The sequence below is a fragment of the Rousettus aegyptiacus genome, unplaced genomic scaffold, assembly GCF_014176215.1.
Source record: "Rousettus aegyptiacus isolate mRouAeg1 unplaced genomic scaffold, mRouAeg1.p scaffold_m13_p_8, whole genome shotgun sequence".
Taxonomy (NCBI): domain Eukaryota; kingdom Metazoa; phylum Chordata; class Mammalia; order Chiroptera; family Pteropodidae; genus Rousettus; species Rousettus aegyptiacus.
Window position 1 is genome coordinate 80,730,707 of NW_023416311.1, and position 121,896 is coordinate 80,852,602.

Sequence of the window (121,896 nt, forward strand, 5' to 3'; positions counted from 1 at the left end):
AATAAAATTGTCTATTCATCCATTAGACAAACTCTTATTTGCAGGTATACTATGTGTCAGTCACTATGGTAGGCTTGGGACAGAATAAAATCTTCATGAAAGCTGTTTTTGATTAGTGTATTTGTCGCTAAAAGCCAAACCCCTGACTCTAGGCAATAGTCCAATTATTTCAAAGCCAAGTTTGGGCCTTGACCTTGAAAACATTATTCAAGTATTTCTTTCTCTCTCTCTCTCTCTCTCTCTCTCTCTCTCTCTCTCTCTCTCTCTCTCTCTCACACACACACACACACACACACACACACACACACACACACACATAACACATACCATAAGGGTACATGATGAAGAACCAGGTGCATTTCCTGGCACGTTATAAATCTGCAATAAATTTTTCCCAAATCTGACTTCTTCAGTTTTATACTTTATATTCTGAATTCTCTCTTGTACCATACCGTCTAATAAATATTTTTACTAGCAGAAATCATGACTTTTTCTTACTTCTATATTTCTAATATTAATATACATTACCAATTATACACACTGGTCTTCAGAAGATTCATCTAGAAGGCACCATAATTCAAAATACAAAGCGATCATATAATGTACCTATGTTACTGAAATGCATTTCTGTGGTTACAGTTGAATGTGGAAGTGCCTCTTCTGAAACTGTTGTAAGAAACCGCTTTGACTAAGTCAGACCATGAAGCCATAAAGATCTGCACCGGAAGCTAATGGAAGGCTGGCTGGCTTCCCCATTGCTGTGGTTTGGGTTGAAAGGGAGAAATCAGATGGACACCCTGTTTATAAAGTGTGAAACTGAGATGCTTGTGCTAACCAGGAGGCAACCTCCTTCCCAGACACAAGCAAATGGAATTGCCTTTTTCTTAGCTTGCCTCACTAATAATTCTCTGGCAGCTAACAAAGTATTTTAATATAAAAGGGCCTTTCTAGAGCCAGTAAATGAAGTTGTTATAGAACAATCACATGATGATAGGAAATGACATTAACTGAGGGGCATCCTGCATTCAGAGACAGGGAGTCCACGATCACTTTTCCTCCACCCTCACCTCCCTGGGCCAAGTCCACCTCTTCCTCTTTTGAAGTGGCTGGGCTAGGGTAGACCAACTTTTGTAACCTTAAACTTGACCCACTCACCCTACTTTACAGTCTGGGGCAGACGGGCACATAAGCCAGTAGTATAAGTCTCCATTTAAAGCCTGAAGGTGGAATTTCAGTGCATGCATCGATCAGAGTTCATTTCTAAAGGCCAGCTTTTGTATAAACAATTTAGATACATTAAATGGCATGTTCGCTTAGAAGAAATTGTCTTACTCTTTTCTTTTTAACCATTGTGAAGTTATATGCATAAAAAGAAATGCCTTTTTTTCATTCATCTGGTTGATGTATTATTTTTGTCTTATCCATTACTCTCAACTTCCTGTTGGGCCTATGCTGCTAAGAGAGCCTCTTACAAATTTGGGGTTTATGGAGGGAGCAGGACACAGGGAAAGGAGGATGTAGGGAAGTTCTTGATAGATTTTAACAGGAAATATCTTTAACAAATGAAGTCTCTCTTCCCTTGCCTAATTCTGAAATGCCTCTGGCTTGAAAATTCCCCATATGCTCGTTATTTATGTATACCACGCAAATTCTAAACAAAGAGCTCCATTCTTGGTCCCCTACACGCACACCCTCAAGCGGCAAGGAAGTTTTCCACCATAGAGATATTAAAGGACCCAGAGCAGAACCAGACCAAGGGTCATTTAACAAAACATTATTGGCAAAAGCCAAATCTAAGGTTAAATGAACAATGTGGGGCCGATTAACCCTGCAGCAATGACTTTGACTTTGTTTATTCCAGGAAGTCCAAACCTTCAAGTCAGTGCCTGTATCAGTCTTCTAGGGCTGCCATAACAAAGTACTATAGCCTGAGTGGCTTTGACCATCGAAATTATTGTCTCAGTTCTGGAGGCTACAAGTCTGAGATCAAGGTGTCAGCAGAGCTGATTCCTTTGAAAGGCTGTGAGGGAAAATCTGTTCCATACCTCTCACCTAGTTTCTGGTGGTTGGCTCGGATTCTTTGGTATTTGTTGGCCTACAGAAGTATCATCTTGATCTCCGCCTTCATGTTCATAGGGCATTCTCCCTCCCTGTGTGCATATGTCTATTTCCAAATTTCCCTTTGTTTAAGGACATCAGTTATATTAAATTAGGGTCCCCCTTGATGACTTGATGACCTAACCTCAACTAATTACATCCGCAAAGACCTTATTTGCAAATAAAATCACATTCACAGGTATTTGCAGTTAGGACTTCAACATATAAATTTTAGGGGGCACAATTCAACCCTTAATAGTTGCATCCTGGCAACAAAGCTGGTAACTCTGCCCAACGAACAGCAAGCAAGAAGATTGCTTGTTAGCATTTTAAAAAAGGAAGGAAAGGAAAGGAAAGGAAAGGAAAGGAAAGGAAAGGAAAGGAAAGGAAAGGAAAGGAAAGGAAAGGAAAGGAAAGGAAAGGAAAGGAAAGGAAAGGAAAGGAAACTATGGCCATCCTGGGCTGTAGAGAGCAGGTTTCTGAGCTGCAAGTTTCCTCTGGGAAGAACTAACTTGTGAAAGGTCCTCTTTAAGAGTGAGGAAGTGGACGATTCAAGATGGAGCAGTTATGGCTGAGCCCTCTGGTTCTCAGAGTCCTGGTCTTTTCTCTCCACATGAAACGGGCAAAAAATCTGAGAAACCAATGGGTCTTCCCAGTGCTAGGCTTCCCCTCCCCAGAACTGGCCTTTTGTCTGGCTTCTCTTTCAATATTTGAGGCAGGAGAAAAGTTAAGATGGAGACTAATCACCAGCTTTTGATTCCCAGTCTTAATTCTACCCTGCTTCCCTCCAGATAACTCCTTCCTCCTTCCTCCTCCCTCTCTCTCTTCCACCCTGAATACCAAGAATGCTGGCTGTAGGTAAATTCAAAGGAAAACGGCAAAGCAAGAAAGCGAAACTTTTGCAGACAGCAATGAGTTCGATGTTTCCAAGTCCTCTCCCTCTTGCACTCCAAAGCCCGCAAAGCCTGTCGGGGCTGCCTGCACACAAGGACCTGGACCTGTGGATATTTTAATTCTGTATTTTGATTGAACTTTCTCAGGACTTAAGAAAGTTGGCAAGCTATTTGTGTAGAATTGTTTTCCAAGTCATTTTTTTTGTTTATTTCTTTCAAAGCATCTGTTTCATCCCTCTGTTACACAAAGGAAGAAGGGAGCTCTGGAGGTGAGGGAGGAAGGAGACAGAGATGCCAGCCTCTTCCTTCCCATGCCAAGCCCAGGCCCAGGCCCAGCTGAGCCTTGGCCCAAGTGGTCCCTGACCCACCTTCACATCTAAGGAGACAACACTGAAATGGAGACCAGAAGCTCTGATGCACCAACACAGTTTGTCAGCTGGTGAGCTTTGCTGTAGGATAATCAGGCAGAAACTTTCTGTTTCATTGAGGGACCCCCAACTGCCAGTTTCCCCAGAAAGGATGCCTCCCCTCCCCTCCTCCTGGGGGATGTAAGTTTGAAATGAAGGATTCCTGGGACCCAGTGGAGGAAGAGAGTAAAACCCTCACTGTCCAGCGGGGTGTGATCGGAGAACTGAACATTAAAACACACAGAGGTAGCATATGGCCCTTCTCAAAATTCCCCTTTCTCCACAGTTGCTCTTGTCTCTCCCATCACAGCTGACCACGAGGACAGCCTTGCCCTGCAGCTTATGTGAGCTCCTAATGTTGCCCCTCCTGTGGGTCTTAACCAAACCCTTGACCCAGACCCTGTCAACTCCTGCCTAAATTGCTATAAACACCACCATGTCAACAAAACTTCAGGGTTTGCCCTCTGACACCAAGCTCCCTCCTCCAGTAAAACTATTTCACCCACCTGGCAATTAGTCTAACATCACACCCAGCCCATGATGGAAAGGCAGACTATTAGTCTAGTGCTGACCTGATGAAAACCATCTGACAGTTTTTTCCAGGATATCTGGTACCCTCGGCATGGGCAGGCCTGAGAGGGTGGAACTCTTTGCAGTTGACCAACATCAGCCCTGGAAAGTTGGGGGCTATTGGGTAAATGCATATTAACTTTTAAGATACCTACCCCCTATAAAGATTTAGCTCCAGACTCCAAAGTCTGTTAAGTTACCATCTAATGAATGAATTTAGAGCTTCCAGTTTAAGTTGTCAAATGTCATTTTATTTACTTAGCAAATACAGTATTTACCATTTGTCTGGACTGAACCCAATCTGTGCGCTTTACAGATATTAAGTCACTTAAATCAGCAAACCTACATGAGGTAAGTTTAAGCATTTTCATTTTTATTTCCCAGACATGAAAAGCGACTGGCAAAAAGGGTTTAGGAACTTGCCCAAGGGCATAGCCAGTGTGGTCTAATTTAGAGTCTGGACTCCTAACCACTGCCTTGAGGACCAACTATAACTTCAACACGTCAAATGGAGCAAAAAAAGAGGAGGAAATAATTGAAAAGGTGTAGCTGATATGACTCCCTCTGCCCCTGCCCCGGCATGAACTCATTTGTGTTTCTCTGTGAGGCATTTACTGTACTTGAACACAACAACCTTTCTCCAGCATTCCAGGCTGGCCAGACATTAGACAAAATGCAGCCCATTTTGGCACCAAAGCATAGTTAGGATTATCAAAAAGAGATGTGTCTGCTCTGAAGTATGATAGTCCTGAACTGCTGAGAGATGCGAGGCTATGCTGTATTTCCTCTCACTATCTGGAGCTTTTTTCATGTTCTTCTCCAAATGGGAACTCTAATGTGATAAACACAAAAAGTCTCATACATAATTTTTATTACATGGTATTTTCTCCACCACTGGGGAGAAAAATAAAATCCAAATCTTCTGTATTTCATTTTCAACTCAGCCACTGACTCGCTGATTTCCAGCTGTCACAGAAACCTCCTGAGGCCGTTTCCCTTCCCACCCTCAGAGAAATAGAAAGCCAATACTCTTGCTTCTTTCACTTTTAAGTTGGCTCTTTCCCGTCAGGAATGAAGTTTGTCGTCAGTAAGTTCATCATTTACTTGGAAAACAGTGTCCCTCAGCGTTCGGCGAATCCAGATTATGGCATCTGCCAGATGTCCCCACACATTTGTTGCTTCTCAACAAATGGGTGATTATAGCTGCTGACTAAATTAAACTTAACAACCTAGTTTATTCTAGCAGGTTCCTGGTAAACAGCACTGCAGCTGAAAAGGCTTATCCTGTTTACCTTAGCATGAAATATTCTGGGTTAGGGCTCCCACAGCAGGGCAGATGCTGTGCTCCCTGAATGTCAGCTGTTTGAAGGGCTTTGTGTTTAGACAAATGGTGTTTAGGTAAGAAAGCTGCTGTTGATATGATCTTTTGTATCAACTTTGAGCATCTGACGTATGTAGATGGACGTTGTTCTATTTCAGTACATGTCAGACCTGCTCAGAGAGAAGAATCATCAGTATGTATAACGACTGGAAGTTCTGCATTGACTAGATCTACATACCCTGTGTGACCTCTCGAGTTTTGCCTCTATGTCAGGGTTTCTCAACCTCAGCACTATTCACATTTGGACTAGATCATTCTTTGTCATGGGGGGACATCCTGTGCGTGGCAGGATGTTTAGCAGCCTCCGTGACCTCTACCCTCTAGATGTCAGTAGCACCATCTCCCAAATTGTGACAATCAAAACTACCTATAGACAATGCCAAATGTCCCCTGGGGAAGGGCAGAATCATGCCCCACGTGACCTGAGATGACCACTCAAAGTTTAAAAGAAAATTTTTCTTATAAAGGCCAGCAAGGGAAGAGACCACCTGCAGAACATTCAGGAACTCTCAGATCATCATCTGGTCTCCTCCTTCACACACAATAAATGTCCGCAGGGAATTCTGACTGGTCCTGCTTACTGAAACTTGAAAACACAAATACTTAACAGACATTTTAAAAGATTACTAGAAAAATAAAAATCATCTGTTGAGTATTGGGTAAGTGCCCTCTGTGTGCCCAGTTAACGTGGCCTGCTCTCTAGTTTCTTAAGAAATGTGTCCCATCAGCCTTAAAAAAAAAGAAGGAAATTTTGACATGTTATAACATGAATGGCCCTTGAGAATATTATGCTAAGTGAAATAAACCATATACAAAAGTACAAATACTGTATGATTCCACACATATGAAATAGCTAGAGGAGTAAAATTCACAGAGACAGAAAATAGAATTGTGGCGATCTGGGGTTCAGAGATTCAGTTTTACAAGATGAAAAGAATTCTGGAGAGTGGTTGCACGATAATGTAAATGTACTTAACCCTCCTGAACTGTACACATAAAAATGGTCAATATAGTAAATTTTATGTTATTATATACTTTTTACCATGATGATGATGATGATGAAAAATAGCAATAAGCAGGGGAAAAATCATCACTAGCAAGCCTTGCCTTTTAAAAGGGCCAGCACATATGTACCAGAACTCTGCAGATTCTCAGGCATAGCATCCTCACACATGCCTAAGCTCCAGGCTGAATCTCGAAAATTGCCTAAAGTCAGCTGATATCCTAACATTAGATCTGCAAACTATTTTCATCATTTTACCTTGCTTCTCCAATAATTTTTTTTGGATACTTTAAAATACATACATTTAAAACCATCTTCTTTCCCTATTTGGGCCAAATTTCTTTAAGAAGTTCTAATGAAACTTAGAACACCTAAAAGCTTGGTGTAGAGGGTGTGAAACCGATAGTTTTCCAAATTGCCAATCAGGCGCCAAAGAATCCAAGATTTAAGAAGCACGGAGATACACCGAGAAATCTCCTCCTCCCTCCACCCCACATACACACCACCAAGACGTATTTTAGCACAGTTAACAGCAGCAAGAGCACCTTGGGTTGAGGGGGATAGGACCAAGGAGAGGAGAGAGGACGGTGACAGAACTTGGGGCTATGTGAATCTGGTCATTCCCAAAAGTTTCCCTAATGGCCAAGAAAGGGCTCCCAAACCTCAAAATTCATGTGACCAATGACCATCTGCAGCTTCCCGTTCTTAGCTAAGCAGGAACAAACGTGGAAAACAACATAAGATTCAGATGCTCTGTTGTGTTTTTAAAAACAATTGCCTATATTTTATACTAATTTTTTATGGGGACATTCCATGGAAGCAGAGTATACTGTGCATGCATCCTGCTGATGGAGCCTTGATCTGCTGTCAGGGAACATTTTAAACCTCCTTTGACCTGCTCTCCTCATCAGTTTGGGTTCCTTTGGCCATACTACTTTTATGAGGGTTATTTTGCTGACATTCTGTAACTTACAGTAATGTTTCCCAACTATGTTCTGAATAATAAATAAAATATATATGAATAAATAGGCAGGCAGGCAGGCAGACAGACGATCGATGATGATGATGATGATGATGATGATGACGACGATGAGAGAGAGAGAAAGAAAGAGAGAGATGTAAATATATCGAAAGGTAATATTTTCCTTTTAAATGTATAAAAATTAGAAAAAATGCTAAATGTGTATAATCTCTCTGATTCTAAGATAAAGTTTTTTTCCCCATTTTAATATATCTGAAATCAATCTGATCTTAGCAATTGATGTGTGGCACTTTTTTTTCCCCTGAAAGCTATTATTAAATCAATGGTATGACCACTGGTGTTTCAAAGCAATAAAATATTGTATTATGTAGCCATAAGAGAGATCACCAGACCTGACCCACAGTGAGGGTGCTAGGCATTCATAATGCAAATGGTGAGTTCGCAGGGCACTTCTTAGTGATCCTGGCAGAGCAAATCATATCTCCAAAGCAGGCTGTCCCACCAAAAGCTGTCTCCTAAATGATAGTTGATCTAGGACACAGGTTTGATCCTAAAATATCAACAGATTTTTTGCTGTTGTGGGATATGGAGCATGTATACTTCAAACACTCATTTCCCACAGTGATATTTCTGAAAGAAAATATTTTGCACAAAAAAATGTTTGTGGCTCTCAAACTATGCCTAAATCAAACACACAAAAGTTCATGATTTTCTAAATTAAAAATTAAAAATGTCTTTCTTTGATTTCTAAGAAACTGAGAAATAGGTTGTCCAAGACAAAACAATTTATGAATTTCAAAGCAGTTTCATTCACAGTGATCTGACTATTATAAAACATATAGATTGATAATTCATCTTCATTTTGCCATATCATTCCTAATAAAAAATGAAATTTCCAAATTAGACTGCAATTTAAAAATATGTAAGAATGGGCTCTGTACTGCTTCTGATGTGATAATCTGACTCAGCAATTTCATTATAAAATTGAGCAGACATGGAAAAATGGTCAAAACCATTGCTCTCAATAAAGAATATAAAATAAATTTTTCTTTTATCTTTACATATAATGTCCCATTATATTATTTAAAATTTTAGATAAAATTTATTCTTACAGCAATTAATCTATATTGATTCCATATTTGCTGGCTCCTATAAATCACATGCAAATTTTATTTTATAAGTTCCTCTTGATACTTTTTCAACTCATTATAATTTGAAGACTATCCTGTGGTCAAATGAGTTCAGAAACCCCACCTTAATGTGAACTCCACGGTCTCCTGTTGATAGAACCGGTAACTTCCACATTTACAGTTATTTGCTAACATTGAGTATAGTAAAGAGTCATCCTGGTGGCAAGATGTCAAGAATACTCACATCTATTCCGTTGCAAACAACGAGGAGCTATATGACACCAGATACAAAGAACTCTAAAAAATGTAAGGTGCGTCGAAACCCTAGCAAGAACATTTTTTTAATGGAAGAGGAAAATCGTATTACCATGTTGCTTCCCAATCCCTCATGACAGGTCAGTGGTTTATGACAGGACATGAAGTGTTCTGATGGTGTTGGATGGGAGGTTAAAGAGTGCATTAGGAAGGGTTTGAAAAAGGTGTTATAATTTGAAAGAAAGATTCTCCCATATAAACTTTAAACAAATTTGAATCCTTTGAGCTGGCCCTACTATTCCCAGAAGGCCAATAGCTATTGTGAACCTCATAGATCTTCCTATGAGACTTTGAGCTGTGCAAATCTTCCTTTTCAGTATTTTTATCGGGACCTTAGAGAGGCAGGGGTTTAGGGGGTAGGGGAAGTAGTATAGTAGCATCGCCTTATGACCTCACAACCTCTTTACAAGGAAGGGAAGCTACACAGAGTAACTGAAGCTCAACGAGTCTAAGAAACATGGTTACCAAACACCAATCCATCAAATCCTAGAAGTTTCACCAAGGCCACCTTGGAGGGCAGAAGCATCAGAGGAAAGGATGACAGGGTGGCACCCTGGGCAACTTCGACCAGAGCAACTCCACTCCCGTGTACTTTACATAAGGGCTTCCATCTAATGTTTTACCTAAAGCAATAATTCAGCTTCTAGAATTTGAAAACCACGAGACTAGGGACAACCCTAGGTTCCTTTACTGTTTAAATATTCTGTGATCTCATTAGAACTGGTTTATTATGCATTTGATCATTTAGCCAGTCAATTCCCTCCAAAATTGCAGGTTGCAGATATAAATCCAGGCACAGCACTAAAAAATAAAAATGAATAAGATGCAGGCTCTGTGTTCACGAAATTTATAATCGAATGGAATCCAACAATATACAAACCCAAAATTACTGTCTGATACTCTAATAAAGGAATTATAAGGTAAAATGTATAAGGTAAAATGGCGGGCGGGGGTGGGGGGAGGCGGACAGAGGAAGCTTTTACCTGGTAAGAGGGAAGAAGGAAGATTCAGGAAAGATGTGCGGGTATGGCTGGATTGTTATGAACAACACGAAGGAATTCCACCTAACTCAAGCAGAAACGAAATGCAGCAAATCTTAGAGTAGCTCACAAGATGGAGGTCAGAACTGCAGGAATCAGGGCCTGAGGATGAAGCCCAAGAACTCAGAAACACAGGTTTCCAGGTTCACTCACTGCAAGGAAGCCCCCTCTCTACTTCAGAATAAAATGTACATGGCTGCCTACAGTCCAGGTCAGTGGTAGCAGTGGGCAGAAAGCACTTTCTCTCCCAGTCCTTCTCTGTCCATCACAGAGAAGGGCTCTTTTTGGCTCTGTTTAAGTTATGGCCACCATGGCCAAGGGATACAGCATGACGACTGGCCCTGTCAGGGTCATGAGCACCCTGCCCATCCTGCAACCCATCATCGAAGGAGCTGAAGCCAAGAAGAAGGGGGATGGGAGAGCCACTGAACAGAACAGTCACCACTATAAGAGGCTTAAAACAATCCAGGTGGAGGAACTGCATGTGTGAAGGACAGCTGTCTTAACTTCCTGCCTAGGTCTCTTTTTATCACATTGTGTTATACCATTCAGGTCGCCTTGAGCCATTTCTGTGAGTGACACATCCAAAGAAGGGAACCACAGGCCCAGACATCACTAGCCACTAGTTTCCTAAAGCCACCCTAACAATGTACCACAAACTAGTGGCTTTAAAAGCAATGAAAATTTGTTGTCTCATAGTTCTGAAAGCTACAAATCTAAAATGGTCTCTGCAGGGCCATGTTCCCTTCAAAACCTGTAAGGGAATCCTTCCTTGCCTTTCCCTAGCTCCTGGTGGTTTGCTAGCAATCATTGGCACTCCTCGGCTTCTAGATGTGTCATTCCAATCCTGTCTTCACCTGGCATTCTCCTTGTGTTTCTGTCTTCATATGGCCATCTTCTTATGAGGATACTAGTCACAATGGTATCCTTACTCCAGCCTACTCCAGTATGACCTCAACTAACTACATCTGTGATGACCCTATTTTCAAATAGTCACCTTCTGAGGTTCTAGGGGTCAATATTTTAACAAATCTTTTTTCAGGGAACACAATTCAACTCATAACAACCATTTATCTAAGCAGACACTGGGATTTAAATGAAAAAATTCTGAAAAGAAAACCTTAAGCCTTTCCTACTTTGGGTGCACCCAGAAATATCTCTTGCTACAAGGTCAAAAAGAGTAGACTGAGGTATAATTCAACAAAGGAAACAAATAGGTAGAGATTAATCCTTATAAGAGTAAAAAATGTGGAAAATACATAATGCAAAAAGCTTGTATTAACATGAACTACAAATTGGAATTCATGGTCTGTGCCTGCAAAATCCACAGATTTGACTGCTCCATAAACATCAGTATTCTGCAATTTTCCTCATTATACAAGACCATACAGTACTTTATGGAAACATAAAATGGTAATTCAGTCCTTAAACCATATGTTTTAATAAGTAGCAGCTAATCAGGCAAAGTATTTGCATGTCTGCTATTTTGGGACTGTTTCAACATCTCTCAGGGGTTATAAATGTCCTTATTTGCACCAAACTGTATCCAAAGTAGTAGCAAAACATAAGCCACAGCTATGCAATTATGCTACTGTGAGAGTGCGCTCTCAGCAGGTGAGAAGGGTGAGAAAGTGAGACCGGGCAAGGTGATTAGGAAAGAAACCATCAATAAAGGCGGAAGCTGGGGCAGAGACCAGGTCAGAGAACGCAGACTCTGAATAGACCTAGTTCTGATGCACAAAAAAAAAGAAAAAAGAAAAAAAAAGAAAAAGTTGTTTTGTTTAAATATTAAGAGCTATATGATGGGATTAGTTGTTCCCCAGCCTGGGACTGACTTTGTTACAATCTTGACTCAAAAATCAGGTTTGCTTTCTTTGTACTAAGCGAGAGAAATAGAAAAAGAAAAACATGAAGAGTGCAAGGGAAGAGGGCAATGGGCAAGTTGCTCTGCTGAGTTTGAAGAGCTCTGAGTGAATCAACTGACCTTTTATTATTTTTCTGAAATGAGGAATAGTGAACTCTCAAGTGACTTTTGCTGCCCTGACAAATGATAAATGCTTATTAAGCAAAGGTCTACAGGTGGCCACCAAAGTAGTATAATTTAGAAGCTTTCTCCCTGTGTACTCTGAGGGGTCATAGCACTCTACGTTACACCAGGAGAGTCATTTAGGGGAAAGAGCTGCTCCTTTTCCTGGAGTCTTGCCTTAAAATGCAAAAGTTCAGACTTCAAGACATAATTCAAGAACAATTTCTCCTAAGTAACTTGTTGGAATTTTTTTCCAAGCCTCCATCCTCTAACCCACTGGCTAGGGTGGGTTAAATGGCCTCTTCCCCTGTTCCTATAGTTTCTGGTAAGATAGAGGGACCCTACATCCTCCTTTCCACTGTTCCACTGTAATTTTTCAGTGTCCCCTTTCACTCTCTGTCCCAATTTGAATGACGACGTACATGATCAATTTATTAATTCTTGCTCCTGCCTACCCTACCACAGTGCCTTGTATGTTCCTTTAGAATTATGGGCAGAGACCATGTTACATTTACTTCCAGTGGTTAGAGATACCTGAATGAGGCAGCTCGTCAATAACTTGTTGAACTTAATTAAATTTAATTGAAATGCCCTTCAATCATTTCACTCTAATGTTCAATCACTTACCAGCTCACCAGACAGCAGAAATCCCCTACCATCAGGAAAACACTGAGCCATAGAGAGTGAAATCCCCAAAAGAAGACCAGCAATAGCCTAAGAAAGGCTTTGCCTATTTCACCACCTACTCTACTGGGCAGTTCTTCCTTGCCCACTAGTTGAGGACAGTAAACACCGAGGCCTACCTGCCCTGATCCCTATCTCAGACACAGTCAGGTGGCAGCCAAAGGCCACATGTGAGCCACCTGCTTCAGACTCTGAAGTTTCTTCCTCCCTCTCTGCTTATCTTCAAGTTTATTTTGCTTCCTTTCCTGGCTTTATGCATCTCTGTGATTAGATTAAATTGAACTACCCCTGATATCTAGCGATATGGCCTGCCGCTGCCAGCGTTTATTCAACAGAGAGAGTATGCTCGTTTCTCCTAGCAAACCTGAAGAATTGTCCTTGGGAAGAAAGTGCTGCGGCTGTAGTTATTGGTCCTGAAGCCCTCTCTGTCACAACTGGAATGGAGAGAACATATAGGTCACATGTCCTGGTGATGTGACCATAGGCAGCAGAGCTACTGTGAAATCCTCAGTAGGTAGACACAAGCAAGAAGTTTTAAAATGATCACACAAATGCACAATCCACATTACCAGACAGTGTGGAAGAAGGTACTTGCTTTGCCTGTGCTCCAGCTGGGGTCTGGTGGTCTTAGCCACCAGGTCATCTCCTTGCATTTCACAGGCTAAGGATTTGGGCACCAGATTAAGAGTGCAATTGTACTGTGCTCATGCCCAAGCCAGCCCCGGGTATGCGATGCAGAATGACAGGACCACAGGTCTGCAGGCAATATGCTTCCTTTGTTGCCATGAGAGCCTGTGCAGTTGGAAGGCTTTGGTGAGTTCAGAGCTGACTGTTGATGGGCTTCTGAGCAATGAATAAGCAGCCATGAGTCTCTTTAGAGAGAGGCACTAGGCCAGCTTTTGCAGAACTGCTCGCAAATTCTAGTCCCACCAAAGGCAGACTAGGTAACTCAAACTAACTCTTTTGCTGAAGATAATGTTTAAAAGCTGGAAAAAATACATAAAAACATTTTCATAACAAGATCAAATAGCTTACAAGAGAGTGAAGAATTACCTGGCCATAGTCTAGTAAAAATAATAATAATAATAATAATAATAATAATAATAATAATAATAAAATTCATAGACATGGCCTCCACATTTGAGGCTGCCTTTGCCCTGAAGAAGCAAAGCAGTATTTCTGACAGCTCTGGAGGATAGCAGGGCAAAAGGTTAGACCTTATAAAAGGGGGCTCCAGTGAGCCACCCAGTGCCTAGGGTTGGTATCCCAAAAGCTCCACTCTAGAAATAAGTCAGAACTGCAATGAAACCTGCTCTCATTTGCCACCAGAATGCAAGTCATCAGGCAGCCCACAGAGTCTCAAGCCTTGCAATTAGATTAACATGACCCTGGGTTGCACCTCCAGGTACCTCCAGGCACCTAGCAGAATCTAAAGAAAATCCCCTCTAGGGAAAGATATCATTCTAGGTTTCAAATCATTTCTACAGATAATGTTTTCAAATATAATGCCCAACACACAATCAAATATAACCAGGCCCCAAGGACGCAGAGCAATATAAACAACAACCAACACAAACAATAGAAATGAACACACAGATAGTCTAGATATGGAAATTACCAAATGCAGACTGTAAAACTACTATAATTGAGGTACTCAAAGCAAACTAAACAATTTAAGCAAGCAATTGAAAAAAGGGAGAAAGTGACATTGCAGATTTAAAAAGGAAACAACTTGAAATTTGTAAACTTAAAAATATGGTAACCAAAATTAAAAGCAACGTACAATCACACCTCAGAGATATTGCAGGTTCAGTTCCAGACTAGTGCAGTAAAGCAAGTCTTACACATCGTAATCTTTTTGCTGGTGGAGGATCTTGCCTTTAATTGGTAAAAATGCAACATCTGTGAACCACTATAAAGCCAAGTGCAATAAAACCAGCCTGTGTGGGTTTACCAGCAGATTACAGAAAGCTGAATAAAGACTTAGTGAACTGGAAGACATGTCAGAAAATACAGAATGAATCACAGAGAGCAAAAGGAATGGAATACAGAACGGAGCAGAGAGGAGACATATAGGACACAGTGAGAAGATCAAACATATGTTTAATTGAAGACTCAGAAAAAGAGGACAGAGAATGGGCCCGAAGTAGATATGCTGCAGCTAACTGTCCTATTCTGTTAGGCAGAGTGATCACTCGTGGGAATCTTGGACGTGATCTTATAGCTCCTGCTTAGGGACAGACATCGTAACTGAAGGAGAAGAAGGAGTAAGTAATACCAGGACCAATCACATTTACTCATTTCAAATAAGTACTTTTTCAACCAATACAATTGAAATGCTTTAAATAATTAAATAATTCTGCTATGGTTACTTTAAATAAATTCAATGCATTATCCAACACTCTAATTTGGAAGAAAGATTCTGGAGGAGTTGATTTGGATGGGGGCTGGGAGCTGAATATGTACATCTGAGGCATTTTTAGTGGCTGTTCCTGAGGGGAAAGACAAAGAGGGGCCAACAGCACACCCTGTCCCCTTCCCCCGAGTCAGACTTGGGGCTGGACCCCAGTCAGAGAGGGCTTTCAGAAGGAACTGCTTTCAGGAAGAGCATGGCAGACTGCTCTGTGCATGTGTGATGGTGGATAGCTCAGAGCTGTCTGTGTGGCAGTCCCCAGCTCATCAAGGAGCACAGCTTGGCATTTGCTTAGTCAGGACTTCAAGGAATGGAGCAGTTGGTGGGCAACGAAGGAACAGCAAACAAGGAGACCTGGGCACAGGCTTCTAGGGACAATGGTAGCGGCTATTGTGAAGTAAATGCCCTCCGGTGTTTGCAGTGGACATGCAACCCTAAGAATTATGAATTAGTCCATTCACCTGGCTCCTTTATAACTCATGAGCAGGTGAGGCCTATCAACACACAGGGTGGGGGGAGGTACTTAGGACTCACCACAGAGAAAAGAGATCCCTGTGAAGTAGCTTACTGTGGTTTATTTACTCTGCAAGTGTACAGAGAGCCAAAGATCGATTGTTCATCTGACCAACTTTCCCCCAGGGATTTAACGGGACACTGCAACACAGTAATACGGCTCACCTTTATTCTGCGCTCAAGTCTATGTTCTGTGAAAAGGTAACTGTTAGAACAGAAGCCAGTGGAGAAACAGGATTCACAGTGTTAACAGAAATTTCCCACTCAGTTTTTTATTGTATTTTCGGGCAAACCTAATATAAACATGAGGCCAAGTCCTGATGGAATATAGTAAAATGGTCATTTTAAGGGTATGTTTGCTGTAGATTACAGCTTTAGGCTGATGATTTGCTAAGAATGATTCATTTTAAGACATCACACTCACATGTTCTGCCCTTAGAACACATCCAACTGAAAATGTCACCAGAAACAAGCTATTTATACTAATTGAATAGTGTGCTCTTAGTCTAAGAGAAAATGTAGGATCCTAAAAGAAAAGGTACATGGATTAAATGAGTCCTTGTTGCTTTTTAGTTTTGACAAAACAGTTTATTTTAGATCTAAACATCCCATGCTTTACTATGAGCCTAAAAATTTTTGTATATTTTAACTAGAAAGAAAAACTAACCAGAAATAAAGAACATAAACACATCGGCTTAATAGATTCTCATTTTCCAAGCAAAACTACAGGCAAACTGTAAAAAAAAAAAAAAAAAAAAAAAAAAAAAAAAAAAAAAAGCAGAAAAAGCAAGAGGCCTGAAATGTCTGCAATTCCAACAATTCCAACTCACCTAAATGAGTATTTATAAGAAAAGGAAAGTCTTGGTATTTAGTGAGATGAGCACTAGGCAGGTGGCTCAAATTCTGCCCTTATTCCAAGCTTGGCTGCTATCCAGCAAAACAGCCTCCAGAGTAAGGAGCTGATTGTTGGGACTGATTGCACTGAACTCGCACTTTAATGATAATAGCCATGTCCTGTTCTAAGAGGTTTACGTGCACTAAATATTTTATCTTCACAGCAACTCCATGAAGTAGGTGGGCTCTGGCATTACCCCGTTCTATCTACAGGTGAGGTGACTGAGACACAGTCAATTGGTGTTGGGCCCACAGCCAGAGGCCGATGACTCTCTAGGTCCTCCAGAGAAGTGCTTCCCAAAACACGGGCCACATGCCTGTTCCCAGTGGAGAGCTGTTTTTTACTAAACCATTTCAGGTAGCAGTTGAAAGTAAGTTTCTGAATCATAGAAATTTGACAGTAATATTATATCTGTTAAAAATGAATCATGTTTTAAATGGACCTCATATTGGATTTTTTAATTTCACTTTCTACGAAAGTAAAAATTCCTTTTTACTAAGTATCAGTCTGGGTGTGCTGGGGATTTTTCTCCACCACAGAGACCGTGAGTAGCACCAATCCCAAAGCTCAGAAACCACCCAGGTTCAGCGCTATGAGGACTCTGCCCCCGCCCCATCTGTCTTCAGCAGGGAACCCCCATTCACAACAGAGCATGTGTCCTATGAAGGAGACACCTGGCTGCTGCGAATGACCCCTGAGAAGATGTAGGGGCTCACAGTTGGGGGTGCAGGGGTGCAGAGCTGGCCTCTCCAAAGTTCCCTTTGGTGATTCCACAACTTTGCCCTGCAGTAGATATGTAAAATTAGGAAGGAATTGTGCTTCGGCATCTTACAGAACTTCCATTAGAATGTTAGCACTACAAGTGAATGAGGTCATCTAATGGCTCCCCTTTCCTTTGAGGGAGAAAAATATGAGGGGACAGAGCACCATGTTCCCCAGAAACAATGGCAGTCGCTGTGACATCTTCAGGTCTGTTTCATTGGTCTATCTGAACCCAGAATGCCTCTCCCAATAAGTACAGTGTTTTTGTTCCTTCCCCCTTGTAGAACAGGACACAGTGCAGCAACTCCCTCCTCACGCTAGAAAAGAAGAAATGAGCCTGGTAGAGGACCCTCAATATCTAAAGCAAGAAAGTCTTAACTTGAAGACCCTGACAGGCATATGAAAGTCCCTTGTACATTCAAAGAGGGATGGGGGCAGAGGGGGACATGCAGGGCACACTGAAGTCAGCATTTCTCAGACTCACTCAGCTCAGTTTTCTTGGAAAGCCTATCAAAGAAACCAGGATGGAGCTTTTGTAACTCTGAAGCCACAGTTCACCACAAAACCTAATATTTACAGAGAAAGTAAATAACAGCAACCAGAGGAGGCTTCAGCTGAGGCACATTGGACCATGGGATACATTTTTTTGGTGGATGAAATGGACACTGAGTGAAGGGAGCTTCAGAGCAGAGTTGGCTGAGGCCGAGAAGATGGAGGTTGTTATGGTTCATGGAAAGCAAAAGAGGGACAACCCGAAGAGGCCATTCACCACGCACAGACTGAAAACCAGCCTAGTGTATTGCCACTTCTAAGAGTCGAAGCCCAAGAGGAAAATCCCACTATTCCTGCTGGATAGAATAGGTGAGAGTAGGAATCACAAAATTACTGTTAAAGTTGATGGCTTTTATAATTTACAGGCTACTTTTGCACACATTATCTCATTTAGTCCTAATCCTCATCCCAGGCAATGAATAGTAGAAGTTTTACAATCCACTTTGGAAAGTAATAAATAGCAAAGATGAAGAAACTCAAGACATTTTGCCCAGATGACACAGCCAGTCGGTGGCAGAGTGGCATCTGGCACTAAGACTTCAGACTCTCTTTTCAGAGCTCTTTGTGGGTCAGCTGCTTGATTCAACGTCACTCACTTCTTGGCTCTTGTGTCCCTGGGTGTTTCATTTTGCCAACGACTATCAGGTCACTGAGATTCAGAAAAACAAGTAATGTTATTCATGTAACCTAACCAAGTGCTTGTCACTATACTAATTAGAATTATGTGGGTGTGTGTGCCACAGTCTAGATCTGAACTCAGATGGACTCATAAAGACCTTTACATCAGTATGTATTTGCTAAATTTTTGGAAAATAAATGAATAAGTAAATGAATAAATGTCAGTTAAAAGAAACACTTGCGATGTTCTAGCCTGGATATTCATATCCTTGGGAGCTAACCAGAATCACCTAGAGTGAGCTGGGTTCCCCTTCTTCCCACCACCACCACCCAAATACACATGCCAGGGGTCCCCCTCCTGAGATTGTGATTTCGTGGGAGAGGACGGGGCCTGGGGATCTGCATGCTTCAAATCAGATTCAGAGGTGTACTTCTGATTGAGAGCCACTAACTAGGCCAGCTCCTTCATTTTACAAGTGAGGAAATAGAGGTTATGTGACCTGCTCAAGTCACATAGCTCATGGGAGAATGAAACCATAACCCAACACTCCAGGTTCTGGTGGCACCTACCAGAAAATGTCACATGGTACCAAGGCCACTATGAATCTTAGCTATAAAGCTCAACTTTCCAAAAACGACCATATTTATCCACTTGAACAATCAAAACTCAGCACATTCTTTTTTTCCTCAGCTTGGATGGCCTATGAAAAGTTCTGGTTAAGAAGTTATCTCGAGTAGTAATTTCCAGAATGGAAAAAATGGACATCTGTGATTTAGAATAAAATATCTAGCCAAACACAGTTTAGCCTTTGGCTATGCAGAATGTCCCTGGGCCAGTGCAGGGCCTCAGGGTCATGCCTGTGAACACCTCCACCTGATTGGTCTCTTAGAGTCCAGTCACCTGTGTGTGTGGGTGGGGGGGGGGGGGATGGATCTCAGGAGACTCTGTATTAACTGAGAGATCCGGGAGGGAGACCTTTAGTTCCTCATACTTCAAGCTGGAGGAAACAAGCTACTCAAGCTGCTGCTTCCCAAAAGCTGTGGTGTGTCCTTTGAGGACCAAGGCTAGGAGTCTTTGGAGAGGAACGAAGAGGGTTCCCTGTAAGGGGCCGAGTGTGTGGAAATGCTCTGAGTGTTGTGTGCAAATACGCTTTATGAGAAGATGTGGGAATATCAGGATAACATGTAGGGAAACGTTGAAAAGTTTGAAACTTTCCAATCTGTTATTCTTCAAATGTGATTGATGTAACAGCGGTTCTGGCATCAGGGCTGCCCTTTTAAAAAGATATTTAACAAACACGTCACATTTCCAAGAAAACGATTTTTTTTTCCCCTACTGAATTTTGTGCAGACCCACCTCTGAATGGTGGTTTGCCTCCCCCTAGTGTTCGTTTTCTTTTATTAAAAAAAGTTTAACAAATCCTTATTGGAGTCAGTTTCCTTTCCCTACCAATCTTTCCAAAGAAAAGCATCCCTTGACTGTCACTGCATAGTTCAATTAAATTACAACTAAGTTAAATTAAAGGCAAAGGTCTTCTCATCACACACATGACAGTCACCTAGAACTGAAACATGTTCTTTCTGCCTCTTATCCAGTCAGTGCTCATCAACATGGGCTGTCACAATGTGGGAAGGCATCCAAAGTATCAAAAAGCCAGAACTACGAAAGTCACCATTTAGGTCACTCCAACAGAGTCTCTTTAAGGAGAATGGAATTCCCTACCTGTGGGAATCCACTAGCTAGCTCCCTCCACCCCATCCCCAAAACAAAATGAGCACCCAGGGAACAGTATTTAAAATACAGAGTCCTGGACAGTTGTGGCTTTTTAAATGCCCCCAACTAATTCCACTACACTTTCAGGTTTGAGAACCACTGAACTACCACATGAGCAAAGATTGATGCATATCGAACAGGCCAAAGAGAGAGGATTTTTTATAAAGTCAAGTCTTGATGTCAGAGAAAGGCAAGGAAGGCTCCTGGAGTTTGGGATTTTATGTGAGCCAAGAAGGGGGCCATCTAGAATAATACTTGGATTTGGGAGATAGCATCTTTGGTGGAAGGAGCACCATTATGGGAAGGGTGGAGGGCGCTGAAGAAAGGCAGCTTATGCTGCATGTTTGCACCAAGCTGATCCAGGCCCCGAGGCTCACACCCCTCACAGTCAGTGCATTCATTTGTTGATCTTCTCCACAGTCAAGCAATCACCAAATCCTGTTAGTTCTTCCTTGTCAATCTCTCTAAAATGTGACCCTTCCATGTCTACAGTTCCCACTTTAATTCTGGTATCAATGCAGGAGCATGGTTAAAGGAGAAGGGGAACTTTTCTAAAACATCCCCCTTACAAAACCATGTACTTAAAGATATCCTACTGGTTCTGTTTTTGGTGTTCCAAAGTATACTTTACACAGGTTCCCACTGGGCTCCTCTTTCAGTAAACCTTCAGAAAGTAATGGGATAGAGACACCTCATTTACCATGGCCAAATGAAAACCCGTGTTATCTCCTCAATCGTTTTGCAACTTCACTAAAGTAATGGGAAAGTTATACAAGAGGTGCAACTTTGACCCACAGGGACAAAGTTACAGGGGAGGACACAAAAACAGATGTGCATTGGAGGGAAACACTGAAGAAATACAGAAAATTTTCCAAGAACTAAAAAGGCCTCCTCAATGCTTAGAAGAATAAATGAAAAAAGAGCCACACGAAGTAACATCTTCACAAAATCCCATGAGACTAGGAAAGAAAAAAGCAGGTTACATACAAAAGATTAGGAAACAGAATGCTGTGAGTCTTCTCAACTGCAATTAAAGAGCCTGAAAGGCAATGAAGAAATTCTTCATGAAAAAAATTACCAACCTGGGAATACATATTCAGCCAAAGTATATACATATCAAGAATTAAAACATGTTCAGGACCTCGAGGTAATCATGCCAAGCGAAATAAACCAGACAAAGTTGAAAACCACATATCATTTTTATATGGGATATAAACCTAAAAGCAACAAATGAACAGAACAAACAGAGACTCATGGATATGGACAGTAGACTAGTGGTTTTAAGAAGGTAGGGGGAAGAGGAGAAGGGAGGTAGATGGGGTAAAAGGGGTCAAATATGTGGTGACATTAAAGAATTTTTTTAAGTTTTTTTAATTAAAAAAAAAAGAAGACATGTTCAGACTTACAAGGAACTCAAAATATCAATTACATGACTTCTCTTGGGAAGTTCCTGAAAGATGGACTCCAGAAAATCAGGGAAAAGGAAAATGTGTTAAAAGAAAAATTGAAGCGTATTAAAATTTTAAGAGATATTTGAACAAAAATCAATTCTTATTGGGCAACACCAAACCGTAAATGATCAGGAGCCAGGGGAAAGACTGACACAGAGAAATTGCTGACGCAAACAAAGGAAATTGATTGGCTATAGCCTGGTTGCTTATCTGTGATTGGTTTTCCTTAGCATTTTGCTTTCATAAGCTTGAGGCATTTACAGACTTAGATTTTGGGTTGTTTACATAGGTTGCCAGGGCATTAGAGCCACCCCCATCTAATGGCCTCCTTGTTTAACTAATTTAACACATGGGACTCAAGGAAGAGGAGATCCAACATGGTAAAGGGGTGAAGGCAAGTTGGAGGATGAGAGCTCTGCACAGGCTCTGAACTCAAAGAGTTTAGCCTTGAGCAAGACAGAGAATGGAAAAAGATATGATACATTTGGCAATTTGGAAAATATTGTTGGCATTTGACAAATCTAATAATGTGCCTAGAAAATCAGTGACAAATGCATAAAAAGCTAAGCCTGTGAAAAAGTGAGGCAATTAACTCCAGGAAAACCAAATACCATATAAGAAAGGAAAAAATTACTCCAGTATTTAGCTTATCAGTAAAGCCTGTTGTCTATAAAATAATATAATTATGTTTATTTCAGGTAGTTGGAGTACAAGAAGAGACTATAAGAGGCAAAACTTCATCTACCATAATATAAAGCCAGGAGCTAATATCTTAGATTAATGAATCAAGAAATATGACTTAATAAGTTGCCTCTGAGAGACAAAGATGAAAAACAGAAATTTCTCTGAATTTGTATTAGAAACTTTTGAATTTTGAACCATGTGAATGCATTTCCTGGAATTATTATTTTGTTAAAAGACTCATATGGAATCTCTCTGGTAGGATATTCAATGAACTGCTTACAGTGGTTGCCGCTCGTAAGGAAAATGGGAGGCTAGAGAAGCAAGGTGAGAGAAAAAAAAACATTTCTCACTAAGCATCCTTCAATGCTTTTTAAATCTGTACTGTGTTATTATCAAAAGATGTGTGATTTTTTTTTCATGAAGCAAAAAAAAAAAAAAGGAGTTGAAAATGGTCACCCCTGGGAAACAGGACTGGAGAGAATGAAGGGGTAGGGAGGGCAGGGGTCTTCTGCATCATTTTATGTTTTTATATACAAAAAGCCTTTTGTATTAATTTTTGTTATCATATCCCTAGCAATATGCATATGTTATTCTATATATAAATTACAATTAATTTTTTCAATGAAATCTATGCACACCAAGCTTAAACACTTATGCTGCCCCATTGGGCAGGCAAAGGTGATCCTGACAGGGTCTTCCAGTAGCCTGGGAGTTTCCAAATCATGGAAAGCTCTTTCGCCCCCTCTGCTGGTAAGTGATACACTTGTAAAAGAGTCAGTCAGCCATGACCCTCACAGAAGCTAACTAATCCAGTAGTTGAGTAGTTTCATTTATGTTTAAAATCCAGTTAAGCTGTCTGATTATGTTCTACAGTAACTGGTGATGTCAGAGAAGGGCATCATATTTCCATTTCATACATTTCTGTGAATTACAAAGACCTTTTTCTCCCCTAGGCCAATATTTTCACATACTCAAAATTTTTTTCTAAAAGCATTCAAAGATATTCTTTAGTGCTAAAACTGTAAAGAGAACAACAAATAGTAAATTCATGAATTTTTCATTCAAGTAAGTTCTAGATGCCACATGGACAGAAAGAAGTCTTTACTGTCCCAGGCAACATTCTCCACCTCTTGCCTCAGATGGCAGGACTCCCTGGAGCGAGCCCAGACAGGTGAAAATCTGCCGGTCTCATCCACATATTTGAAGGACATAGAGTAAGGGAATGCCTTTATACATTTTCTTTATTTTTATTACTAGGTAATACATGTTTGCCTTAAAATTCAGATACTTAAAAAAAATTATTTTAAATTGGCACAATCTCTTTTAAAGGAAACCCCACAGAATCTATCATAAAACTTTTTCTTTTAATTTCATACCCTATGACCTAGTAATTTCACTATTTGGTAACTCTCCTAGAGAAACAGGAACACATGTTCGATGCCACAAGAGTGGCCACTGTGGCACTCTTTGTAATAGCTAAAAATATAAGAACTATATAACTGCCCATCATCAAGGGAATAGCTAAATAGATGGTCAGTTATTTATACTATAGCATCCTTCTCAGCAATTTAAAAGAATAAGGTAGTTTACATGTGTTAACATAGATATATATCCAAAAAATACTGTAGAGTGAAAAAGTATACTGTAGAAAGATCCACGTATCATGTATTTTTTGAAGTACTACATATTCTTTCCATGTACGTATGTAACCATGTAAATACACAAAAAATATCGGAAAGGCCACATACTAAACAGAGAAAGGAAAGGGTTGCAGGAGTGGCATTCAAAGGGGCTGGTTTACAAACATTTGGATTTGTTATTTACTTAAGTAATTAAAAATTAATCTATAATCTAAAGGTAATCATCTCTCCCCAATCCAATCTCACCTCCCCAGAAGTAATCAACCTTAAGAGACCTTCCATAACTTCCTCTATGTTCATACAAAGATATAAAAATATGCATGCACATATACTTTTTCTTATTCCCTAAAACAGGATCAGACTATACATAATATTCTACAATTTTCTTTTTTCACGTAATAATATTTCAAAGATATCTCCTCAGATAACATGTAGATACATTTCATTCTTCCTAACAGTTTCATTATAATTCATAGTATGAATGTATCATAATTTATTCAAAAACCCATTATTTATCAATATTTCAGTTGTTTCTAGTGATTTTTTTGCTACGACATCATATAGTTAGATGAGCAATAATACATAATTTTTACATAATACAGTAGCAAAGATGAGATGTATACTTATATGAAACAGCAAAAAGATTGCAGGTCACCAATATTGGCCAGTAAAAGTCAAACCTAAAACTTGTATTGGAACTATTTGTGAGACAAAATTTCTATTCCTATTTTCCACTGAACTCTACTTGCAAGAATTTAAGTTTATTGCTGCCCAGAGCTACCATGAGGAGAAAGCCTGTCTGAGACTGGAACAACACAGAGATGGACAGAGTTGAGAGACAGACTCCCTTCCCAAAAATGTTGTTTAAACACTTGGTCAATCAGACTGGAGAAAACTTCAGTTTGTTTTTCATCCTTCGTAGCCTTAAAACAAAACAAAACAAAATACTTTCTAATTCACCAAACTCATATGTTTTTGTCATTATGATTCTTCTGGAGATCATTTTAAGTACTTTCGAAAACAACTGATATACTAGAAAACTACACAAAAACATAGAACAATCTGAAAGCACAAGATTAACTGCTATTTGATAAAGCAGCAGCCAAGCTCCCGGGCTAGTGGATTCCCTTCCCTAGGTACAATAAGGAGGATCATATTTCAGTTGAAAGTGGAATTAATTTAGGTTCAACAGGAAAAAAAAAAAAAAAAGAACTTAAGGGAGATATAAACATATTTTTAACATAGTGTTCTCCAGAAATCTTTAAGAATATGCAAGCCACTTGAGGACAAACACCAGGATGAGTAGCTCCTCGGACTCCTTGCTCTGACCCCTGGCAAAAAAAAACTTCATACTCTAAAGCAGCCTAATGGTTGTGGATATGAGCCTGGTGATCTAGAACAGGGGTGGCCACTGTCTTTGTAAATAAAATTTTATGGAAAACATCCACACATTTATTTATGTATTATCTATAGCTGCTTCCCCAATATAAAAGTAGAGTCAAATAGCTGCAAGAAAAAGCAAATAGCTCACAAAGCCAAAAGTATTTATTATCTTGACCTTTAAAGAGTTTGCCAGCCTTTGAGCTGGAGGATTAGGGAATACCGTTTCCATCAGAAGTTGGGTTAGACCCTCACATCCAACCAAACACGCCATAATGCTGGAGTGCATGCTACGTGCAGCTAGGTGCTGGTATAAAGATGAAGAACATCCAAGCCCTCACCTCTAGAAGCTTTCTGTCTGTTCAGAAATACGGATATATATAAACAAACATAGCACAGCATAACGGATTTGAGAGTTATACATTTAAATAAGCAATATATCAAGAATACTGGGCATAGTGCCTAATATATAGTAAATAATTAATAAATGCTAGCTCCTAACTTTTAACTATTTTTGTTATAATTCCCCAAATGCCTTGAGAGCCACCTAACCCTAGCTGGGAAAGTCAGAGGTGTTTGTTCACAAGGTTAGGCATTGAAGCAATGGAGCAAGAAGAAACAACATGATTTCAGACCTGGGGGATGAGATTGTGAATGTGAATATATATATATATACACATATATATATATGTATATATATATGTATATATATATATGTGTGTATATATATATATATATATATATATATATATATATATATATAGTCAGAGTGCAGTGAGTAATTTAGAAGAGTTAGACTTAGCAATTGCAGAATGGAAGAATCTCTTAAATCATCTGGGACCCAAATTGGGAAGGATTCCTCAAGTTGCTAACATACAAAGAACAAAAGGAAGAGAGAAACAGTTTCAAGGAAAAGTTTGTTTCTTCTGGGATACAGAAGCTCTAAAAAGGCTTGCAGGCAGAGTGGAGAGAAAAGAACAGAAGCCCCAGGCCTCGGCAAGTGGGTGTTTTCCTTGGAGAAAGCAGAGAAGAGGGTGTTGGTTTGCAAGCTGTCCCCGTAGTGACACAGAGGGCAAGGAGAGAAAGAGGCAGGCCACTCCAGAATGGGAGATGGCAGGTTTAATAAGCAAGGGGACTTACCTATGAGGCTTGTCTTTGGCAGCTGCACAATGAGTAGATTACTGCACCCGCCTGCCAGTCTTAAACATTTATAGAGAAGTTTAATGGGGTTCAGTCATGTATACCATCCAGATGGTCTCAACACCTTACTCTCTCAAGCCTGCGCCCTTGCAAATGGCTCCTACTGTGGGAACGGTTGGCAGAATGTACGTTCATTCCAAGGACAGGGGAGGGGCGAGCTCGTGGGTGAACCAGAAGTCATGTCCTCTTGCTGACCTCCTCCAACTACTGTGACCTTGTGACCTGCTCTTATAATCTTGAAAGCTTCAACCCCCTTCTGCAGTGTGTCCTGAGTCATCAGCGATGGGTTTCAGTAGCATGGAGGGGCTCCTTTGGCAGTGATCTGGCTGCCCTGGAAGCAGATACCACAGCAGCAACAGACACGTGCAAGAGAGAGAAAACAGATCAGGTAATGATTCCCAAAATAAGTAACTTTTTTCCACCAAGAGCCCTATGATTCGAACCACTGATTTATGAAGTTGCCTGGGCTGGGAGTTAAATCACTCAAGGTGTTCACTTGTGTCCTCACGTGATTTCATAAAGGTGATATGTTAGCAGACTCAGGTATGAACACATGACACTTTGGATAATGGCACAGGTGCCTCCTTACAAGGCAGTAATAATGTCCATCTATTTTGGAGGATGGCTTTTCTCATTAGAGATACTTCAGTGTTCAGTAAGGACAGGCTTTGCTGGCTATCATCTAAGACTTGCTGGGTGAACTTTGTAAGGGCCTCCACCTGTGCTATAACAGCCTCGAGGCCATGGAAGAGAAAGATAGTGGCCGGATGATCGTAGAAATGAAAAACAGAACATGTGCACATGACCTTGAACAGAGTCTGGCAGCTTTAGGAATTCAGACTGGCTGTGCATGTCATTCATGCTGTCCCAGAAGGCAGCCCAGCCAGTCATGAGGAGGTGGGCTGGGAGAGGGTGGGATTAGGGCTCAAACCCAAACTTTCCAGCTCTAGTGTTTATGATCATAACAGTTCCCATAATGTTCCTCAAGTGGTTAGTGACCAATCTCAGGCCATTGACATTTAAAATGCACTCTCTCTTCAGAAACTTGCCAGCATTTGACACCATTTCCACCTCCCTCCCTGGTTAAATACCCTCTGCTGCTCCACCTGTCCACAGACCTGCATGTACCCTGCACCTGGCCTTCTTTTTCTGGGTCACCCCTCTGCACATGCTCCTCTCCGGGCCAATCCTGTTTGCACAGGTCCTTGTTAATTTCTTGCTGATTTTAAATGAAATACCAACTTAAACAAGTAAAATACATAATTTATAATGTGTCATCATTATAAATATATAATTTACAATGTCATTACAGAAGAGTAACAACAGGTTGGTTAATAAGTGTTATCTCACTTTAACAAGTCTAAAAATTTACAAGTTATAAAACTGAAAGAAATTTTTCTAAATTATCACTAAGGAAATCTATTTAAATGACACTAGAGGAAACAGTGAGAATCTTGTCATATAAGAAAGAGTTCAGAGAAAATGCAGTCCAAAACTGGTGAAAAAAAGAAAAAGTATTATAGAGGTAATGTCAGTTAAATTTTTACTCATTTGAAAGTTATTTTTCTAAATTTTTTTGAGTCTATATTTGTCATCTTTTTTAATTTGCAATTTGTTGTGATTTGTTCTCATTCTAAATAGTCTATTTTGTAATTTTGAATTTTAACAGGAATCTCCAAAATTGCCTACATTTTAGGCTCCACAAAACCTGAATCACCCCAACTAAGCTGGGATGATTAGTTGTATATAGCTGCTTTAACACATTACACAAATTTTGAGGCTTAGCACCACAAACTGATTCTATAACAGCTGTGTTGGTCAGAGGTCCAACATGAGTATCATTGGGCTAAAATTAGTGGCAGTGCTGTATTCCTCCTGGAAGCTCCAGGGGAAAATCTGTTCCCTTGCCTATTCTGGCTTCTAAAGGCCGTTCACATTCCTTGGCTTGTGGCCTCTTCTTCCATCTTCAAAGACCAACCCACTCTGCACCAGGCTGCTCACACTAACACCCACACTCACTCCCAAAGGAGGAAGCTATCAATAGGGTAAACCTCAGGAGATAAGGCAAGGCGTGTATGGGAGAGAACAAAGAGAATGGGATAGGGAGGGAGGGGGAGAGAGAGGGGGGGGGGAACACTCACAAGCCTTGGTGACACTGAGTCCCTGACTCCACCCTCTCTCTGTTCTTCCTTGCTATTGATCAGTCAAGTTCCTTTCCTGTCACTTGCTACTAGCATAATCATGATTAATACAGCAATAATTTATTGAGAGTCTACCATCTGGCAAGCACTATGTGAAACACTCCACGTGCACTTGGGTTTTTTAATCCTCATAACCACCTTGCAAAATATTAGTCTTTGCATTTTAAAAATGGAGAACCTAAGGCCCTATGGGGTGAAGAACCTTGCCACAGGTCACCCACTAAGGCTCAAACCTAAGTCTGTTCAATAAATTTAAGCAGAGTTTATAGACAGAATTTGGAGCTCCATTCCTGTGCATCTTTTCCTTCAGGAATTCCCCCTCTAGCTTTCTGTCCTGTGGTTCTTCAGCTAGAAGGACTGCAGGGTTCCAGTTGGGTTTTTCTGTTTCTAACTAGAGTCTGACACTGGCTAGAAGCTAAGAAAACAGGAAGCTCAGTGCTATTCATTTCTTCCAGGGTCAACCCCAATTTCAGATTTTGCTGGCTGGTCTCTCTCCAGTGCCCCTTCTGACCTCTAAATCTGTATGCTTTCTAGATGTTGTCATTTGAATGTCTCACATTCAACATCCAAGGCTGAACTCTTTTCCTACCTCCCAAAACATACCCCTCCTTCTAAATTTCTTATCTTAATGGATGACACAAACAGCTAAGCCAAGCTAACCTCTTCACTCCCCTTACCAATCAAATCTAATAGACTCTCTCTCCTTAGCACCTCGATTTCATTTCATTACAACTGCCTTCAGTTTACTTTTTCATTCCTTGCCAGTATTATTGCAACATTCTCAACTGTCTCCCTATTTCTCAGTTTACCTGCTACTATTCTTTTCTTTACACTGTGGCCAAAGTGATCTTTCTAAAATATAAATGTCCACTTATATGACTCCCCTGCTTAAAATCCTTCAGTAGTTCCCCATTGCCTACAGGAAAACATCCCAGATGTTTCATTTGATTGTCAAGATCTCTCCCTGCCATTTTAGCCTCTAACTATCCCACACACTCCCTCAGTAGCATTCACACACTAGCCCCTCTGCTGAAACACTTTCCTCCACCATCCAGCTAACACCTAATTTACTCCTCAAAATAAGGATCAGAATTTTACCTTGCTGCAGAGAAATTTTGACATTCCTATATGCATGTCGTACCACTCATAATGTTGCTTTTTTTTTTTTTTTAACTTAGCTGTCTCCTCAGTAGCTGCAGAGCTCCCTAAAGGATGGGACTCCCTTTTCAATATCTATGTTCTGAGCCCAGCACAATGTCTGCTATGTATCAGATTTCCCATCAATACCTGTTGAACAAATGAGTGAAACAAAATGTTTAAAGAATGAAAGAGTAGCCATATTATAAATGTACTTTGTGGATACCTCTGCCCTAAACTTTTCTTTAGATAATGAATTTTAGTTCTTCCAACCCTTCCTTTTGATCACTTTGATGAACCACCACCAGCCACCACACACAAATCTCTCCAGGCTCTTCATACTACACTGGATCCGAACTGGGCATCCCTATAGCTAATATCTCACTCCTGGTTCTTTCCACGACATCGACCCTTAGAAAGACTGAGTGATCTGAAAGTCTTTTAAACAACTTAGGTAGTAAAGAGAATTCAACACTCCTAAGGAATGTCATCAGATTTACCAAATTCATTAACGATAACTGGGAAGAACACTCATATATTTCCCATTTATCTAAGAGTTCCCTGTGAATATGGTCACTCTCACTCTTTTGGTTAGAAGTATGTGAACCTACAAATTCATCAAGTAAAAAGCTCATCTATTTTGAAAGAGACATAACAAGAAAAAAAATCAAACTAAATTTAAATAAAGAAAAATACAAAAATATGCTAGACATTCCCAATGTTTGAAATAAATGTCTGCTCTCAAAGGAAATGCAGATCCATAGGAGGTGAAGTAGTGAAGACTTGACTCCAAGGCCAGAGGTAGCTTAAGACTGCTACCAAGTACACCATTCACTGCTCTCATCAGAAAACTGCAACAATGTGAACCACTCAACTTTTCTTGGCAACAGGAGAGTAAGAAACAGTAGAGCATGGTAAATTGATTAGATCAAAACTAATCAATAATGAATATTGTCATTTCACTGTTTCAACACGAAATGAGACATGGGGATGGAATATATCCAAATAACTTGGCATTTGCAAGACAATTTGGAGAACAGTCTTATTAATACATAGAAGTAGTGATTTAAACCCAAATTGGGCTCATGATTTAAAATGTTTTCTGAGTTGCTCTGCAGTATTATGCCACCTGAGGGCACCAAAGATTTTTAAATGTTTTCTGCTGAAAAAAAAATTTCCTCAATAAATATGTATTGAATATCATTCATGTTTTATGGATAAGAAGCTAAAATAAGGAAGAGTACAAAGATAAATATAAACAGCTTCATCACTGGCTTTGGTGAGGTCAATGTCTGGTGGGAGTGGCCTTAGCATGGTTAAGGAGATTGCCATGTTTTGAATGAATTACTGGTGTTAGGTATAAACTTATCTAATTTATCCTTACAGTGGTTCCCTAAGTATGGCCCAGACTCCTTAGAGTCTATGACACCCTTTAGGGGTTGGGTAAATCCAAAACTCTTTTCATTATAATACTAACATATTTTTGTTTTTCTCACTTTCATTTTCTCATGCATGTACAGCAGTTTTTCGGGAGCTATGACATTGAAAATGTTATTTCTCTGCTAATTAATAGAATGTATATTGTTTTTTGGTTTTTGTTTTTTTAATTTCTAACAGCTGGTTTAGGGTATAAATTTGTGTGTTTTCAGAGATTAATTTGGTTTGTTCTCCGTGCTCCCACTGGGATCTTGCTCACTATCTTCAGTTATACCTGCTATGTGATCTCTGCAGCCTCATTACCCAGTAAATCGTGATTTTTGAAGTCCACAAGTTTTTCTTCTACATCTGTGGAAATAACACTACTCAATATACTTTGATATCTTGTTACACAATATTTTTAAATTCCTGAAAATTTTCCTAGATTTTAAAAATTTTATCTAAAATATAACAATATTTTTATACTAAAATTAACTACATATTTTCTTATGTTCAAGAATAGGTAGGTGACTTAAATAGGGAGATTAAAAGACTGGTTTTCTCAATCCACAGCTGCACCATCTAAAGTCGTTCAGAGAGATGAAACTGATACCCGTGTTTTCTAACTCATGGAAGAGAGGAATCTGCTCCGAAGAAACTGGGAAAACTGTAAATAAGCAAAGTATTGCACAGAACATTTTCAAATAGTTTTATGGTGCTACTTAAGGTACATCTTTGAAATCAGAATTTAAAGAAAGGATTTAAACCTTTATATAAAGGAAAAGGAATTAAATACTTTATTGGGTTGAATAATGTGCTCCCAAAATTCCTGTCCACCCTGAACCTGAGAATTATCACTTTATCGAAATAGGATCTTTGCAGATGTAATTAAACTAAAATAGGGTCATACTGGAGATTAGGCCCTAATCCAATGATGCATCCTTATAGGAAGAGAAAAAAGAAACATACAGACACACAGAGGGAAACAGCCATGTAAGAATGGAGGCAGAAATTAGAGTTACACTGCCACAAATCAAGGAACGGCAAGGGTTGTTGAAAAACACCTGAAGCTAAAAAGAGGCCAGGATGGATCCTCGCCAAGAGACTTCAGGAAGGACATGGCCCTGCTAACACCTTGGTCTGAGACTTCTAGCCTCCAGAACGGAGACAACAAATTCCTGTTGTTTAAAGCCACCTAGTTTATGTTACTATGAAACTAAAACAAATATTTTATACGTAAAATATTTATACAAATATTTTATACATAAAATATTTATACAAATATTTTATACATAATAGGCTCTTTAAAATCCAAAAATCGTTTGTTTCAGCTTTTCCAAACTAGAAATGAAAATGTCACTGAAGCATCTTACAGGTTTCTGTATTGCACTTACTGGAGAAACCCATACATTAGGTGAGAGACTAATTTAAAGGCCTGATACAATTGACAGTACTGAATTCCTGAAAATTCTGTAAAGAAATCACAGGATTGACATTTCCAATGATACGGTAACTCATCAAATTAAAAATGTAGTTGCAAACATGAAGACCTAGTTAATAGCTCATCTTCAAAACTGTACTTGTCTCACAAATGGATGAACCTATAGATGTGGCTGGACTTGCTGTTTTCTTTATATTCACCTGGTATCAGCACCAATTATTAAAGAATATTTTCTTTTATGTGAATGCTTGCCAACAAACACAAGTGGTGCTGAAATAGTCAAAGCACTGAATAAATTTTTGAATCACATAGCTTACATTAGAACACTGTGTTGAACATTTGCACTTATGGTAAAATATATGGGTAAAACTGCTGGCATTTTAGCATTAATAGAGCTGGTAGCATCCATCAGAAGTTCTACATTTCAGCAGAACTTCTACCAAATCAATAGTTAAAACTCAAGGCAAACGACCAGCATTACTCTAGAATTTTTTCACTAAAGTCACATCTTATAAAACAAAGAAATGTGATTTTGACTTTTTAACAAACACATTGCAACTTGACCAACCAAATGACTATTTGTTCCCTTCAGAGTCATCACATCGGTAGGCTCTGCTCTAATAATACTCAGGACAGTACCAGGCACATAGATGATGCTCAATGAAATGTGTGAATGCTTTTGGTGATGCTACCATTGTTTAAAGCACTTTTAGCATTCTTTTGATTATGTCCTCCAAAGTCAAGACATATATATTATTTTCATATCTTTGTGAGGACATCCTGTATTTAAATATCCTTTTAAAAAGGATTTAATACAGGTCAGATTCTTGTTCAACCTTCACCCCCAACATGCCAGGAACAGTTTGCCTCTTTCATTGCTAACATATACCCCTCTATCTAGGTGACCTTAGCCTAAAATCATACTGAATGAGGCATTCACAAGTTTTCTAACTTGCCCCCTGTAGTTTTAAGCAATCATACATAAGAACCTTGATGTTGAAGAATTTTTAAAGCTAAACAAAAGGAACATTGAATCTGATACTCCAGTTTGGTCAACATGGTAAACAGGGTCCTTCCTCACCAGCCTCATCTCCTCCTTCTCCTAAAATTACACTGAATCTCATGTTTTCCTGAACCCCGTAGACTGTAACATACCTTTGTACAGGCCAACTCCTATACCTAATATTTCCTTCTGCCTTCTGTCTTAGTAAATTGTTATACTCATTAAAACCAAGCAATGACGTCCTCTGGAAAGCCTTCTCTGAACCTTCTTATCCTGCCCTATACTTGAAAATTCATTTGCTGTATCTTTATCCTACAAGGCTGTGATCAATTTCAGCACAGAGGTTATCTCTTTATACTTTCGGCAGAGGGCCTGTCCTAGTAGATCCTCATTTTACTAACTTTACTACTTAACTTGGTAATTTACAGACACAAGAAATGTTTACTATTACAGAAGTCACTAATCATATTTAAATGTAAACTAGTGGATGCTTTCTATCTCCACACTTAACTCTTCATCCTAGATTAGATCCCTTATCTAGGTTGGATGATTGAGCAGGCTATTTGAATTTTGGAGTCACACTTTTTTTAACCCTTTCTCTAGCTGGGTATGGTCAAGTTCTCAGTCCTTGCCATAGCACCTTTACTCTTTTCTATGAATTTAGAGCTCATGTGGCACCTTTGGAGTGGCTTAGCTGCATCATCACATTGCAGCTTCACTAGCTGAGGAAGGTGTTCCCTATGTCCAATTCCTGGACTCAGAGTAGAACACCAATATTACTTTTCCTCAATCGTAGACATGAATCTCTCCCTCACCCCACCCTAGCTGGAATCAGTACTGCCCTCTGTGCCTAGTTGCTAGCCTGAAGAATGCTCTATGGATAAATTTCCTCACCTACTGCTTTCTTCTGAGCCTAAACCATTATCTGGACCATCAGTAGTACCATCGGATTTCAAATGCAGGCACCAAAATTCTGATGAGAGCCTGATACCTTATAATAGCAACTTACAATACCAATCCTTGGACTTTTACTTGTTTCAATGCTTTTTTCCCATTTTATTTCCTGTTGCTGGTAGAGATTCTTCTGCTCCTCATGTTCAGAACAAAGAGGATAACATACTCTTAACGAAAATTTTCCCCCATCACTTCAGAGAAAAGCTCAGATTAATTTCCACCAAAGACAGACAAAGTCTCTTCCTTTAAAATAAATGGTCCAAAGCATTGTTGGCACAACGCAGTTAAGAATGAAAAAGACGTAAGTTTTTATCTTTATAACACAAAGTAAACAATGCTGGCAGAGTAACACAAGTCAGGAAAGAAATTACTCTGCCTTCTGAAGAAAAGGAAACGGGTCTTTTTAAAAAATGGCTCAAGGTTTTCCAGTGAGAGTTTCTATGTATATTATATTGATAAATTGGTACTTCTTTCAGTGTGCTTCAGGATACAATGTATTTTACTCTCTGTGGATATAGTACTATAATCATGTTTACAAAAAGGGAAAATATTTTCTTAAAAGTTATGCAATTAGCAAACTGAAAAATTATCCAAGTAATGGTGTAAAAATCAAATACCACAACCCAAATTTTGAGTCTCCAAAAGCCTAGAGATTTCAAATATATAGATGTCAGACTATAATGTACACCTGAAAATTATAAATTGTATTAACCAATATTACCCCAATAAACTTAAAAAATATATTATAAAATTGTTTTAGCCTTAAAAAAAATAAAAGCCTAGAGATTTCAAACAGGGAACAGCAAACTACGCCCCCAGCTGGCCAGTTTCATTGGAACACGGACACATCCATTCAGGTATTGTCTATAGCTGCTTTCATGTTATGACAGCTGAGAAGTCACAAGAGATTGTATGGCCTAAAATATTTACTGTCTACTCCTAACAGAAAGTATGCCAACACCCAATTTAGAAAAAAGTTTCCTGAAGAGAAATTGCAGACATCTTAATAGGTAGCATTATGTCTTTAACTGAACATAGAGGTGGTCTCTATATACACCTTATTTCTCAGTACCCAGGTTTTATCTACTCTGCCAAATGACTCATTCTACAACTTATTCCACCAAAATTAATAGGGGGGGGGAGCACATTAAACACTGTCAGGACATAAATCCTTATCTAGGAAAACACTACCCCTCACCACCACACGCACACAACAAAGAATACTTTTTCGCTTCACCAAACCAACTTATAAAGCAACTGCACTTAACACAGCACTCAGACTAACTAAAGGGAAATTTCATTGGGTTAATAAACTGCTAGTTTGGCCAGTCATTAAGAGAGGTGGGGGAATTAAAATGGCATTAAGTTCATGAAAGTATATCCCCTACCAAAAAAGGCACTCTAGGTAAAAATGCCATTATGGAATCGCAAACCTCTTACACAAAAGCCGACACTTGTAATCTGATTTTCTTGTCAATGTCACCTAGCCGTGGTTAGCTTGTTGTATGACAGAGGACCAAGTATGATATGATACCCATTTAAAGGTAAGTAGCTGAAAGAAAAGTTCTCTCTCTCTCATCACAATTCTCCAACCCATTCTCTCTGTTCATCTTTAGCATCCTAGGAAAAAGAAAAAACCTTGAGAGAAATGGAGTGAAAGTAGCAAGTCACACTTCATCTTAGAATTATTCCCACAAATAGCATAAAAAGATGTTACTGCTAGAGGCGCTAAACCCATTCTTGTAATTAGTTTGCAAGAATCTAATTTACCATTAAAGTTCATTAATTTCAGAAAACTAGTAAACCTTGAAGATTAAAACCAGATTATCAAGTTTAGTTCACAACTGAGCATAATGCCCAATAAGCAGATATTAAACAGCTCAGTTTTAGTTCACTATGACTCAACCAGTGGTTTCACACCATATACAAGACTAGTATTGATACTATATGCTACTGAGTTCCTGCTGAATAACATGATATTAACAGTAGTGAAATAGCAGTTAAAATTCATATGTATTGCCTAATATGTGCCCGGGATTTACACCAGGTGCTCTTCATGTTTTCATCCTCACAATAACTCTACAGAACACTGTCTGAAGAGCTTAAGTATCTGGATTAAGATCACAACTCACATAAGTGGTAAGGCAAGCTTCAAATATAGGTGTGACTTTTTCTAATGTATTGCATGTCGACACATTAAAATCATTTTTCTGAAGCTCTCTTATGACACCAATGTGCAGACAAAATTGGGAACCACTACGACATGGAGATATATATATATATATCGAGTTGGACACTGCTGCATTAAACATACCCACAGCAGTCTCCTTCCAGCATACCTGATTTGACACAGTATAAACTTCCGTCACTGTGCCAGATTAGGTTTCTACCAAATTTATATGAGTAAATTTACAGGATAAATTAAATGTGATTAACTGCATGTCTCATGACAAGAAAAATCCACAACAAAACCTTTTAAAGTAGGTAATTACTGAGTTACTTATTCCCAAACCCTTATTAGATTTTTCAAGGCCATGTGTCTTATAGTGCACATAATTATATATTAAAACAATCAGAGCACTCTTTGGAGCCAATTTTTCTAAATTCTAGGATTCAGCACTGCCTAACCTGCCTAACTCAAGAAGGAAGTAACATTAATAGAATAACCAACGCTTCTCTGCAGCATTTGAAGGCTTTTAAAATTTTTGCTATTGCTTGAAATGCCCTGCCTAGCCCATCTACAACATGGAAGTACCCATTATAACCTCCAGAAATATACTTGTTCAAAAAAGTCCGTATCCAGCTCACAATTAGTGACACCCTATTATTTAAAAGCCCTAGCAATATATCCCTGAGTTTATTGTGTAAGCCAAAAATTAAAAAATAAAAATCTCACTTTAAATTTTCACAAGTGTGTGCCTTTTCTTAACCAGGTACCTAAATTCTAATAAAAGCATATTTTAATACATCTTTTATGAAGTTTGTGACACTATGGAAGATCAAGAATTTAATATCAGGTTAAGCTTAATTGTTTTTAAGAGGATCAAAAACGATTCATTCATAACATATTCCTAAGTTTAAAAATGTTTATATACTCATATTCTAACAGTATGTAACAAACACTAGCAAAAGGAACTAAAAGTATTTGTTTAGGTACCAGGTCCTTCAACATACTGAATTTTAACTTAATAGAAATCTGATACCAAATTGATCTGACTTAAAAAAAAAAAATTTATGGAAATAATTATTCTAATTCTTAATATAAAACAAATAAGATACAATTTTTGAAATGCTATTTCATACCTATTACAGGAATTTTGCTCACAAATTTCATCCTCCTCCCCAAAAAAAAACATGTTGGGGAAGGAGAGGTAGTAGTAAGAGGGAACACTAAAAAACTTTTGGGGGTGACAGAAGTGTTCATTATCTTGTTTGCAGTGGTTTCACAGGTCAAAGCTTATCAAATTATACACTTTAAATGTGTAGTTTGTCAATTTATATATCAATAACGTGGTTTATAAAGAACTTGCTGCAAATAGACTGTTTTTAAAGCAGCCAAATTTTTTTTTTCCTTCTCACCTCCATGGCTTATTTCTGAGTCCAGCATTTCCACATTATATATACCATTTAACTAGTTTCTGTACCTGTGGGCTCCCTTTCAAACAATATGATCCAAATTCTTTAACAGTTGTTCATTATTTACATACATATGTATTGCTCCACCCTTTCAGTAACCAGACTTGTTAATGTTATCATTTAATGCGTAAAATAACCAAAACCCATGTACCTTGCCATGCTTATAAAAGGTAAACTATTAAACATATTCCATATCACAATGCATATGAATGCGCAATATACATTATTTAACTGCTGATAAATGGGAATTAAAGCAAAAAAAAAATCTGAATATGCAGCAGATGTCAGAAAATTTTTAAAAATTACAAAATCTTTCTTAAAAGCTAGAAAATACAATAAAAGAGATTTTCAGTGTAACTACATTTCTCAGGTCCCTTCTAGCTCATGTTAGCAAATACAATTTGCACCTTAAAGGTTTCATTAATCTATTAACCAAATAGTGCAATCTAAGAATCCCAAACACATTCCATATGTGATACTGACAAAGCTTTGTCAAAGCACACTTTAAGTTTTCTTCTGGGTTAACAAATTTAATTTCAGATGACTGGACTGACTTGTGGCATATTATACAATAAAAATCTATTATAAAAAAGGTAACTTTAAGATATATGTAATTCTTTTTACCACTCTAATTCATCCTAAGTTTTATGCACGTGAAACTGTGTTGCTTTTATTTTTGTTTCCCCATCACCACCATTGTCAGTATTAACAAATAAATCTGGCTTTCGGTGAAAACTGGGCAGCCTTGGCAGAATACAGTGAGGTGGAAACAGCAGAAACACTGCAGTTTTTTGATAATACAATTTTAAAAAAGAAAAACTGAGGATTAGCTCAATCTGATATTAAATCTAGAATATTTTTACTATCTAAAATTATGCTCTTTCCAATTAGAATATATTTAAAAATGGGAGTGAGGTAGGGAAAACTAGAAGCAAATACAAACGAAACCAGAAAAATGAAAATACAAACATATAGAATCAAATTGCTCTTCCAGTCAGCAGTAAAACAGAAATGCTTCTAAAATTAATGTGCGAGTGAAAAATAAAGTGGTTGTTTTGCATTCGATGTTAAGCAGTTGATAATAAAAAAGGTATTTTCCAAAGCTTTTTCTAAACTCAAAGTAATCACCATCTTTAATAAAGTATAACTTTGTTTTAATAAGTGAATAAAAGCACATTGTGTTTAGAGACCAATACCTTGAACACTACAGAGAACAACAATATTCTGAAAATCCAGTTTATTTTCCATGTTGTGGACAGATCCAGTCAGTGTGATCAGTTTTTCTGCACGTGTAATAATTTATCAAAATAAGTTTTCCCACAACAACTCTTTTCCATTAACTCTGAAAATCCTGGCCTGACAACATACCCAAATAAAGCTATTGAAAATCACCTCTTAAAATTTGGAAGTGTGGCAACGTTTTCCTGTAATATTTACTGAACTACAAATGGCTAAAGAGCAATTTATGTTTTAAAAGGTGACTAGTACAACAGTTGAGTTCAGGAAATTAATGTTTTAGTGCACTTTGCTCCAGTTTTAGCCAACATGCTACATTGTCCTTTTTTGGGAGGTTGGGGGAAGGGGGAGGGCACAAAGTGGACTTGAGCATTTCCATTGTACGAAAGAGATATGACTTTGCAAGCAAAACAGTGTAAGCTGCCTTTTTTTCTTAAGACCTGGACATTTTAAGACAGAAGCTTTGCAAAACATTACACAATTTTTTATTATTAAATGAGAAAATCTCATTTGTTACATCGTCACATTGCTAGTCAGAGAAATGCTGCAGTGATGAAGAAAGTCAATGTTGGATCAACCAAAGTCCTCATTTCTACAACATTCATTTACAAAGAAATAATGTTCAACACAGCCCAACACAACATTCTTGGTTTTCTTCATATTGAAGTCCCCCAAAAAAATCATCTTCTAATGGGGTATTTTACTACATAAATTATAGTTCTTCATTTTTACAATTCACCCCAAACTGTATGAGAGATGTATCACACTAAAATTTCTAAAGCTGTTAGGAAGGAAATCCTTCACACATCGTCGTCATCTGATGTGTCACTGCTACTTGTTTCTGTGTCATCATTCTCAATAGTGGGTTTGAAAGTGCTGTTTTTCCAGGGTCCAAACTTGAAGTCACAGATCAGGCCATTTTTCAAAATACCATTTTTCCTCAGACCATTCTTCTGTAACTAAAATGTCAAAAATAAGTTAATTAAATAAACTATCCTTCAAGAGAATACAGTATTACTACTATAATAATTCAATGTAACCATAAATACAATTAAGTTAATAAAACTGTATCCTACCCTGAAAATTTCACAGATTATGACGACGCTTCTGAAAAACTAGTTAGATTCAGGTAAATGATCCAACTGATCTAACAAAATATTTCCTAGAAATAAATCACTGCCTTTGGGAGAACCACATTTACTATCTACCAAAACATTACGAAAATTTTAATACCTTCAGATAATGGCTAGGATATAGTCAGCAACCATTCAGCTACAGCTGTTATTTTTATTCTGACCTAACTGGGCTATTAACATACCCTACAATCTGCTTTATTCATACTTTATAGAGTAAGCAGAATACAAATTATTCAAGTTGTGCTCAAGAAAGGTATACGGAAGTAACAAAATCAAATAGAGCCCTTTGCTTAACCACAGAAATTAAGATACTGGGGAAAAAATTAGTTTCTATTTCTGAAAATGAAAAATCAGATCTAAAAGGTTAGTATGGTAATAAGAATTGGGGTTTTGGCCCAAATTAGAAACAATTTAAATACACAAAACTAAGTTTAATAATAATGTACATTCTATTAACTTCAGCCTTTTGGATTTCTTTCTTTCATAAAAAATGTTCAATGCTCTGGAAGTTTTCATCAAAAGCTCCAAATATAATCTTTCATAAGACCAAATCCAGATAAATAGTAAGTTAATATTTGGAACTATGTATACATTTCATATTCTAGAGGGTTTTTTAAATCATCAAGATTAGGATAAAATACAAACCCAAGGAACCACTTTTATCATAGTTACTAATTTTGTTATGGACCTTGAAAACTAGAAATCGCAGGTTTACGGTCTTACCTCTCATTTTTCGTTTTTCCCTATGTATTTTCCATAACTCATTTTCTTTTTTACCTAAATTCTAAAATGTAAGCTACTTCCTTTCTCTTTGAACAAATTACATCGCTGTCTTTAGAGAGAAAACGCCATGATTCCCCTTGGTACTCAACCACTATGACACTTAACAACATACCTGTCACTCCTTTAAAGATACATCTTTCCCAACCCCAAAGTTCTATTCTTGCTTCATATGACATATAGCCTAATGCCACCGAATCTTTTAAAGTCTGAAAGCTGTGGAGAATTATGACAAAAACAAAACCTAAAATCTTTATCTCTGATTTCTCTAACCTGCATCATCCCTAAGAATCTAACTTAATGTTTTTTTTTTAAGCCTCCTAAAATCAGCTCTTCCTTCTATATTCCTGTTCATATTAATGATATGACTACCGGTTCACAGTATGGAATTTCAAAATCTTGCTGGTTCTATTTCAGATCTCTTAGTCTCATATCAAGATTTTTTATCGTCACTTCTCTACTTTAGGGCCTCATTTATCCTCCCCTAATTATTACAATATATCCCCTCCCCCAACTAATCTTATCATCTTGATTCTAATTTTCCAAATTACCCTTCCAATGTACACTTTACACTACACCTGTACTTTCCCATGTACGAATAATGACCATTCATATCCCTAAAAAACTCTCAAAGGTTTCCTTTCATAGAATACAAGCTATACTTTGACATGGTATACACAGACCTTCAGGATCCTACATATTTTTTCAACCTTATATCATGTTTAATGAATAGGCTTTGAAGTCAACCAGACTTGGGCTTAACTTCTAGCTAAACTACTGATAAACTGTATAACCTACAGAAAATCATGCAACTTCTCTGAGCCTTAGTTTCATCATCTATGTAGGAGAACTAAGAATAGTACCTACTTCATACAAATGCTACAAAAAAATGCACTTAGTGTAATACCTAAGAGGCATTAAGAGCTCACGTAATATTAATTACAATTACAGATGCCATGTAATTTATCATTCAAATCAGGGAACTTTTTAGAATGAAAGTAAGCACTTGGCTATTAATTACTATAGTGGGATAACATGAATAAACAAAGACTCAGAGTCACCCTTCCTATTAACAGGATCTTTAATTAAAAACTTTCCACCCCCTGCTCCAGCCACTGTGGACCCCAGCATACACTGTACTCTTACTTTTTGTCTTAAATGTCAGTCCATCTTAATTGTCAAAGGCCAATTCAAATCCAACTCACCAATTATACTTTCCCAGATCACTGCAACTGAAATTAATCTCCAGATAATCAATAGGATGTTAAGTCCTATTTGAGCAAAAAATTTTGTGTTTCCTAGTTAGTACTCCAGAACACAGCCTCGCAATTATGAAACATTTGATAAAATTGCCTGACACTCTCTTCTGTCTTCCCCTTAAACATTTTGAAAACTGCTATTACATTCTGCTTTGTATATGGAATCTATCTACCCTTATTAAACTGTTAGCCCTATGAAGGAGCTCATCCCTAAAACTCCATAATATCTTAGGAAAAGTAAACAATAAATGTTTGAACTGAAGAGAGGGACTTTGAACTCACAGTCTCCTCTGTTACCAGATGCAACAGAAATCTTTTTATAAACATCGGGCCCTAATGAGTTTTCAGAAATCTAAATGTCAACTGATGTCATCATTAATATATCCGTGTCTTTATCATTAGTTCAGAAAAATATGGTTATTATACACCATTGCTTCCCAACTCAAGTATGCAAACAATTTTTATATATTGGTTAATTACTTTATTATCAACAGAGTTTTATCTACCAATCCTAGTCATCGAAGAGCCAATTATCTGGGTCAGACAATATTATGCTATCTCTGAAACTACTACCTATAGTAATGATACCTGGTCAGTTTCTCTTGACACATTTCTTAAAATTCAAAACAAGACTTTCAAACAGATACAAAACTGGTACATCATACAGTAGACTACTACTCACCAAACTTGAGGAGTTTTAAAAGCATGAAAGTAGCCAGATCTAAGAAGAAACAGCTTTATGGCTCAATTATTAAAACATTCTAGAAAAGGAAAACTATAGGAAAAACTAAATGAATCAGTGTCTGCCAGAGGCTGGAACTGGGAGTGAAAGAAATGAATGCAAAAGGAGCTAAGAAGGAACTTTTGGGGCTGATGGTTATACACCTATATTAAGTTATGTATCACTTAATGGTGGGATATGTTCTGAGAAATGTGTCATAAGGTTCTGCTGTGTGAGTATCGCAGTGCATTTACACAAACCTAGATGGTATAGCCTACTACACTGCACACCTAACTATATGGTATAGACTATTGCTCCTAGACTACAAACCTGTATGGCATGTTACTGTACTGAGTAATGTAGCCAACTGTAACACAATGGTATTTATGTAACTAAACATAGAAAAGGTACAGTTAAAATGTGATATAAAAAAATTTTTTAAAGGTGTACCTGTATAGAGATTGAATGGAGCTTACAGGATCGGAAGTTCTCTGGGTAAGTCAGTAAGTGAGTGGTAAGTGAAAGTCAAGGCCTAGAATATTTCTGTACACTACTATAGACTTTTTATAAACACTATCCACAAGGCTTCTCCCTGCTTTCACTTCTGACAGGGTCAGAAAGAGAACATCAAAGCTGCCAATGCTACTCCATGAATAGGGAGGGATGTGAGCTGAAATGACTGGAAATATCTTGGAGAAACTGGCTAAGACACAGATCACCACAATGACGACTGTCAGGAAAGAGTAAAAGGTGGCCTCTGGATCAGCAAGAAATCAAGATGGAGAGATAAAAGAACATAAAGGATTGTCATAGCAATGTGGTTTTGGCTACTCCATGTTGGAGCAGTGGAAAGATTAAGAAACTCTGTGGTATTCATTAAAAAAAGAAAAAGTGTTTAACATAGTGAGGGTATAGAACTGAGGACTCAATATTTTGACTTTGGAAATTTGGTTTTGGTTCCACTGACCCTATCTGGCACAAAGGGCTCTCTCTGGCATTGAACTGATAGAATACCAACCAACTGAAAAACAAACCAAACTTATCTTACTTTACATCATTACGATCTGAAAATATTTCCAAAGCACAGGGACAAGCTGGCTCCACACTATACAGGACACCTTTATTAAAGTGACACTGGTACTTGTTACTTATTAAGGTCGTTCCTGTGGACTTGTGTCCTTGTACAGAATCTTAGGTCCTCAGCAAGGAATTTACTATAGCCATGTCATCTGACAATCATCAAGCTAGAACTGGGAGGGCCGCAGTGCTGTCTGAATATGTAGTGCTGGGGGTACGGGCTCCTCGTGCTAAAACAGGTCAGTGGTGACTGAGTGAGATGTAATTTAGGCACTCAATATTAAGACACTATGAGTATAAAAGGGAATCTACTGCCAAGCTCCACAGATATTGGTCCTGTTGAATTAAAAAAAAAAATAAAAAATAAAAACACTCCTCCTGAATGACATATCCTTCCATTTCTTACAGAAAATTCAGCTCCATTATAATCTTATGGGACCACCATTGTACATGCTGTACATCACAGATGAAAATGTTGCTATGAGCCCCATGAGTGTACATTTACATTTGTCAAAACTCATCCAACTATATGCTTAATTTTTTGTATGTAAATTATACAATAAAATAAACGTGACAAAACTATTCAATAGAGAAAGGATGGTATTTTCAGTGTTAGGGGAAAGGGATATCCAATGTAAAAGAATGAAAATGGACACATACCCTACAACAGGTACTAAAATTAACTCAAAATGGATCGAAGACCTAAAGTAAACAAACTATAAAGCACTTAGAAGAAAACAAAGGGGGAAAGATTCATGACATTGAATTCGGCAATGATTTCTTAGAAATGACATCAATAGCACACGCAACAACAACAAAAAATAGATAATTTGGACTACATCAAAACTTAAAACTTCTATGCATCAAAGGACACAATCAACAGTGAAAAAGCAACATATGAAAGTATTTACATATTTATCTAATAAGGGATTAATATCCAGAATATATGAAGTACGACAACTCAGTAACAAAAAAAAAACCGGGCAAAGGAAAAAAAAATGGACAAAGGACTTGAATAGATATTTCTCCAAAGAAGAGAAACAAATGGTCAATAAGCACATGAAAAGATGCTCAATATCACTAATCAACAAAGAAATGCATAATCAATAGGAAAGCCACAATGAGATACCACCTCATAGTCTTTAGGATGGTTACTATCCAAAAATTTAAAAAAAGGAATTCTTGTGCACCATTAGTGAGAATGTAAAACGGTATACTAACTATAGAAAAACAGCATGGTGGTTCCTCGAAAAAGTTAAAAAGAGACGACCATATGATCCAATAATTCCACTTCTGTGAATATATCCAAAAGAACTGAAAATAAGGACTCAAGATATTTATAAACCCATGTTCACAGCATCATTACTCACAACAGACAAAAGACAGAAGTAACCCAAGTGTCCATTACAGATGAATGGATAAACAGAATGTGGATATGCATATAATGGAATATTCAACCTTAAAAAAAATTCTGACACATATCACATGGATGAACCTTGAGGACATTATACTAAATGAAAAAAGCCAGTTACGAAAGGATAAAAACTATATGATTCCACTTATATGAGATACCTAAAGCAGTCAAATTCTGAGACACAAAGTAGACCTAGTGGATTCCAAGGACTGTGGGGAGCTGGGAATGAAAAGTTATGGTTTAATGGGTAAAGAGTTTTAGTTTTACAAAATGAAAAGAGCTCTAGAGGTAGATGGTGATAATGGATGCACAATAGTGTGAATGTACTTAATGCCATGGAACTGTACATTCGAAAATGGCTCAGATGGTAAACTTCATATTATGTGTATTTTGCCCCCAATTTTTTAAATACTGTAAAAAAAAAATATACTAAATTCATCCTTAAAACGCGTTTTTAAATTATGGTGATCATGTCCATTTTATCATGAAGTCAATATATTTCATTCAAAACATCTTATTAAAAAGTGTTTTGAAGATTATGGTATCAATTATAACACGTCCATATAGAAAATCACCTCTACATGACCAGAATTACTAAAAACAATCTCTAATTTGGAAAATCTTCTCAACTTCCTGATACTCTATCGAACATTTCCTAATAGTCTTTCAAAAAGGAAACTATGAAAACATAAAACAAAGGCAATTGTGACCTTATAATATGATGTCCAATAAATTCCTAAATAAAACTGTGTAAACCTCTCCCTTCTTGTTATAATATGGTTGTTCTGATTAAGGAAGGGCAATTTAAAGTGAATTTGATTCAGGACTTCTTACCTGTTCACTAATAACTTGGAATTCTCTCATTTCATCCTCTGTTAAAGGAGCACATGTTTCATCATTTTCACTGTCTTCTTGCCAGCCCATCTCCTTCAACAATCTGAAAAGAATGAAAGAAATTAATAAATTTAGAGCTTCACCCACATAGGATAATTCCATTTGTTATATGCAAAACAACATTATGCACTATACAAAGTCCCCCCAAATATTTTTGCTTTGACTGTCTTTCTGAAAATGAATAAACAGGATTAAGCTCAGTAAGATGTCTTAGATAAGATCAACATGAACTGCTTACTCTTTGATGTCATTGGTTCTCTGGATTGGAAACCTTGCAAAAGGCTCTCCAGGCTAAAACTGAAGAAAATTTGCTAAATTTATGTAGTTAGAGCAATATTCATCCTCATTTGCTAAATTTAATACCATCCCCCAACACTCTTAGCTACTCATTAGGTTTTCTACTTTGGAAAGAAAAGGCTGAGCTATCTTACCCTATCTTGCATTTTATAATTTATCTGTTGATATCACCTTTAATTGTGCATGCCAGTAATTTTCCTCAATACATAATTCAACTTGAAAGAAGCATTATGTTCTACAATAACAGAAAAATTATTTTTTTAAAAGCTCCCAACCAGGATCTAAGTAAAATGACTAATATGGTAATTAGTTTTTCCTTCCTTCAATTTTTAAAGAGAATACTTCCATCTTAGGCAGAGAGGAAAAGATTATCAGAGAACTAACCAACCACTTCTCTAGTTGGGCAAACATGAACACCATAGCTATTGCTAGTGTATTTGAGTCAATGACTCCAAAGTTTTCCTCATATGGCCACATATTTTATACTGTCTGACTATATATATTTTTTAAATAGGTACATCTCTTAAGTATTTATTACTCCTATTTATACCTATTCATCTTTCAACTGGAGTCCACCGCAAATTAGCTACTTTGTAGACGTTTATACTTTTAAACAATCTCATAGAATATCGATGCTCAGAGACTCCAAATAAAATTTAACACTATACCTGTATTTTACAGATAAAGAATCAAGATCACATAAGTAAGGTAACTTGTAAACCTGATGGCGAGAAGAAAATAGGACTCTGGATTTTAGCCACCCAAGTTACTATATACTGACTGCACCAAAACTCTGCTGCCTCTGGACCAAAATGTCACAGTCATAATCAGAATTACTGTTTCTCTTATTCTTTTTAATCACTTAACATTTCTTTTCCAACTGCACTCTCTTCATTCTTTAACCTAGGTAACCTCCCTGTGGAGTGGTATTAGATTCCCAATGTCACCTAGTGAAGAGTCCATAGATTTACAGTGCTAAAACAATCTAAATGCTTTTGCTAGATCCTTACTTTCACTTCTTTCACTGTAAAAAACTGAATCTCAACAATAATGCAGATAGAACAAGTTATTTCAAATGTTATAAAAGACAAGTATTCCTAACTGTCCATTTTCTCTTCTGTCTCTTTCCCCCCCAAGATTATAAATGTTTTTTCCCCACGTTCTTTAAAAAGGAGGTATAAGCATTTTTGTTAGTAAGCACCAGAATGGCGTAACAACCAGGATAAGTATCAAACTAGTGATAGTTTAATTACCTATTACAAGACTACCAGGTGGTATAAACTGTGGTGCTACTGCATTCTTTGTCCCTTTGTCTTGTCAAACATTAGTATCTGAGTGGTCAGTTAGTAGAGAATATACTAATCTGCACAGAATTTCAGGGTCATCTCTTCTCACTGACCCAATCTTTCCATAAGTAAATTATCCTATAACAATTTATACTCTACAGAGTTGCCTGCTACATTTGTCTTTTTTTAAATATTAGTTTCAGGGTATACTGTACAATGGTTAGACACTTACATAATTTATGAAGTGATCCCCCGATTACTCTAGTACCCATCTAGTACTACACACAGCCATTACATAATGCTGACTTTACTTCCTATGCTATATTCTAAATACCTGTGACTGTTTTGTAAATACTAATTTGTACTTCTTCATCCTTTCAGCTTTTCTATCCAGCTCCTGAGATTTTAACTGTTAGTCTGGAATAGCTTTCAAAACAAATACTGTATATTTCCCTTTTCTCAAAAAGTAGGAATACGCCTTAGCACTGATTTGCACTTTGCTTTTTCATTAGCATTTCTTCCCATTCTCCCTCAAACTATCACCACCAAATCACCCTGATACCACTTTCACAATTACTACTCTCTAAATATTTTCAAAGCCTTCCCATTTCCTTAAGAAAAAACTCCTTAAACACCATGATCACAAACTCAAATTCTTTACATTAGAAAAAAACACAGGATTAGAAAAGGAGGGTCACAATTCCTACTATATCACAAACCAGGTATAAGAATACAGGGACGATTCCTTCATTTTCATGAGCTATTTCTTCACCTGAAAAATTGAAGAAGCTTGAACAGATCTCTAAGGTTCTATCTTTTTAAGGTTATCTCTAATTCCATTAAGGACTCTATACTCCTGTCAAGATATTTCATCCACTGCCCCTAAAACAAACTAGGTATGTTCTCAACTACTTAACTCTAAAAATCCCTTCACACCCCCCCTTCTTCCAAAGTGACTACCCAATACCCTTGCCCAGATTAAGGTCTCACCCTTTAAGATTTAATTTAAGTCCCAATTAAAAAACTTTCTCACTGGTACTCAAATTCCCTTGAACTTCTCTGGCCCTTATTTCTACTAATACATCTGGTGCTTAAACAAGATTAACTATCCCTCTGATATTGAAGCTATCCTCAATACCTTGAGAATGACACTGAAATTTGACAATAAGAATAAATTTTTATGTTTGAACAAATGAATGGTCATCCTTGAGAATTGTATCACTGACACCTGACTTGTTAAATTCGTTTGTTTCAAAATGCACCACTAAGAAACTGAAACGACAATTCAAAATAGAAATATCTGCAAATTATACATATGATAAGAAATTTACATCCAAAATATATAAAGAATGCTAATGACCCAAAAAGGCAAATAATGGAATTTAAAAAGAGGAAAGAATTTCAGCAGATATTTCTCCAAGATATACAAACGGCTAATAAGTACACATTAAAAAAAATGCTCAACATGGTTAATCATTAGGTTAAAATGCATGTTAAATGCATCTTAAAAACCAGGAAAAGATACCACTTCGTATCCATGAAAATGACTATAATCAAAAAGACAGATGGTGTTGGCAAGAATACGGAGAAATCAGAATATTTATATGTTGATGAGAATGTAAAATGGTACACTCATTTTGGAAAAGTATGGCAGTTTCTCAAAATGTTAAGCGTAAGTCCCAGCAATTCCGTTCCTAGGTATCTACTCGAAAGAAATAAAATCATGTCCATACAAAAACATGCACATGAATGTTCATAGTGGCTTATTGAAAATACTCAAAAACTATGAACGACCCAAATATCCATCAACTGATGAACAAATGTGGTAGAGCAATACAGTGTACTATTTGGCAACAAAAAAGAACATCAATGAACCTTGAAAGCATTATGCTAAGTGAAAGAGCCATACATAAAAGACAAAATATTGTACGATTCCACTTACATAAAATATCCAGAAAAGGCAAATCTATAGGTACAGAAAGTAGATTGGTGGTTGCCTATGACAGAGAGTAAAAATGAGTAATAACTGCAAATGAACAGAGTTTCTTTTACGGGCAATGGAAATGTCCTAAAATTAGACTGTGAATATACCAAAATATCACTGAATATTGTACATTTAAAATGGGTGACATTTATGGTATATAAATTATATCTCAATAAAGCTGTTAAAAAATACATCACAACATTTATATTTAATACCAAAATCCTGAATATAAAAACTGCAGAGAAGAAAGTAAAAATAAATACTAACCTGTGTTCTGCCTCAAGTGAACTTGAAAGAACATCAGTTTGTGGGAAGGTTGAAGACCGGATGATTTGTTGGGAAATAACCGAGGCATTGCCATTCTCTTGTGGAATTTCATTTTCATCAAAGTTTCGGTTTATATCCCTTTCTTGGTGAGTACTATTGCTGTTATGCAAATTAAATGAGTCGTCATCCTGATTTTTAAGGAGTTCAAAAAGAAGGAGTTAGAGAATACAGTTGTTAAAACCTTTAATAGATCCTCGTTAATGTTCATTGATAATACATAAATGTAATAATACTTATTAAATGTAGAAGAAATTCTCATAAGGTAGAAAAACTAAACTGTGATGGATACCCATAGCTTTCTACTCACTCACATTTATACAACAAAAGGCAAACCCAAACAGTAAAGGTAGACAGCATAGGGAAAACAACAGAAAACACATTAATGGGAATTTTTTTTTTTAATTTCTGCACAGGAACTACAGAATAAGAAAAATCTACTTTAGAAAGCCATTACTTATGCAAATAGCTAGCTAGCCAGACTTGCTTTCAGGGAGATAAAAATTTGAAGTTTATTCATGGGTCCTAAATGATATCTGCCCAAATATTTTAATGACATGTTAATGTGAAACCAAGACTTACTGCAAGTTCGATTACCTTCTCTGAGCCAGCGTGGCTCTCATCTTCATGTTCCTCTTCTACTCTGTCCCTTTTCAATGCTTTCAAAAATTCACTCTTCTTATCAGTGCGCATTCGTGTCAGTTTGGTTAGACGAGGCTGCTGATTAAGTTTGTCAACAGGTGACGAGGAATTTGAGCGATTACACTAAGAAAAAGTAAAGAAATATTGATAAATATGTAGACAGAAGACTAATGTCAACATAAAGCTCACAACTACCACAACTTTCTCTTTCATTTCACCTTCACAATATAGAACTGATTTTAAAGTCTATTTCAAAGACTATTTTCCTCTCACCCTGTATGTTTTATCTATCTCATTGAATGAGTAAACAAAAAACATTTCTTATTCCAGAAATAATTAAGGTCTGGTAACACAAAGAACTATCACTCTAAATTAAGAGTTTAAATACTATTTTATAAAATGGATCCTTAAACTGTTTAAACATTTCTGTAATACATAGAAGAGCAGTTATTAAAACTGTATTCTACAGAATTCCATAGTTCTAATACCAGCTCCAAGATGATCTATTTTATAATTATTTACATGCAGGTACACATAGGGTTGGTTAATCAGGTAAAATTTCACCAGGGAAAACTTTTGTGAAAGAGCAGGAGGGAAAGAAAAAGGAAACATGTACTAACATCTTTTTGATTTTGGTGTTTTGACAGTGGAATACAATAGAAAACAAGATGTTATATCTCTGCATCACAGAGATTTTTAACTATGGCAATAAACCATAATGCTTAAATATGGGCAATAATGTCTGTAGACTAGAATCAATCTAAGCCCCAATTAACCAGCTAGGAATGCTAGTCCTTTCATCAAAGCTCTAAAATTCTTTGACTTAGTATATAAGGGGCTATGCTGTTCCAATATAGTACCCAGAGCAATCTCAGGTATATGTATCTGGTCACAAGTATCTTTTGACCCTGAACTAGTCAGAGAACACTCTGGTATGGAAGTTTCAGAAACCTAATCAAATGACAGAGAAAATATCTAAGTTATATGAAGTCAGTTCAATAACAGTAGGCACCTTTCCCTCTCTTCCTTCCCTCTACCCCAAAGTGTTAACACTAGCAAAATGTCCATCAGCCCCAAAAGAATATAATACAAATCCTCAATTTTAGTCAAGATTCAATCATTTGCATAACTACCACAAATGTCAAAATTGCAATTGTCATAATTCTTTCCTTTAAAATTATTCTAGTCAATGGGAACATGAGTTTCACTATTATTTTCTCTACATTTGAGATGTTTGGAAATTTTCATTAAAACTTTTTAAAATTATTCCTACTTAATATGCAAAAATGTTATTAGCAAATTGAGGAGCATCTAAATCAAATTTTCTGAAAGTATAAAATATCTCATTTTAATATATTTAATAAATCTACACCTTTTGTTATTAATTGTCATGATTAAAATATGTTGCATTCTTCAAAAATTTTAAATACCATACCTCTTTCACTGAAGTTGTTGACGGACTAAAATTCTTGGCAGTTGATTTAAAAGCATTGAAGTTACCAACACCATATGTAGACTCATGAGAGAAGGAAGTCCCAACTTTATTTTCTTTAGTTTGGCTTTTCCATTGTGTAGGCTAAAGAAAAACACAAAGACATTAATATGTATTCAAAAACACTATAGAGAAAAATAAAAAAAGCAAATACTATAAAGATGTGGCTCATAAAAACAATTATTTTTGTAGTATATCTTAATTATTCCTACATAATTCCCTTGTATCTTTTTCTACAAATAAAATCAAAGGTTGCAATTCAGATAAAAACATTTGACCACATTGCTTTTTTTTCAATTTTGTAAATCTAAAGTTAGGTTGCTTTTGCCTAATATCAAGAAAAAAGTGGATGTTTTAAAAACCTAAAACAGAACACCAAGGACACAGCATTATATATTACTAAGCAATTATAGCATAGATGCAAATCAAAAATTTTATATATTTCATTAACTATTAAAACAAGAAAGCACATGACCAAGTAAACACATGCATCATTTAAAACATAATTAAAATTAATGACACACGACAAGCTAACTCTTTCCATTTATTAAGTCAATAACCAACTATATATCCCCATGACTAGGTATAAAATTTTTAACATTATTTTGTTAAAGCAACTCAACTGATAAAACTTAAAGCTTGTATTTTTAACAATTTAAAACTTACTTTTGTAGGTGGAGCAGCAGGTTTAGGGACTAAACCTTTATAAACACTTGGACCAGTCCCATTCTTAACTGGCTGTGACTGAAGACTTCCTACTACTGGGAATCCAGATAGCTGTAAATCTTTTGTATTACCTTTCTTAATGACCAGCATCCTTGGAGTTCTAGATTTAGGATTTGGAGGATATTCTGCATAAATAAAGTATGAGCAAGAGTCACATATATTTTAAAATTTTAACATAAAATTAAACCACCAAAAGAAAGTATGTTCCAAAGTTTGATCATATTTTAAAAATAACAGCTGTTCCTGGGTAAAATAATTTAAGTAAGTATAAACTATACTGCTGTTAAAGAAATACAGCTAAAACATAATTGAACAAATCATAGCAAGAATTCAGCAATGTCAAGTAATACAGATGAATTCAGCTGACAGTGCCCTAGGAGGTTAACTATAACCAAATCAAGATTAATTACATTCTAACATTTTTCATTAAGTTTTTCAAATTATAATTTTATTGTAATGTCCCTTAAAATTTGGAATATAAAGTATATTTTCTTATTTCTCATTTTGAAAAGAGAATTTTCTTAATTCCCTTTCATTTTTATCTCACTTATAATTACCAATAAGCAAGGAACTACAGTTTCTCTATTCTAAGTTTGTACTTAAGCTATGACTAATGAAAGAGTTCTATTTTCATAATGTCAATTCATTCAAATATTTACTGATCATCTAACTATATTGAAGGCATTATGCAAGTTTCAGGGTAACCAACTCAATCCTAGTCTCTGAAGACAGTGTTAATAATAGTTGCTAACTAAAAGCTTTTTTCAAGACCACTGCAGTTGTTAAAATATAAAAAAACTACTCCTAGAGTTTAATCAGTGTATGTGTAATCAAACAGGTATTACGCGTGAGCATGTTCACAATTATTCCAATGAAATATGGCTTTCTTCCTTTGGAAAAAATCTGAAAGCATCAGCTTCATAGTTAGAAATCTTTTTAGGATAAAAAAATTAACTCGAAGAGAGGAATCCCAGAAAATCTAAATTAAAATTAGTTTACATATTAAGTAACATATGATCCTGTGAGACTGTTAAGTTTGTAATAATGTTCCACCTCCCACAAACCAAACTTACAATGGATCATCTCAAAAACTAAACAAGGACTCTGAGGGACTCTCAAAGTTCATTTGAGACTACAATTCTTTAAAATATAGAGTTGGTATGGTGCTTCATTAATTGTAATGCTGAAGGATAAAATAACAAGGACCTAAAGCAAACTGAGGAAAGATTCATCTTTCCAAAAGTTAAACACATGTTAATCTACAAGGACAAACATTCCAACTTCTTGGCTGCGTAAAAAGACCGAAGATATGAATGCTAAGAAAGAATCTTCAGACAAGCAAGAATACAGAAATTATATCACCGATATACAGCTTTTCTGAAAAACTTACAAAAAGAAGCCAATAAAACAAGATAAAGAATAAAGATCTTAAACAGAGGTCAATTAATAACAAATAGTACTAAAACAATTTAAATATTGCAATTATTACTTTGGGTAAAAAGACGACTGTGTGAACAAAATGGTAAGGAAAAAAGATTCTTGAAATTAAAACATAAGAGAAAACCTTAACAGCCTGGTACTCAAAATCTAAAATAAATGCAACTCAGGAATCTGAGGAATGACTGATACTAGGAAATGCAAAAGGTGATAGGAGTTTGTAAGGTCTCATCTCAGAAAAATCCAAGTGTTTGAAGCAGGGGGCAGTTCTACCAGTATGCCACTTCAATAAGTTCAAATGTAACTGATTAAGACTTCCAATTCTACTCAATACAAACAAATAAGCACACAAGTTTATCTTCTTTCTCTTCTAGAGCCTTATATTAAAATTACTAAACTGAGAGAAGAAAACAAATACAACAGTAAAGAACATAAAAAGGGTCATCGGCAAGGAGTGATTCCAACACATTTCTAGAGACATAAAAGAAAAAACTTTAGAGTATGCACAAAGGAACCAAACTAACAGGGAGTTAATCTGTCCTGTAGAATCTTTACTGTAGAATGGGACTTGGAAATGCCATTTATGACAGAGGAGAGAAATAAAACTTTTTAAAGATAAAAATCACCAAGAAAAGATTCTTACTAAAGTAAATCCTAAATGATGTACTGTGGGGGCAGGAAAAAAAAAACCTTACATCCCATGTGTAAGGTTGAACATACAAGAAAAAGATTTTTTGTAACATAAGCAATTACTGATGGAGATTATAAAGGCAGAAGAGAAGTGAATGAGCAAGCAGGAATGCTCTCTTTAAGCTTCAATATAGTTTATGACTACTAAGTTTTCTGTTCCTACACCTGGATTTCTAGACATGTAGGAGTAAGAAAGATGCTGTTTCCTCAAAGAGGCCTTCAATGCAAACAATGATAAAGCAGAAAGTGAAGCCTAAGAAATTAGACACAGAAGAATAGGTAGCAAAAAATAAGGGACCTAAAGGAATATGACTAGGAGGGAAGAGAAGCAGACATGGTACTAATGTACTTAAGTACATTTGTATTCAATCAAATATTATAGTTCAGAGATTAACATGTGCATTTGTACTAGATTTATAATTTTAATGCCTGCACCAACCTTATAATCTTTAATCTATAAAATGGAAAAAAATAGTTCATGTCTCAAAATTACTGATATTTTCTTTAAAATACTAAAAAAAAAAAATCTCCATAAAAATTATATACTATGTTTATTATAATAGCTTCTAAATATATTTGAATTAATGGTGTCCCTATTCTGAGAATTTCTGGTTGACCCACAAGAGTACAGAAGATGAGAAAAATTATAACACAAATAAACACGTCCTGTAGTAATATATATATATATAGTAATATATATACACACATGCATATATGTGTGTGTATATATTACATAAAACTGCCCATTTAAGAACAAGAAAGTGTTCCTAATGGTAATAAGTTACATTTTAGTAATGGAAAAAATAATGGCAGCATTAATAGACAAAAACTTAATTTGCATCGTTTATATCCATTTTATATTACTTATAAACTGGTTCATCTATTCATAGATTATCTCTAAAAATCTCCTGACACAAACCTTTCAAGTTAAGCGTTGAAGCTGTTGGATTCAAACAGTATCCAATGTCTCCTTCTACACTTTTCCCATTTACTTTGTCAATTTGGTAAACTATATGGAAAAGACCCAAAAATTACTTATTCTTTTAAAGAGAAAATTTATGTATTGATGAAAAGCTTTAACACTTAACATAAAAGAATTAGAAAGTGACCTTGGTAACTTTCCTCCATAAATTACATATGCATATTAATCCAAGCTCATACAAGCAGGTATTCCCATTCAAATTTAAGTTCAAACACCTGAAGCATATAGAATTTTCGATTTTTATATCATTATTTCCCTTTATCCTCACAAACAACTGTAATCTGTGAATAACTGATGTTAAATATTCCTTTATCATCCTGTTGTTAATGCTCCCCTATTATCTGTGAATATTAGTTTTATTCCTTAAATAGGAATTCAATGGTAATGGGGGACTGGCTCAATTCTTTGGGAAAAAAAATAGAATTAAAATATCAGTACACCAGATCCCATCTCATCTCGGAAGCAGGGTTGGGCCTGGTTAGTATTTGGATGGGAGACCTCCCAGGAATACCGGGTGCTGTAAACGTTTTTATTTAAAGAATAAAAGTGAGGGGGGGGGGGAATACACACACACACACACACACACACACACACACACACACACACATATCACCACATATAATACAAAGTAAATTGGCCGCATGCATGATTCAGAGCTGACATCTCAATTTCTATCCTTTCATATATCCTATATATAGGTGCCTTATATTTTTTCTGATTCAATTGCTGACTAGTTTATGCTTTGATCTATCACTTAGAAATTTTTTGCCTTTTAATAAACCTACCAGAATCTCTTATTGAATTTGAACATAACTAGCTAACATTTATTAAACACCTGTAACATGATCAAGGATTTTACACAGTAGATAAATATTAATAATGCTTTTCTCATTAGAATTATTGTAATGATCCTCATCTCACAAGCAAGAAAATTCACTCAGAAATTAAAAACAATCTTCCCAAAGTCTAAAGGACCAGTAAGTAAAAGAACTAATGTTAGGACCCAGATCTATCAGATTCCAAAGCCAACATACTTAACCACTATAATATACTACTGAAGAAAATGGAAATTAAACTATTCCTATCCATATACTTAAAAATGTTTACCATTTCCAATTAAAAACAATAATAAACCTATACTGAATGATCAGAATAAGGGGCTTGTAAGTGTGCATTACCAAGTGATATCGGGGTCCAACCTTTCCTTCCACAATCACACTGATGCCAGTTATTAAGTGTTCTCATTATCTTGACACAAAAGAAACAACTTTAATGTGTCAACAAAAGCACATAGCCAAGTGAAGAGTAAACGTTAATTTGAATTAAGTTCTCACACAATTAGAGGAAACTTAGTCACATAAAATACAATACACAAATATCAAACTCAAAAGAATCCGTACTATATCAACTAATACAAATTCGTGCCGTGAACACTAATTTTAATACAGAAAAATAATTTGTTTTAAGATTATTTTTATATAGATTAAAGCTGTTTTTATTAGTTTTGAATTTTTAATTTAATGTACAAATCTGTTTTGTTTTATAGTAGTATGAGTGTTAATAAATAAATGAGTTTCACTAACTTATAATGCATGTCAATGGCAAGGATATATAGTACTTTTCTTGTAACGACCTACCTTTAAGAACTAGTCGTTTATTTGCTTTGATTTACAAGGCTAAACAAATAAAATTCTTGAAAATAAACTTTAAGGCTCTTAGGTAGTATGAGCAAAAATCATCAAATTATCAAGGAATAGACACAAATATAAATGATGAGTTATAACAAAACTATGTTTTAGTTCACTACTAATGACTGAAATTTTTCATTATTTAGAATCTTAAACACTACGTTAGGCTCTGCCAGTAACATACTGCTGATATGTTGTGTCAACACAAAAATGGCCAGAAATCCTGAAAATACACAAATCAGTCACTAATTATGTCTCAAACTGCATACAAACACATAATAAATATGGATCATTTTATCTCCTCTTTCTTACCTCCAAATAAATCAATCACACAAATAAATTATTTTAAAATTCTCACTGGCATACACTGAGATAACCTGAATTTTTATTTTAGTTTTAAATTATTAAGAACATGGAAATAAGATTAATTTACTAAGCATTAATCCTATGAACCAAACAACAGTGATCCTGGTTTAAGACCAACATACTATATAAGTCACAGATATAAGCTGCATGAGGTGTTCTCAATAAATCTAATTAAGTTCTAAGCAGAATTAAACTTATGTAACTATATTTTAAATAACTTAATTACTTTTCCTCAATGTATTTTTTAAATGGGGATATGTTTAGATTCTTGTGCTTTTTGGTCTATAAAAGGATAGTTTCGGGGACAAACTGGTTTTTTATTATATATTACATGTTCATTAAATTTTTACTTACCTGGAAGGAAGTAGCACTAGAAAAGTTCTATTGTAGTCTTTCCTAAATTTCTCTCATGTCTTCCTCAGGAACATAGCTATTTTAAATGTTGCAATGGGTAAAACAATATTTGGGAACCCAGGGGGGAAACTGAGAAAGGAATAGTGAAGTATAATACAATGAAAGTTTCATTGTATTCTTATAGGAAGTACTGGGAATTTAACAACCAAACCACAATTAACCATTTTCTTTTTTATAATGCAGATACACTTCTTAGTTCACCTAAGACAGTAACAAGTACATCTTCCTTTTAAACATCTTTTCAACTAGTACTCAAAATCCTTACAGCAACTCTGAAACAGCAGAACCAAAATCTTTATATTAATACACTGTATTCTCAATATTTTCAAAGATGTTATTTGCCTTTAAATCATTTCTAATATTAAAATTAACCAAGGATCAATACCAATAGTATCTATATGTAGTTTTATCTGACAAACGCTCACTGACATGCTCAACTTTTTAATTTACTTTCATTCTAATCAAATCCAAGTTATTCCTAATTTCTTAGAGAGTCTATTTAACACCTTCCAGGTGATTCTATATTCTTATGCAATCAGCTGTTCCCAGAAAAACTGAATAATAAGGAAACATACCTAAGAGAGGAGCTTGGGAGATTTTTTTGGTTGGGTATGTGTGTGTCTGGGCGTGTAGGCCTGGGGAGAGTGGTAGAAATACTAATTTGCAATACAGAAAAAACAATGCCATTCACATGGTTCTAACAAAAGTGTCTGACCACCCCCACCCCCACCCTCAAAAAGCCCATAATAAAAGTAGGGAGATTAAAAGTACACAAAATTCCCCAGAGTATCACCCCATAAATACAATAAAGAACAGCACAGGAAGTGGCAAAGTTTAAAATAATGCCTTTATTGTTAGGACTAGAATGCTGTCATAAGCCACAATCCTTTTGTTTTGGTTAAGTTGTTGATTTTCAATAGAAACATACAAATGAACATGTGTACAAGTTCCAAAGTGAATACATCACCTTTGAATTTGATATTAAATAATTAAATTTTTCAGATATAAAATCTTCATATAAATTTTTCCATTATTTTAAACTTCACTTGAATCTTTAAAAAGCTGTCTAATTTATACTACGAGTGCAGTTTAATCTTTTGTAAGATGCTATCAAATTAAACTCAGAAGTTTTAAAGAAAAGGGAGTTATTACCAGAAAAACTGTCATTAAGCTTTGACAATCAAAAAGGCAAATAATTTCAAATAGACTCATTCCAGAAGGCAAATTTATACAATTATATTTAATACTTTCTATGTATAATAATTTTCATAGCTAACAAGATTAAATTTATGTCACACTATGATAAGAAGTACTTATATTTCCAGTTAACCAACTTTTCGACTTTGAAATACTAAAAATTTAAACTAAGTTTTGTTTCTTTAGATTACCAGGCTGCTCTCAAATGACATCCATTCATTACATTAACTTACGACCATTTTTAAAAAATTTATATTTGAGTATACTTAATGGTACTAACATGTGCAAATCAACTATTTCAACTCAAACTCTTCTTCTATCCCCAACATCTTGTTTTTAAAAGATAAGTGCCACCTTTTTTTTGTAGCTTAGCACATCAAAACAGGTATTTAAAAGGGACAGTTTAATTCTAGTCTACTATTAATTAATTAAAAAAAAAAAAGAAACCTACAAATAACATTTTATACCCCTGGAAGATAGATCAAAAATTACTTACCCCATACACCTGCAGCTAGAGACTTATTCTGATTTGGTTCTCTCTCATATTCAGGATTTAAAGACGGCTGAAAGAAAATTGGAATGGAAAGAATACAAAAAATGTTTAAATTGCTCACATTCTTTTAAATGTCATCTCAAAACCATACTGAAATACCTGATATAATCAACTCAACAATTAAAGGTTGATTATATTCATAAACCTTAATTTCAGCTTATTCTACTATTAACATGGTTACCATCTATTCTCACTCTTAGCCTAGGAAAACAAGGAAAGTGTCTTTACATATTCTCATCACCGGAGAAAAGGTGTCAATTACAAAACAACAACAACAGAGTAAACACAAGATGATATAGTCTGCATCAATCTGACAAATATCCCTTCTCAGTATAAATAAGGGCAAGAGTGGGAAAGAGGAAAATCGAACCATTCCAACTTTCATTATGTTTTCATTGTTGGGTGCTTTAGTTAACACACTCATTCTCAAATCAAAGTGCAACTTTTTATTTAACAAGTGATGCTCAGGATATTAAAAAGAAAACTGAGCTGAATATTAAATGTGTACTCTAAAGCTAATCTTAGATGTTTGCCCCCTAAAATCCTAAATTTCCAGTAATTATATCAATATTTTTCACATTACCTAGCTACACAGCCTGCACTAAAGGTGCTTAACATGTGTTGAATAAAATGAGTCCTAATACATTTTAATTATCCACAAAAGTGAATTATTAACTTTACTGACAGTACCATAAAGCCCCAAAGAGTATGCACACATACTAGTATGAATTCCTTGATATAAACTAAATAGAATTGAGAGGACTTTGGTGGAGGTTATACACTCTTTTCAATAATAAGTATAAGAACTTACAATACAGGTGTATATTACAGGTCTAGAATTGTAAAAGCTGACGTGCACCACCATGAAAGTGGAGTAGGGTATAATAGTAACAATAGCAGCAACTAGGTTTTATTGCGTGCTTGCTATGCGTCAGGCACTGTTTTAAGTGATTTACTTGTACTACTCATTTAACCCTCCCAACACTATGAAAGTATACTATTTATCATTACTGATCATAAAAATTCCACTTTATGGTATTAGCAAGTTGATAAAAATGGGCCACTGAAATGAAAAGACACAGTGATTTCAAGGTTATTTGATTATAGGACCTAAGAAAAATCTTTTGTTCTTCTCTTTCCCTTACAACTCCCCTGCCATAAATCTAATCAAAGTCTCTCACTTCCACTCTCCACCCTACCTACCAAACTAATTCCAAAAACATTATCTTATCACAGCTGTCCAGGTCAAGCCATCATTTTCTGAGCTATTGCCAATGCTTCCTAACTTAGTTTTCCTGTTCTCACTCACCCATTCAAGATCTAACAACTGGAATAAAATCAGCTCACATGACCGCACTCCAGAGGCTTCTGGCTGCATTTGTAGTTAAAAGTCCTACTCAATTAAAACCCTTTCCTACTCCTCTAACATGGTCTACTACTACTACTACTACTACTACTCTTTATCCATATTAGCCTAACTTTTATTCCTTAAACATGACAAGCTTACTCCCACTTTAGGGTATACACACTAGCTCTTTCCCTTCTTCCCCAGTCTTTAAAAAAGCTCATCAACTAAGTCCTAAATTAAATGACACTTCCCTAGAGAAACCTCTCCTTACTTCCAAAACCAAAGTAGCCATCCAGTCACTTCCTGCCCAAATTCTCTGCAAAGTACTAATTATTTTTTCTTTTTATTTTCTGAAAGTCCCCAACAGTACAGAAACTCATTAAGAGTAGGGACCTTGTCTATCTTATTCACCTATGTAATCTGAGGGCCAAGAACAATTAAACTCATATGAATGAAGAATGACATACACACAGAAATAAATTACCAGGAATGAGTCACAAGAAGAACCAGATAAATAAGATTGTACACTAGGTAATTTTTATGTAACTTGAGAAAGTGTTTAGATAAGCCATGTGGTGAGATTTACAAATAGGAAAAAAATTAAGAATATTCTGTCTCAGATTAATTCATATATTTTTAGCAGTGGAGTTAACAATCCTAATTGTATCTGACCTAGGTTAACTATCAGTGTGTCTTCCGTAACCACGAAAAAACTTTTGAATAAAATAGCCGAAACAAAAAGGAGCTATCCTAGGTTTAGCTTCAGAGTCAGATTAAAGTGTTATTTAAAAAAGATAATCTAAGTAAAATGTACTACTAAAATATTCTTTTCAAAAATTTGCAGCTTTTTAGAAATAATATTATGATACACTTGCAAATACGTCTCTAAACGCAGCCATTATTTTTAGGGGAGAGTGTTTAAATTTCTATAAGGAATAAAATGACATAAATTTATCAAAAATTTTAAAAGACACAGGAATACGTAGGAGGAGGGAGGGGAGGGTAAAGGATGGGGAGGGGTGAATTATGAACAAAAGCTTACAAAATGTAAGGAGTAAAAATAATTGGGCCTGTAAAGGGTGATCTCTGTTGAAAATGAATTGTCCTGATAAAACGTCATGAGCGCCTTGCTACTAAAATGGCACTTGCGGAAATCTCATTTGTAACTAAAATTACAAGAAAACTTACAAAATCCTCAGCCTCAAATTGTTTGCGTTCTCTCTTGTCATCTTTCCTCCCTGTTTCATTGTCAGGTATGTTGTTTTCATGTAGTCCTTGGCTTTTTCCAGAATGGAAAATACTGCTACGAGAACGGGAACTTCCACCATGGTATCCCCCTCGATGATTTATGTTCTCAGTACCATTTCTTCCATGTGTACGCCATCCATTTTTTTCTTTCCTTCCAAAGTTACCTTTTTTAGATAATGGCAAAGTATTACAAATTCAAAGAAAATGGTTCTGCTTAAAGACTGAATCACAATTAAAATATTCTAAAAGAAAAATCCTTAAATTCTATCACTCCTTAGCAAATTATACCTCCATTAGGACGTCCAATACCAGAATCAAAGCCATCTGAAGAGTTATGTCGTCGACGATTCACATCATAACGATTTTCTGTCCATGAAAAGTTTTCAGAATGCTTCTCAAAATTCAATGATGACTGAAACATTAAGAGCATGTAGGTAAACATACATTTACAAACTAAATATAATTTTAAAAACTAACAATACTCTGGTTTAATTTACTTTCAAGAATTTTCAATGGTTAAAAAGAACACTCTGTAGTCAGTTTCAATGTGTTTGGTGACTAGTAACTTATAAGATGGATTCTATCATTGGATTATTTTCTTCTACCTAATGAAAATAAGAGCATCATTCTGAAAGAGCTCAACAACTACATCTACTTACCCCAAAACTTTAAAGGTAAAATGCCTAAGGAAAACAAAGCAAAATAAAAGGTATTTCTCAACAAAATCTAACATTCTGTATCATACACTACTTGATTTAAATCAAATAGTTTGACATTTCCTTCAATATCAGAAAAGTACAGCAAATGAAGCTGCAGTGTTAAGTTCTCTAGATTTATTTCCAAACTCCTCTCACCCAAAAATGTTTTTAAAAATATATCAAAAGAATGCGTAAAATGTGTAAAAACTATTTTTAAAACTTATGTGTATAAAAAACCAACTATTTATAAAAGTTGGTTTTCCCTGATTATTAATCTGATAAAATCACAATCAAAACTTCGAACATTTTTTAATGCCCTGATCATTTCTCTGGGTTGTACTGGTTATAATTTCCTCTAGGACAAAGAAAAGAATTCCCCTGTTGCAATACCCCTGTGCAACTTATTGGTGCTGGTTCCCCAACTACCTCTGACCTCATCCTGTTTGCTATGCTTATAAGATAAACTCTTTGATCATCTCATATCTTCTGTCAGTATCCATGAAACATTAGCTTTAGCTTGATAAGGTTGCCAGTAAGTAGGATAAAAACCAAAACCCTAAACAGACCCTAACAATTTTAAGAATAAAAATGTGATGCTGACAAGAGTTAAAATTTTCTGGAGGAAAAAAAAAAAGACAAGCAGTCTCCTGGGTCAGATTACAGCACACGAGATGACACTGAAGGATCTGGCAGCAACTGTTCTTGTCCAAAGGTTAGGTAGAAACAGGGGTCTCTCACTGTTTAGCAGCCAATTGGCCAGGGGTAGGATTGAAACAAGGTATCCAAATGGTGCTTTGGTTGTTAATTTTCCTTTGAGCAAGAGAAGGAAAAGATGTTTTATCATGAAGATGGGGTCCCAGTTAAAAGGCAATAGGGTTGTGGTTGCTAAGTCAAGGGAACTCCAAAGCTGACATAAATAGTGTCAGTAATGAGGGCACAGAGTTTTGAAAAGACTGAAAATATTAGAACTCAATTTGTTAAGGCTGAGCTGCTGCTGCCTGCCCTAGAGTGAAAGTGTTCTGTGCCCTCTATACTTCCTCATCCCTTCTTTGCCCACTACACTGACCTCGGCTGCTTTAATGAAAAGATCAAGTATGTGGAACTTAAGGAAAAGGAAAGACAAACTTGTATACTTCTGTTGGACACAGGCATCCAAGTCACCACTGTTATCTATTCCTGAGGTAGGAAGACAGTACTACGCATAGGGGTAACAAAGTGAGGCAAAACCATGGCAATGTAATATACAGGGGCAGAAAAGACTGCAACCTGGGGTGTTTGCTGGATCCAGGAGGTACACAGAAGAGGTCACACCATTCCAAGGTTGAGGAGACAGAAGAAAAACAAAAAGCCTCCCAGCCACCCATGCAACCCCTAGAGCGGTAGTCTTCTTCACCACATTGCACTTTCCCACATTCCAAGCTAAAGAAAAAATTTATTTAGCCTCCTGAAAATTTAGATTGCAGATCCGATATGCAAGTACTACACTCCTTAACTTGTGTCCAAATAGTGGGAAAAGATGCTCTAATGTCTTAATTTGACTGACAGAGCTTGAAGAAGATTTAGCGGTTAAGAAAGGGAAATTAAAGGGATCCTGTAGGTGAGGCTTTTGGGCCAATCCTATGTACTGTTGTGTTTTACAATTGCATTAGTATTGTTACATGCTTGTACTGAAAATGCTCAAGATTCTCCTATCAGGGAATACAAGTTGACAGGTGAGTCCCATACCATCCCCTTCCAGATGGTCTAGCAAAACAGTATAGGGTCCCAGAATAAAAGAAATCAAGAGATGTACTTAAAGATTTGATAGCTACTGGAAAATACAGAAGCTATCCCTCAGTATAGCAGTGCCATCTGCCTGATAAATGTACCAAGTACATTACTTTTTTAAAAGGAATGTGGCTCTTGCCCTTCCACTGAGCTCTTATCAAAAGTGAACTCAAACTAAAAACCAAAAAAAAACCCACTAGGGCTCTTGATCAACTGGAAACAGTGTGTTCAAGGGTGCAGCAGGCCTGATCCTAGGGACATTTCAGTTCTGCATGAAGAAATGGCAACTACCCTTTGAGGTTAACCTTTTCTCCTCCCTGCCATCTGTAACAAACTGCTGCTTCAATAAGGTTCTCAAATCACAGAAATTTCCCTAAATGTCTGGGCCTTGTTTGCTGATGGTTCAATTAAGTTAAAAGATAGTAATGTACAATGAGTGCCAACTGCCATCCAGCTCCCAATAACTGAAAAAACAAATGGGTAAGTGCCGGTCTACACAATGAGGAAATATGAAAGCTGTGACCCTTGCCTTAGATACCATTCATAAGGACTAAACATTTTCTGTTTTTCTGACTCAGGCTGTTGTCAATGGCCTAGACAACCTGTCACCTGAAAAACTACAGACTAGCAGATTAAAGGACTTTTGTTTTTCTAATGAGGAAGCCACCACTGCATGCCAGTTGTGACTCCTGCCAAGTCTGGTCCATTTGTCTCACTGTGAGGAAGGCCATATTATACAAGGGAAACTATATCAAACCTGTGACCACTTCTTGGGGCAATCAATAGTGTATCATCACTGCTGAAAACTTTTTAGGTTACCGTGTTGCTATTGCAATCTGATCTGCTCCCTCTCGTCACATTCTTATGACCCTTAAAATAAATACATGTCATGTTTTTGGCATTCCAGATCACTAACAGTCCAATAACAGTACATCTTTTGTCAAAAGAGCTATCCTGCGATGGACAAATATTCAAAGTACTCAATGGACATTCCATACTCCCTACTATCCACAGGAACCAGTACTGTGTCAAGCATTCAAACAATCTCCTCAAAATTCAACTCAGAACAATCTACAACTCTATGTCCCTCACCTCTTCGAACACCTCAGTGAAACAGTTTTTGGTCATTGAATGCATCATAGCCAAAAAGATATAATCTCCTCAGCCACTTCCTGGGTAGTAATGAAGATGAAAGAAGTAAAGAGATGAGAGATTATATGGGCCTATTTTAAAAATTAAGGATTCTGCCTTGAATATCCCTGGACCTGGTATTTCTTTCTCCTAAAAGCAAATGCAGGCCAGACCTATCCTCAGGGTGATGGCATGGACAAAAAAGAACCTAAGGAATTCAGACAGTCTGATTTGGCCTGAGCTCTTTTGTCGAACTGACACAGTCCTAGATCTGCAGACCATGAACATTTGCTTTAGTGCACTGCTAAGTCCCCCTACAAGTGTTCAACATGGACCAAAGTGAGGGCTATAAAGGTCTCTGTGTATTAGGTAAAATTACCCTTGTTCCATTCACACCCAACTCCTAGGGATAAAATTTCTGGGTGCAACTAGGGGATTTTTCTTTTTAAGTGAAATCAGAGCTATTGGATAGGACACACAGATCTCATGGCTGTAGAGGGAGTGCAAACATCCCACCACCCTAAGAGGGAATTTCTTTGACCCCAGGGAGAAAGAACAACAACTAATGTTCTCCCTAACTCCTAGAACCAGTACCACTGCCTGAATCAAACAGCAGCAGTGGAGAACACTCTGACCCACTGCGAGATCTGTTATCCCCATATATATGCTTTGAAATCAGAAATGTTCATGTGGCCATCAAGAGTCCTTAACTATTCTGCTGTGGCTAATGTCAATAGAGCATAAATGCATAAAAACAATCAAACCAGCACAACCCTGTTCCGTTTGGCTTATAAAAATGCATATGATTCTCCTAACACCTGAATGGTCTTAGGATATGCTATATATGGCAACTGAGGTTGCAACTAATGGTGATAATGTCCACATTTTTTAACCAAACTAATGTAATAGTAATCCAAATCAAGTTTAACAACAAATCCCAAACTGAAGTGATCTTGTCTCTTTCAGGTGGTATGTTTGTATGTGGTGGAAAATAAGCTACAGAATGTATTTTATTGAGGATGAGGGTTGCTTTTTGGTCCCCCTATTACCCCTGTAATTACTGGTAATAACACCAAAACTGAGGTCAGTTTAAACTCTTAATGGATAATAGAGTGGCCTTACACCATATACTGGCTAGCTGGGGAAAAAAAAATCATCTCCTGGTTCCCTCTAAAACTTACTTACAGTTGGCTGAATCCTGGCCTCACCCTGATGCTTGGGTTGGGTTGTTGACAGCAATCTTAATAAAATATTATTTATAAAGAGAAATCAAATGGATTTGGTCCTAGCAATAATATGGTCATGAGAAAATTAAAGTTTGGTCAAAAACATTTAGGGCTGATGATGGGTAGACTATTGGGACAGACAATCCACCACAGGCCCTTTTTAAAAAACAAACAAACAAACAAAAAAAAAACCCAAACATGCTTGTATATCAAGAATGCAAGGCCTTGAGTGCTACTTGTACGGCCCATTTCTAACGGTTATGTTTGCAGCAAGCAACATTAAGGAACAGTAACATTCTTCTCTGGGACAAAGTACAGGCTCATCATAAATGTGGTAGAGTCCCCACTCAGTGCAAGGGTAGCATCTACCTAGGCCCCTCCATGTCAATTCCCAAATGTTTTAGGGTGCATGAATAACCAGTTCCAACACCATGTTAATGTTGGTTGCTGTGTCATCATGAGTAATAAAGTTCTCAGTCTCTGATCCAGGAATCTCATGTCTTCTACCAGCATCCATGAAACAGTAACAGACTGGCATATTAGCTTGCAAGTAGGATGAAATCTAGACCCTTCGCAGACTAACATAAAACCAGCAGAATAAAATATGAATAAGAAATACAAGTAAAAGAACTGAAAAGGTAGACAGAAAACTGACAGTATTTATGAACAAATGACTGTATTTCAAAAAATCCAAAAGACATTACAGATTAAGAATTAAGGTTGCTAGATATCATACTACAAGATACGATATATCCGCAACAAAGATTTAAAGCTTTTTAAAATAGCAACAGGTACTATAATGCCTCTAAGCACATCTAGTGAAATACATACGAGACAGAAAAATCCTATGTAACTGTATTTAGACATTAAGGATGCTATAAACACACACGTATGTATGTGTATATTTCCTAAACCAGTTTGAAAAGAAAGGCAACCTAAAACAAAGGATGTAAACAGGGAATTCAGAGATATGTAATTCAATGCCTAAGAAACAGTGAAAATGCATTTTATAACAAAGATTAGCAAAAATTGTAACTGATAATGTGACTAAATTTTGCCAAGAGTATAAAGAGAATAGTTATATGTATTATACAGAAGTATACCTCAGTATATCACATGGAAGATTTTGGCAGTATCTAATTAAGTCTCAGAAATTTTTATAACTACCGGTTAGAGATGTGCTATTTGAAGTTTGGTCCACAAACAGAATCAACATCTCTCTGAAAAGTGTTAAAATGAGGGCTGCACTGAGACCTACTGAAATCAGAATCTGTATTTTTAACAAAACCCTCAGGTTATTTTACTATGGTTAAAGTTTGAGGAGCAATGGCCTAGAAAATTTTTATCCATGTGTATAAAGAGATATTACAAGAGTATTCAATGCAGTACTCTATGTAATAGTCAAAAGTTATAAACAATCTAAACTTAAATAGATAAAAAGTGGTATAGAGGCATGATGCAGTTTTAAGATGAGAAGATTAAATCTGTAGATACCAACATAGAAAAAAAAATCTCAAAGAGAGTGAATGTAAAAGCCAGATACAGACATATAAATGATCATTTACATAAATTTTTTAAACACAGAGAATACTACTGACATTCACATATGTAATAATATAAGAACATGTACTAAGACTACCTCTTGTGAAAAAATGAACACCAAAAAAAAAGGACTGTGAAGATGTAAACAGTGGACTTCAACTGTATACATAATGTTTTATTTCCAAGAGATAAAGCTAATATGGCAAAATATTGATATGATTATCACTGGTTATTAATAATGTTCATTTCATTTTCTCTATTCTTTGTATGTTTAAATACTAAATACTAGTGAATACTTAAATATTTCTACATTTTTAAAGAATTATCAAAATGGACAAGCTATAGGAAAATATGTGCTATATGGAAAACAAATCCCTCAAAGTGAAGAGTTATTACAAATCACTAAGAAACAGATTACATGAACAAGCAGTTTTTAGAAACTTTCCCTTACACAAAAATATGCTCAACCATAATTTAAAAATGTAACTCAAAATAATAAAGTACCATTTTTTCATCCAATTTCAAAGATTAAAAAATGTGAAAACACCCAAACTGAAAAAACTAGACCCCCATAAGACTTTGATGGGAGTATAAATTGGTGCAACTTTTTTGGAGAGCAATTAGGCACTGTCTACCAAAATGTACAAACCTGGTGATCCGCTGATTCTATTGCTAGGAATTTATCCCACAAATATATTCAAGAAATACTCAGACATTCCTGTAACTTAGTCCATTAATAGGTAACCAAATTATTCATGTAGATCAACTCAACTCAATAAAAGATTATATAGCCTGTAAAAAATTACATCCCTATGACAGTAAAGATGCCTACTTTGAAAGGCGGCGAGGGCGGGGGGGAGGGGAGCAACTTCATTTTTTTATCCAAAACAGGATAAAAATATATTCTGGTGTAAGCATAAAAGTATCCTAGTATTTCACTTCAGAAAATGTCTACTATCTAGTAATCAAGAAATGAAAATTAACTAAACTGGTATGTTTTAAAGTCAGGCACATATGGATTCCTATCCTAGCTCTAGCACTTTGGGAAATGTTTCTCATCTCTCTCAACCTCTATTCCCTAATCTATAAATTGGGACAAAAAAAACAAGAGTATCTACCTCATGATTTTTATTAGCCTTCATAGTGTTTTACATAGTGACTGGAATGTAGTAATGCCTCAAAAAACATTAGATAATGAGCAAGGAAAAGACCATCTCTATCCTTTTCCCTCTTACACATTTCACAGGATTCCCTAGAATATCTGACTGAGTCAGTAACAAAAAACTCTACACAGTAAACAAAGTTTCAAAAAATTCTGCTACTAGTCTGGCTGAATTTCTTGATCTTCTCTTGGTCTAAAGTTTAAATAGTATACACATTTTCCATGTAGGCTGATACTGCTTACACTACTGAATGAAAAATTTTGGTACAATATTTTTTAAATATTGCCATGAAAGAATCAATAAAGCACTACTGCTACAATCTAGCCATAAATATAACTACAGAATACTGAATACAAATACAGAAATTTGTTTACTGTAGAATCTTATAACATTATTATTTTTGTTTAAAAATAAAAATTCCCCTGCTTTGTTTCTATTTCTTACCACTTTTTACTTTTAATACTGCACTCCTGAGATACTCCTTCTTCAAGAAATTGCTACTATGAAAGACTATCTTAGCCTGATTTATGGTAATCACTTTATCATACTTCCTACGGTAAGATAACGGGAAGCAGCACCTGTAGCAAGGGGTATCTAGAAAGTTATCTAAATTTGTCCGTGTCTAGAACCATTTCAGCTTAGTATTTCTTCGATAATAAAATCATTACTTTTCAAAGTGCAAGTCAGGACCTATCTAGTAAAGGATGATAAATGATTAGCAATTTATAATTTTTAATGGAATAAAACAAGATCAAAAGACCACAAGAGAAAATATTAGTGGATCATAGATATATGACTTTAATTATATCTATGTATATAGAAAAACATGTAAAAATTTACTTAATACTGGGTCCCAATAAGCATTTCAAAAGCTCTATGCCACAGACATATAATCAATGCAGTTTAAAATTTCACCACATGATGGGGCTAAACTTCTATATACCTCAGAAAACAGAAGTACAGTTCTTAAAAATATTGTTACCCTTAATTCAAGTCCTCGTATCATCCCTTCGAACAATTAATAAATAAAAGACTTTCATTAAGTCGAAATGGAGAATGTAACAGTAATTATTATCTGCTCCACTTAAATCATCATAAGATTTAAAAGGCTCTGGCAGAAAATAAGAGGTTGATTACAAATGAGAATCCATAAATAGTGATTTTGAGATGAAAGGACAAGACAGAAGGTATAAGAAGTCATATAGTTAAAAATAAATTTTTAAAGTCATTACTAGAAGTATGTGTTTATTGAAACTAAGTGAAATATAAGGAAATGGTTTCAAATACTGCTAGTTAGGAGCTCAAATTGGTATCATTTTCTGGAGATATTTAGAAAAGATAATAATTATTGAGAATTTTGAATAGGCAATCCCAATTCTCACAACCATCATCATCCATGAGGGTCAATATTCAGATGAAGAGTCGGGTTCTGGAATGCAATAAGGATTTCACCACATAACAACAGATAATCTTCAACCTCAGATTAACATTTGAACGAAGAATTATTCTCAAGCTTTTTAATGTTTTGTAACTAACTTTTCAAGGTACTAGTAACTTATTAATCTGCTTCAAAATAAAAATAAATCTTATACTTATTTCAGAGAAAATGAATAAAAGAGAAAAAGGAAATAAAGGGGGAAGGGAATAGGAAATTCATTTGCATCCAGGCTTTGAAGTAAGCCTAGAAAAAAATAGACCCACTAAAAGGATAGAAATGAGAGCAAGCAAGAAGTAGAGAATAAGAAATCATATTCCAGAGAACTACACATAGGAGAAAAAGGGGCAGAGAGTCTTTTGTAACTAAGAAGTGATCCCTGGAGCTTAATCGGTAGAAGTTTCCATTCCCTAACAAATCCAAATCCCATTTTATAGTCTATGAAATAGAATGTTTAATTATTTTACAGACTGTCAAAAGTGAGTTATATGGAAGGAGTAAAGAAAAGAAAATCGATTCTGGATTCTAATCTAGGCTTACACTAATCACATGACAACAGGCAAAGCCAATTAACCTTCAAGACTATCTATATAAAACAAGGTCAGTTTAATGATCATTAAAATCCATCTTCAAACATTAAAATTCTATTGTTTAGGAGAATTCTGTCCCTCTAATACAGCTTTTTCAACACAGTAAGGGCCAAATTTATTACGATCAATAATTTATTTATTAAAAGGAAACAACTTTCAAAATTATTAAATTGTTCCCATAAGTTATTTTTAATAAACTGTTTTATATATAAAACTTCCTGTACCTAGTAGAGCTTGATTAATAGGCAAGTAGATGATCAAGACCCACTCCTGATTCCTTTAGCATTAAAAGAAAAAAAGTGGAAGACAGCTATTAAGCCAAGTAGATTGACTGTAACCAATTCCAAGGTCCCTCTTAGCAAACCTTATAAGTGGATGAAAATTTCGATGCCTAGCAAGTCTTATATAAACTATTCTGTTTTGGTATTTAAGTAAAATTAACATTTCTTAAATTAGTAAATTCTGATATGTAACAATGATGCAAAGTCTTCACCACTCCTAAAATTTCAGTTATGTGTCATGCAAAGTTTTACTTATATCAAAAAGTCTTCCGGTTATATAAAAAGACTTCAAAAGCCTCCAAATATTTAAAACATTATCAATTTGAAAGTAAGTAGGAAAGTAAGGCAAGTTATCAGAAAAATATAGAAAAAGGTAGGATAAAAAAAAAAGCAATGTTCAATGTATCTAACTGTTTTGAAATAAAATATGTGGACCTTTAATTAGTACAAAAGTCAACTCCGGAGTAAATGATTTCATATGTTGATGGTATATTCAAAACTTGACTTTTTAACCAATAGGCTAAATATAAACTAACTTAGATGATAATACAAAAAGTGTTTTTCTGCAAAAATATTAAGCCTTTACATTTTAACTACATTTGTGTAGAATGTGACAAAAGAGTGGCTGAGAGAAAGGCAAAAAGAGAAAGATGCAAGAAAGAGTACCTTTGTTGATGATGGTGGTGTGGGAAAATTAAGCCAGGCTGGAGCAAAGTCATGCTGCGCCATTTAGGTCCAGTCGCTCCGACTCAATGAAACAAGGCTTCAACACCTCATGGCAAGTCCCTGTCATATAAAAATGGAAGGAATTAGATCTGTAGCTCCTGGCCAAAATGATCTTTCTCATTCTGTTTCGCCTTTAAATTATAATTATCTTACTACTTTAAGATTCCATTTACAATTCTTTTAAAAAAGCAAAAATAGTGACAGAAAATAGACCAGTGAAGTGGGTAGAGCACCTGGGGGGAGGGGGGAGCTACAAAAGGAAGTAAGAAGTTTTAGAGGTAATGGTGATTCTGGTGATGGTTATATAAATGTACACATTTGTCTGAACTCAAATTGTACACTTAAAACTAATTTTATTGTAAATAAAGTATATCTCAATAAAGTTTTTTTAAAAAATTACACTGGTCTTACGAAGACATCAACTGCCTCCTAATATCATACGACAGAATGGACAGAGCACCATCTATGATGTACACTTGTTCCTACCCCAATATGGAATCTGAAATTTGATCTAACTACCAATTTGGAGAAAATTCACCAAAAAGAAAAAAAAAGTTGAAGGACCTCTGAGGGAAATAATCTTTCAAATCCAGATCAGAGGATATTCTACAGGTCAAATGATCTGGTTTCTTCAACAAATAAATGATTTTAAATAGGCAAATCATTAAATACAACATGTATACCATAAACAGATCTTCAACTCTTAAAAAAAATGAAAATTATTAAATCAAAAATCTGAACATAAATTGAATGTTAAACATTAAGATATTAATCATTTTAGATGTGATAATGGTTAGTGTTATGATGGTATATAAAAGAAACATGTTAAAGTCTTTAATTACAATCACATTGATATATCTGGAATTTGCTTTACAACAAACCAGGAAATACTGAATAGGTTTATAGTTGAAACAAGGTTATTGGTATTTTATATATGTGTGCACGAGAAGTATATACTCTTCTATTTACATGTATGGTTCAAATTTTCCAAAAGGGTTTTTTTTTTCCATTAATATTATGACCATCACAATCGGTCTCTTAAGTATTTTAGAAACTACTGCTCTTCTGAATTCTCAATTTAACATTTTGGGAGCCTCTCTCAATTGCATCAATATAAGTATCAAGTTGCCAGCCCAATCCAAACATATCAAATTCAGTTTTTTTAAAATAAGGCTGAAGCCAACTGGACAAACAACTGTACTCACGTCAATATAGAGCTTAGACTATTAGTCAATGAAGAAATCCAATTTTCTGAACATCAAAATGTCTGTTTCCTAGTAACAAATGTTTTATATTTATAACTGCATAATCATCTCAACAGTGGAAATATTTTTAAAAATCAATATACCATTGTTAATCTTCCTTTTTTAAGTCTCCTAAGTACTATGTCCATATTTCTTAAAGCCATACCAATTTCCTAAAATATTTAAAAAATTCTTAAAACATTACATAAATATTCTACTTCTACTATCCCAAATTGTGTTGATCTATTATAAAAGAAAGATTAAGAGTGAGAGTGACCAGATACAAGAAATAGATACAACTAGTTAACTCACTATGGTAATGAAAAGGTTTGCTAAATGTTCATCTGAGCTGGGAATAGAAAAACACTGATACAATCAAAAAACCTGACACAAATTTCCAAGAAAACACTTATGAGATAAATGCAAGGTTTTAAGAGTACCTAATCAAAATGAACTGAGCTCTAATTCTACCATCTTATATTACATTAAGTCTTCTGAAATAAAAGTGAAATGTGAAGTGTTTTATGATGTATAAAGGATTATCTATTTTAACCGGAAGCTACAACAATACTAAACTGCTTTGTGATGTTTGTGATGTTACTTTTCCAACAATTTTTTGAAACTCTTAAATTTATATTCCAATAATTCAATGGGAATTTAAAATTACTTTTATAGCCTGTACCACGTGAAAATTCACAAGGAACTCCAGAGGACTTAAATTAACCAATAATTAATTTAAAGCTTATTTTAAACAGGGTCTCCTCCAAAATGATTGTTAAGCGAGATGTTATATGCACTAAAAACTATCCCTGAGAGGCAAACCACTATCATCATCTGTTCATTTCTGTTATGTCTTTGTGAATTTTAATTTAAATCTAGTTTTTAAATAAAATATGAGTAGCTAATGGCAGACAGAAGTTTTCATGTTCTGAAAAAAGGTAAGGAGCAAATACTAGTTAGTATTATGGCATTTACACAAGTATGTGAAGGGATCAGGATATGCTACACCAAAATATGCTGCTACTTTGACCTAAGAACAGTTTTGAGCTGAAGGGATGAGTTCCTGAAACCTCTTAGCTACCTAAAAGCACAGCCTCCCAAAATAATTTATCAATCCCCTAACCTGGAACATCTTCTTCTGGAAGACCAACAAACAAAAAACCAGTACATCACCCAGACACTGCCACAAACTATCATTTCTCCCATCATTCTCCTATAGGCCCATCTACCAATCTTTCCAAAAAGTCATTTGCTTTTCCATTAAATTTGTTTCCTCTCTTCCCTTTCCCATAAGAAGTATAGAGATATCTTATTCTAACCATCTCCAAGATACTCATCTCTGCATACTCCTGCATGTGAGCACATGCTAATAATAAACCTGTTTTCTCTTGTTAATCTGTCTTTAGTCTAATTTACAGGGCCCTAGCCAGAAAACCTAGGAAAAGGAGAAAGAAATTTTACTCCCCTAAATGTGTAAAGGCAAATTAAAGTTTCAAAGGCTCCACTCTGTTTTCTTAAGTGCTCTTTGTGCCATCCTATTTCATTCTATTGTCCTTTCCCTGAATGTTATGGGCCAAATTATGTGATTCCCCACATCTCCAAATTCATATATTGAAGTTGTAACTTACTTCAGAATGTAACCATATTTGGAGATAAAGCCTTTGAAAAGATGATTAAGTTAAAGGACGCTGATGGGTTCTATCTGTACTTTGTATCAATGGAGAAAATTTGGACACACTGACAGATACCAGTTTCACAGCACAGAGAAAAGACTGTGTAGAAGCAGCAAGAGGGTGGCCATCTATAAGTCAAGGAGGGAGGTCACTGAGGAAACAAACCCTGCCTGCACTGCATTAAGATCTTGGACTTCTTTCCAGCTTCCAAAACTATAATAAAGTGAATTTAAGCCACCCAATTTATGACATTTTGCTGTGGCAACCCTCACAAACTAATATAAGTACCAACATTACAAATACACTAATTAAAAATGTTTATGTATTTCCTTTATACATGTATTAACTGGTACATACAGAGAATTACCACCAAAAAAACAGAGGAAGGGAAGTGCAAGTCAGCAGTCCTATTAATACCCCAGGGATTCAAGCATATTAGGAATCTTCTACCAGATTACATAAAGGATTAAGATTCAAATGCTGACATTATGAAAACCCTAATTTCTCATCTCACCCAATTTACAACCTGTTCATGAATCTATGCCCAAAGTCTGAACCATCAAGAATAAAAATTCCCCAGGGGAAAATTGGTTTCTTAAAAAATCTAATTCTGTACATTTTTAAGTGTACAAGGCTGACCATTAAAAAAAAAAAATCACTCATTTAAAAGACCAAAATACAGTTCTTCTAACTGAAGAATAATATGCTTTGGCAAAAGGACACAAATAAATGGGATTTATCTTATTTCTTCTAATATTTTACTTCTGAACCCACCAAATTTGTGCCAAATGTTTTCAATGAAAACTTACTCAAATTGATTTCATCAGAATGAGCATCAAACTTACTATCTTTGCCATAGTTTCCTTCAGAAACACCCCCAAATCAACCAATGGCTAAAGTACTCTAACTAGATGCTGAGCAATAAATTTTAAAACAGAACATGGACTTGAGTCCAACACAACTGGATTCAAATCACCTCAATCCATTATTGGGCTGGATGATTTTGGCAAGTTAACAGTCTCAGCTTCTTCTCTTCATTAAAATTGATGTAACTACTACTTACCTTGCAAGATTCAACTGGAAAACTTTAGGCTATAAAGACAAATTACCCTTTACTACCAGACTATCTACATCCAAACCCTTAAATATGGTTAAGTTTTCAAACATATAGTCAAACTGCTAACATTCCTTCATTAAGAACCAAAATATGACTTTTCAAATTCATCCTTAGTTTTCTTTATATTTTATAGTAAAACTGTGAAATACTCCTTTACTATAAGCTTATTAGTTTAATATATTAACAAATTTCATTTAAAACGTTGGTCTTCTTCCTAATTCAGGGCTAAAGCCATTAAATAGGGCAGAGCAATGAAGCCAAAGTGTCCAGACTAGGTGTTAGAGCCAAGTATGCATGAGAGGGTATCAACACATGGGAATAGCCCGGGACACATCAGCATCAAAACAGGGTGAGAAAGAGCACCCATGCAGAAGGACAGCCAGGGATGGGGCACTGAGCCCAAAAGAACAAGAAAGGCATCCATACTGAGAGAAGGAAGCAGATGTAATAGGGAGTCAAGAGACTAAGCAGAGAAAGATGTCCACATGGGGGAAGTGACAGCAGCTACAAAAGATTAGTTTTACACACACACACACACACACACACACACACACACACACGAGAAATGATCAAATAAATATATTTAGAATAATGGAAGCTACATTTCATAACCTTAAAGAAGGCAGTAACTAATAACGGGAAGAGTAAAAAGTAGAGTAAATGCTGTGTGTGGTATTGTCTTGTGTCACTATGATTAGTGATTCAAAATCATATGTTAACAGTATTTATACTAATGTTCATCTATAACAAAGGTAAGTATTTCTATTTACATATATATATTTCCCTCCACCCCCAGATCTATGCACTGGAAGGCCTGAGCACAATAACACTCCAATAGCAACGAGCATATTAGACAATCTAGGTCTTGGCTGCTAAAAACCATATTCCATTAAAAGAAACCAGTTTTGAGAAACGGCTGGTTCCAGGGTTGGGAAAAGATGACAAATTAAGCCTGATTTATTCTGTTGTAGCAAAAAGCAAGCAAGTGTCCAAATAATGACTAGAGAATATCTAAAGGACACAAATGATTTTGAATGAGCCTTAAAAAAATGAGAAGAGACAAGTGAAGGACATCAACAAAAATTATGAAATAGAGAATTCAAAAAGCCTACCCTGCCCCTCCACAGAAATGCCAAAATACCAAGGCAAAATCTATAAAAACACTGTCAGAACTCTGAAAAAGTCAAAAGTGTATAGCCATCAAGCAAACAAAAACTTGAAAAAATGATAGAGAAGCTTTGTGGAATTTTTACTTGCCCATCACCCCTCCCTTGCACAGTTGAAGTCTTTAAGACCCAGGGTGGGACTCTGATCTCTAGTTTTAGAGTGAGCAGAGTAGACTTTATTCTCACGGAATTATAGGAATTATGTTTGTCTGTGTAAACCTGTCTGTGGCTACCTCAGTAATAACAAGAGGCACTTACCTTTGATTTTCCTAACATGGAAAGAAAAGCTGCTATGCAGAGGGCATTCACCCAAACCTTGTAAGGCATGAACAACCCCCCGTCTGAGACAAAAGTTCACAAACGTTTAAACAGCACACCCAAGGCCTGGGAGGAAAGGTTAAGAGAGAATTACTTTGGGAAATTTCTTCATTGCAAAGAACTCCCTTATACTGGGAAACTTAGAAAACCACACAAATGCCCAAGGTTAAGATGCATGCTCAGGGGAAGAAAAAAAACACACACTTGTGAGGACCCTAAGCTTTCACCCCTGGCTGATCTTTTAGGTTCGGCACAAGCAAGATGTGAAGACTAAGACAGTTATAAATGTTTAGCTAACTAAACATTAAAGAAATGCCCCAAAACACACTCAGTAGGCAAAGACTGAGAGAGTTCTTATTTTTTTTCCCGTTACTTTATATGTACTACTTTTTGGCTCCAAAAATGCACCTGCAACAAAACACTCGCTGAACAAATAAAGATGGCTCTTGTTCAAAGGACTCTGAGAGCAGAAGTTCCATGAACATCAGAAATAAAACTGCTACTGTATTGCACTGAAATTACTTTTTCTGTAACTACTGAACTTCTAAGGTCTTATTAAAGGCTGCAACCTGTTGCAGCTGTGCTGTGAGCAGTATGTATTGGTCCTTGGCTTGCCCATGTTTAAAAGATTTGCAATCTTTACACAGTATTCTGATGTCAATGGTAAATTTTTGTATTTTGTTCACCATAAATTTTTGGCTTTTAAGTCTTTAAATTTTTTTCCTTAAAATATTTTTCTCGAATAACAACAACAACAACAAAATCTAGGTAATCACAAGTTAAGGGTCAGAGATTACACAAGACAAAGAATACAAATTTTACAAAAATAACTCAGAAAATTTAGAAAATAATGAACACACAACTACAGGCAGAGCAAGCAACCCCAAGATTTGCAGGGCAGGGCAGGTAGAGAAGAGAGGATTTGATTCCTAGTGTCTATAAATCACAATATTCAAAATGTTCAATTTCCTACCAAAAAAAAAAATATAAAGCATGCCAAGAAACAAGAAAGTATTAACCAATTCACAAGGGAAAAAAATAACTGAAACTGTCCCTGATGAAGCAGACATCAATTGTCTTAAATACAAAGAGCTATAGGGAACCGGGAGAATGACGTCTCAACAAATAGAACGTCAATAAAAAGATAAGAATTATAAAAGAGAGAGAGAGAGAGAAAATCTGGAGCCAAAGAGTACAATAACTAAAATTAAAACTTCACTAGACAGCTTCAATAGCAGATTTAAGCCAGTGGAAGAATCAAATAACTTGAGGATAGGTCACTTAAAATTATCAGTCTGAAAAACAGGAAGAAAAAAAACCCTCAAAAGAGCTGAAAAAATCTACAAGACACCTTCAAGCATACCAACATATATACATAACAGAGGTTCCAGAAGAAAAGAGAAAAAATGCTGTAAGTTATCTAAAGAAATAACTGCTAAACATCAAATTAGATAGACATAAATATTGTATCCAAGAAGCTAACCAAACCCCAAGAAAGATAAACACAAAAAGATTCACACACAGACATTATAATCAAACTGTCAAAGCCAAACACAAGAAAAATCTTCCAAGAAGCTATAAAGGCAACTAGTGATGTAAAACATCTAAAACATCAATCATAAAACACTAAAATGAAGGAAAAATACTGTATGATCATCTCAGCTGGTGCAGAAGAAGCATTTGACAAAATACAACAGTTTTTCATTACATTAAAAAAAAAATTTGACAAACTAAAAGGGAACCTAACCTGATAAAGAACATCTATGAAAAAAAACCACAGCTAACACAATATTTAACGGTGAAAGACTGAAAGTTTTTGCCCTAAAATTAAGACTAAGACAAAGATACTTGCTTTCGCTGCTTCTATTCAACATTATATTGGAAGTTCTAGCCAGAGCAATTAGACAAGAAATAAGACATCCAAACTGGAAAGGTGAAGAAGTACAATTATACTTATTCACAAAATGGCATGATCTTACACACAGAAAATTCTAAAGAATCCATTTTAAAAACCTATTAGAGTTAATATAAATTCAGCAACGTTAAAGAATATAAGATTAACACGGAAAACCCAGTTATATTTCTATACATTAGCAATGACAATCCAAAATGAAATTTAAAAAATTCAACTCTATTCACAGTAACATCCAAAACAATAAAATATCTAGAACAAATTTAACCAAGGTGTTATAAAACTGGTTCACTAAATAAAAACTACAAAACACTGAAAGAAATTACTGAAAGAAATTTTAAAAAACCAAATAAGTATAAAGACATCCAATGTTCAAGAATTGAGAAACTTAATGTTAACACAGCAACATATCCAAAGTGATGTAACAGGTTCAGCATATATAATCCCTATTAAAATTCCAACAACCTTTCCTGCAGAAACAGAAAATCCATTCCCAAATTCATGTGGAACTACAAGGGGCCCCAAATATCCAAAATAATACTCAAAAAGGAGAATACAGCACTCAGGACTCAAATATAGCACTCAGATTTCCCTATTTCAAAACTTACTACAAAGCTACAGAGATCAAAACAGTGTTGTGCTGGCATAAGGCCAGACATATAAACCAAGGGACTAGAACTGAGAGTCCAGAAGTAAAGTCATACATGCATGACCAACTGATTTTTAACAAGAGTGCTAAGTTCATTCTATGGGGTAAAGAACAGCCTTTCAAACAAGTGCTGCGACAACTGGTACCCCTATTCATAACATATACAGAAATAAATGCAAAAATGGATCAAAGACCTAACTATTAAAAGCTAAAACTGTAAAATCATCAGGGGAAAAAAAAGTTAAAGCTTCATGACCTTGGATCTGGCAATGCATTTTTAGACATGACACCGAAAGCTAAAGTAACAATAAAAAAAAGAAACCGAACTTCAGGAAAATTTCAAACTTCTGTGCAAAGGGCATTACTGAGAAAATGAAAAGACAACTGAAAAAAAAATGGGAAAAAATATTTCTAAATCATACCTGGTAAGTTCTAGTAACCACAACATATGAAGAATTCTTAGAACTCAACAAAAAGATAAATAACCCAAGTAGAAAATGGCAAAGGACTTGGATAAATATACCACATCTAAAAATAAAAAGAAATTAAATAACAAGCATTGGCAAATATGTGGAAAAACGCATACTCTTGTACATTTTTGGCAGGGAATGTCAATTGGTTCAGGCACTATGCAGTTTAACAATTTCTCGAAAACTTTAACACATACCATATGACCCAGCAATACCATTACTACACACACAAAGACACACATATACGCGCATCTGCAAAAGAATTGGAAATAGGTATTCAAATACTTCAATATTCCTAGCAGATCTATTAACAATAGCCAAAAGATGGAAACATCCAAACTGTCCACCAACAGATGAATGAACAAAATGTAGTAAAAAAATTCAATGAAGGATGAAGTACTAACATATGTTTTGAGGATTAATCTCAAAAACACGCTAAGTAAAAGAAGCCTGACACAAAGATTACATATTGTACAATTCCAGTTATATGAAAATTCCAGAATAAGTAAATCCAGAGAGGATAAGCAGATTAATGGTTTCCAGGAAATGTTAGGAGGGAGCAATGGGAAGTGACTGCTAAATGAATACAGATTTTTCTTCTGGAGTGATGAAAACTGTTAGTGAACTTGAAGTGTTGATTTCACACCGTGAATGTACTAAATGCTGCTGAACTGTACACTTTAAAATAGTGAATTCATTGAATGACTTTCTTCTCAATAAAAACAGTAAGAGTGCTGTATTATAAGCCTTTGAATAAAATGCCAAGAAATTAGATATATATGAAATGTATACACTGAAAATTTTGAGGAAGAGGTCATTTATACAATTTATAGATACCTCCAAAAAAAAACACTTATTGTAGTTTTGCAATAGCCTGGCAAATAGCCTAGGAAATGCTTGATCAATACATCAAAGAAAATACCATCAAAACAAACTGAAATTGTGTAATGAATGATAGTATGCAATAAGCAAAACACGGCATCTCTTCACATCTGTAATATCTTAGTCAAAGATGCATAACCTGAAGCAGCACAGCCTGTCTGTCTAAACATTTAAAAAGCCAACTTGAGATGTTATACTAAAATAACTGGCTAGTAATCTTCATAAGTCAGGTTGTAATAGTCAAGGACAATCATTTTCTTAAAAAAATCATCAGGCTGTGACACGTGTTCATTCTGTATTTTGTAAGTCATATTTTTTACTTTTGATACTTAAGTTTTATATTTTAACTCTCAATATTTATTTGATATTAATATTTAGTAGGTGTATTACTAAGTGCAAAGTGCTTTCCAGACTTCCCTGACAAAAAGCAAAAGAGGCTCATCCCCTGTAGATTGTTTACAATAGGTCTTAATCAGGGCCTAGAATTGTGTTTTTAGATAAGTTCTTAGGAATGATCACCAGGAAAGGATGAAAATACTGTAATAAATATTATTCAAGAGGGAAAAAAAATCTTTGCCTAAGGATGTTTTATATCACTAGTTGCCTTCTAAAGGTATCAAAACATTCTGCTGTTTTGACTATTTGGTCGTGAAACAGTGTCCAATATCTTGTTATAACTTCACTTAAAACTATAGGTTAGACTTTCTCAAATATAAAATAACATTGAAAAACTTCGCAAGAAATGTAGAGTTATTTCTATCCTTTAAAAAATTTCATTTTACTGCTTCCTGTAACCTGGAATTTTGTTAGACCCCCTCAGCTTACTTCTTATTAAATTGTTCAGAGCCTATGCTTTACTTACATAAAAAAAATAAATAAGAAATAGAACAGCAATGTTATAAGAAATTATTTGTTAAACTGCTACATATGAAAATTGCTATGTCCACCCCTCCAAAAAGAATTTTTTGGGGGGAGACAAAAAGCATTACTGGAAACAGGATGCGTTTAGCTGTCAAGTTTTTAGACTATTAAAGGTGCAATATATAAAATATAACTGAAGAACTTCAAAAATTATAATGAACTGACTTGTCATATAACATTCACTACAAAAATACATAAGCCTTACTCTATGATGTAAACAAATTTTCTCACTGAGCTTCCCTTTCCTTATTAAAGCAGATTAAGCCATCCAGAAATTTTTCTAAGTCAGTTAGTTAATGGGATCCTCTTTTTTTAAGGGTTGGTAAAGGTAAATTTTAATTTAGAATTATAATGTAAACAATATGGGCTAATTAGGATAAAATTTAATTCAAATCAACTCATTTACTGAATAGCCAATGTGAACAAAGCAAAGTGTTAAACACTTAAGATACAAAACTCAAGCAGGCAGTCCTGTCTCTAATATAGGTAACCAGCTAACAGAGCTAACAAATAATTGTAAAACGAGGTGTTGCTGTCTCAAATTCATCATCAGAAATGTTGAAGTATAAGCAAATTATTTATCTGAAGTATTTACCATGAAAAAAGTGCTAATATTATGAGAGTTTAAATGCAGCAAACTGACACACTTTAAAAAAAAGATATACTAGGATCAGCTAAAATATGTTCTCTGAAAAGAGAATTACAAGAGATAAGAAATTTAGCCCTAAGTTACACAGCCAGTAATGGTAGAACCTGGACAATATAAACTCAGATCTTTCTGTCTCAAAAACCAACCTCTTCCATTTACTTCCAGTTATCTCTCAAATTTTATCACAGAAATTATTGAAAGTTAACAAACCCATTCTCTTGTCCCTCCAAATACTTTTCAGAAAGTAACCAAAATAACTTCAAGTCATTTTATTTTACAAACTTATGAAATTTCTGCAGTATACTACAAAGTATTCATGTATGTTTTAATATAAAAAAATCTTTAAGTTACTTACCATTAAGTAAAATAACTTTGCAGCAAGAGGTGGCTGCTTAATCGAGTTTAAGTCATGTGTCTAAGAAAGCATGGTTACACTATATAAAATCCCAGAGATGGCTTAGCTCAACTAGAACATCAACACGTGACTATGGTGAGACTAAAAAGGACTACAACTGGCAATGTATCATATAATGTAGAATTTAATTTTTTTAAATCAGAGTATCAGACACTAAAATCATTGATCAAGAAACTACTACTATAACATTCCTTAAGATACAAAGATAACCTCTGCGACTTTTTCAAACTTATTTAGCACAAGCCGCAAAATGCTTTATACTGTTTTAATTAAGCAGAAAATGAAATTACCCTCTCAAGAACCAATACAAAAAGGAAATGGAATTTATCACTGTTTCTCCCTGTCTGCCAACAAACATACCATGGCCAGTAACATAATTCTAAAGCTTAGAAAAACAAGACAAAACCTTAATCAGTCACTTTGTGTCAAGAATTTAAAGTATGGAATATTTGTTAACAATTCTCTAAAAACTACTAGAGCCTTCCTTTCTAAATAGTACTAAACCATTCTGTTTCAAATATATCTGAACTAATGAATCTAATCTCTATATTGTCCAGATATCAAGCCAGTAACAAACAGGAAATAAGGTTATCACTTACTACCTACCACCAGGTTTATCTAAATCTGACTAGAGAAAGTACTCTGTGGACTGTAACTAGAGGGCCCATAAGACTAAGAAATCAGAACAATATGAAGGGAAAGTACTCAAAGAAGTTTTAAAGTTGCAATTACATGTCTGGAAACTTGCTTTCAAAAAATAAATATGGTATTTTGTTTTAAAATGAAGTGCAGGGGGCAGGGATTCAGCAGATCAACTAGAAAGGAAAAGGTATTATGATCTAGAACTTTGGTTCCCTGCACCATCGATTCATGACAAGTTTTCACAAGTCTGGTGTTACTGAAATTTTTTAAAAAGGACTGAGTTTCCAATTGAGTTTAATTTCAATTTAAAAGTTTCCCTCAATTTTTTAAAAACAACAACATAAAAGCCAAACTCAAAATTCTAAATAATGGAAGTAAAAAGAGTAGGAATAGGGGTGCAGTAGCAATAAATATGAAGCGAAAAAAGACAGACAGACAGACAGACAGATGGTGCAGGAGCGGGGACAGAGACAGAAAAAGACACAGAAAAACAATATACAGCTGGATGAGAGTAGAGGACTGGATGTGGAGAGCAAAGGAGAGTACAAACCAAAGATGAATACATTTCAGTTAGGAAATGAGGGGAACACAGAGGGAAGATTTGGAGATATCGAAAAATAGTGATAACAAGGTGTGTTCACTTAGTGAGAATTTATCAATCCGTATATTTAGAATTTATGCACTTTTTTGAGTATGTGTTACTACTAGTAAAACATTTAGATGAAAACTTTTTTTTTTTTTTTTTTTTTTTTTTTTGAAGAAAACCAGGAAGGGTTTCCAAGAACTTAGCTTGGTAACTATGAGTTAATTGCCGATGGCTAATGATAGAATCATTTGTGCCTAATAGGACCTCCATAAAACTCCTAAAAGAATTCAGAGCTTCCTGGTTGATGAGTCTAAGAACTGAGGTAATGGTACACCCCAAACTCCACAGGGACAGAAGCTTCTGCAATAAGGCCCTTCCCAGATCTCAACATAATTCTTCATCTGCCTGTTCATGTTCTTTATAACATCCGTTACAATAGACTGTAATAGTAAGTAGTGTTTCCTTCAGTTCTGTGAGCCATGATAGCAAATTATTGAACCTGGGGGTGGGGGGGAGGTTGAGGGGTAAGGGAGATCATGGGAATCTCCAATATGCAGCCAAATGGGACAGGAGTGGGGATAACCTCGGAATCCACTACTTGAGTCTGGCATCTGAAATGGAAGGAGGAGGACAGATCTTTGGGACTAAGGCTTTAACCTACAGGGTCTTTGCAAATTCCCCACAGTGTCAGAAAATCCTAACTAAATTAATTAGAAGACAACCATTGGGTGTCTACAGAAAATTGGAAAACTGCTTGGTGTGAGTAATGAACAAATATACAAACGAGCACATAAATAGAACAGCAATAACTTTTAAAAAAAAAAAATAGGTAGATTCTCTAAGAAAAGAACTAATATGGTCACTGGCACCACAAAGACATTTGGTTTTTCAGGGTCCTTCAACAAAACAGCCTTTCAATAAGCACTGCTTACATATGCAAAACTCCTAAACAGTTTTTTATTACCCTATTCTTAAATATGAAGGAAAGTGGCAATATACAAGAGACCATCAAAAACAATGAACACAAAGGAAACAATTCAAGAAATAACCAAGCCAATAAAATTTCCAGAACCCCAACAATAAAGAACAACTTCTAGAGTGAAGAGAGCACTCTCCCACAATTAAGGAAAGAAATCAACTGTATAAACTTAATTATGTCATACTATAAAACAACGCACAAAATAGCCATCGAAGTCCTGAGGGAAATTATTTTGGATCTTGAATGCTATACATTTTCAGACAGGCAATTTCTAAAACTAAGAGAAAAGAAAAAGACTAGTAACCAACATTTTTTAGTCAGGTAAATATATGGACTGTTCATAATACAGGAAAAGAAATACTCATAAATACAAACACAAATTAAAATAGCGAAACTATCTACCTACCAGACTAACAAAAATCTGTTAGTGTGGGTCCAGAAAAGCTTGTAGTCAGTCTAAGGTTAATATTGTCCAACTAAGTGGAGGAAATCCTTTTGAAGACATCGCCTATTTTCCATCTATTCAGAGGTCTTTCCACACTGGCTGATGGGAACAGAAACTTTTCTAAAGGCCCAATGTTTATACTGGGAATTGTTTCACCTATTCTTTTCTGATGGTTCTATACCCAGCCTCAGTAGCACCCACATACAAATGCACAAGTCAGTCCTAAGTCGAAGCCTTAGTAAGCTCTTCTGAGTTCTCCCTGTGCAGCACTTTGTTCTCTATCATTTGGCCAGGCAAATTCTACCTATTTTGACCTCAAATTTTCAGCTGTCTCTTATACTTTCAGTAAGACTAGTAGGGTATGTTTGAATTCACCATCCCTAGTCTATGGCCTATTCATTTTCTTCAAGCAATGGGCTAGGACATTTATAGGATTCACCACCACCTCTGTTCTCCAACATCTAAAAACCTGTTTCATGTATTTTGTCTGGCTTTTTGGATTTCTAAGATGAGTAAAAACTTGGTTATCTGGTTTCCTATTATTCCACTATAACCAGAAATAGAAGCCAGTTCAATTTTAACATTACAGTATTTTCACTAAATTGAATGTTTTGCTTATACATATTTTCTCTCACAGACTTTTTCTTGAAAGGATCCAAATGATTCCAACTAAACTGTCTCTCAAAACAAAGTCCAACAACAAAATCTAGCACTCCACAAAATGAAATTCATAATTTTCAGCATTCGATAACAAGAAAAACCAGTTTAGAGAAAAATATCCAGAAATGACAGATGTGATGGAATTAGCAGACAAGTACACTAAAGCAGCTATTCCACCTATGTTTAAGGAAAAACATGAACATAAGAAATAAAAGAGAAAGCACCCCAACGGAATTTCCAGAGAAAAAAATGTAATCGCTGAAATTAAACATACTCTGGATAGGATTAACAGCAGATTAGATAATACAGGAAAAAATCATCAGTGAGTGAACTGATAGGATAGCATTCAAATTAAAAAGCATTAAAGGAGACAAAGACAATCACTTTACAACTGAAATATACAATTAACAATAGAGATAATTTAAAATATTTATGCCCCCAATGGCAGTGATACACTTTTCATAAATCAGAAAATACAGGTGAAAAAAAGAAAATAATAGAGTTGAACACACCTTTCTCGCTCCAACACAAATCTAGCGAAAAAAAATAGTTATACAGAGGACTTCAATCATACTCAAGTATTAACAAATTTTATATATTAAATGCTAAAACCTCAAATACAGAAAATGCATCTTCTTTTCAAGGACCATCTTAGGATACACAGAAAACTTTAATAAACTCTAAACGTAAGTATACATTTGACAATTCAATTGAACTAAAAACTTATCAAAAAACAAAAACTTCTATATGTAATTTATGAACAAAATAAGCTTAAAAAAAGAATTTGTAAAACCAATAATTAACAAATTAGAAAAAGAAAACATATAAATAAATCCCCAAACTGCTCTCTGTGGAGGTGTGGGAGAAATAAAGAAGCCACTAATACAAATATAGAAAACCACAAATGACAAAGAATACCTAAAATCGTGAGCTACTTTTAAACTGTATGTAAATAAAGTTGAAAACACAGAAATGGATAATTGTTAGAAAAACACATTAAAAATGTCCCTGGTGTGACTGGCAAGAAATATTATGAAAAATCATGCAAGGCTTTCAATTAAAATGGAAGGTGAGATAAAGAGCTTCCCAGACAGGGAAAAGCTTAAGGAATTCATCTCCAACAAGCCAGTAATACAAGAAATATTAAATGAGCTTCTGTTTAAAAAGAGGGGGTTAGGGGGGTGGAAGAAAGAACAAACAAAACAGCAGAAACTATCTACCTATCAATAATCACTTTAAATGTAAATGGATTAAATGCTCCAATCAAAAGACAGAGTAGCTGAATGGATAAGAAAACAAGACCCCTGCATATGCTGTCTACAAGAGACCCACTTCAGATCAACTGACACTCAGACTGAAAGAGAAGGAAAAAGACATTTCACTCAAATGGAAATGAAAAAAAAAGCCAGGGTAGCAATACTTATATCACACAAAATAGGATTAACACAAGAGCTATAAGAGACAAAGAAAGGTACAATGTAATGATAAAAGGGATCAATATATCAAGAGGACATAACCCTAGTAAACATATACATATCCAACATAAAATTTAGCACCTACATACATAAAGCAATTACTGACTGACATAAAAGGAGAAATCAATAGTAATACACTCATAGTAGGAGACTTTAACACTCCATTAACACCAATAGGCAGATCTTCCATGCAAAATCAACCAAGAAACAATGGCCCTAAAAGACACACTAGACCAGATGGATTTAATAGATATTTTCAGAGCATTTCGCCCAAAGAGGATAAATATACATTCTTCTCGAGTGCACATGGAACATTTTCTAGGACAGACTAGATGTCAGGACATAAAACAAGTATCAAGAAATTTAAGACTGAAATCTTATCATCTGTCTTCTCCAATCACAATGGTATAAAACTAGAAATGAATTACAAGAAAACAACTAGAAAATACACAACCACATGGAGGCTAAACAACATGCCACTAAACAATGGGTGGGTTAACAATGATATCAAGGAAGAAATCAAAGATACCTAGAGACAAATGAAAATGAAAATATGACGACTCAAAATCTCTGGGACAGAGCACAAGCAGTCCTAAAAGGGAAATTCATAGCAATACAAGCCTACCACCTCAAGAGACAAGAAAAAGCTCAAATAAACAATCTAAACTTACACTTAATAAAACTAGAAAATGAACAGCAAACAATTCCCAAAGTGAGAAGGAAAAAAGTAATGAAGATCAGAGCAGAAATAAATGAAATAGTCTAGAAAAACAATACAAACGATTAACAAAACCAAGAGCTGAGTTCTTTGAAAAGATAAACAAAACTAATAAACCATTAACCAAACTCATCAAGGAAAAAAGAGAAGCCTCAAAATCAAAAATCAGAAAGAGGAACAATAACTACAGACTCCACAGAAATACAAAGGCTCATAAGAAAACACTATGAGTAATTACACACCAGCAAATCTGGAAGAAAAGGATACAATCCTAGATATATACAATCTCCCAAGACTGAATCAAGAGGAAACAGAAAATCTGAACTGATCGATTACCACCAATGAAATCAAATTAGTAATCAATGCCCCCCCCCAAAAACCCAGTCCCGTACCACACAGCTTCATAGGCAATTTTTACCAAACATTCCAAGAATTAACACCTATTCTTCTCAAATCATTCCAAAAAATAAGAGGGATGACTCCTTAACTCACTATTATAAGGCAACCATTACCTTTGATGTAAAAATTCTCAACAAAATCTTAGCAAACCGAATTCAGCAATATATTAAAAATATCATACACCATAATCAAGTTGAGATTTATTCCCGAGATGCAAGGCTGGTACAATAGCTAAATATCAATTAACGTGATACACCGCATTAACAAATTGAAAAATAAAAATCGTATGACATCAATAGATGCAGAAAAAGCATGACAAAATCCAGCATCTATTTATGATAAAAACTCAGCAAGCTGAGAACAGAGGGAACACACCTCAACAAAATAAAGGCCATATATGACAAACCTACCGCTAACATCATACTTAATGGTGAAGCCTAAAAGCATTTTCCTTAACATCAGGAACAAGACAAAGATAGTTACTTTCACCACTCCTGTTCAAAATTGTATTGGAAATCCTAGCCACAGTAATCAGACAAGAAAGAGAAATAAAAGGTATCCGAATTAGAAAAGAGGTAAAACTCTCATTACTTGCAGAACCCTAAAGATTCCACCAAAAAAAACTGTTGGAATTGATCAATAAATTCAGTAAAATAGCAGGATGCAAAATTAATATTCAGAAGTAAGTTGCATTTTTATACACCAATGATGAACTATCAGAGAAATTAGGAAAACAATTCCATTTACAATTGCATAAAAAGCAATAAAATACCTGGGAATCAAATTAAACAAGAACTGTTGTCGGAAAAAATATGTTGTGGAAAAAAAAAATTGAAGATACAAATAAAGGGAAGCATATACTGTGCTCATCAGTAGGAAGAATCAACATCATTAAAATGGCCATACTACCCAAAGCAACCTATAAATTCAAGCAATTCCTATCAAAATACAAGTAGCACTTTTCAGAGAACTAGAATCCTAAAATTTATATGGAACTGTAAAAGACTCCAAATAGCCTTGAGAAAGAACAAAGTTTGAGATGTCACACTACCTGATACCAAACTATACTACAAGGTTACAGTAATCAAAAAGCATGGTATTATCACAAAATCAAATACTTTGATCAATGTAACAGAATAAAGTCCAGAAGTAAATCTATGTCTATACGTTCATTTAATATATGGCAGAGGAAGCAAGAATATACAACGGGGTACAGTCTCTTTAATAAATGGTGTTGGGAAAATTGGACAGATACATGCAAAAATAAACACATTAAACTGGACAACCTTCCTACACTGTATACAAGACTCAAAATGGATTAAAGATTTATAAGACCTGAAACCATAATACATCCAGAAGAAAACATAGGCAGTAAACTCTCTGATGTTGCTAACAGTAATTTCTTTTCAGACGTATCTCTCCTCAAGCAAGGGAAACAAAAGAAAAAATAAACAAATAGGACTACGTCAAACTAAAAAGTGTTTGCACAGCAAAGGAATCAACAAAAAACAACCGGACTGAATGGGAGAAGATATTCACTTATGATATAACTGATAAAGAGACTAATATACAAAACATACAAAGAACTCATACAACTCAACAAAATCACTAAACAATCCAATTTAAAAATGGGCAGGAGACTCAAATAGCTATTTCTCCAAAGAGGAAATACAGATGACCATTAGATATATGAAAAGATGCTTAAGATCATTATCAGAGAAATGCAAATTAAAACCACAATGAGATATCACTTCCCACCTGTCAGAATGGCTATCATCAATAAATCAAAGGATAGCAAGTGTTGGTGAGGATACAAAGGGAGAAAAGGGAACCCTCATACACTGTTGGTAGGATTGCAAATTGGTACAGCCACTATGGAAAACAGTTTGGAGGTTCCTCGAAAAGTTAAAAATGGATATACCTTTTGACTGAGCAATTGCATCGCTGGGTATTTATCCAAAGAAAACTATGCATCCCAATGTTCATGGCAGCAATATTTATAAAACCCAAGATATGGAAGCAACCTAAATGCCCATCAAAAGACTAGTGGATAAAGTCATGGTTCAGATATACAATGGAATACTACTCAGCCATTAAAAGAAAATGAAATCCTATCACTCGCAATGACATGGACAGACCTAGAGGTTATTATGCTGAGTGAAGTAAGTCAGACAGAGAAAGAAATACCATATGATTTCACCTATATGTGGAATCTAAGGAACAAAAAGAACTAATCAAAAACAAACTCACATAGAGGACATTCTGGTGATGGCCGGAGGGAAGGGAGGTTGGGAGGGCTAGAAGAAAGGGGTGAAGAGTAAAAGTACAAATTAGTAGTTAATAGACGGTTAAAGGAATGTGGAGCACGGCATAAAGAACGCAGTCCGCAGTAATATAATAGCAACTGGGGATCATTTCATAAACTTTATAAATGCGTAACCAATGTACTGTGTATCTGAAACTAAAAGTAAAATACACACACACACACACACACACACACACACAAAAAGTCCCAAATATAGAGAAAACCTAAACATAAAAGTTCCATTACAAAAAAAGAACAGTTCAAAGTGACCTTGAGAACTGAGGTCCCAGACATTAGAGACAGGAAATACATATATAAGATAGGAAGAAATAAAAAGCCTACAGTCCTGAACTTGAATTGGAAGTATCAGTAAGAATTTACTTGGTACTACAGGGTAAATATACATTAAGACTGGCTTAGAACTTAAATCCTACTTTAAATGTCAAGCATTCAAAACGTAATTCAATGTGATAAAGCAACTATCACGCTTTTAAAAATCTACCATTGATGGATAAATGGGTAAAGAAGCTGTATTGTGTATGTGTTCACATTCACATAGTGCAACATCATTGTCATACAAAAAATGAGAAAATCCTATCATTTGCAACATGAATGACCTTTGAGAGTATTATGCTAGGCGATAAAAGAGAAAGACAAATACAATTATGATCTCACTTATATGTGGAATCATTAAAAAAAACTCATTGAAAAAGAGATCAAAGGTACAAACTTCCAGTTACAAGATAAATACTAAAGGTGTAAGCACCTGTTAACACTGCTCTATCATATATTTATATGTGAAAGTTAATAAAGTAAATTCTAAGAGTTCTTATTACAAGAAAAAAATTGTTTTACTTTATTTTACGTATATGGGATGATAAATGCTAACTAAACTTACTGTATTAATCGTTTCACAATATATGTAAGTCAAACCATTATGCTGTAAACCTTAAAGCTTACAGTGATGTCAATTCATCTCAATAAAACTAGGGAGAAAAAGATTAAAAGCATATCAATAATTTTTAAAGATCAAAGGCATATAAAACCAATTAAAAAAAGATTAAAGGCATAAAAAAAATTTTAACCAATTTTGTCACTACTTATCAAAAGATTCAGCATTATATATGATATCCCATTAAATGCAAGTAAGTTTCCAACAAAAAAAACATTTCAGATGTATTTATTTTCCAAATAACAAAATCATCGATAAACATTTATAAAGTAGCTACTCCAAATCAGCATTTTAAAATAAACAATATTCTCCACAAGAATACATATTGTTATGGAATGAAGAAACAAGGAGGAATAAAGGGAAGGAGGGAGTACCAGGAGTGGCAATTACAGACTTAAAAAAAAAAAAAAGTGCAATAATGGTAATGATTATCCTCAAATTATCAAAATGTGAAACCCACCAGAATAAATTAGTGTAAATCTGATATGAAATTAACCCCATAATTGATGACTTTATGCTGAAATTCCAGGTAAGTCGACTTATTAGCAAAGAATAGAAATTTTGACTTTGAGGGCTGAAAGAGCTAGAGATGCAAAATTAGTGACAAAAATAAACATATAGAAAGAGAATTCTTATTTGTGCAAATGTCATGTTCACACTTTACATATCTCAATCCTAATAAAAAAAGGTATTTTAAATCTCCATTATACAAATTTAAAACACTTTAAAGAGGTTGTGCAGAAGGTGTCACAGCTAGTTCCTAATGAGTTTCAAGTAATACAAATTATGTCTTATTCCAGTCTTTTCATCTAAATTACAGAACAGTGCATTTTTTAAAAAACATAACTTTCCTAACTATTTACAACAAAATAACAGGCTTGATAATTTGCCTGTCAAAAGCAAATCCACTTTCTAGAATCAGGAAATTATAAATTAAACATTCAGAATACACCATCCTTCCCTCAAGAAGCACAGTTTAACCCATTTCTCATTTAGAAAAATAAAGTGTAGCATGCCACCAGCGTTAATTTAATTTTACATAAATACACTCTGAAGCTGAAGCAAATCTGATTGGTTTTCAATGTGAAAATAGAATATAAAAACTGTTCTTGGAGTTATTTCTAAACAACTTGTCTCCAATCCTAATGTTACAGAAATGTATACATAAATCAGATTCATCAAATGAATCTTCTACTAACAACTGTTTAGAATGATGTTTAGAATATCATGCACAGGAATGCTGTGTTTTCTAGAATTTGACATTTTCAGTGATCAAGAATTACTGTATTTTGTAAATGGAAATACCACTACTAAAAACAAAACGTCATCTGTTTCCAAAACTATCGATATACTAGAGCAATGAGAAAATAATATTAAAAGTGAGATATTTCGTGGCAATCTTTAGGGGTAAGATTAGGATTGCAATCCGTGAATTATTCTTGGGGTAAACACTGCAGCTGCAAGCACTCCCGGCGAGTATTCTCAGGGCAAAGGAGAAATGTGTCCTACAGAATTTAGATTTTTAGAGAAATTACTCAAAAAAGTTTGTCGTATTTTTTTTTTGGTAACTTACAATAAAGGAATGCTCTCAGCCCTTTGAGGGGGAAAAAAAAGAATACAAGGTTTTAATTTCCAGATTAAATAGCTTTTTAACACCTTTTATTTAATAATTCCATTTTAAAAGCTACAATGATTAGGACATCATAGCATTAATACATGAATAAAAAGAAGTATCAGCGGAAGAGAACAGAAAGTCTGTAGGCTCAATCATATACAGAAATTTATTAAGTAAGAAAAGTTGGGACAACTCTCCTAAATCAAAGCTTACTCAAAATAATCATCAAATGGATCAAAGGTTTAGAGGACAAAATACAAAATCACTAGAGAAGAAATTGGAAAATGTTTTAAGATCTCAGAAGAGGAAAGGAAGATCTTTCTAAAGCATGACACGCGGGCAGAGGTAGAGGGGGGAAAATCTTTAAATCATTTCTTTAAATAAATAAATAGGCAAAATTAAGTAAAACATCTTTAATAAGCTAAAAAAGGAAGTATGACACGCAATAAAAGTGATAAAAATATATTTATATATTCAAGTATACGCATACATGCAAATAGGGTTCTATGTGAAAAATTCACAACCAAGGTCAAAGAAAACAATATACTGGGGGGAGGGGTATGCTAGTCACATATAGCACTTACAAAGGACTTTCTTTCATACATAAAATGCTCCTACAAATCAGCAGGAAAAAAAAGACAGAAAAATGGGGAAAGGACATAAACGGAGTTCACATGATAATCTTGCACATGATAATATTTTATTCTCATTCAAAAGAACAAGGCAAAATGCCTAAGAAAAAAGTCTTATACCCCATTAGTGCTGGAAAGTTAAGTTCGTATAGCTCTTTGAAGAGCAATTTGGCACAGCACTCAAAATTACACTCGAAAATTCCATTTATAGGAATATATACAAGGATATTCACTAGCATTGTTCCTAATACTTTCAAAAAATTAATGTACATCAATAGAGGTGTGGTTAAATAGACAATAATTCCGCCAATAAAAAGAATGGAGGAGCTTTACATATATTAGTATGGAATAACATTCCAAGATGTTTCCTTAATAAAAAAAGGCTACGGAGCAAAGTGGACCTCATGCTACTACTACTATTATGAAGAAAAAAATGTATACATAAGGTCACTAGAAAAATACTAAGGAAAAAAAACAGTGGTTTCTTCATACAAGATCCATTGCTGGGCAATAGGAGTGGGTGGGTGACTTTTCTCTAAACACCCGTGTATTTTTTATAATTTGCACCTAGTGGATGTATTAAAAATAATTTTAAATATTCTTTAGTCTGACTCAACTTTACCATTTCCTGAATTCTCGAACTCTTAATTACAATTCATCTTTTTCTGAAGCCGAGTTAGGTTGAAGAGCAGGAAACAAGTTTTAACGAATGAATTATGAAATGAGCCTAACCCTAGTCAGTTCGTAAAGAGTACTAACAAAGACAGGACCCTTGATATGAAATGGGAGATTTGAAAATTCAAGTACCTTAAAGATATAAGGCTATGACAATAAGAGATAAATATATTGAGTACACACAGAACAACTTGCTAGGCAATTTGCTTTGGGCTTTACAGCTATTACCTCATCTAGTCCTCACTACATCCTCAGGAGGTTAATATTATCTTTCCTTAAAAACAAGAAAAACAGGTTTTTATATAGATATGGAGCACATTTTGAAGTTCCCAAGGTTACAGTACTAGTTAGTGACAGCTAAAATTCTTAACCACAGTACACACATATACATACTGTAAATAATCCAGGATCCTTTAAAGATCTTTCCTTACAAAGAATATTAGATTTAATCATAGGTATTGAAGTAATTTTTTTTAGTTCTGAGTAAGTCTTACCTGTCAGGCACTATCTTGAGCTATAGCTGTATCAAACTATACAAAATACATATCTCAATCTTCTAGACAGGTAAAAGAAAAGTAGTTTGAGCTACCACTACAGTCACAACTCATTTTTCCACTAACTTGGCTTTCCCCAATAGACTCTTGTCCTCTTATCAAATTCAGTCCATGAAAAGTCCTAATTTAAAGAACTAAGGTGAAACATTTTCACTTACTTTTCTCCATTTCCTATAAAAGGAACTCACTTTAATGAAAGAGAGACCATAGAGTAATTTATGTGAGAAATATGAAACTACCAGTTGAGTTATAGGAAAAAACTAGGGCAACTGAGTTTGCATTGGAAAAGTCCTTATGACCTCTTATCAGGTGAATCTAATTCAAGTAGTTTTGTAACATTGCTAGTGTTCCATGAAATACTAATTTCATCACTCACCTGATGTTACTTGCTATAACAGCCTTAAGTTTAGCATTCTTCTAGAAATCTCCTAAATATGCCCCCTTACAAGGGATCTGTAACATGCTCTTACAGAGAACCAGAACAAGATGATCACACTAGGAAAATCTGTAATACCTAAAATAAAGCTCTATGGGCATAAATCTGCATTTGTATCTTTGAGGAAACAAAACAATTATGCTCTTCCTCAAAGACATTAGTTATATAAATGAACTGTCATGGCCTTCCTGACTTCTCAAAATGAGTCTAAAATTCTGTTCATCCATATATTTAAAAATCACTCCTTGAAACCTAAAGTGTGTTTTATCTTTTTAAACCCGAGAGAACAATTTCACTAGGTTTCAATCTCTCCAAGTTCAAAACTGGAGAAAAATTGTGAAGGTAAGGATCACAATGTCTTTATCAGACGTCCATTCAGAAAGCTATGAGCAATAACAAACCCAGTCTTGAATCTAACAGACTAGAAGCTCATGTAATGTAACAAATTAGGTCTAGGCAGATAAAACTGCTTTAAATGAGCTAACAACAAATCAACTTGGCTTTAAATAATCCCTTAACAATTTCACCTAGTCCCCCAACAGTTACACAGCAATTCTGTAATAAAAATACCAACTACATATACTCAATTCTAGGGGGGGAGGGGAGGGAATTCAGCTATCTCACATGTTAATAATTATTTTATTCTATAAATAACTGCACTGAGAATTTAACAATATAAGACAAGGTCCCTGCCCTCAGGAAAGTTTGAGACTAAAAAGATAGAGACTATGCTTTGAAAGAAATAAATAGGATAAAAGAGTAATAAGAGAAATTCAAGGGTGTCAGGGAGTTGCCCACTTTACACAGAACGGTTAGAAAAGTCACTTAGAATGTAACATCTGAGCTAAAAATGAGCTAACAAGGGAAAAACAGGAGGAGGAACAAACATTAAAGGCCCTAAGAAAGGAAGAAAAATGTCTGGTGTGTCTACAGAAAGGCAGCCAACTGTCTAGGAAAACAGCAAAGTTTCAGAGAAATAGAGGTGACAAATGATGCAGATGCTTGCTTGTAAGTTAGAGTCTACATGTTAAGGACAACGAGATAACTTTCTGGGGTGATGAAAATGTTCTATATTCTCACTGTGGTGGGGTTATACAACTGATTTGTCAAAAATCTTCAAACTGTACACTAAAAAGAGTACATTTATTGTATGCATACCTCAATAAACCTAATTTAAAAATGAGTTAATACCCATTTAAAAATTAGCAGGCAGGGACTGATTTATAAAGACAAACTACTAAAATGTTTGTTTCTATTATAAAACTAGGGGAATAGTGTTTCCCAAATACACGCAAACCTCGGAGGTAATGAGGGTTTAGTTCTAGACCACTGCAATAAAGTGAGTATCGCAACAAAAGACATCTTTTTGCCTCGTTCATAAAAAAAAAAAAGGCAACATCTGTAGTGCAATACAATGAAGTATGTATGTATTACTTTGACTCTATATATTTTCTCTAGTCTGAGGATTAATAAATTAATCCTAAAGCTTTCCTCTACATTAAGGATTGACTCACGTAATCTAAATTGGTTGTTTAGTTTTACTGTCAATTTATGGTAGGGAGAAACTAATGATTTCTTTTGATCATCCCTAGGAATATCATTATCACTACACCAAAGGATAGCTTTAATGCTGGTTAACTGCCCAATCAACTACACTGAAAGAAAATATTAGAAAAATAAAGGAAAAGTGCTCTAATTAATGCTCTTCTTCCTTAAAAGACAGACATACTTAAAAACAATAGATCATTTGTTTCTTTTAAGGGGGAGTGAATAACCTGTAGAGGGTATTTTAAAAATTTGTATGTGGATGGTTATCTCCCAGAATGATCACCCCTGTGCTATTACATATTGAAATACATTACGAATGTCTTTCACCTTTATTACAGTTGTATATTACTGTGATTGTGCACAGAATGATATTTTATTTCAGGATAGTAAAGGAGATTTAAAAAAGTACTTGTTATAAAAGGTACATGAATCTGACTAGATTCTATACCATTGCTCTAGAGCTGTGCTGTCAATTATGGCAGCTAGTAACCACGTTATTTAAATTTAAACCAAAATTAAATTCCTCAGCTGGACTAGCTGCATTTCAATGCTCAATAACAATTTATGCTTAGTGATTACCATTTACACATAGAACACTCTCACCATTTCACAAAATTCTATTGGATAGCACTGCTCTACTACTTAGAACATTAAGGAAGTTAACTGTAACAGAAGAACAGTAATAACAAAATTTAAATTCCGGCTCTGCCACTTACTGAGGACCTTGGGTAAATTATTTAATCTCAGACTGAGTTTCTTAAACCTGTTAAACGGAAACATTTATTTCACATGGTAATTAGAAAAAGCACTTTCTAAACTGAACACTATATAAACTTTGGGAATGAAGTGATCCAAAAGGAAAATATCCCTGAATGACATCAAACCATGGGAAGAGTATATTATAAACAAGTCACAACTATATCACTATAAGGAAAATAAAATTTAGTTGCTAAGAATAAAATAAATATTTTTTAAGTTCCTGAAAAGAATAGTACTTTACTTTCCTCCTATTATCACCTTAGAAACTAACAATGAGCCCTAATGTTTGGGAGTCTAGGCTCTGGACACAGAATACATGGGTTCAGAAATATACTTACTGGTTGTGTAACCTTGGCAAGCGACTTAAAAACTCCTGCCTTCATTTTCTCATCTGTAACAGGAAGACCTTCCCATGCACAATGCGTATTAGGATTAGTTATTACCTTTAAAAGGCTTAGAACACTGCTTAATATATGGTCAAGCATTAATTAAATGTTGGTTATTAAAATCTACTCATTATAAATGTCATTATCCAGAATATATAAAGAACTACAACTCAACAATGAAAATCTGATTGAAAAATGAGCAAAGGACTTGAATAAACATTTCTCCAAAGATACACAAATGGCCAATAAGCACATGAAATGACATCACTAATCATTTGGGACACGCAACTGAAATCACAAGATAGCATTTCACACCCATTAGGATGGTTATTATCGAAAACACAGGAAATAAACATTAGAAAAGATGCAAAGAAACTGGACCCCTTGATAGAAATAAAAACTGGTGGAGCCACTATGGAAAACAATATGATGTTTCCTCAAAGAATTAAATAGAATTATATGATTCAGCAATTCCACTCCCGGGTATATACCCAAAAGAATTAACAGCGGGGATGCAAACAGATATACGTACACCCGTGTTCACAGCAGCACTATTTACAATAGCGAAAAGGTGGAAGCAATCCAAGTGTCCATCAACAGATGGATAAACAAAATACAGTATACACAATACAATGGATTATAGTGTCTTAAAGGAAGAAAATTGTGATTCTGACACATGCCACAACATTCATGAATCTCGGACCATTATGCTAAGTGAAATAAGCTAATCACAAAAATACAAATAATGCACCACTCCCACTCATATGAGGTACCTAGAGTAGTCTGATTCATAGAAAGGTGACTGCCAGGGGCTGAGAAGGGAGGAAAATGAAGAGTTAATGTTAATTCGGTACACAGAGTTTCAGTTTGGGAAGATGGAAAAAGTTCTGGAGATGGATGGTGGTGATGGCTGCAAAACAATGTGAAAGTACTCAATGTCAATAACCTGTACACTCGAAAGTGGCTAGAAGTTAAATTTTATGTTCATTTTACCACAATAAAAAAAAGTTCCTTCATACACTGCTGGATTAGTTCGTGTACAGGGCGGGGGGGGGGGGGTCCTTCCACATCTCATGCATTGGCTAGAAAAACAAAAAGATTTAAATCTTCTAAATTAATTTAAATTTAGAACACACTTTTTCTCCTAAACTTATAATAGTCCAACTTCCTATTTGTGGGGTTAACATTTTGGCTAGTTACATTGACAACTACTGGCTCAGAATTACCTCCTTTCTATAGTTGTTTTTAATATGTCCACGAATTCTTTTGACAAAAGGTGGAGCCTAACTCAACTCCACTCCCCTTGACTACGGGCTAGATTAATAACTGGCTTCTAGTGTAAAGAATGTGAAAGATTTGACTTCTGAGAATAGGTCATAAAAGTCACTGCACTTCTAACTTTTTTTTTCCAGATCACTTGCTCTGGGAGCTGCAAGTGTAACTCAAACTGCCATATTATAAAGAAACTCAAGCAGTTCAACAGAGGTCCACATATGGTTAAGGAACTGAGTCCTCTAGAAAATAGCCAGCATCAACCTTCCAGCCCAATAATTATACCATCTTAGAAGCCCTCTTAGTCCCAGTCAAAACTTCAAATGACTGCAGTCTTGGTTTGACGTCTTGAGATTTTATTATGAAAGACCTGGAAGGAACCACAATCACTCTAAACTGCTCCCATATTTTAGGCCCACAGAAACAATGTGGAATAATAAATATATTTTTTAAACTCACTCACTAGAAGAATACATATTATGTTCACTGAAAAGCAAACTAATTTCTTTTACTGGTATGCATATTTAAAGATAAGACAATTCCTAACAATTTTGCATTTTAAGAATTTTTAAAAACCTATTTCTAAGTTCTAAATTTCAAAGGAAACAGAACCTATTTAACTAGGATTTTAAATCTCTTATTCTTGTTAAAAATAAAAATATGTATGAGAAGCTTAAATATGGTTTTAAAAATCTGAATTAAAGGGCACAAAATGAAACACCAAAAACATTGCACTCACCAAGCTGTAAACAGAAAGATGACTCAAGAACAAGAAACTGCGATGCAGAAACTAGCAATTACCTGAAGGGATATAGAGCAAAAGCCTGTAACTGCTGGGTGGAGCAGCTGACCAAAAAAAAAAAAAAAAAAAAAAAAAAGCAAGCAGGTAAAACTGAAAGGAAAAAAAAATATGTATTTTGTTTTTCACGAGGGTACTGCTCAAAGTAATAGACCTGCTCCTGCTCCCCAGGAAAATACAGACACCTCTAAAACTATCCATTTCAGAGAATTCTCAAACTACTATCTCCCACACCCACCCATGCAGCCAAAAAGAATTCATGTTACAAACCCTACACAAAACGTTACGGGGGAGTGCTGAAGACAGAATACTTCTCTTTGTAACCTATTCTACATAGATATGCCAAAGACAGAACCCTAAGGACTGCTAAAAGTAACAAAAGCAAGAGTTATACTTCAGATAGATTCTCTGGCCACAGGAGAGACTATGAAAGAGAATGAAACTAAAGGCAAAAAGGTGAATTAATGTTACTTCCTTAGTCAAGGACCAAGCTAGAATAAAAAATTAAACTGTATACGGGGAAGCCAGGAGTGAATGGTTTTGCAGGCAAACAAGGAATAGAAATAACTTCAGCAACTGTGATCAATACTGGCCTGACACATGAAATGTATTCAGTTAAATCTTATAAATTTAGGAAAAAACTTTACATCTACATTACACTTCACAATTAACAAAGAAAACCTTCATATATATTATTTCCATTAATTTTATGAAGAACTAAGGCCGAAAGACCTTAGGTGAATATACAAGGTCACAAAGGCCCTTTTCTAGAAATTTAAAATCCTAATCCAAAAATCTAATTCCCAGCCATTGCCATTTTCTACATTATTACCCTCACCTGGATCTAAACTGTTACCTAACATTCTTATGTGAAATTCAACAGAAAAGGTGGCTGGATCAAAGACAACCTGGCCTGGGTTTAGGTTTTAGCCTCGTGTGCTAATTTTACTTTCAGACTAGAGGTTCCCATCCTTATTCCCTTCTCCGGCAACTCTCTAAATTTTATTTTGTTTGCTCACTATTCTTTCCCTATTTCCCATTACTGTTATTTTCCTATTATTCCTCCTTTCCTTCCTCAATTCTAAAGTGTCAACAGCTTTAAACACAAAAATCCATGTAATCTGTTTAAAAGAAAATGTAACATGCACTTATCTCCATACCTGTGCAAAGAGGTGCTAAATGAATGAGATTTGAATATAACCTGACATCACAATTTTTAGCTAACCAAAGTTATCACTCGCATATCTACTAGCAAACAGCAAAACCAATAATAGTTTCAAGTGCCCTTTAACTTGTCTCCAAGTCCCAGTAATAATATTAACCAGAGAAGGAGTAGCTGAAAGGAAAAAAATATCAGGGATAATGCTCAAATAAAATGAGTTAAAGTAAAATCCACTAAGCAGTGTACGCCATAATGATTAAGAGGAGTATGGGGCTTGGAGATTTGGTCCAGACTTAAACCTAACCTTAACCTTAACCAAGTTAACTTTCTCCCAGTCTCAATCTCCCTAAATCTTAATTTTGTCAGCAATACTGCTGTTAACTATAATTGTACTTCCCTCAGAGTATTATCATAAGAATTAAGTTATACCATGTGAAGTACACAACAAAACATATGACACAATCATCACCTATAAATGTTAGTCATTTTGATTATTTTTGGACCTACAGTTTAAGGCACAGGAGAAAAAAAGAAAAAATGAGAGAAGAGTTGATAGAAGAAAATGAGGTACTTATGTGGGAAAAGGAGCAGCAGCTCAGTAACTTCCAATTACTACTGCTTCTATATATTTCCTGCCAAGAAAATAATTTATCATAACATTCAAGTAAGTAAATCTGTCTTTGAACAATTACTGTAAGCAAAGTTCGCAAATATTCAAGGATTAAAGTTAATTGTTAAAAACCCTAGTCTCTGGAGCAATCTTCATCTTGATACTAAACTGCATAGGGTAACATCATCAATAGTAGCAATATGAAGAAAATAATCACAAATAATAAATGTTATGCAGTGCTTTTCTATGAATAAAGGTCATTCATTTCTAGCACAACTTCGTTATCGCATTTAAAATACACACTCTTAGACAACTTGAAAAGCCATTAAATTGAGAATACATAAAATACAGGCTCCCTGAATCAAGGGGGTAGGGGAGAACGTTCTCATATTTTTATATAAATCAAATTCGTGGAAACGCAAAGGTGCTACACAGTTCTGACAGAAAACACAAATAACCTATTTTAACAGAATTACTAAACTCTAATCTCAATTTTGAATCAGAAAACAAATGTTATATATGTATATCTATATACACACATTCTTGCGGACCCTACCACCTCTTCTGCTCTAACTAAATAAGCTAACAGGATTCAACAGCATAGCAAAAGTTTTATTCAAAATAAACAACAGACAAGTTATAAGGTCATCATGGCAAAGTGTTCAAATATTACAATCTTTTATCTCAGATAATTAAATGAAATAAACTCCAACTTTAGCTACATTGACATATTCATTAACAGTAATTGCTTAAAAAATAAATGCTAGTGAATTTTTTAAAACATTAGTGAATGCCTATGAATCAATGAAAAACTAAACGTAGTTAACTAATGGTAACTAAAATCACCATTTGATGCTGAAAAATACAAATATTATTAAAAGGTAATATTTGCCAAAAAGATTTCTATTACAGCAATTAATATTCACTAATTTTAAAAAATGGTTTATAAACTTAAGCTTATCCTCCTAGGAGTTAAAAAGCATACTCATTTTTTTTTTAAAGTTTTTTTAAAAGCTCTTAATGCATCTTGCTCAGTTCTTAGTTTAGTAATGACCTGACTTGTTGGAATTGAGATCTCAAGGAATAATTTGAAATATAAAACAACTTCAAGAAATTCTTTCAAAAACTCAAATTTCTATGATGGATTAAAATGTTAGGAACAGTTATGCCTTAGAAGCTATTTCATGAAATATCAGATTAAAAACCAAGCCCTATAATTTGTTTCAAACATGAAATAATTTGTTGGGTTTTTTCTTCCAATCTAAGAATCCATAAGCCTAAGGTGAATGACCATATGGATTTGTTTGTTACTTTAGGAGCACAAAAACCTAAAGACTGAATGGTGTGATATAATACTCTTAAATCTTAACTTTCTACATTTAAATTTACTTAGGTTGCTTTCGGACTGTCCAGGAATCTGAAACCAAGCAATATTATTGCAAGAAACTGAAAGGCTTCCAAGAATAACAGAGAATAAACTTAACTCTCATTAAATTTTACAAATGATCATTTGATTTGTTCACCACATAGTACTTACAAATTCCAACAGGACCGCACAGGAAGGTGTTGGGTTTTTCTCTGTTATGTTTTCCAGTTTGTTTTATTTTGTATCCTCTGAAATAAAATCCAAGTTCTCTGAAGATACTTAACCTATGACTATTTGACATAGAGTTACTTCAAGTCAGCTACCCATACTTCTGTTTTAAAGTTTTCATATGGCTATCTCCAGAATTAGCCAAGTTCCTTGGATTTAAGATTATAAAGTCTTCTTTATTATTCCATGTACTTGACACTGTTGTACTTATCCACTCCAGATGAAATATCCAATTTATGAGCCAAAAAGCAAAAACAAAAAGAAAATTTCACATCTGAAGAACATTCCTAAACATCAGCATATACAGATACATAGCTATCTCAATACTAACATGCTGCTGGGAAACTGCAACATCTTAAATTTCCATGTAAATAAAAGATAAAAGGAAAAAAACTGTATTCTTTCAATGTCTTCATTTAGAAAACCTGCCCCATTGTGACACGAATAGGGCCGAGGTCAAAAATTCCTAGAACTTTTAATAAAGGTAAAAATAAACTGCCATGAAACTTCAGCAATATTTAAACAGTAATTTGAAACTGCCGAAACTACTCAGTATACAAATCAAACATATCTTACAGTTTTGGCTGAAGAACACCAACAGGGGAGGGTTTAGGGGAAGGCAAAAAAAATACCACCAGCTGAAATACTTTAACCAGTTATATAATCCGTTTGAACCAAAACACTGAAGAAATATCTGGGTTTCTTTTTAAGTAGCTTGTAGAACTGTTCACTACTATTAAATTCACTTCAGAGATGATTCTTGCCAATTTTAATAAACTTCTGGGGCAAAATTATCCAAAAACATTGTAATTCCAAAATGGCCACTTGAAATATCCGGGGCCTTTTACACAAAACCTAGAAGATGATCTTCATATCTGAGTAATTCAATCACCTGTAAAAGTTATAAAAAAAAAAAAAAAGAAAAGAAAGAAACTTAAATTACACAGAGTTAATTTTGAGCTAAAAATTAATTCCCATCTTAAAGCGTCAACCTCTGCAGAGAAAGTCACTTTTAAATACTACTACTTGGGTCTGAAAAAAAGCTATGCCCAAGCAAGCACCCAAAAAAGTCTACTGCATAAAAAGGAGTTCAGAATAGGCAGAGGGGCGGAGAGGAGGTGGGAGACGTTATGGAAGACGAGTACTGATTTCAACTGGTAAGGGGTGTGGATATAATATAGAATTATATAAGCAAACCTTCTTAATACTTTTTGGATAAATGTTAAACTATGAAACTGGCACACGATCTTATAAAACGTCTCTATTTTCTATTCGATGTACCAAGAAAAACAAATAGGTGTGGTGCCACCGAACATTAGTAAATGAAACTTAAGAGAATGAGAGGTATAAAGAGAAAGACACTCCCTCCAAATTAGAACATCTAAAGAAAACATTTTCCACCACTAAGGGCAGAAAACAGGTAGATGAGAAGTGGGCGAGAACATTCCCTAAATTCGCCTGAGGGTAAGACTTCCCCAGCTTCTGAGTGCAGTAGTGGGATAAAGGTGTCGGTTCCCATTTCTTTGAATTAAGGAAACAGGTTTCTCCCAACACTTGAGGGGGTGGAAGGTATCGAGCCTTTCCGCAAACCACATTAAGAGTGGTTCTCTCCAAAAACAGAACGGGTCCCGTCAGACCCCACAGGACTCGGAGGGACAAGGTAGCACTCGACTCAGTACACAGCTAGAGCCTCGGACCTGGGAGAGGCGGGGAGAGCGGGCGCTCTGAGGAAACAACCAAAGGCCACAACTCGGCCTCGACTCGCTCAGCCCTCTGAGGGGGGCAGTGGTGCCAAAGGAGGCGGGCGTGTGTGAGAGGCCGGGGAAAGGAAGACCGAACACGGAGGGCGTCGGACACGTTCCCAGACTCCGCCAAACCTCCCCCCCTCCACAACCCCGACCGCCAAGGCTAAGCCACCCACCCCCTCCCCACAACCGCCACCTCCGCTCCGCCTGGGCCGAGTCAACACATAGAAGGGCCTCCCCGTGCCGTCCTTCCCTCTCTCTTTGCTCTCCGTACCCCTCCCCCCAGGTCCGCGGGCAGCCTCACACCTCGCGCCGCCAACGCCGCTCCCGACCCCTCAAACCCCAACGCCGATACGGGCATCCCCCTCCCCCCCAGACTCCAGCGCGGAGCACAGAGGACGATGTTACCTTCTGCCACACCAGAGGTGCCCCTGGCTTGGGGGGTGCCGCTGCGCTGGATCCCGGGAGGAGGTTTTCGGTACTTTGAATAATCCCCTTTTGCCGCTTTTCCCTCCCCCACAACCAGTCTCAGTCCCAAAATGGCGCCGACCCGATCCGCAATGTTCTGGGCCAAGTCTCGCGAGATGGTGGAAGGTGGCGAGGCGGGGAAGGAACTAGAGAGGTTGAGGAGAAGAGAGGGGAAAGGCGGGGCCAGGAGGAGGAGGAAGAAAGGGTGTGGAAGAAGCGGTGCGAACGAACCTACTGGGCGGGGCAGCAGGAGGAGCGCCTCCACCAGAGAACCTTCTGGCCCAAGCAACCGTTCACGCCCCGGCTAAAGAAGCTCCTCCCTCTACGTCGGGCGGCTGGGGAGAGGGAATGAGGGCGGGGTTATGCGTGGGGCGGGGCTTCCAGGAGGCCCCGGAGGCAGGGGCGCGCGGGGGGCGGTGGCTCCGCGCGGTGACGTCAGTAGCAGCTGGAGTCGGGGATTACCCCCTGCTGCTGACGTGAGGTAGGTGAACAATCGGGAACGTTCGGTGGAAGGGGGAATTCCCCGCCGCTCCTACAGGAGCCCCTCCCCCCGCCCTTTCCCTTGCCCGAGGCCACCCCGAAGCCCGAGATGGTGGGGCTGTTTGGAGGTCGTGAGGGGAATGCTGCTGCTGGAGGCAGCCGCGCGGGCTTGAGTGGCGCGCGCCGGGGCTTCTCCGAGCTTCGAGCCGGGGAAAACGCCGCGGCGCGCGCCACTCGCCAGGTACCGCACGCGGGCCAAGGCAGATGAGAGAGATCACATGCTAGCCTGTACACAGCCCTGCGCGGGCGGAGCGCTGGCGGTGCTGGCGCCAGGCTAATTGGATGCCCTGAAGCAATGGATCCACCGTCTTATACAAATACGAGACTGTCGGACATAAATAATATATATGAGAGGCCTTAGCTAAGAAGAGTAGACTCGCTCTTTAGGAACTAAACCCAGATTCTCGAAGAATGAATATGGCTACTGGATTTAATCGTGCCAATTTTTTTATTTGTACTATATCTATAGTAGGTGACAGTTATTTCAACAGTGTCTCCGTCCCACGAATTTTTCTTAAGGAATTTTGTCACAAAATTTCTCCTTGTAACGGAAGGATCCCTTTGACACCTGTCAAGTTAGCCTTCCAAGAGGAAGAAAAGTATGCTCAGGGGGAATGTGAGCGGGCAGAGTGTCTTAACGAGGGAAAATCCAAAGTACTTGGTTCTTTGCCCTCCCCCAAGGCCACAAGTTTCATACATAGAAACTTTATGGTCCTTTTATATGAATTATGGGGTTTATACTTTAATGGACTAAAATCTCCCTGAAAGAATGGTTGAATGTAAACTCACCAAAAATTACATCTCCCAGTGTTTTGTTTGTTTTTGTTTGTTTTAGTCTTCCGGGGAGGTGGCCACTTTGGCAATTAATGTCTTGCTGAGTGCAAAGAGAAGAGAAATTAATGCTTGCTGGATGCCTTGTCCTTGACTGGTACTTCTTTAATCCTAAATCAACTCCTAAAGTGGGTGTTAGTTTTCCTCATTTTGCAGATGAGGAAACTGGTTCAGGTTAAGTAATGTGCTTAAGGTTACACAACATTGAAGTTGGGTGCCACTACTTGGCTGTTCCAGACAGACTAAAGTGTGTTTGGATCTTAATCCACATTCTTTCAGCCACACCACATCGCGTCTGTAGAAGTAACAAGTATGGAGGCAGGACCTACTTTTGCTTCTATTTCTAAACAAGATGTTAGTTCGAGAAACATAGGAAAATATTGATAATTTGAACACACACAGGAATTGTGCTTTTCATATGGCAAAAGACAAGGCTGAAAAACAAATACAGTAGTGAAATGGAGAAAGAACTGTAACATATATGACGGTTTATATACATGTATATATATACTCAGTTGCTATTAATATTTGATGTTCTACTTACACAGTAAATACATCAAGAACTCCTATAAATCATTAAGGAAAAGATAACCAACTTTTAGAAAGTAAGATGACATGAACGAACTAGTCATGTATGTGTAATGAATTATATGAAAAATCTTCTACATCACTAGAAATAAGAAAAAACTGACAATGAGATACCACTTCACGTAGCTGATTGGCAAAGACTTAAAAAGAATTAAACTTAGACGAAGGTATAAGGAATAGGTATATGAGTTAATCATATCAAGAATCAAAATCTGTATAGCTTTTCTGGAATGCAGTTTGGCTTTCCTTTAAAGGAAAATACTTTAAAATAAGAAACCCTTGCCCAGCTCTTCTACATCTTAGAATTTATTTTAATAAAATAATAGGAAAGGTGTCCAACAATTTATAAAGCTATTCATTGATAAATTGCTTATAACTACAAAAAAAAATGGAAACAACCCAAATGCCGATAAAGACATTGAGTTAATAAATTATGCTACAACCATAGAACATGAAACCATTAAAAAATGATGTACTTTTAAAATATATATCAAAACAAAATATGAATAGATACAAAATGTTAACAATGCTTATTTCTAAGTGGCAGAATAATAGAGGATATTTATTCTTTCTATCTGTTAAGGGCCTATATTACTTTTCTAACAAGTTTTTTTTTAATCCAACCAGTAACATGTTTTCCATTAATTTATTTTATTCATTTAGTGAAATCTAAACAACAGATTTATCACATTATAGATTCTTTCAATTGATAAACATATTAATAAACATAACATTATGGTATTTTGAAAGGACTATTTTTTAGCAAAGCTCTATGTAAGAAATTTTACTTAAATAGTTTGATAATTCTCTCAGTGTTCTTATAGATATTAACCACAATTATTTAAATAACTTGCTCTAAAATATTAGCCCAAGTATACAATGATGTATGAACAAAGGTATTCATTTCCAACTTATTTGTAATACTGAAAACCAGAAAACCTAAATGTCTACCTATATGTGTGCTTAAAAAAAATAAAAAACATCCATAACAGAATACTACGCAGCCATTAAAAAATAAAAAAGAATAAGCAAATATATACTGACATAGAAAGATGTTTAGTATGTTTTTTAAAGAGATAAAAATATTTTGTAAAACAACATACATATATATACACACACACATACACATATATATATATATATATATATAGCATCGTCTATTAAGTTTTCTAAGTATGGACATTTACATAGAAATAGACCGTGCCTAAAAAATAACTCTTTAATAGTCATCAAATTGGGATTATTTTCTTTTATACACTGCTGTACTATTTAAATATACCGTTTTCTAATAATTTAATGTTTAAAATTTGATTGTCCTAAAATCTGTAACAATTGAAGAGCAGAATAAAATATTTGTATAAGAAACCTTGAATTTTTCAAAATCGTATCTGGTGTCCCTTTTCTGTGTTCTCATTGTACAACCCTGTACTTAGCTTTATGATTAATTATCTACCCATTTCTATCTCTGCCTTGATCCTAGACAGGTGTTCGGTATCTTCTTTATCATTCCTCCTATACCTATAACAACTCTGGATTGTAATTTGTCAATTTTTTTACCTGTTTCTACCACTGGACTCAAAGATCCTCGAGAACAGTAACTATATCTTCTTCATATTTATTCATAGCAATTAGTACAGTTTCAACCATGGTATGATTCTCTAATATTTATTACATACATGACTTTCCCACCTTTAATCTTTGTTTTAGCCATGTGCAGCCTGCACTTCTCAGAATTTCCCTTGGTCTTAAGCATGCTGTGCAAATATTATTCACTTTATAGATTGCCTTTCTCCTCCCCTCTCTCTCCTTTTCAAATTTGTTTTCTTATCCCTAGAGACCCTGTTCAAATAACACTCAAGTAAACAATCACTTAAAACTCAGAACTTCCTTCTATGGGCTCTCAAATGGGTATATACTCACTTTTACTACTATTTGTTCTCCTTTCTGTCCACTTTTCTAAATGGTGAGACCCTGGTCAGGGACACTGTTCTATTCACCCCCTACCCCTAAACCAATGTTCAGCCCATAGAAGGGCCTCAACAAGTATGACTGACTGGATGGATGGATGGATGACTGAAGCATCCAGAACCCACTCAGTCTGTTCGACCATCATAGCCTGACCAGCCTCTGAGGTCACTACCAAGGTGCAGATGTTCTCTCTTATTCTCTGTTCCGTGCTGATTGTGGTCCTGCTGTTGTACTCATGGTTCATAGACAATCTGAGTTGAGGGTCAAGTGTCTCACTTAGAGAAAATCAGAAACGCACACATCCTCTCTCCTTGATATAATAAAAAATACATGCATGTTCCTCTGTCTTTCTGGCAGGTTTCACAGTTTTGTGCTGATCTGTTTAATGGGTCCCTCTCCTCAATAAGTTTCAAAAGGGGAGAGCCTGTACCCATTTTGTTCACTGTTGTGTCTTCAGCACCCGGCACAATGATGGACATAGAATAGGTATTCTGTAAATACTACCTGGATGAATGAAGGACTGAATAATGAAAATAAAACATTTTGAAGATAAATGTTTCAAGCAGAACCCCGCTCTACAAGAAATAAAAAGTTTTTAATTAAAATGTTGTGTAACAAATGAAAATTGATAGAATATAATTTTAACTTTGAAAAAATCTGTCAATCATGATGATATCTGATGATAAATTTGATCAATAAATTTGGTGTTCACTAATTTCAACTTTTAAGCATAAAAGTAGTATATTGTTGGAGAAAGCTTAACAGATACAGAAGAGTATAAACAAATGAAAATTACCTATAGTTCACTACCCAGAAATGATGGTTCTTAAATATTAATTCACATATTCTTTGCATGTTATATCTGTCATAGTGCATGTATAGCTTTATATCTAATTTTACTTCATATGTTCTAAAATTCCCCATATTTTAAACATTCTTTATTTTGTCTGTGTTTCATTTTAAGAATTCACATTTCATTTCTTAATTTAAAACATTTTAGTCTACAGCCATGCCATCCTAAACAAGCCCAATCCCATTTGATCTCGGAAGCTAAGCAGGGTCGGTCCTGGTTAGTACTTGGTTGGGAGACCACTGAGAAGACCAGATGCTATAGGCATAAAAAATCAAAAAATAAGGGATTGAAGCTGACAAGGTCCTTGCAATCTGTGAAGTCAACCAAGGGTTGCCTCGCCTAAAAAATAAATAAAACATTTTATTGCTAGTCCTTATGATCTCTTTATTTTAACACAATAAGGATGGTTACTATTTTGAGCCAGTTTTCTAACCTGCCCTCATTAGAAGTTCCCTGATTCTATTAAGTTCTGCTCAATTTAATCCATGATTATAAATTTAAATTTACCAAGCATTTTCTCTCTTTTGATGAGTTTTTAAATTGTACATAGAACTAATTACTGGAGAATTGACCACTTACCTCTTAATCAAAACCTATTGGCAAATATTTCTCCAGACTCCAGTTGTGGGTGGCCCAGTTTCCCTAATTGCCACTTCTACCTCTTGTGCTCCTCCTTCTGTACTAGGTCTGCAGGACACCATTAGCACAATTGCCAACAGAATTTTTTAGATGTTCTTTCCAATAAGTGACTTCTAGAACACAGCCTTTTTTTGCATGGCGTCTATAATTTATACCTACAGCAGGAATATAAACATATAAATTGTCGTAGATAAGGCGAAGAGTACTATTTGTAGTGTTTTAAAAGGATTTATGGAGCTATTTCAATATATGATATACTCTATCATCTCTGGAAATGGAATACAAGGAACCCTGGAGGTATCAGATATGGAAGTAAAGCTGAAGATTTCTTATTTTGATACCTAGTATTAAGTCTAAGTATCAGAATTAGAGTAATCGTAGATCACTTTGACTTTACCTAGATGAGAAGCTGTGTTTGCACTAACTAGCTTTTGTTAAAATTTACAAAAATTAATATGGTAATAGTTTGTTATTTAAGCATCTTTGATTACATTTTCACCTTTTTCTTTTTCTTTTTCTTTTTTTTTTTAGGCAAGACAACCCTTGGTTGACTTCACAAATTGCAAGGACCTTGTCAGTTTACAATCCCTTATTGTACCTGGTCTTCCTAGGTGGACTCCCATCCAAGTACTAACCAGGCCCGACCCTGCTTAGCTTCTGAGATCAGATGGAATCAGGCTTGTTCAGGGTGGAATGGCCACAGACAACCTTTTTCTTTTTTAATTTTTATGTAAATAATACTAGCTTTTAATTAAAAAAAAAATGCAAAGAATATGAAAGTATATTAAATTAGAAGTAAAGTCCTATACCTCCAGAGTTAAACTTCTGTTTGTTGTGATCCTTCTAGATATTTTTTCTATGCATATATATGCCATACACACACACATATATTTTAATAAATTTGTTTATGTGTACTCCTCTGCAATTTGTTCAACTTAATAGCATATAGACACCTTTCCATGTTAGTACACTTAGCACTAACTTATTTTTAAGAATTGTATAATCCATGGGAAGAATTTACCTTATTCAACCAGTGCCTTCTTGAAAGACATTTAGGTTGTATCTGATTTTTTCTTCTATAAACCACATAGTAATGAATGTTTGTGAATTTAGAGCATGTGTTTGGAAAGAAAAGAGAAGAAAGTAGTGGAAAATTATGGGAATATGCCAGTGGGTGAATTATTGAGCCAAAAATGGTAGTTTAAAAGGAAGATTCAGCAAAATAATATTATTTATTGAGCACTTATGATGAACCAGGTCCTAGTTAGATGTGATTCATTTTGCCATTTCTTTTAATAGTGTTACTATTTTTACTTTAACGTGCTCAGATTAATTTGGATTCTGCATAGTAGTAGAAAGAGCATGGGTTTTGGAGTTAGATTTGGGCTTGAATACTACCTCAGTTCAATTCAGATTTATTTTATGCTAGGTGCTGTTGCTGTACTATCTGTTGAGGATACCAAAATGATTGAGATATATGTGTTCTCTAGATTCTTACAGCCTGAGGGATAAAATTGACATTATATCTATTTCGTTCACTGATTTATCCTCCAGTGCCTAAAACAGTGCCTAGCAATAGTAACCATTCAATATTTGGCCAAGAGAATAAATTTCAAAACTTTGTGCCAAGTGCTACCTTAGAGGCATGCACACAGTGCTATGAAGTGTCTTCGCAAGAAGCAGTCTTTAAAAGACAGTCTGATGAGTTGAACAGACTTCTATGAGGGAAGAGCCTTCTAGTTAGAAGCTGTTGCACAACCATAGGTGCAAGGATGAAAACAAGCCCGAGTAAAGCATTTCTAAAGATGGGAAAAGAAGCAACTGCCACCACACAGGCTGCTTGGAATTATGAGAGAGGGCTGCAAAACAACACAGAGACCAGATCACAAGGGCCTTGACCCTGTGCTAGGAAGATTAGGTATTTATTCTGAAGGCTTTGGAGGGGCTTTTATTTTAAGAGAGAGAGAGAGAGAGAGAGAGAGAGAGAGAGAGAGAGAGAGAGAGAGAGAGAGACATGATTGGATTCATGCTTTCCAAAAAGACTTCTTGTGATCCTCTAGAGAAGAGATTAGGAAAATGAAACTCCAAGAAGAAAAAAAAGGCTATTATAGTAATCCAGGTAAAAGATAATGTTGATTGAGACCACACCTGCCATCTTTCTGTCTTTCTACACAACATGATTCTCCTCCATAATTCTTCTGACATACCACAATTGTGTAAAGGATCATCACATAAACTGTTCCTTCTAGCTGGAACACATGTTCTCTCTCCCACTTTCTGCAACCAGTTCCTATAAGCTTTTAAATCTCAGCCTAAATGTCATGTCCTAAGGCAGCCTTCCTTGACCCCCTGATCCCTCCTGTAGTCTCCCTATAGCCCTAATCATAATCAAGAACAGTCATTTTATATGGTTATTTGTGGATATATGTGTCTTCTACTGACTCTAGATTTTATAAGGAATTTAATGAGAGAATAAGTTAATGAAACAGATTCAAGAGTAGATACAGAGAATGTTATGTTTAGATGTTTGTGAAGATCATGCAAGAAAAAAGTCAGTGATTATACCTGGTATCTAATTTGGTCACTGGGTGGATTCTGGTGGCACACCCTGAGTTAGGAAACCAAGGCAGAAGAAGTTAGGTGGAAGATGAAAGTTTAGTTTAGTTTAGTTTGGAACACGTAATGGATACAAATCTCAGACCACAAACTCAAATGGGCCAAGAAGTAAAACTCAGCTGAGTTTCCATAATAAGCCTTATATCCCAGTGTTAACTCTATTCATCTCCAGAGCTCACTCCAGTCAGAAATATGCTCCTTCACTCTTGGAGTTATTTTGAACCTATTTTATTTGTCTTCCCCTCCTCCTTGATTTTCTTTTCTTTTTCTAATTTTCTCTTTCTAGCCATAAAGTTATGAAAGCAAAACTTTTCACAGTTGTTTGATATGCCTATCAAGATTCCAACAAGAGTAAATGTGCTTATAAATCAGAGCATGAGTGATATTGATTAGAAAAAAAAGATGATTTCTGATAAAAAGGAATTTATTAAATATTGGAATGGGTAACAGAGTAGTTTGAGAAATTTCCATCTTTTAAATGCTCAAACTTGAAAGTAGATTAAAGTAGAAACTTTCTTTTTTTGAGTTGGGTGGAGGAGAAACCTGACCAGCACTTCCCACTTTTTCTGATAATAGAATACTGGTTTCTTGAGGGAATCCATTCTGTGTAGTGTGAGTGGGACTGACTCTAACCTATTATCCATTCATCCCTTGCTCATTAATTTTTAGATGTGGTCATGTGTCCTATATTTGCCTAATTGGAATAGTATTACCATGGCCACAGTTTTGATTGGGGTACCTGACTCAAGCTTGATCCAACAGAATTTTCTTCTGAGACTTTTTTACAGATGCTATCAGGAAGTCATTTTCTTTCTACTGGGGTTACTAAAACAGAAAGGTTTTAAATCTGAAATTTCCATCTTTCCTACCATGTAGCTTTCAGAGATGAAAACAATTCTTTTAGTCTTTGGATCTAGTCCTTCCTGAAGCAGTGACCATCTCTGGATTTCACAGTAATGCAGGCAAAAATACATTTCCTATATTGCTTTACTAGTTTGAGAGGGGTTTTAGTCACTTTCATTATAAGGAATACCTATGAATTCAAGGTATTTGTCCTGTAAAGTGACTGATACTGTGCAATGTTTTTTTTCAACCATAATGTCCAAAATAAATTGTGAAAGACCTTCAGTTTCTGGTAAAGGAACTGGCCATCTTGAACAACCAATGGAATAAGTGTAACAATTCTGGTGATTTTCTTTTTGTGGCAACACTATGGCTGGCCCAAAGAAGAATCAAATGCATTTATTCTATCTACAAATAAGTTTCCCGTTAAAGCAGAATCCCTTTCACGGAAAATAAATCAAAAAGGAAGCAATTTATCCTATCCAGTTCTCTATCATTCAGGGCAGAAGCTCTTTTCACTTCTGTAGAATAAAAAGGGAATCTGAGAAAGTCTCTGGGAAGTCTCCTTACACTTAGCATTCTTTTCTTCTGCAGAGGATGAATTCAGCCAAACTTCTAGAAGTGTAAAATGATACAGGTGAAGGAAGGTAATCACTTTAGGGGGAAAAAGTTGGTGACTCAGAGTGAGAGAATGGTAGAATTGGAATAAGAAAATAAAACTGGATGAGAGAGAAAACTAAAACAGGAAAATAGCCTTACTTAGGATTTTCTTTGTTGTTCTTTGCTTTAACTTACATGTAGAAAATTTATTTACCAATGACATAAATATTCATTTATTTAAAAAAATAGTCATATAATAAGCCTACTCTGACCAAGGTACCAGGCTAAATGCCAGAAATGCGATGAGGAGTAAGACACCTATGACTCCCTCTGTATTTTTAAAAATAAAAATTTGATTTTAAGAAGGAAAGATGAATGAATATCAAACATCCACTATATTGTGGTGATGTTCTCCCCACTACCCAAATGCCCGGGACAATGGGCAGGGGGAAGGGTGCTTAGGCCATCCTTAAAACAATGAAGAGGAAAGCTTGGAAGACATAGGATAACTGACTCAGGCCCCAAAGTCTCAAGACTGAGATGACCTGCTTTTCTAACAACAGAGATAAGTAAGCAGACTATGTTGGGAATGGCCTGCACCCAAAGCTCAATGGGTTAGAGGATGCATGAGTTACCCATGTGGCCTTAAAGAACGTGTTAAGGGTGGAAAATTTTCAAGTGGGCCAACTTCTGCTTCTGTAATCTGCTTGCTTATTTGATGTTAACCAAGGTGTGGTAATCTGCTCAAAGATATGCTAAGGGCCAACTTCTGCTTCTGCAATCTGCTTGCTTGCTTGATGTTAACCAGGGCGTGGTAATCTGCTTACTTGTTTAAAATTAACCAAGGTGTGGTTCTAGGCTTTATAAACTGCCTCTTTTGGGAGCTCAGGACTGATCTCCTTTAACTACGCCTGGTAGAGAGTTACAATTCATCTCAATTGGCTCCATGGGTCTTAGATTTGATTGCACCACAACAAAGGGAGCTGGATTTGACCTAAGAAGAGCACCTGGAAGGGTATGGCAACTACAACAGAGACATGTGTCACTGGAAACTGGTGGAAACTATCAAAAATAAACAAAGCTGGACACTAGGTAAAGTGGAAAAGACAGAGTATAATCAGTAATATACTATTGAAATAGGGGAAAAAGTCCAGTGTAAACGGAACTGAACTTCAGTTTGTACAGAAGTGCCTGGGCATTTCAAAGGGAGAAAGAGGGAGCAGGGAGAGTAGGGGTTCAGTGAAGTCAGGGAAGTGAAAAATTACAGAAAGCTGGAAGTGGGATTTGGTCCTTGTGAAACCTATCTGCATTTGTTAACTGGCCCTTATCAAAGTTAGACTTCTACCCTCCCACAGAGACTGGTAGACAGGGGCCTATCTTCAGATACTGGCCGGAACAGTCAATTCTTTGGGCAGCATTGAATTTTCTCAGGCAGGCACTTTAAGGCTAGGGTCATCCTGGGGATGCAGCCTTGAGCTGTTTGAAACTATTTCAGTGTTTGTTTTCAAGTATTTATTGTCCATGGTTGAAGCCTCATCAAGAAAGGGCTCAGGTACCTGGCTAGAGTTTGGTCAAAGGGAGAATCTTTATCAAAACCAGGGGTCAAGGGAGGATTGCACTTGGCTAGCTACAGGAGCCAATAAGAGCCTACAAATATGGTTTTTAAGGTTAGACATTCTTAAAGTGGGAAGGGTTTATGAAGTATCTTGAAAAGTGGGAGAGAATCAGCATTTGGAAGCAAATGTAGAGGGCACCAATACCAGATCACAACTGTGTAAGACCTTTCTGCTCCTTACACCTGTTTACTCTCCCCATCTCCCTCTGAATAAAACATGAGAAGGCAATGCAACCTTGCAATTGGGGCAGGGGAGTAGAAAATAGAGAAGAAACTAACCATTCCTCTCCCTCCTAATATAATAATTTCAGGTTTAAAACCTGAAAAGAGTTGAGCTTGATGTAGGGGAGAATTGGTGAGAGCTTGAGATAGTAGGTTATTGGACTGGACTGGCCTTTTTAACATGCCAAAGATTTTGTCTTTAGAAAAAAAGAAAAAATTCTAGAGAGGTTTAAATGCACAAGATTGAGAAGGAATAAGGTTGTTTTCTGTTTGCACCCTACCAAGTCTAATTTATTAAACATGAATACACCTTCCTCCATTACCTCATCTTCCAAATATCCCCTAAGAATGAGTCCATTTGCATATACTACAGCACATGGTACTTCTGCAAATATTTATGCTTAGCTGTGCATGGAAAGTGTCCTGGTTTTCATCATGTTCTGAAAGGAGTCTATTGATCCCAAAGTGAAAAGCTCTCACATTAAGGCCACTAGGTTCTAGCTCTACATATCTATCTCCTCCCTTTAATAATAATTAATCTTTCGTGTTGTACCTTCACTATAATAAACTGAAAGTAATTTATAATAAAACACAATTCAATGTGTAAATGCTTAGTCACAGTTTCACTGGAATGCATAATGGAATAGTCATATGTCTTTACTGTTAAAAAACAAGACAAGCCCAAAAAGGAGTTGCTTATGCTAAGCCCCATGTCACGAAGCTGAGACCTAATTTTTACTATAGTTTTGCCTTTTCCAGAAATCGAAATTAAACCAGTTAATCAGGAATCTTGCCTGATTGACACTAGTTAGGTAATCTGCTTGACAGACTTCTGCCATACCCTAAAGGAAAGTAACTGCAATAATTAACCTTTTTTTTTTTTTAAGTATAACTTCCTCCTTCCTGCTCCCTTCTGCCTGCAAAAGTCATTTTGCACAGATCCTCAGAGCTCCTTTCTTTTTGCTAGATTGGATGCTGCTAATGCTAATCAGTTTTGTTCAAATAAACTCTTAAAATTTTTAATATGCCTTAGTTTATCTTTAAGAGTTCCCACATGTGAAATCATTGCTTATAAAAGTTACAACTACAGATTAAAAAATGTGTTATATTAATTTAAATAACATTAGCTGACATGTTACTAGTGGTAATATTTTCTAAAGTTCTGAATATCTCTTGTTAAAGCTTTCCATAAAAGAATGTCCAATTTTCCTTCAGTTTATTCAGTACTTAACATTCCTAGCAAATTCAGTGTACACTGAGGCCAAGCAAGAAACACTTAGTGTTTATCTTTTAAAAGTCGACTGAATTTAAGTTCATTAAATGCTATCTTTGTAACAATCGGAAACACCCTCACAAATTCTCAATTCCCCCCAGGAACATCAGTGTTGTTGAACAGGGCAGGTTTATGAAGGTCATATGTCCCACTTCTCCCTCAGGCCTTCTCAGTTCCTGCTTACTCCTCCCTCCTACCTTTCCTCCTAAAGGGGAATTCCTGGACTAAAGAAACATCTCTTTACAGTATTTTTTCTTTTAGAAATGCTAATGAATTGAGGAAATCTTTTGATCTGATTATCCAATAAAGCCAAATCTTAATTGAATTTTGGGTGCTCTAAAACTCCTCCAAGTCACTCAAGTTCTCAACATTCTTTTGTAGTAATTTTGTTTGCAGACCATCATCTCTCTACATTTGGGGACTCTCCTGTAGAAAATCCCAGAACCTTGCTTATTGGCCGTATTTACAAATTTACAAGTCTCCAATCTTAAGGATCTGTGTCTTTTCTCAGGCCAGCTTCTTCCATTT

The 121,896-nt window shown here is 35.8% G+C and overlaps 1 protein-coding gene and 2 pseudogenes across 6 annotated transcripts; 1 reads left to right on the forward strand and 2 right to left on the reverse strand.

Moving 5' to 3' along the window:
* Window positions 1-39,420: 39,420 nt before the first annotated feature.
* GPBP1 (GC-rich promoter binding protein 1) lies at window positions 39,421-109,018 on the reverse strand. 6 transcript variants are annotated; one of them, XM_016160462.2, is made up of 14 exons: window positions 108,721-109,018; window positions 106,511-107,459; window positions 73,889-74,008; window positions 63,678-63,801; window positions 63,330-63,553; window positions 60,737-60,803; window positions 59,619-59,678; window positions 56,513-56,602; window positions 53,407-53,591; window positions 52,684-52,824; window positions 51,204-51,371; window positions 50,550-50,737; window positions 46,656-46,758; window positions 39,421-40,393 (listed from the first exon to the last, which is right to left on the reverse strand). In XM_016160462.2, the coding sequence occupies exons 3-14, from the start codon at window positions 73,949-73,951 to the stop codon at window positions 40,235-40,237; spliced, it is 1,572 nt and encodes a 523-aa protein (XP_016015948.1). In that variant the 5' UTR covers window positions 73,952-74,008; window positions 106,511-107,459; window positions 108,721-109,018; the 3' UTR covers window positions 39,421-40,234. The 6 variants fall into 6 exon arrangements, with proteins under 6 accessions (XP_016015948.1, XP_016015949.1, XP_016015950.1 ...); XM_016160463.2 differs by lacking the exon at window positions 59,619-59,678 and having other exon boundaries at window positions 108,721-109,016; XM_016160464.2 differs by lacking the exon at window positions 56,513-56,602 and having other exon boundaries at window positions 108,721-109,014.
* Window positions 109,019-113,706: 4,688 nt separating this feature from the next.
* Window positions 113,707-113,824, forward strand: LOC118606964 (annotated as a pseudogene).
* Window positions 113,825-114,785: 961 nt separating this feature from the next.
* On the reverse strand, window positions 114,786-114,904 carry LOC118607392 (annotated as a pseudogene).
* Between the last annotated feature and the right edge of the window lie 6,992 nt (window positions 114,905-121,896).

What these genes read in the sequence shown, in the direction of transcription:
- GPBP1 (XM_016160462.2), bottom strand. Translation starts at nt 73,951, where the DNA reads ATGGCGCAGCATGACTTTGCTCCAGCCTGGCTTAATTTTCCCACACCA. An exon ending in CTCCCAAGCTCCTCTCTTAG is followed by an intron (nt 56,603 to 59,618) that starts GTATGTTTCCTT and finishes TTTTCCATATAG; the next exon opens with TTTACCAAATTGACAAAGTA. An exon ending in CAACAACTTCAGTGAAAGAG is followed by an intron (nt 51,372 to 52,683) that starts GTATGGTATTTA and finishes ACTTTTTCTTAG; the next exon opens with TGTAATCGCTCAAATTCCTC.